The sequence below is a fragment of the Eublepharis macularius genome, chromosome 4, assembly GCF_028583425.1.
Source record: "Eublepharis macularius isolate TG4126 chromosome 4, MPM_Emac_v1.0, whole genome shotgun sequence".
Taxonomy (NCBI): Eukaryota; Metazoa; Chordata; class Lepidosauria; order Squamata; family Eublepharidae; genus Eublepharis; species Eublepharis macularius.
In genome coordinates this window covers 82,211,513-82,315,289 of record NC_072793.1, presented here as the reverse complement: position 1 = coordinate 82,315,289, position 103,777 = coordinate 82,211,513, and the positions used below count along the sequence as shown (strand labels likewise).

General features: G+C 43.5%; 1 protein-coding gene and 1 long non-coding RNA gene across 3 annotated transcripts; one reads left to right on the top strand and one right to left on the bottom strand.

Annotated features, from left to right (window-relative positions):
* Positions 1-9,992: 9,992 nt before the first annotated feature.
* On the bottom strand, positions 9,993-93,896 carry SYNPO (synaptopodin). 2 transcript variants are annotated; one of them, XM_054975834.1, is made up of 3 exons: positions 93,464-93,896; positions 33,017-35,328; positions 9,993-17,052 (listed from the first exon to the last, which is right to left on the bottom strand). In XM_054975834.1, exons 1-3 carry the CDS (start codon positions 93,894-93,896, stop codon positions 16,030-16,032), a joined length of 3,768 nt encoding a protein of 1,255 aa, XP_054831809.1. In that variant the 3' UTR covers positions 9,993-16,029. The 2 variants fall into 2 exon arrangements, 1 of the variants encoding a protein (XP_054831809.1); XR_008596803.1 differs by lacking the exons at positions 9,993-17,052; positions 93,464-93,896 and adding an exon at positions 87,571-87,751 and having other exon boundaries at positions 35,215-35,328.
* LOC129327310 (uncharacterized) lies at positions 90,563-94,927 on the top strand. The gene is made up of 3 exons (XR_008596806.1): positions 90,563-93,409; positions 94,496-94,594; positions 94,685-94,927. It is a non-coding gene; the product is annotated as an uncharacterized LOC129327310 (long non-coding RNA).
* Positions 94,928-103,777: the final 8,850 nt, after the last annotated feature.

Here is a 103,777-nt window from a genome sequence, read left to right as displayed (position 1 = left end):
GGAGAAAGCAACCTTCAAGCTAACTTCCCATTCCACACTAACATGTCCCTAATGTTGATATTTAAAGAACCACTTCAATGGGGAGAAAATTAGGGTGGAAAAGTGGCAGGTGCTCAATCCTTTCCTTGACTGCCATTTCTTTGCTGTGTTCCCAAACTTCTTTTCTCTCCATGCGACTCTGGATGTGTGTTTTTGCGCATAAATATGCAGAAATAAATATTTGAGATCCCCCAAAGTCCTGTAACAATTTAAATGTTTGTTCTTTAAAAATGCTTTTGACTCTTGGTAGCTGTGTAAAATATGTATGTGGTGGAATTCTTTAAACTGTACTTCTTGTAATCAACAAGACTGGGAACTGTCATATATGGGAAGACAGGAAGAGAAAGCCTTGGACCTAGGTATAGTTAGTTATGGAGTTATGCAGCAGTTGTATATGTTTTGGTCAGGTTGATAAACCTAGTTGGAACTTAAGCTCAAACCACATGTTGCACTGGAGATCCATAACTTTTCCAAGTTTTCCCCCCAAAGGTCAAAGTAGCTACAGAATGGCTGAAGCTGTGGAACTGGAGAGACGGCAGGATAAAACATCTAACCCTTTCATCTTATCTCATACCATTTTCCTAATTAATATTATGTCCCCTCCTCATTGGAGGAAATAGGTACTTGTATATTACCTGTATGTTTTATCCTGCAAGATGAATACCAGATAATAGAAACACAGAGCTGGAAGGGACCCCAAGGGCCATCTAATCCAGCCCCCTGCACAATGCAGGAAATTCACAGCTACCCCCTTTCACCTTCCTTAGTGATCCTTGCTCTATGCCCAGAGGAAGGCAAAAAACCTCCAGGAACTCTGGCCAATCTGGCCTAGAGGAAAATTCCTTCCTGACCCCAAAGTGGTGATTGGCATTACCCTGGGCATATAAGAAAGAGCCACGAGAGCCTAGGACCAGCTCATCCCTTCATGCTCTCTGTGTACAGTCATCATAGCTGTCAGATGATCATATAGCTTCTTCTTAGATTCTTCCAAGGAATGAGAGCCCACCACCTTCCGAGGAAGCCTGTTCCACTTTGGAACTGTTCTGTCAGGAAGTTCTTCCTAATGTTTAGCTGAAAAATCTTTCACTTTAATTTTATCCCTTTGTTTCTGGTCCAATCCCCTGGGATAACAGAAAAAAACTCTGCTCTCTCCTCTACGTGATAGCCCCTCAAATACTTGAAGAGGGCATACCCAGTTTCTTCAACTTTTCCTCATAAGACCTGGTCTCCAGACCCCTCACTATCTTCGTTGCCCTCCTTTGGACATGTTCCAGCTTGTCAACATCCTTCTCAAACTGTGTACCCAAAACTGTACATAGTACTCGAAATGGGGTCTAACCAGAGCAGAGTAAAGTAATAACATCACCTCACGTGAACTGGACACTATACTTTTGTTGATACAGCCTAAAATTGCATTTGCATGTTTAGCTCAGCATCATATTGCTGACTCATGTTCAGCATGTGATCTACTAAGACCCCCCTAGATCTTTTTCACATGTACTACTGACAAGGCAGTCTCCCTTTTTAAATTTTCAGATCTTTAGAAAGCTGTTTATGGATCCCTGGCTCTTTAAGGTACCTCCCATTTTTCTTTCTCATTGGAATAGTTTTGTGATTGTGCCTTCAATATCTTGCTTCTCAGGTTTGGTGCAGCTAGTTGAAATCTCAGGAACATCAACTAACCACTTTCTGGTTTTGTCTGAGAATTCTATATATGCCAGTTTGTGGTACCTGTGGCCCATGCCAGTTTGAGATGGGAGGCAACTGTCTGCCACTGTTTAACTCTACTATGGGCAAATCCACGTGCCCTCGGAGTGTCCCAGCGTTGCGCTAAATGTTCGCTAAACACCTGGAAGTATAGCGTCTTTCTAGTGCGATTTCTGAAATTGCGCTAGAAAGACGCTATACTTCCGGGTGTTTAGCGAACATTTAGCGCAACACCGGGACGCGCCAAGGGCATGTGGATTTGCCCTATATTTTATGAGCCAGCATGTTGTAGTGGTTCAGGGTTTCAAACTATAACTTGAGAGACCCCAAGCTGAATCCCCACTCTGCCATGGAAGCCCTGCTGGGAGACCTTGGGTCAGTCATACACTCTCACCATAATCTACCTCACAGAGTTGATGAGAGAATAAAATAGAAGAGAGGAGAATGATATAAACTCCTTTGGGACCTCACTGGGGAGAAAGATGGAGTATAAATAAATTAAGATAAAATAAATATGTTGAGCATATAGTTCCGTTTCTTTTTCAAATGTGTGGTGAATATTCAGTTTCTTCAAAGTCACATGTCTATGCTCATTCACAGAGACCCTGATGTGATACAATTCCTAGTGGTATCTCTGGTATTAGTGTTGATATTCAACATGGCATCACTATGTTACATCCCATTTCATCACCAGAGGCCTCAAGATTTGGGGGACCTAGTCACAATATCCTCCACACAGCTTTCTCCTTCTTCCCTGTAAAGTATCTCCCTTGAAGGCTGAGATATCAGAATGAAAGTTGTGAATGTTCAGATAAAATTCTGTGTTTCAAGAGCAAAGCCCAGTTTGAATCCCATACTGGTTTTCTAGTGGGCCCCCAAATATGTACAACACAATGACTTGAATGATCCTAAGCAGAGATGGGCATGAACTGGGAAAATTCTGAATGTATGGTTCGTGGTTTGTCACATTTCATGAACCATTAACTTTCACGAACTTGCCCCGGTTTGTGAACCGGTTAATTCAGTTCGTGAAAACGCCACTTCCAGGTCTGCAGAACGTCTGCTGAGAGCCCATCTCCTCATTGCCTAGGAAACTGATTGATCGGTGCCAGGCTGTCTGTAGTGACAAACTGAAATACAAACCAAACAAACTGGGCTAAAATTTGTCATGGTTCGTGAGAAATGAGCTCTCACGAACCACCGGTTCACGAACCATGAACTGGCCCAATTCATGACGAACTGGTATTTTGGTTTGTGCCCACTTCTAATCCTAAGTAATGAGAGTGGAGTCATGCTGGAGGAAAGCAAATTTGCTCCCTTCCTCTGAGCCTTTTGGGCCTCTTGAAGTTGTGCTCCTTTGGGTCAATGGGCATCCAGGAACAGTGGGAGTATGTAGTGGGAAAAGGAAAGAGCAGAGATTGCCTGCCCCTCCTCTGCCATCAGAAATGTTGTTCTATTGGTGGAACTGCTGTTAGACCCACAGAAGCAAAACTAGTCATCTAAACCTTCATGATGTGTCAGTGAGGACTGAGATATCAAAACTATGAGAGTTGGTGTGCACTTCCATGACACAAATATACAACAATTCCTGTTCAAATTCCTGTTTCTGACAGGAGTCTGAATCCTGAATCAGGAAAGAACAACTGAGACTTCTTAAGTGCTACACTTCATTACATTTGTTTAATGTACTGCCATCTTGTGGTCATGCTTCCTCATTGTGTTTTCAGAGGTTGAAATGATGTGTTCAAGTTTAAATTGCAAGAAACAAAGCCCCAAAGCCCAGTGTCTTTTAGGAAGGCATAGTTAATACTGCACACAATATCTCCAACAATATTATTAATACAGGCCAAGTCAGCCCCTTTTTAAGCAAATGGATTTGAACCTGTTGGCAGGCATGATGGAGTTCATAGACTCAAGCTTATTTATAACAATACTCACTCAGCAAAATCAATGTGTTACCAAGAGGAATTCTTTCAGTGCTTCTATAAATGCTATCTACAGTAAACATTTCTTTCCTAGCTTTTAACAGCAGCCTGACATATTTGAGTTTAGGCAGGTGAAGCTTTTCAAGACATGGAGGTAAACTGACAGTAAAAAAAACTTTACATGGTTTACTTTCTGCATGTGCCTTTAAAGACACAAGAGCAGAGCCAGTTTTTTTTTTTTAAAGATGGTAGTTCTAATGGCACCCTTGCAATATATGCAAAACTACTTCAAAAATCACTTTGTTATGGATTCCATGGCAAATTGCCTAATCTTGGTCCATATCTGTGGGTTTTACTTCAGTGGATCTTATCCTCCAGCAGACACGGTAAGGAGGAAAATCTAATTCTACTAATTAGGGCCCCTTTCACACTCACAGTTTAAAGTGCCATTTTTGAGCAGTTGCAGTGGCTTCGGCTTGGCACCGATCCTTTCACACTTCCCAGCAGTTTTGATTTGGCCTCTTGTGATTCCTTTCAGATCTGCCTCTGTTCAGTTTGGGGTTTGGGGGCATTGCAGTGCAAGTCACCACCATTTTTTTAAAACTTTGAGCATGCATAATAATATTTCTACATCTTCTGATGGACAAGCCTCCCCATGCCCACCCTTCAACCATCCACCCCCACCCCACTCTTCCAAAGGGGTAAGACAGGACCTCAATTTGCATGGAACTTTAAAAAAAAAAACACCTCTGAACATATGTGGCAATGTTCCTGCGTTATTACATCTTCTGACTGACAAGCCTCCCCCCATGCTGCCCCTTCAACCACCCACCCCCACCCTACTCTTCCTGGGGTAAGGCAAGACTGGGGGGGGGAGCAGACTCATACCCACCCCGGCTCAGCTGAGCGTGCAGCAAGCCGGGGCTTGGCTGGGGCACCCACTCTCCTGCTCCGCAGCCAGGCTGCAGAGCATAGAGGTGTCCCAGCCAAGCCCCGGCTCGGACGAGGAGGCTTTTGTGGTCTGCAGCCTGGCTACAGAGCAGGAGACAGGGCACCCCAGCCAAGCCCCGGTTTGCTATGTGCTCAGCTGAGCAAGTGAGTGCGCAGCGAGCCGGGGTTCAGATGAGGTGGCTCTCATGTTCTGCAGCCTGGCTGCAGAGCAGGAGAGCGGGTGCCCCAGCCAAGCCCCAGCTCAGTGTGTCTCAGCTGAGCCATGGGTGGGTATAAGTCTGCTCCTCTCCACTGCACCTTACCCCTGGGGAGGCAAGTCCTGCCTTATCCCAGGAAGAGTGGGGTGGGGTGGGTGGTTGAAGGGGCAGCATGGGGGGGAGGCTTGTCCGTAAGAAGAGGTAGTAATGCAGGAACATTATTACCTATGCTCAAAGTTTTTAAAAAAAGGATGCTGTGCAAATTGAAGTCCTGCCTTACACTGGGAAAACTGGGGTGTGGTGGGTGGTTGTCAGGAGGACTGCAGAGTGGCCCAAAAATGATGGAAAAGGAGTTCAGAGAGCTGAGTTTGGTGGGTGTGGTTAATTCCACACAAACCAATCAGCTCCCAAGGAAAAGGAGAAGGAGGGGAGCGCTGCAAAACATTCACATTGGCATTAACCGGGTCAGCCCCAACTGGGCAGCTGATTAAAAATTAACATCGGGGTATGTCTGCAGGGAGAAAAATCAGGTTACTGGGGGGAAAGAGCAGCACCACATCCCATGACTAGCTTGCAAGTGTAAAACCCCTGCAAACATGGGATGCGGACCAGGTATGGACACGCTTTAAAATCCTAGTGTAAAAAGTACCTAGAACTGAAAGGTGCCAACCCAGATATTCTACCTGTCTCTCAAAGGGTTGCTGAGGGACTCTTGAGACCATATGCCGCAGTAATGCTGTTATTTTAATAATAAAAATCCATAAAATTGTTTTCCCCACTGTTTATGTGGCTGTTGACCCAGTGCATTGGCAACAGTGCTTCCTCATGGCAGGTTTCCCTGCATTTTTCCTACCCCGATTCTCCATGGTAGCCATTTCCCCTCTGTACCACTAGAGGGCTTTTTTCGTTTTGTTTTTTTTAATTGGCAATTGACATATCACTTTAGCATTTTGTTCTAGTTTCCAGCTTTTATTTTTTTTAAAAAATAAGTCCCTAGCCTCTTTTGTTGTTGATTGCCACATTTTTGGTGGCAAGAATTCAGACTAGAGTCACTTTTCAATATATAATTTTTCCATATAAAAGGAGGATGCTAGTTTAGTGAGAGAGCATATGCTTTGCACATGAAAGTGCAGCATGCCTGAAAAGGGATTGAATAGCAAAGCACCATCATCTCTCCTATCCCTTCATTATACAACACTTCCTTCATCTGCCAGCCAGCCAAGAAGGGGAAAATATCAGTCCTGTCATTGGAAAACTGGCCATTTGGCAACTGTAATCTAGGTGGACAGTTTACTCAACAAACAGGAAACCACCACAAAGACAGCCCTATCTCCAATCATAACCTGCCTGTGCATTTGGATTGCACTGGGAATAGGAGCTCTGAAGGTTATCTCAGAGTGTGGGCAGGCTCATACGGAAGCAAGAGGGTCTTCAAACATGGTCATTGAAATGGAACAAGCTACACATCTAAAAAATTAAACTGAGGCTCTTTATACATGTCACAGACTCTCCATGTTGCTTTCATTGCCATTATGAATGCACTGGCAACAAAGCTCCCACAAATGGGAGTTTTTTGCACACTTTCATGTCAGTTTGGTGTAGTAGTTAAGAGCCAGGACTCTAACCTGGAGAACCGGGTTTGATTCCTCACTCCTCCACTTGAAGCCAGCTGGGTGACCTTGGGTCAGTCACAGCTCTCTCAGAGCTCCCTCAGCCCCACCCACCTCACAGGGTGATTGTTGATGTGGGGATAATAATGACATACTGAGTAAACTGCTCTGAGTGGGTGTTAAGTCATCCTGAAGGATGGTATATAAATAGAATATTGTTCTTGTTGTTATTGGTACCTTGCACGGGCATGCCAAGATCTTGTATCTTTTCGGCAGGCCTGTAAGACGGAGATGTTCCACCAGGCATATGGTTGAGGCCAGCAAAGGATCCATCTAATCAGCCTCTCTGCTGGTCTCCTACCAGCGGAGGGGCTATATGATCATCTCCCCCCCCCACGTATGATGAACTAGAATTGAGTTATAAACTCACACCTCCACCCTCTTTTTATGTGTATGATGTGCAGGGAAAGGGGAAGGGAGCCTATCTAGGTTACTGGTAATTATGCTGTGGAAAATGAGTTTGTGATTTTATTGTTTATTTACTGTAATTTTATCTACTGCTGAAACCCGCACTGAGCCCGCTCATGGGGAGGGAGGGCTATAGATTGAATAATTACTACTACTACTACTACTACTACTACTACTACTACTACTACTACTACTAATAATAATAATAATAATAATAATAATCTCAAGCTGTGCTGCTGGAGTGCATTTTGAGGGCTTAAACAAGCAAGCAAGCAAACAAACAAACAATAGCACTTTAGTGCTATAGCAACTGCCATTTTTAAAAAATAGCCATCCAAAAGCCCTCTAGTGTTGTAGTGGGGGAAATGACAGGCATAAAGGACTGGCAGCCGGAAAGTTGCACCAGAGGCAGGACCTTTGAAAATGAACTTCTTCTCGACAATGTCATGATAATGTGCTTAGACTATATCGTTGCCTAAAAGATTAGAGTAAAACAGTTTGGGGAAAGAGTGTACTGAGAACAAGAAAAACATGAAAAGGGGACAATTAGAGCATGACATTATATAGATGAACCAAAAAAGTGCTCCAGTTTAGAAGCAAAGGTAGAGAAATACGACACTGGAAAGCACTCTGGAAGCACTCTGAATTAAGAATAAACATCAATAGCCTCAGCTTACTGGAATCTTGTCTTGTTTATGCCCTACTGCAGGGGTCCCCAAACTTTTTGAGCCTGCAGGCCCATTAGGAATTCTGGCACAGTGTGGTGGGCACAGCAACGTAGGGTTGCCAGGTCTGCTCACCCTCCATGTGGGAGGTGGGAGACCTGGCGGTTACCTCAGTGGCCCCCTCTCATGTGTGGTTTGTGCGCATGCAGGCCACATGCCACCCCTGGGTGTGCCCCCACGCTCTGCAGCATGCCAAATCAGGCCGCTGTGCAGTGCGGGAGCTAGGGTTGCCAGATCCTCCTACCCTCCTGGCGGGAGGTGGGAAGTCTGGTACTTTCCTTCTTTTCAGCGTTTGTACATGCACAAAGCGCACATGCACACTCCCGGCCTGCGTGATGACATCACTTCCGGGAAATGATGTCATCACGTGGGCTGTGGGCCACCTTGGGAGTGCTCCTGTGCTCCGCAGGGACCCGAACGGCCTGCTTCGGCCTGGATCAGGCTGCTGCGGAGTGTGGGAGTGCTGCTGCACTCCACAGTGGCCTGATCCGTGCTGATTTGGGCCTGATCCATGCTGATTCAGCCCTGGATCAGGCTGCAGAGGAGCGCATGAGTACTGTTGTGCTCCACAGTGGCCTGATCCAGACTGAATTGGCACAAATCGGGCCTGGGAGCACACCCTGGGAGGCACGCCCCCCCATTGGCCAGGTAAGTGGAGGCAGGGGGTGGAGGGTAGGAGTGGGGGATTCCAGCCTCCAGCAGGGGACTGGCAACCCTAGTGGAAGTGCTGTTGGGACCACATGACGTACCTTGGAGTGCTCCTGCCCAGGAGGCCCGTTCCCCTGCTTTTCCCCCCACCGGCCAGGTAGGCAGGGGCAAAGGAGTGGCGGATGGAGAGGGGGATTCCCCACACCCAGTGGGGGACTGGTAACCCTACAGCAACAGTATGGCAGCCACAAAATGGCTGCTGTAGGAGATGGAGCCAGCCACAAAATGGTTGCTACAGCTTGCCTTCAGTCACACTGTGAAAATCCTTGTGCTGTGGAAGCAGTTTCTGCAAACCAACATTTAAAAAAATCTGCACGGTAAATCAATACTCCAACGGCTTTCCAAAAGCTCCACCTGGCCCCATCCACTTTGTAAAAACACTTGGTGGGCACCAGAAAAAGGTGCTGGTAGGCACAATTGTGCCTACGGGCACCATGTTGGGGACCCCTGCCCTACTGCAAAGGACTTGAGTCCTATTATTTCATAACATGTTGGATTTAATTTCCACACTGCCATTGCTTTTATCAGATGACTAACAGCAGAGAAGTTTCTGACTTTTATCCTCCCAGAAGATTATTCTCTTCCCTTGCTGTGTGGATGCTTATGTATGTGAGTGAGCACATGCAGACCAGCATGTAAACACTGTAACGGCAACAGTCTTTGCTTGTGACTAGAGATGGGCACGATCTGAATTACGATTTCAACCCCCCCCCCTGATTTTGGCGTTTTCGCCATTGTGACTCAGCCAATCGGTTCCGTCCATGGCAATCGATCCAGCCGTCAGGAGTTTGCTAGTTCGGGACTTGATCGGATGGGTCAGTTTCTGTTCGGAATTGCAGACACTCTGGCACTAGTAATTAATTTCCGGGGCAACGGAGTCAGGAAATGAGCTGTGTTTGCCCTCCTTCTGTCGCCCGCAAAACACGAATGGAAGCCCAGCTTTCCTTGATTAGCAAGCTTCCTTCCAAACACGGAGCAGCAACCCAGGGGAAGGAGGGGGAAGGGGGTGGGCACAAAGGAAAGGCAGCGCGGGAGGCTGGGAGGCCGCCTGCGCTGTTCGCCTCTCCCCAGGACAAGGGGCGTGTGGGCAAGCCAGCTGCCCCTTGTCCTGGGGAAAGGCAAAAGGCAGCGCGGGAGGCTGAGAGGCCACCTGCACCATTTGTCTTTCCCCAAGACAAGGGGCATGAGGGCAAGCCAGCCGCCCCTTGTCCTGGGGAAAGGCAAAAGGCAGCGTGGGAGGCTGGGAGGCTGCCTGCGCCGTTCGCCTTTCCCCAGGACAAAGGGCGTGCGGACAAGCCGGCTGCCCCTTGTCTTGCGGGGCAGGTGAACGGTGCGGGCAGCCTCCAAGCCACTCACGCTGCTGCCAGCTCCGCAGCGCACCGGGACAGCCAGCTTGCTGTGTGGGCAGGGGCGACTCAGGACTTGGAGTGCGCGTGCACGCGTGCATGCGCGCAACAGCCTGACTACGGTTGCTCTGGGCACTGGCCTCCCCGATTCCCAATTTCGGACCGGAAATGAGACTTAATCGGTTAGAACCGGGAACCTGCGTTCAGCGGCAGCCCAGATCCACAAACGGCTAGATCGGAATTTTTTTTTGGATCGTGCCCATGTCTACTTGTGACTGATATTTTAGTTGCAAAATGATACAAGATGACCAAACAGTCTGGTTAATTTCTGATTTATTTTAGAGCTTGGTATACAGAGGTGTGGCACAGTGTTAATGCAAAGAGCATCTGGCGATGCAAGCCCAATATGTTCTTAGTTACAGAATTTCAGGATGAAGGCATCTCAGAAACCAAAGAAGTCACCAGTGGTTTTACAGGCCTTTAAGATAGACATTTGTAATATTTTATTAGCAATTCCATTGTGCAATCTTGTGCTTCATCTACATGCTGCTAACTCCAAACATGTTAGTGAGAGATCCATTTGGAATAATTCACCTTTTGTTGTTCATTTTTTTCTGGGAGTCATTCCCAAGAAGCAGAAATGATACATCTGCTTTGCATGTAAAAGCTTTTGTAAACTGTGAACCCATTTCAATTTTTGAATTTTGAAATAAATTTAACTGAAATCCATCAATAAAGAAGGGTCAAAGCTTCTACTGTTCTCTACTGTGAAAATGAATCCAGGTGTGTGCAAGAAGATTTGAATGAGCTGTCTCATTTAGAACCATGGGAGTTAGAGATTAATAATCTATACAAATGGGGGCTTTCTAAACATTAAAAATGTCCCTGATTCAGTTTGCTTTGTAACTTACCTTGCTGAGAAATGGATTAGCTGAGCCTATAATGGAAAGAAGCCACAAAGAAACAGATTTCATCACAGATGAAGAGATTTTTGCTTGGATTGAGTAAACTACCAGAAAAAGGAGAAAAGGTGTACACTTTGTTGCACAGTGGATATTGCAGGTTACATGTTGCTTCTGAAGTCATGCATTATTATTTACAAACAGTATCTGAATACACTGAGACATTTTACATTATCAATATTTTGAATAACAACAAACTTTTTACAAAACTTTTTTTTTTAAAAATCCAGAATGAACAATAGCACCTCCTCAACAACTGGCCATCATCATTAAAAAAACCCTAGCCATTATTGCTATTTAACATAAATTGTTCTTGGTCTAGTAAACCATCCATCTTGTACTGAGAATTAAGTTGTATTATAAGAAGCAGGATAATCATGCGACTCAATTTGAGATCCTGAAACCTGATGATACACTTTGTGGTTCACTGTCACACATGAATTAAGTTTGATCAATGATGTTGCTCTAGGAGATGCTCATAGTTAGATATTATATTCCCATTCTTGCGCTTACCTCCAGTTACTTTTTGCACAGATTACACTTCCTCCTTGGTCCCAGAAGCAGCCATTGTCCCATGCAATAGTTCTAAGGCCATAACAGAATCCAAGTCATCAAGAAGTAGAGCGAGAGTGTGAATCATGGGAAGGGGCTGTGCCTCAGTGGCAGGGCTTCTGCTTTACATGCAGAAGGTCCAAGGTTCAATCCAGTTAAATGGATCAGCTGGTAGGTAAGGTGAGAGACCTTTCTCTAACCAAGACCCTGGAGAGCCACTACCAGTCAGAGTAGACAGTATTGGCTTTGATGGCCCAATGTTCTGATCCAGTGTTCATCTGTGCAAGTTGTTTCAAGCACGGACATGTTTGGCGTAGATTATTTTACTGTGTGATGGAATCCTGTTCCAGCAACAGAAAACATCACATGGGGACTTTTTGAGAAAGAACTGAAGCCTGTTTCATAATGAAAGGGAAAGAAAGTGTGAATCAGACATCTTCCTTGTGCCATTATTCCTCCACCCACCAAAGAAGAACTCCAGTTTTTTCTTAGGTTGCATTATATTTTCTTTCTTAGTTTCCTTTCAGTATTATGAATCCCTTTTTGTATTGCTTCCAAGTTTGCTTACATCATCCATGCTTACAGGGCTTGGCCATGGATAAGGAGGGTGTATTTAAATATCACACCTCCAAAATTATTACTTCAGTATATATATTGTTGTTTTTTAAAAATTCCGTTTTCACTGGAAAGAATGTAAGCTTTTGCACCCAAAAAAGGGCAGGAATGTGCTCTTATGACAATGTTTTCATCCCATACATTTCCAGTCCTATCATTGTTTTTCAAAGGTACAAACAGCAGTGTATTGAAGTCTGCATAACTGCCTTGTGCAATTTAGGAAGCAAAAAGAAGCCTCTAGAGATTCTCAACATCATAAACATTTCTTTTAACATCTTCTCTTGGATCTCTCGGATCAGTGACTCTCATACACTCAACAACATACAGAATTTCCTTCCAACCGTTAAACAAGATTTTCAGTCTTTCAAATCGCTAACCAAGACCAGGGCAGAACATTTATTCTGCCATAGTATTGTTACCTTTTTGAAAGCACATTTAACCACTGCTGCCTTAATGTTCACTTCATAAAAATCTCTACCTTTTCAGATTAAAAAATTGCAGTTAACACCTTGAGCCGCTAGAGGGCTCAGTCAACATTTCCTTGGTGCCTTCCCTTCCCCCAAGTTGTTATTCCTCCTCCAGAGGACTGGTTGACTGTCCAGAGAGCTATCTGAGAATACCACTCAGTATACCATATGCTCCCTGGTAGCCCATCTGTGGGACTGAAATGTATCACCCAGACAAGTCAGTCATAACAGAGGTCTCAGTGTGGGATGCAATGTATGATATTCTTCTCCCCCTTGCCATTCCTTTAGTGAAATCCGAGCAGAGCCAAAGTATCAATTTAACCTCCAGGCCCCAGAGGCCAAGCAGCTGCAGGAGAAACAAATATTTCATAGCACTGGATGTTCTTACACTGTTCTACTAGCTCTTGGAGTCTGCTGAGTCAAGGCAGAACTCAGGTCCCTGAAGTAGCAAAATCTTTATTTTGGCATAACTGTGAGTTCCCGCTGTTGCCTACAGCAATGATTCCCAAATGATGTGTTACAGCTGAAGCCCAAATGTGGATTGGCAAATTCCCTGATGTGACAGGGATTATAAAGAGCAAGGAGTTACAATCTAAGGTTATATAATCTGTAGTAATTCCTTCCTTGCAAACAAGAAAATTCTATTGATGGACTCCCATGGTATTATATTAAGGGGCAGTTGAACAAGGTTAAATACAGAATAGTGTGCATAGGGTTGCCAGCTCCAAGTTGGGAAATTCCTGGAGATCTTGGGGGTGAAACCTGGAGAAACATGGAGAAAGTGGGGTTTGGGGAGCGAAAGGAACTTGGCATGGCATAATTCCATAGAGTCCACCCCCAAAGTAGCCATTTTCTCCAGGTGAACTGATCTTTGTGGTCTGGAGACCAGTTGTAATACTGGGAGATCTCCAGCCACTACCTGGGGGCTGGCAACCCTAAGTGTGCAGTATTTCGTTCATGGATATAGCAATCCAGATCTTGCCCATGTCCTTTTCCACATAAGCTATGCACGAACAGAAGAAAACAAAGAAAGGGGTCTAACTTCATTCCTGACTCACCTTGAATTAACACTGAGGCCATGTTCCTGTCTCCTGTCTTTAAAGGTTACGGGGATAAAAATAGATGATGAGTACAGAATCGAGGGCAAGCAAGTGGAATACCTGATACGGCCATGCCCACCCTGATGGAATATGGGCTGTGATGCTGTACTTACACAACAGACAGGAAAGAGAGAGAGTGGGCCAAATGTGAGTGCCCAGAGTTAGGAGGTGGCCTCATTAGGTTCTATTAATTAAAGAGGCAGCTTATTTTTTTAATAGGGATCTAATTGTGATTGTGAACACGAAGAAGTTGGGGAGTGTCTGGAAGGAGTCCGATCAGCAAATTCTGTTGCCAAACAACCTTGTTTCTTGTGTGTAAGAGGTCTTCTTGAGCACACAAGATTCATGTCAAACAGGTTTTTCATTATTACCAAGAAATCAGGTATAAGACCTGTCAGCTTGTGATGCTGATGGCAAGTTGAATGGAAACACCTTGGCATTTAGGAGGGACATTATTGTGGTACCCAGACTCTTTTTCTTGAATCTAATTGGAGTTTGACTTCTTTGCATTTTTCTTAGCCATTCGATTCCTTACCAAGTCTTTAAAATTCAAACATCATTCTGCTAATATGAAGGAAAGACTGGGGTGGGGGGGTGGGGTTGTCCTGGGCTGATTCCACATGGAGGTTTTTCTCTATTTCAGCTACTGTAGTCATGCACTTTGTGTGTTTCCATACAATAGTGTCCTTCATTCCTGTGCAATCAAGAACAACCCATTTTTTCCACTATAAACTCTGCTTTTTTTAAACCTGGAAAAAAATCCTGGCATGGTGTTGCTGAGATTATCTTCTTAATTTGTCCATAAAGAAAGGTATGCCTTGTATTTAAATGAAAGGACTCCCCTCTTCCTCTGCATTTTCACAGTGAAATGCTTTGGTGCAATTGCTGACACCAACACAATTGAGATTTTATTATTATTATTATTTGGGGAGTCAGAGTGATTCTGTTACTACATTACAATTTGTCTCCTTCACTCAAGCAGTAGGTGGCCAATTAGTCTTTTCAATATAGTATACTACAATGAGACAGCCAGTACCTTCCATCAATTAGCATTCCCCAAAGATTCAAGTATTGTATTACTCTGGAGTAGCACTATGCAGATGCTTTTTTTTAAAAAAAAGTGCAGCACTTTGTTGAGCAGCACTGTGCATGCACCAAAAACCCCCAGCAAAACAAAACATCTGGGCAAAGACTCATGGTAGAGGCAGGTCAACAATGGAATGGGTGCATCTGGTGTGAAAGGGAAACAATGGCTAACAAGAGGGCAAAACTAGATTACCTTTTGCTATGTGTAATCTCTGTTGCAAGTGTGAATTGAGCAACAATTAGACCAGCAACATGACTGCAACAGGAGAAAACCGTCTCATCTGGAATCAGCTGTTATTTAAAATCATGGTTCTGATGCGGGGGCGGGGGGAACACTAGACTTGCCACTTATGAACTTTCAATTATTATATGAACCCTATCTCACTTCCCAACACCTTAACAAAATCTGTAGCTCAGCAGGAAGCTGTTTATAGTCCACATCATCTTAAATGGTCCACACTTTGGCCTATGTTAGGCAAAGAAGCCCTCCATACTGGAAAATCTCATGTGTACCCACACATTAGTGCTAGCTTTAGCGAGGAAGTTTTTTTTTTCATAACAAAAAATATGGTTACCAGACACTGATTTGGGGGTGTTAGCTTTGTATGAGGACATGTGGTGTTTATCATTTTCTGTCTACATGCTTGGCTAATAATCGTTTCTCTGTCAGATGATTTCCAGATTTTCTTGGACAATGGCAACTTTCTGAAAATTGGACTTATATTCTTCTTGTGTAAAAGTTCTTTGCTTCATCATTCTGCAGCTCAGCTCAGTTCTCCCTCCCAGGACTTATTCTCAATGCTGGTTTGTCACAACTCCTGCAGTCCAGAGAGGAGAATGCCATAGCTATCTTCTTCTAGAATATATGTAAAGATAGGTCTTATCAAGCAGATCAGCTGGCAGAAATAACCATTGAATGGCTTCATGTCCCCTTCCCCTGCTTTCTACTCATCCCTTCAGGCAACTGAAGGTGGGTCTGACTCAAGGTCTCGTCGCATCAAAAGGCAGGACAAAAAACCTATTACAATAGAAGGCAAACTCAAAGTTGGAGGGCCTCTTCTCCTGCTTGTTCAATGAGGATTATACCATCGGAAGGAGAATTTGCAGGCTCCATCTGTGACAGCCTCCAAATGGATATTTCAGAGTGGGAACAAAAGCAGTCCAAGTCAAAGTAGCCTTCCTTGAACAAGGAAAGTATTGACGACTCCTACCCAGCTGAGATAGTTGACTCAAAAATTGTGAAGCCAAATATGCATGCAGATGTATAATGGGAAGAAACTAAAGGCATCCTACTAAAATCTGGTGTATTGGGGTAGAGTTGGAATCACATTTCCCTCACATTAGAGCACCTTTGCCCTAAGTTATTCTGTCTAATGAACAGCTTCTACCCCATACTTAAAATTCCCAGAAAAGTTGAGAAGAAATATTACACCTTGTCTTTATAGCTCCAGCTCCTAATTTCTGATGCTTAAGTAGGTTGACAGAATTTGGTAGTTGTAGTGTTATAGGCCTACAGAAATATTAAACAACAGATCTCATCTATTTCTTAGCTAACTTCTATAATCACAAGTTTAGGAGATACAGGATGCCTCTGCAGGCAGGCTACCTCGCTTCAGCCTCAAGCTTCCATTCCAGCCACGGGGACAAATGTTGAAGCTGCGGATGCTGGGTGACTTGATCCCAGAGTCTTCAGAGTCGATGGACACATCTGAGTTGGTAGGTGAACTAGTGGTATAGCGCTTCACTGCATTGTGTGTTCCCATCATGGGAGACTGCAGGGGACTTTTGATGGTTGGGGAACAGTTGTCCAGATTCTTAGGACTGGTACATGATGATTTTCTGCTTGTACTTGCTGGTGGTGTGAAGATCCTGTGAGAATCCATGATTGAGGGTTTGGAAGATGGTGCTGGATCTCTGTAGGTCATAGAATTGTTGCCTATAGTTCTTGGTCCATCACTGGATGCATAATTGAACAATGATGCTCCACTGCTGGCAGGCAATGTGAAGTACTTGCTCCCATTCATCCGCAATGATTTTGGAGATTGCAGTGGGCTTTTATAGATTGGGGAATGGCTGCCCATAAATCTGGGGCTATTGTTTGATGATGCACTGATTTGTGGTGGTGCAGTGGTTGTGGTGGGGAGGGAGACACGTCTGTATCCCTCCACTCTTGTTGGCTTGGGAGATTGCAGTGGGCTTGAGGAATGAGTATTTGTGTTCTTAGGACTGCCACTTGAGTATGACACATTGGCAGAAGAGGCAGGGGGAGTGAAAGGCCTGAAATTATCTATCCCTGTGGCTTTAGGAGAAGAGCTCTTCCTCCGGGCAGCATTGATGATGTTTCTAGCTAGCATTACTTGCATCTGACGGCTAGACTTGGGATCAGTCTCTTGCCGAAATGGGGACAGAGACCTTTCACTCCATGAAGGAGACATAGGAGGTGGGGTCATGATGCTGGCTGCTTGAAAGGCCTCCAAATGCCCTTCCTCAGGTTCTGGTGTTTGGGCTGGGCTCACCCAACCATCTAAACTGCTAGGCTGTCGGACCAGTTGTGGAATCCATGATGGGGAAGCAGGGAGGGATACCCTTCTTTCCTGTAAAGGGAACAAAGATGAGATTAGCATTCTGTCTCTTCCATTTGAAAGTACAACTGGATATATTTGACAGTGTCAAATAAGCACTGTAATAGGAAACATGGCCCAGAGAGCTGGACCTCTCAGAGCCAAAAACAGATTAGACACCTGACACATGGAGGACATGCGTCGGTTTCCCACAAGTTCTATGAGAAGTGAAGTGAGAAAGAACCTCTGCCAGGGAGAAGGAGGAGAGAATCCCTCTTCTCCCTGGCAGAGGTTCTTTCTCTAGGTGTCTTGTCTAGTCCGCTCAGCTCTCTCTTGCCACCGCCAGCTCCCCTTGCTCCTATAAAACACTCTGCAGCTAGAGGGAGCCAAGTACACTGGCAGTGGCGACAGGGAGTCAATTGCACTGGCAGCAGTCAGAGGGAGTTGGCAGCAGTGATTGGCTCCTTGTCCTTCTAGTCGCTGCCAGTGTGTTTGGCTCCCTCTGGCTGCTGAGTGCATTTAGGGGAGCAAGGGGAGTGCGCCTCTGTGTCCCTCTCACCGCTGCCAGCTCCCTCTGACTGCTGTTGGTGTGCTCAGCTCCCTCTCGCTGCTGCCAGCATGCTTGGCTCCCTTTGGCTGCGGAGTGCTTTTAGGGGAGCAAGGGGAGCTGGCGGCAGTGAGAGGGAGCCAAGTGGACTAGACGAGACACCTAGAGAAAGAACATCTGCCAGGAAGAAAAGGGATTTTCTCCCTCTTCTCCCTGGCAGAGGTTCTTTCTCACTACACTTTCCATGGAACCTTGAGGGAAACCAATGTGTGTCCTCCATACATCAGGCATCTCGTCTGTTTTGGCTCTCAGTTCCTTTCTCAGATATCAGTTACTCTGTGGGTGATGCTGAGCAAGACACTTGACCTCTTTGTAGTACCATTTTCTGATAAGCTCAGAATATTAAACGGTCTGACACTACTGTGAAAGTATACATAATTCATAATTAATCAGAAAATGCTTTAGAACCCAAGCTGGAGAGAGAAAAATCTCAAAAGCATAATGATGACTTTATGACTTTGTAAACTCTTAATGAAAACTCTTGGTGAAAAAGTTGCCCCTCCATAAAGGAATCAGTGAAGGTGTTACATCAGTGAAGTTGCTACTTAGTAACGTCACTCCGGTAAGCATTTTACTCCTTCCAGCACAGTGTTATCTGGGAATAGCAAGGAAGAAGAGGAACAAGGTGGGCATCCTGGGTAGTGGGTGAGTAGGGATGGACTGAGATCTTATTCTTTGCCTCCTGAAAAGCATTTGGTTTGCTTCACTAACTGCAATGTATATTTTTTTTTGCTGATTTTTTTCCAAACTGCAGGTCTAAGGCACAACAACAAAATCTAACCGCCTCCCCAACAACTGATATTGCCACAAAAAGGATGGTCTCAGAAAAGCTAAGTATGGGCTGGTCCAGTCTTTTCAGCTACAACCAATGGAATAAGCAAAAAAGATAGCTAGATTTTATGACAAACAAAACCACATGAACCACATTTCCAAAGATATGCATGAGCATGAGTGTCAATGTGTCTTAATATTGTCTTTTCTACAACGAAAGAACTGCAATGTTTATCTGCTGTTCAATTAATTCCTTAACTTGAGGGGATGAGGTGGAAGAACAAATACAGTTGTTTTTCCAACATTCGCACTCTGATATGGAGGCCCAGTGCTGCAGCTCTCAGTCATGATAGGCTGCAATGACATTTTGACATAAAGTACCATACATCTATTCCTTATGATCCCAACAGACTAATCCCTTGCTTATGTATGTTGGACACTTGAAGAACACATTGGCCGAATCCACACTACTGTCGTTCTTGCAGCAGTTTTTCGCTTCCGCAGCGCCATTCCTTCATCTGTTCACACGCATCGTCTCCGAAGCCGTCATTAATTCGGCATGGCGTCGCCACAGCCCATTGCACTTTCACCGCAGGTTATCTTTTGACGAATAACTGCCCTCCGTTGAATTCCGAGCCTCTCTTGACCCGCCTCCCAATTAAGGAGTCATTCTCCGCCTTTGTCCCCACCCCTTTTTTAAAAAAATAAAAGAGTACCGTGTCGATATGGTGACATCTCATCATATTAATCTCATTTTAAAAAAGCGGGCAGACCTCAAATATCAGAGGAACAATTTCATATGTTAATTCAATTTATATATTTGGGGGGGGGCATCCACATGATACTGAAATCATGGCTCATGTTACGCCCTGACATGGACTGTGCCGACGAGTTAGGCACAGATGTCAATTTTCCAAAGACAAAATGAAGCTCTTCTGTGGGATGCTGCTGTAAGTGATCTTGACCGCTCACCCATTCCCGGATGATTTCAACCAGTATTCAGGCTGTGATGTTCCGAGCGCTCATCGTAAGTGTCTTGGGTGATTTTTTAAAATATATTATATTAAAGGTGTCGTTGTACCATTGAACCAGGATGCTTACTCGTCGATATAGCGTCAGTTTGTCCTTTTTAAAAAAAACCGCGGGGCCGTTCGGGTTTTTCCCGCCCCTTTTTTGAAAGGGGATGTGATCAACGGATTGCGCAGGAGAAGCGCTGTTCAAAGGGTGATGTGGACAAACAAGTGAAGAACGCGCAATAACAGATGGAGCAATCATTGCACAAGAAAAGCGGGAGCTAAGGTAGTGTGGAATTGGCCATTCACTTCTTAAAGATATAGGTGCTGCTGATATTATTTGGGAGTGGGTTAATCTCCCAATTTTTTTTTTAAAGATTTCGGATTTTTTTGCAAACCATTTTTCAGGTTTGTAGAAAGAGCTGTTTGTTTGTTCAGAGCTCTAGTCTCTTGATTTAAGTATCCACAGATTTGGCATGCTGAAAATTAGATATGTTGATTAGGATGTATTTAAAAACTAGTCATTTTCAATGAGTTCCATGTGAATTACATTTTCAAGTATACCAGCCACCAACTGGGATCAAATTCTTAACCCAAGAGATCTTGTGGTGCTACAGGCCAGGGCTACTTAGGGCCAAATGAGATGTAACAGTGTCCCCAGGTCTGACCCATGGACACCGCCACCATTTAAAAGCCTAATGAGGCATTTTAAATTGCCAAAATGGCTGCACCTCCCAATGGTTGTTTTGGCACTTGAAGGCGGGGGCGGAGGGGAGAGAACCTCATTTTGCCACATGTCACTTTTAAACTGCCTCCTAAGGCTTTAAAATGGTGGTGGTGTCCACAGGTCAGACTCCAGGATGCCATTACATCTAGTTTGGCCCTTAGATTCAAACAGTGATACTAATAATGAGTGTCAGCTTACTCATTGGCCGTTTCCTCACTGCCTTATTTTCGTGCTTGTATTGCACCATTTTTGATCCTGCTTTCATGATGCAGTGTTCACATGCCAGGTCAAATGTTTTAACTTTTGCGTCTGCATAGCGCTTTCAGAAGTTCATGTGCCTCTGAAAAAGCACTATTATGGGCAGTGGATGAGCTCGCATCACAGCTGATGAAGGCACATTCACACCCATTTCTGAGGGTTTTTTTAACCCATATTCAGATTTGCACTATATCGCTGTTTCGATACGTAAGCTTGGAACCAGCTCTGCCCAAAGGAAGCCTGTGATAGGCTGTTTATTTTGCCTGCCAATTTCATTTAAATTGCTCATGGTGGGCTCCCCTCCCCTCTGCTCTCCTGCCACTGGTTAGCTTGGCAGCTCTGTTTCTTGTCTCGCTTATTCGGTTGCTGCTTATTCCCTGCTGGCTTTAACAGCCAGGAAAGGATTAAATGGCTGCTTTTCCTTCCCTCCCAGGCATGTTTCAGGCTTTGCCAAAGAGAAAAAAAGCATTTTGCACAGCCTTTTGGAAACAAAGCAGCAGGGAAGTTGCCGGGAGGGAATGAAGCAGCATTTTAACCTTTCCTGGCTTGGCTTTTTTAAAAAAAATAAATGAAAGTGGAACAAGTAGGAAAAATACATGTTTCCCCCCAGAACTCCGCTACTAATTGCCTCTCCAGTAGGCATGGGACAGCCCTATCAGCAAATACAGGAAGGGGAGGAATGGGGTCCAACATTGCAAAGTTACAACACATGCAAAAAAATTTTTTTTAAAAAATGACATCAGCTCCAGCCCCCACAAAATGCGGCTCCAGAGAGACACATCTCAACTTGTCAGCAGACACCAAATCACCTCGAGGTTGTGCAGTGCAGAATAATGGGACCCCAAGCTGTTTCAGCACCCATTGGCATAAATGCTCAGCATCGCTGGCTTAAAGTGTGCCATGTAGAAAACACCAGTGGCAGGCTGGAGGGGGGGAAATCTTAAGTGAGCGGTTCTCCCCCCCCTTTTTTTTGTTCAGGAGGAATCTGATGAATCAAGCTAATTTAAACCAAGCCATGAATTAAACATCCATTTTTTTGTACTACAAATTGCAAGCTCTACACTCGTCCCTCCCTTGGTCTCTACTAAAATCACCAGAGATGTTGTTAAAAGGAGGGAAGAGGTGTGTGTTTTGTCTCCAGCTGTCAGATCTCTCCTTTCTGTTTCATTGAGGTGACATCCATTGTGTGCTGCTAAGGTCTAAGCTGAGTAGTCCATGCAGTGCTGGCAGAGCTATTGGGTTTTTGCTTTGCTTGTGGATCCCCTAAGAACTAGTTGGTTTAGCCCAATAAGGGAGGAGTCGGTGTATAGAGCTTAACAGCATGATTGCTGGGGAGCTTGATAAGATTTTCTGGACTCATCATCTTGCATAAGGTAATCGGAAAATGCTATGTGTGAAAAATTAATTAGTAAAGAGATTATATTTAGTATAGTTGGTATTATTGTTGTAATTATACGGTTATTGCAGGGTTGTCTCTTTCAAGTTGCAAATTGCAGTCGGGTTATTCCATTATTCAATCAGGGCCAAGCTACACATGACGAATGACACTTGAACGGCAAGTGTATTTCTCCCTGTTCACTTGCCCTCCACTCAATCCACTTGCCGTTCAAGTGTCATTCGTCATGTGTAGCTTGGCCCTCAGTTGGAACTGAAAGAAAGGTGAATGAGAAGAATTTGGAACCTTGGTGGACTAGAGGAAAAATCGAACTCAACACGAAGTTTTGCGAGCAAGAATCAGTTGTTTAATTGACTCCGAGAGTCTATCTATTGCAATTTCCTGTTCGTGGTTATATTTGTGTGTTAGTTATATCAGTTTTTGTTTCATTGTTCTGTGTAGTGGGAAGGTTGCATTAAATACATTTTTATTTTAAATTAATGTGTCTTGCAAGTTCTGTTCCTGAATTAGCCCCATAGAACTCACAGAGAAAGTAGTTATATTTCCTCCTGTTCGGTAGGGGGCTTCTAAGGCAGTGGCTCACCAGGAACTTTTTCCATAAGTTAAATGACCAGCCTACTGTGCTCTCATTCAGAGTGCAAGATCTAAGGGCCAAAGCATGTTATCTCTGTCTTACGTAGGCAGATACCTTATAAGACCTTACCTTACGAAGGTATATTTTCCACACATCTATGAGAAGGCCTAGATGTTATATCTGTCCTGTGGAGGTTAACTGATGTAACTTCAGTGAGACAGTGCCTCCACGGCAAGGCCATCATGTGTTGCATGGCTTCCCCATTGTGTCTACTGTAGAATGTTTCTGACAGCAACTGCTGGTGGTGTTAGACTTGCCACAAGGCAATTTGTGTTACATAAATTGCCCATAATATTGAGTGGCTGCCATTTTGAAGCTGTTTCAGTGTAATATCTTGCAGCACAGTTCTCCAAATGGACCTCATGCATCATGTAGAGATTTCTCCTCATCAGTCCAAAGAACACACAGTACTGCTGTGACAACACTGTGAATGGTGTGTGTGTGTGTATCACATGGTGGCTGATGAGTACACATTATGGTGTGTGTGTGAAGAGAAAGAGAGAAACAAGACACCACTCAGAAGCTGTATAATAGAGCTACAATGCTATCCTAAGCAGAGTTACATAATTTTAAGTCTATTGAATTCAGTGGGTTTAGAAGGGCTTAACTCTGATCACAATTGCACTGTGGTTCCAAGATCCTGTGAAATTTGCTAAAAACCCATTGCAACTGGTTTCCTTAATGTATAAAAATGAATGGGTATCTGCTCAGTTTCCTATTGACAGTGAATAACCAGAGTAAAAGCCAAAGTGGGAAAAAAGGGGAAATCATATCATTATCCCCCTCTATGCAAAGCTCACAATTAATAGGAAAATTCATATGGATTGATTAGCTGCAATGCAGAATCAGACCAAATGCATCCTATAGGTAAGAGTGGATATTAGGAGATAATAGGTCATGAGAAGCAGCGAGAATAGAAACACGTGGAGACAGAAGGTCTCCCAAAGAAAGAAGGGCCCAAAAGAATGCAACATGTATCCGTGAAATGTCAGTGAAAACAAGTTTCATCTTTTCTACATTCCTACCCTACAATTCCATATGTCTTCCCACTCCCTGTACCACAGGATCATGTAACTTGGAAAAATCATTAAAGAATCAGTATGTATGTGTTTGATTTCTTGTTGAGATCTATGTTCCCTAACCAGCTTCCAGTTTTCCAACAAATGTGCATCCTGGGCTAGATTAGCATGCAACCATCTTCAGATACGAATGGCAAGAATGAAAGTATTTTGCAAAGCAGTGCAGGGTGCCAGATATAGATTATGTTGTTCCCTTTGCATGGCATTAATGTATGTACTACATGTTGTTACTGTGGGCCTAAAACTAGATGAGATGCTGGGTCTCTGGAAGATTCATGATAACATCTTCCTAGAGTTTTTTTTTTAAGGCAAACTGCAGCTGCACAGGCTCCCTGTTTTTATTGGGGCCATGATGTCATTAGGGAAGAGTTTAATCTTCCATCCCACATAGTTTAACCTATTAAAACCTCCCTAAACTATGATTAGCCCTGGAAAGTCAAAGGGCAGAGAAAATCTTTCAACTTCTCCTCTAGTTAGATCCTAATACTGGGCTTTTTAGTAAGGATTTGAGAATACTTTCATGCTGACAAAAGTACAACTTGGTTTAATCTGCCACCTAAATTCAAAATACAGTGACAGCCATCCATTATGCTCAGCGTCTCGGAGCATAACAGCTTCAGTTACTTTGATAGATGGCAGTCATTGTGGAAAAGTGAGGTCCTTTTTGCACTGGGACTTTAAAGCGTTTCAGTAGCTGTTTTGCTTCCCATGTTTGCAAAGTATTTGCAAGGTAGTCATGGGTTGCAGTGCCGATGTTTGTCTGTGGTATCTCTGATTTCCCCCCCTGTGGAAATACTGTGATTTTATTTTGAAGCTGCTGCCGAGTCACGTCTGGCCTGATTAATGTCAGTGTGAACTCTATACTCTCCTTCTGCTTTTCTCTCCCCTTTCCTTTTCCCTGGGAGCTGATTGGTCTGTGTGGAATTAACCACTCCCATCCTCCTCAGCTCTCTGAACTCCTTTTGGTCTGTGTGGAATTAACCACTCCCACCCTCCTCAGCTCTCTGAACTCCTTTTGGTTTGTGTGGAATTAACCATTCTTACCCTCCTCAGCACTCTGAACTCCTTTTGATCTGTGTGGAATTAACCACTTCCACCCCCCTCAGCTCTCTGGTCTTTTGATCTGTGTGGAATTAACCACTCCCACTCTCCTCAGCTCTCTGAACTCCTTTTGGTCTGTGTGGAATTAACCACTCCCACCCTCCTCAGCTCTCTGAACTCCTTTTCTGCCATTTTTATCAGTAAAACGAGGTAAGGGCCATAAGGCTGCCTCTTTGTTGGTTGGTTTCCTTCCTCCCAGGTATACATGCACTCTCTTTTTTTTTCAAAGCCAGGAACAATTCCTAATGTTGCTGCTTATTCCCTGTTGGCTTTAAAAGCCAGGAAAGGGTTAAATGGCTGACTTTCCCTTCCTCCCTCGAGAGTATGTACACACACTCCTTTTTTTTTTTTCAAAGCCAGGAATGAGTTGTAATGTTGCTGTGTTGTAACATTACTGCTCATTTCTCCTGGCTTTAAAAACCAGGAAAAGTTTAAATTGTTGCTTTTCCCTCTCTCCTGGTGTCTTCTGCTAATGCTAAAAATCCCCCAAGCATTTTACACAGCCATTTGCAAAACAAAGTGGCATGGAAGCTGCTGGGAGGAGATGCAGCAGCAACATTTTAATCCTTTTCTGGCATGGCTAAAAAAATTAATAAGAATGGAACATGTTTTTCCCCAGAACTCCACCACCAATTGCCTCTCCAGTGGGCACAGGACAGCCCAACCGGCAAATACAGGGGGGTGGGGAATAGGTCCCAACATTGCAACATTACTACGCCTGCTCAACGTTTTTTTAAAACGTGTGACATGAATTGCAAAGCCCCCAAAGCCCGAAACTGCACCGAGGTTTCAAAGCCCATCTAAAATGAAAAACAAGAAGCCAAATTGAAACTGCCTTGGACAGTGTGGAGCATGGGGGTGCCATGCTGAAGCCATTGTGATCATGGGGAATGCTCATAAATGGCAGTTTAAATGGTAAGTGTGAAAAGGGCCTGAAACTAATTCTAGTCAGTATATTATGGTCCCTCTCTTGTGCCATATTTCAGTAAGATACTAAAAAATGGAGGCTCAGTATCAGGAGGATTTGAAAATGGTATGAAGCATAATATAAATTGTACAGGGAAGTAAATTCATCTTTCCTTCCTTCCCCAATCTATAGCGAATCTATTGGTGGAGGACAACATAACCAAAATTTCCTACCCAGCTGCATGTAAATCTCTTTCTTTTGGTTTGTTTGTTTCCAGTCTATTACTGATGGAAATGCTGACACAGGACCATAAGTGGCTTACTGATACTCTTGTGCCAAAGATTACAAGTTCTTAGTTCAGGTTCTGCATTCTGCCCCAAATCAGAGCAGATCAAAGCAGATCAGAGCAGAAGCTATTGTAGAGAGCACTCACCTGTATTTTGTTTCCAATACCTTCTCTGTGGCGAAGGCCCTCTCCCGTTTGTTATTACAATGTAGCAGTGCAGGAAATGGAATTTATACTCTACATGAAGCACCTCTCAAGCCAGAAACACTCCTCAATTTCTTTTTGGCAAAAACCTGCACATGCTTTAAGACAAAGCTAAAATCTATTTTTTTAAAAAAAAAATCCCCAAAGCGTTCCAGGCATGGTAATTGCGTGTGTGTGTTCACGTGTGCATGCATATGTGATAGTAATCATGGACAGAACATCTAAAAAGCACCATGATGATCACACAAAAATGTACATGTATCAATTGTATCAGTCGTGCTTGTGCTTTAGAGGGATTAACGTACTGTACTAAGCAGCCACATTTGTTTAACAATAAGCATGGGTATCACCAGCATTTACAAAATCTATTACATTTTTATCTTGCCATTGCTTCAGTGAGCTCAGGTTATCCTTAAGTATCAACTTGCTAACATCTAGGTCGGATCGGAGTTGACCTTGAATTCTAACTGATCATCAGACTACTGAGCTAAGTGCCCCTGAAGAAAATGGCAACTTTGGAGGACAGATTCTCTGGCATCACATTCTCACTGTGCTTCCCCCCAACTCTGCCCTCCCCAGGTACCACCCGGCCCCAATCTCCAACAATGTCCAAAGCTGGAGCGAGCAACCAATCCTGCATGCAATATATAGCTTTCTATACTTATGCGTTATTTGCTTTGGAATCTGTTCAATTTGAATTTGTAAGCCTACAGAATATACCCACGGGTTGGGTTGTAAGTAGGTAAATTTGGGGAAGAGTTCACACATCCTTCCTTTCACCCTTACATTACTACTGTCTCTTACATTTCCTTACCCCCTCACTTCTGTCTTTCCCAAACTATTGCCACATACTGACAGTCACCCTCCCATTTCCTCTTCCCTGCCACTTCAATTTCTCACATTCCTTGTGCTGCTCCTCCTGTCCCCCCCCCACAGTGTCTTCCATTCCATCCTTGATTGCTTCAGTACGTCCTCCTTTCCTCTTGACTTCAGTCTCTCCTTTCTCCCAAATGACAACAGCAGTGATAGTTGCAATAGCAGTTGACCTATACAATGTAAGCAGCAAAGCAGTGAATCTCTAGGCAATAAAGGCCCTGCCACTGCCACCACAATTCCCTCCATAGTTGTTCCATACAGTGATGACAAATTTGGCAGCATTGCTGAACGCTAGCTGAACTTTGTTGTGCTTTTTTCCTCTGAAAGCTGTGTACTTGTCACTGTAAACTTTATCCCAGGACAGCTTATCTAGCCATATCTGTTTTTAATAAACAGATGAACACTGGTCTGTCCTCCTTTATCTGCAGCAATATCCTGCCATTTTGTAATCCATTTGTTGAAGATTTAAAAAAGCAAATTGAGTTTGTGTACCAATCTACACCTGTATTGGAATATACATTTTTCTCAACTTTTCATTTAAAAAGTGAGGGGAGGGGGTGACTTAAAAGGCAGAATTATCCTGCCCTATCTTCTCAATTAGGTACAGTTAGTCATCAGTCACTTCCTTCCTTCCTTCCAGTCATCCAAAGACTGAAATGTTGTTCAGATGCCTTTTCACTGATTCTGATAATTAGGTCTACAGTGAAATTGAAAATGCAGAGGAAATAAAAACTCTTCAGTAAGTAAATGTGTGAGCCTGGAGATAACGGGACAGAAAATTGCATCCAGCTCTCTGTTCTGTCCTAACTTAAGCAGTTGACAACTCACCTTCAACATTTCTGTTATATTTTAAATCCAACTGCCGAGAAGTATACACTTGGCTAATTAATGCTTCCTTGTGTGTTGGTTCTCTGGGTGTTCCCTTCTCTGGCCTTTAATGCTAAAAGGCATATTTCAGTCTTTGGCCCATCCCTTCCTCAGGAAGAGATTGTATGTTGCTGGAATCCAGCCTAGGTTTTCAGCTTAGCCAGAGTCTTTCTGTAGCAAAAATTAAGCAGTCACATATGTCTTAGCTTCTCAGCAAGTTGGAAACAGCATAACTCAGAGAGGGGGAGGGGTTCTCCACTAAGGACTGAAAGAAGTTGGCAGGGTAGAAGCTGAATTCAGCAGGATTGACATTTAAGAGAAAAAGATCAGAGAAACAGCTCTAAATATATATATTTAGAGGCCCCTGTAATCTGAGGACCTAATGTAGTTTACTTAGTTTGTTCATAAATCCTGCTCTGTTTGGTTCCCTTAACACAGCTAGACCCTACTTTTTATGACGTGTTTTCCTTTTGGGGGAACTCTGCAAAGAGGTCCTTATTGCTCCCTCACAAGACTAACATCACTTCCCTGGATACCTTGCCTATACATTGTTTTTTAAAATAAATAATAAAATAGATGTCTAGTTTCATGAGTATGGATTCAAACAAGTATTTCTGAAGCAAATTGGGAAGGGGGGGTGAGATTCTACATCAAATATCTCTGTACAAAGACTGCAGCATAAACTAGTAGCATCTGTGATGATGATCATACAAGTTTTACTTCAGAAATGATGAAAGATGCCTTTGCTCTATAAATACTCAGCTATCCCATAGCACTTACCCTGTAATTTTCCTCTTTAGCTATCCCACCTCTAAGCACATGGCATATCCTGCATTCTCCACAAGGCATTTGCCCTATGAATCAGCTAAAGTTGTAGATCTTTCTCTCATGTCTATACAGGCTTCCCTGTAGGTGAAATGAATAGCGATCACCAGGTACAGTTAGCTTGACTGGCAGGTAGCCTGCACAGCAATTAGTTCTGTATAATTTTTCACTCCTTCACAAGTTTTCTGTCCAGTATGGTTCTAAGGGTAGGAGTTTGAACCTGCAAGTCTTAAGCACACAGTTGAAGCACTATTTCAAAATGTAAATGTGGGACAGAACATGAAAGAATTAGTGCTTGCACTGTTGGTAACAAATGTAGTTTTTTAAATTTGCCTGACAGAGCAATTTGAACCATGCATGAAAACAGCCTTAATTCATGAGTCTTTTATTGCTTTGTGGATCTTCCTGCCTGGGGATGATAATTTGTATCCCTAAGCAATGCAAACAGAATAATAGCATACAAGAGGGCCACCTTTATGCCTCCTCCCTCCCATTGCAGTCTTCTGTGCCTCCCCCAATAAAACTGTGCTCCTGTCTGGGGCGGGGGGTGGGGGGGGAACAGGGCATCTGCAGTGGGCAGGAATTGGCAGAACTTGCCTGCCCTTTCTCCACCGACAGAAATGTTGTGCTGGTGATAAGGTGGCAATTCAGGATCCAAAGCTGTTTTCAGCTTTTAACCCCCTTCATTGCTGTCCTTGCAGAAGGATTTGTCAGGTAGCCTGGCAAGATGAGAGAGAGACAGAGACCAAGAGACAGAGAAATAGGCACATCAATTGTTCTAATTTACTTGTGTAACATATTTCTCTTATAAGTTGTCACTAAATATTGTGGTTTATCTGAAAAAGATGAGGTATACCAAACTCTGAAAAAGAATGCAAAGTGCTCTCAATGGACAGTTTTGAGCACCTTGTCTATTTGTCTGTTCCTGAAGGTCATTTTGCAGTTAGCTTGCTTCCTTCCAAAAGAACCACTCTTTCATGTACAAATTAATGTGTGAATGAAATGCACTTGCAGCTAAAGGCATGTCCATAGACATACGTACTTCTGTATCTGGGACTACATGCATAGGTGCCAGTACTCCATATGAACCTTCTTTCCTTTCTCAGGATCCACCCTTATGCACCCCATAAAAGGGAACCTGCATTATCAGGGCTTTTTTTCAGCAGGAACGCAGTGGAACGGAGTTCCGGAACCTCTTGAAAATGGTCACATGGCTGGTGGCCCCGCCCCCTGCTCTCCAGACATAGGGGAGTTTAGATTGCCCTCTGAACTGCGCTGAGAGCAATCTAAACTCCCCTCTGTCTGGAGATCAGGGGGCGGGGCCACCAGCCATGTGACCATTTTCTCCGAGGGCAACCCACTGAGTTCCACCACCTCTTTTCCCAGAAAAAAAGCCCTGGGTATTATCATGTAATTTGCACGGCCAGTGTTTCTAATTAAAAGTGGGTGAAATGATTCTTTACAGCCTTGAATCAATAGCAAGAACAGATGTTTAAACTGAAATCCCCCATTCTTCCCAACAGGGGTAATCTCCATCTAGAAATTGCATGCGGAACACCATCTGAGAAGCCTAAATGTGAGAATATGGGGTTTCATTTCAAAAACAGGTCCAAGGTGAGGACTGCAACATTAATAACATTATGTCGTAACATGGGTGGTGACAAGGGAAACAATTTGGATGACATTTCCCCCAAACCCAAATAAAAATTAGTCTTAATTTCTCAATAGTAAACCTAGTCCAGCCACTGTGTTGACATGAGGAATCCATCCCTTTCATTGTGTGGAATCAGATTACCAAACTACAAAATGGTAACCACTAAAAAGCTTACTAAGGTGGGGGTCCATGTAGGGAGACGGCAATCTGTAGTATTTTATTGTAAAGTCCAGCATTAGCATAGTCTGTGATGCTTGGGAAAGAATAGTGGCGCTAGGACTAGAGAGACCAAGACCACTCATCCTTAAAGGGACGGCCCACTCACTGAACACTGGTGGCTTTTCCTCCTGACTCTAGACATCTCCCTTTTCAAAACAGTGGCAGGCTGTTTGGCTTTCATTTTTTCAGCACCTTTTCTGGGACCGCGGGAAAGTTTTTAAAATGTTTTAATTTTTTTTTAAAATGGAGATGTCTGGAGTCAAGGGGAAAAGCTGCCCGCATTCTGTGAGTGGGTCGTCCCTTTAAGGACATGTGGAAACAGCCCAAGGCTGAGTTCAGGAAGCTAACTGAGCAATCTAGGACTTCCCACTATATCTCAACAAACCTGTCTTCAATCCCAAGGTGCTTGGGGTAAAGGAGGAATAAAAATCAAATCAATAAATAAACCCCATATTTAAATAAAAACCATCTCCCATATCTCCACATCTTTACAGGCTAATGTGTGGTGCCTAGTTGTCTGATTCTGTTCACAGATAAGAGTGACCAGTTCATCAAAAGCATTTAGTAATGCCTCATGTGTTACTTTCAAAAGATTGAAGGTTATTTCTGTACAACACTGGGCCTTAGATACTTAATTATAGCATTCTTCAGGCAGGCCTGCATAGCTGCTTTTATTGGCCCAAAGCAAACAAAAACTGAGGTCAAGGGTTAGGGTTGCCAACCGGCAGGTGGGCCTGGAGTTATCCTGGAATTACAACTGATCACCAGATTACAGAGATCGGCTTCCCTGGAGAAAACGGCTACTTTAGAAGGCAGGCTCTATGGTATCACATCCTTGCTTAGCTCCGTGCCCCCCCCCCAAATATTCTATCTTCCGCAGGCTCAGCCACTAAATCTGTAGGAATTGCCGAATCCAGAGTTGGCAAGCTAAGGCAAAAGAAGACTTTTCAACACTGCCTCTGGGCAGCAGAAGCACTTAGCAGGAAATTAATTTTTGAGGCAGAACTTTTGCCTGAAAAGGATCCTTTGTGTTTAATTTCCAGAGACTGACGTTTCTGTATTGGTGATAGTGTCATCTCCAAATATTCAGTGCTTTTAAATAAGATTCATGAGAAAGAAAGAGACTACAGTAAATCTCTGAGATATAAAATGTTCAAATTTGAGGTTCGCTTTATTCTCCTTGTTTCTTAGTCTTTTTAGGGCATCCCCTATAGATGCTTCAATTCTCCACAACCATAAGGACCAGAAGCTTACTGGCTGAAGCTAACAAAAAAAAACCCTTTACAGCTGTCAGGAAATACTGGGTCATGGGGATCACGTTTTTTACATCCCTGATATCTGTTCATATTGACACAGATGGAAAATGTCTTTTCTACTAAAGAAAAATTGCAAACTAACTTCATTGCTTCCTGCTGAAAACGGATCTTCAAAACCAGCTTACTTATATGAAACCTCACTGGTATTCACCAAGGACTGAACTGTGTAGTGAGCTACATGTATCTTTGTGTTAAGGTTGCTTAGAGGTCCGGTTTTTGCCAATTTTATTGTGTGTTTTTGTAACTACCAGTGTATGCATACGTAAGTGAACAGCAGTACTCCTGCAGAAGTCCACTTGGTCTCAGAGAAAGGACTTCCACAGTTTTTCTAGACCCTTCAAGGAAGAGGAGGGCCATTATTTGGCCTATGGTCTTTGAAAAACATTGCTGTGCATTAAAGACCCTTGAAAAGTAGCCAAGTGTGTATGTATTTTGTGCCCCCCTTCCCCTTCAGAGTTGTTGTTGTGTAGAGAAGATTATGAAAAAGGAGGAAGAAAATATATGAACAAGAAGCGCAGTGAGGATAGGAACAGATATAGCCGGAGGTGATGCTGTCCAAAATCAAAGACATTCATTGGTGAAAAAGGCACATGCCTTTTGGAGTTGGGAGAGAGTAGAATCTCCAAGCATGTTATGATGAAATCTCTGCATAGAGAGGGAATAGAGGAAAAAAATATCTTGCAGAGCATAGAAGAAATTCAAAAGTCAAAGCAGAGATGTAGCCAGAGATTTGATGTCCATAGAGTTTCTAGGTATGAGAAGAAAGGCACCAGACGTTCCTCCTGTTTCTGTCAAGCTTCTGCTAACAATCTTCTAGGATCCTATGCTTGGACTATTTTTATACTCCTATTGTGCACTGCATTCACACACTGTTTATCTTTCTCTTTGGAACTTGATCTATGCAATAGATCCAACTGCATGGGTTCTGCCAGGGCTGGCCCAGCAAGGCCTATCAGCTTTCACAATGGTAGGTTTTATGCTTGACTAGGCTTCCACAGTAGATCATTGCCCCAGAAATGCCTCTATGAGCCCCTGTCTGCTTGATTAAACCCAGTATCTTTAGTGTAAGAGTGCTCTGGCCCACTGGTGGTTGAAATATGGCTAAAGTATATGAAAGTATTCATAACCTGCAAGCTGTCTTCATTTTGCTTTTTTGCCCATCACCACCAGTTAAAGACAGTCTTGGCCACTTGAAGAACCCCCTGTACACATATATTTTTAACATTGTTACTTGTAGTAAAAAGAAGGTTTCCACACCTGAGGCTCAATTCCTGCATCCTTGGTGGAATAAGAAGGCCTGGGAGCTTGGTAGACCCCTTTAGCTCTTGGAGACAAAATTCTGGAGGAATATTCAATAGAAGTGTCTATTGGTGCTCCAGCAGTTGTGATATTTTGAGGTGCAAATACAGTTCCAGCAGATGGCACAAAATGGCCAGGTAATGCTCTGCTTGGACTTGACTGGACAGGTAGATACAAAACAGAAGATGGCAAGGGAGACGTTGGGCAAGAAGCCTGTCTCATATAGCTGGGTTCAGGAACCACTGGCTTTGGTGGTGGTGCTGCTCTTGGTAAAGACCTCATTGGATCTTTGGCTGGGGAAAGAATGAACAAGGAAGATTGGAGCTGGTATGGCTGTTGTTTGGAAATTTCCAACTCTTTTTTGGAAATTTCGCTCTCTGTCATGTTGCTGTTGTACAAAGGTATGGGAGGGGGAGCTCTTGGAGATCTTATTGGACTTTTGGGTAAAGGTTGGAATGCCATGGGGGACAGATGAGTCTCTGAAGCATATTTCCAGGAAGGAGGGAGGGAAATAGTAGGTGAAGGTGACCTGGCTACATCAGGGTGTGATGGGGACTCTATGATATACTTTTGCATCCTTGTCTGTCTCCTGGCAAACAATTCTGCTCCCTTTCCTCTTGCCTCTGTTAGATTTTGGTTGGATTTGATCTTAGGTTTGGGTTGTATTCTTGGTGATCTTAAACATGAAGACCATTCAGGGGCACTATCTGTAGTAGCCTGAGCTAGGCCATCTATCAATGTATTTTCAGGCAGAAAGTTGGAGGCCTCTGCTCCCAGAGCAAATGGCTCATCCTCAGGAACGGTTCTTCCTCTCTGCTTTTTTCTGTTATCTGCTCTCTGGACTAAATTTAAGAGGTCAGGATTTGGAGCCACCTTTGGCTTCTCCACAAAGGTAAACATGGACTTTTTGGCTGCTCTGTGGGTGATGGACTCGTCCAGAATGCCTGATTTAGTTGGAGGTGGTCCTCTTTCTTCGCTGGATTGGGGTCCTGGTCTGCTGTCTATATAGTTAACTACTTGTGGAACAGAGGCTTTCTGTTCTTCAGTAGGATACAGAGCTGAATAGGCTGGAGGTGACCTGACTCTAGTTACTGGAGGAGGACTGGAAAATGTTTCTGCATATGTGGGTGGCGGAGGAAGTTCCACTACAGGGCTTTTCTCTGCTGGTGTATGAGTTGTCACTAATGACTGAGTCCCAAAGGGTCTTGCTGTTCGGTTTTTCACAGGCATTGGTTTAGACAAAGTCAGGCGTACTTCACAGTACTGCTTACTGTGAGTCAAAGGATCATTGGTCTGTTTGTCAGTAATTAGAATGGATTTCTCTGTGTCCGTAGTGGGGAGATTTTTCTCGTTCTCAATAACTGCCGCATTTTGCTCCTTGTTAAGAATCTCTCCATTCTCCTTCTTGTCAACAATTGCTGCAGTCAATGTCTTGTCAAGATGAATGTTATTCTCCCTATCAATAAGAGGCACATGCAATTCCTTGTCAGGAGCATTATTATTATTCTCACTATCAATAAGTGGTAAATATGGCTCTTTATCAAAAACATTATTTTCCCTGTCTGTATGCAGTGTATATGGTTCCTTTTCTGGAGTGATGCTATTATTTTCTCTGTCAGTGCCAGGCAGGTATAGCTCCTCATCAACAATAGGTGATATGTTTTTAATGTTGTCAGTAACTGGTGTTTGTTCAACAACAGGCATTTTTTCAAGCTCAACAGTGATAGGTTTATGCACTCCATTAGACGAGGCATCCCCTGTATTCTCTTTTAGGTACACACTGAGAGGGATTTGTTGAAAGTCTTCAGCTGGAATATCTTCAGAGGATAATGTTGTGTTCATTGTGGAAAGGGTCTCCTCTTTTTTGATTGTATTCCTTTGAGGGTCCTGCACTGCTGTCTGTTCTACAGCCAGGCTCTCCTCATGTTTTTCCATGCTGCCTCTTTGTGCCCACAACCCAGAATCTTTGATGCAGGAAAATCCTTCCAGCTCTCTGTTGTCTCTTAAGGCCTCCTTCACATGGAGCGCTTTCCCATGGCTTGGGATGATGTGCTGAATAGCTCTGGGGCAAACCTCTGGAGCTGCTTGTTCCCTATTTGTCTTTGTGTTTTCTAGGGTAAATGCATTCACCCGCTGCTTGCGTCGGTGAAACAGCAGCACCCCTTTGGAGTTAGAATTAGGTGGGGTTGTCAACTGGGCAGCAATTCTCTGGCTCCTGGCTTTTGCTTCCTTCAGTTCTTTTTCAGAAAGGCTTGCACTTCTTGAAATATCTAAGGAATAAAAAGAACATGGAGAACACTATTAAAAGTGAAATCAAGGAGTCCTGGACAAGTATGAGTTCAGCTTTCTCTCTGATACACACACACATGCACACCCATACACATATCTTCAAAGGTTGAAATCAGAATGTGAATACTTTTTTCTGCTTTTGTGTTTCCATAAAAATCTGAAAGTTAAAATGCAGTAGAGAAACAAGCCTATATCTCAGTACGGACAACATATGGAAAGGACAAGTTCAATGCTAGCCCAAATATAAACCGCTAGCAACAAAGCCCATTGTGATAATACATATTACGGGCCCCACAGCCACCACGGAGGCAGCAGGAAGGCCTCGTGGGGGGGGGCTCCCCTGCACTGCACCTCTATGGCCCCTCAGAGGCCTGCTGCCAGTGGCATGGAGGCCCGGCATGGACATCCCAAGGCCCTGCAGCGGCCATGAGGAGCCCTCCCCACAGTGCGGCCTTCTCGCCACCTCCACGGCAGTTGCGGGACCACGCTGCACCTTCTCATTACTAATGGTAAAATAACAGCAGACCTAGCCAACACTATTCATTTGCTGGTGTGCCAAAAAAGTTTACGTATGAGAGACCTGACACTTAGAAGGGTATTCAAGGAAAATAAAAAATTGTATGCAGGGCTAACTGCAAATAGGAGGCATGCTTCCTTAACTAGGATCAAACTGAGAGTCTCTCTACATGAGACATGAATAACACATGTCAGGAGATGCAATGTTAGCCAGGAAGGATAGTTTAAAAAGAGAGAGTTGGAAGCAGGGCAAAGGCTTTGCTATATACTGGAGCGTGTGAAGGGGCTGTGAAATACCAGAAGGGAAACTTCAGCCCATTATAACCTCTCCACGTCCAAGCCCAGCTCTGGAAGGCAGCTCCAGCCCAATTCCATTCCTCACTGTCCTCTGGTTGTGATTAGACATGGGCACAAATGCGAAAAAACCCAAACATGCTGTTCGTGGTTTGTTGCCGTCCACGAACAATGAACATTGACGAACATGATGCTGTCACGAACATGTTCATTGTTGGTTGTTGTGGGTTTTCCAGGCTGTATTGCTGTGGTCTTGGCATTGTAGTTACTGACGTTTCGCCCGCAGCTGTGACTGGCATCTTCAGAGGTGTAGCACCGAAAGACATGGATCTCCGTGTCTTTCGGTGCTACACCTCTGAAGATGCCAGTCACAGCTGCTGGCGAAACGTCAGGAACTACAATGCCAAGACCACGGAAGTACAGCCTGGAAAACCCACAACAACCATCGTTCTCCGGCCGTGAAAGCCTTCGACAATATATGTTCAATGTTCATTGTTCATGGGGGCCTGCAGCCCCCCCCACACCGACCCCCCATTTAGCCCCCTCCCCTCTAATCCACTTTCCTGGCCCTTTAAAGATCCCTTTAAACTATCAGCTGGCAGGTGGCGGGGGGGGATAGTTTAAAGGGCCCTGTCCTGCCACTTGCAAGCAGCAGGGCCCTTTAAACACCCCCAGCCCTACCCCCCCTTCCGCATGCTGCCAGGCTTCTTCTGCCCAGTGCCAGCAGGGCAGGGAGATTCTCCCCATCCTGGTCGCACCCGGCAGAGCTGGCGCCACGGGGCTGCTTCTACCCCATGCGAGCAGGGCAGGGAGAATCTTCCCATCCCTCTTAGCACCAGGAGAGCTGGTGCCGTGGGGCTGCTTCTGCCTGGTGTCAGAGGGACCAGGAGAATCTCCTCGTCCTGCTCGCACCCGGCAGAGCCAGCACCCCGGGGCTGCTTCTGCCCTGTGTGAGTGGTGCAGGGAGATTCTCCCTGTCCTGCTCGCACCCGGCAGAGCTGGCACCCCAGGGCTGCTTCTGTCCTGTGCAAGCGGGACGGGGAGATTCTCCCTGTCCTGCTCGCACCCAGTAGAGCTGGCGCCTGGGGACTGCTTCTGCCCCATGCGAGCAGTGCGGGGAGATTCTCCCCGTCCCTCTGACTCTGGGCAGAAGCAGCCCAGTGGCGGCAGCTCTCCTGGTGCTGAGAGGGACAGAGAGATTCTCCCCCTCCCACCGGGAGAGCGAGCGCACCAGGCTGCTTCTGCCCGGTGTCAGAGGGTTGAGGAGAATCTCCTAGTCCCTCTGACACTGGGCAGAAGAAGCCCAGCGGCAGCGGCTCTCCCAGTGGGAGGGAGGAGAATCTTCCCATCCCTCTCAGCACCGGGAGAGCCAGTGCCGTTGGGCAGCTGCGACCTGGTGCAAGAGGGGCAGGGAGATTCTCCCCATCGCTCTCACACCAAGAGAGGGGCAGCCGGCACTCAGCCACTCGTCGAGGAAGCCCCCAACGAGCAGCTGATTCAGGGGTTTAAATGCCCCTTTCCATGCTGCTGAGTAGCGGCACGGAAATGGGCTTTTAAACTCTGAAGCTTCCTGAAGCTATAGAAATAGTTTCGGGAATCTTTGATTCCGGGTTTCCCGGGCAACAGCAGGAGTTCAGACAATCCTTGAGTTTCCATGGGAATTGATTGCAGGTGCCAGACTGTCTGGCTTGACGAACAGCAACGAACAGCAAACGAGGCTTGCAACAACCACCTGTTCATTTGGAATGGGGCCTCACGAACAGCCTGTTCGCGAACAGCCGAAAAGTCTGTTCGTGGGCTTTTTTGCGTTCGTAATGCTGTTCATGCCTATGTTAGTTGTGTGATCTAACACAGTTTTAGACTGGAGAGGTGAAACTGATAGAGCCTTCGGGGAGGTAAAGATGAAATGAATAAATTCTCTGAGGAGCTATCTTTGCTGGCTCTGTCTTTTAAAACTACACTTCCTGGCTAACATTGTGTCTCCTTACACTTGACGGACATGTGCTGAGGTATCTCATGTAGAGAGACTCTGTGGGAAGTGGTTTTGAATATCTGTCAGATGCATATGTCAGTTTAAATTTTTCTCAGCCTCTCCTCTCAAAATATTTAAGGTTGGATAGGAAGATACTAAAAACTTTTAGAGAAACCGTAATGTTATGCCTTCTTAACTTAACTTCAGATTGTAATGACTGGTATTTTTTACTATTTATTTTAGTTCTTATTTGAAATCAATGAACAGAAAGAGAAGATGAAACACAAAACAGGGATTCTGTTTATTTAACTGAAATTTCAACAGGTACCATGCTTGTCATCTCTGTAGCACAAGCAAAATATACATGCCAAAATTCTTGTTAAAGGTACAAGAATCTCTATTTCATCCAGTCATCCTAGTGATGATTGCAGAAATGCTGGGTTTGAATGACCTTATTCACTGAGCTCTGCAAAGACCCATCATTTCAGTAGGACCCCCAAAAAAGTTCAGGTGGTTTCTAGCACATTTCAGATTTGAAATATCCTTTCCCCCATACTATTAAGCATTTTTTTTTTGCTTTTACATAAATTAGAAAGTAGCAAACTGGAGCAAGGAAGCCATTTATAAAAGTAAATAATAAAACAAAATCTGCATTGGTTCCCCCCCCCCTCATGCTTCTACAAAATTCAGTTCAAGCAAATGCAACTGTTTCACCCATAGCTAGTGAAAATGCTGTAGCTATATATAATAAATATGAGAGATGGGGCGAGGGGTTCTTGGTAGGGTTGCCAGGTCCCCTTACCTTCCCGGAGGGAGGGGGAGACCTGGCTCCTACCTCTCACTTCTGATGACATCACCACACAAGTGCTGGGGTGCACACGTGCTTCACAGTGGGGCCATTTGGGCCTCAAATGTGTCCACATTGACCTATTTGGGGCCCAAATTCACCTGTGGTAAAGTGCGGGAGTGCTCCCAAGGCAGCGTGATGACGTCAGTGATGTTGTTGCACCACCCCAGGAGTGCACCAGGTAAGTGGAGGCAGGGGGCAGAGGGTGAAAGTGGAGGGTTCCCCCGCTCCCACCTGGGGAATTGGATCCATAGTTATTGGGAAGAAAGGGAACTTTAAAAGAAGAAAGGGAACTTTAAAAAAATGATTATCAAGAAATTGGAAGCTGAAGAAAACATACTATGTACCTGAGCTCCATGTGGCTTAGGTCATATAATTAAATCAAACTGACAACAGACTGTAATGTCCTGTTAGCAATTAGAGGTTACCCATTGGTTGCAATGGTCTGGTAGCAGCTCCCAGTGGATAACTGCTTGTTTTTTCTGACTTTCTACTCTAGAGGCCATTGCGTGCCTGCTTGGCTGCCACCAAGGCTTGAACTATGCAGAACTGAATTATTCAGGAGGGCTTTCTACCCAGATTATAGGGCTGTGTCATAAGAAGCAGCTCAGAGAGATGCCTTGATAGGGATAGGGACTATATACGATGCTGGGTACTGTCGGTTGATGTAGAAATGCACCTCTTAGGGAGTTTCCATGCTGCTAAACATGCCATGATGATTTGTTACTTTTTGTTTCAGAAAGATTTCATCTATATGCTTGTTCTCAAAATTTCTGCTATCATACCCTACTGTATATCTTTCATGTCCTAACAGTTGTTCATTATTGTACTTTGTTCAGTGAACATCTGAGCTGTTGATTATATTGTATTTTCACTTGCACTGTGTAATCTGCCTTGGATATCAGTGAGAAAGGTGGACTCTAACTAAATAAATAAAGTTTCAAGAGTGGAAAAATCCCAGACTTTGCATACTAAATATATACAAGAACAGTTCTGCAAGCAAAATGACGAGGTGAAAAGTCCTCAGGAGACTGTCCCTCTGTCTTGTATGTAGTTATACTTTGTGATTATGAATGACTGTATGTGAAAGGAATTTATTGAACGACTTCAAAAGGTTTCAGATAGCAGTTCATTTCGTTTTGAACGCCTTGTATAAACATGCTGCAAGCAGGAAATTGGCCAACACTAAACTGTCTCAGATCTCTCCTTCTCTTCAAGGGGTTGGCTAAACACAATGGGCCTGGTTATCATAAAAATTAAGAAAACAAACAATTGTCACAGTGCTGCCGGAGGTTCATCCCTTGGATAATGGATGCACAGTACTGAGCTAACATTTTGTTGAAACTCAACGCAAGATGGCAGTATCTGATAATAAATCTGCACTATTTGGAGCTTTCTGTATGCTTCCTAAGCAGCGATTCAAACCAATTAGCCCAACAGCTTCCTAGACTAGAACTCACTTAGCATCTTGTAAAACCACAAAATATAGGCCACTGATGTCCTTCCTAAGCCATCTAAACTGTCTGGGAGAGGAGTGGTACTGGCAGCTTATAAAAATGTCTGGCCATGGGTCATGGCAAAAGCTGCTCTTAGCAAAGCTCTGAAAGGATGTGGCAGGACACAGAACACATTTTCTCTTCATGAGCCATTTCCTACGAGTGACTTTTCTAAAACTCCCATGATTTAATACCTCTGGCAAGAGGAAGCACCAGAAACAAAGAACAGTTATTAAAAGTTAACAGCCAAATGGCTGCCATTCCTACTGGGGATAAAAGTAGGAGAGTAGGGCAGGAGGGCCTGTCCAGGCAAAAAAATTCCTCGGCACCTCTTTAGACTCTTTCTTTCAACTGGGATCATGATGCTTGCTACTGAGTTTTACCATGTGTAACAGGGTCAGGCAGCTGTGGGACTGCGTCCACCTGGGGCCAGGAGAACTGCAGACTGTGAGGGGCCAAATGACATTGGTGGAAAAGAAAGGGTGTCTAGGCAGCACTGAGAAGCTGGCTATAGGAGAGCAGAGCATGCCTGAGGTGGAGCAGCTTCTGGCTGATGACCTGGGGCCTGAGCAGGGCAGAGATTAGCTGGGAAAGGGTGGGGGCATGAGGCAGATAGGCTGAGGCAGGCTTTAAAAGCAGCAGCCAGCCGCTGTTTGGGGTGGCCAATGAAGTGGTGAGAATTGTGGGTAGGGTTGCCAGCTCTGGGTTGGGAAATTCCTGGAGATTTTATGCGTGGAGCCTGGGAAGGGCGAGGTTTGGGGAGGGGAGGGACCTCAGCAGGGTATAATGCCATAAAGTCTACCCTCCAAAGCAGCCATTTTTTCCACCGGAACTGAACTCTGTAGTCTGGAGATGCGCTGTAATTCCGGGACCTCTCCAGCCACCACCTGGAGGCTGGCAACCCTAATTGTGGACCATATGGCAGGAGCACTGCTGTCAACCACTTCCTTGTCTTGACTGTATGATGCTTGCAATTAACATCTGTTACTGAACTGACAGGTGAGCCCTGCATGTTCATGAAGGAACAGGACCCCCAAAACCTTGACCTTTGACTAGCCCTGCCATACCATGATATTACTAGCAAGAACCTATTAAAGTTTGTTGGATGTAGGGTTGCCAACTCCAGGTAGAGAAATTTCTGCAGATTTTAGGTGGAACCTGGGGGTGGGATATGGGAAGGGGAGGGACCTCAGTGAAGTATAATGCCATAGAGCCCACCTTACGAAGATTAATTTTCTTCAAAGAAACTGATCTCTGTAGTCTAGAGATTGATTGTAATGCAAGGAGATCTTTGAGCCCCACCTGGACGTTGGCAACCCTGGAAGGATGCTATATTCAGTCTTTCTGATTATGCTAATAATCACAGCCCCCTAACTGGATATAGGGTTGCCAGTCCCCCACTGGGGGTGGGGGATCCCTCACTCCCACCCTCCACTCCCCACCCCTGCTTACCTGACCAGCTGGGAGGGAATACACATCCCAGGTTGTGCTTCTGGACAGCGTGGCATGCTCCCACTTGCTGCAGCAGCCAGATTTGGGCTGGATTTGGGCCAGATTCGGCCTGAATTGGGCTGATGTGGAGCACAGGAGTGCTCCCATGCTCCACAGTGTCTGGATTCAGCCCAAATTGGGTCGCTGCAAACCATAGTGGCTGGATTTGGGCCAATTCGGGGGAAGCAAAAAGGGACAATTCAGGGGGAAGTGAAAAGGTAGGTGCTGGGCCTCGGGCCCTTGCCCGGGGGGGGGGGGGGTCAGGGGATCTGGCAACCCTACCTGGATAGCCCAGGTAAGCCTAATCTCGTCAGAGCTCAGAAACCAAGCAGGGTCGGCCTTAGTTAGTAATTGGTTGGGAGACCTCCAGTGAAGAACAGGGTTGCAGAGGCAGGGAATGGCAAACCACCTCTGTTAGTCTCTTGCCATGAAAGCCTTACCAGGGGTTGCCATAATTCAGCTATGATTTGATGGCACTCTCCACCATCATAGTACAGAAGCCATGTTAAAACTTGCCTTCTGCAACATAACTCAGTTAGATGGTGTGCAGTTAGGCCTGGGATGCTCCATGAAGGAGGCTTATTAAATATGCTCACCATGCCACCCTAAGCAGAATTATATCCTTGTAAGTTTATTGAAATCAATGGGTTTAGAATAATATAACTCTGCTTAGGATTGTAGAGTTAGTCTTCTTGCCCATAAAGACAAATTATTTCTTCCATCACAGGTGTCATCCAATCATCTCAGTTTGTCTTGTAACCATTCCACAAGTATAATTTGGTTGCAGACTAAAACAGAAGGAAGGAAATAGGGAAGGAGAAGAGGAGGGGGAACATAGCAAAAGAGAATGGGCAAGAATCAGAGAGGGGAAGGAATAGCAGGAAGATATTGTGAAAAAGAGAGCTGGGACAGTATGTATCTCTTTCTGGTGTCCCCAGGTCACCTAATAGCCCGGCAACTTGAGCCCTGGATTGACAGACAGGGCTGCTGACAAAGTTCAGAGCTGGAGGTGAACAGTGTCAGAGCCTGGCAATGTTTGTATCTCTCTCTGATCATAGCCTACATGGGGAATGAAATGAAAGCAGGGGGAAGAAAATCTCACTATCTGACTCGTCACACACACAGCAAATGGGGCTGCAAGGATGGGCAAAGGAGAGACGGGGGCTCTATGGTACAGCATCTGCTGCGTATGTAGAAAGCCCCAGGTTGCATCCATAGCATCTCCAGCTGGAAACCTAAGAAGACCTAAGAAGACCCGTGAGAGCCACTGCCACTCCGAGTAGAGAACAGTGACCTCAACAGACCAACGGTCCAATTCATTACAAGGCTGTTTCATGAGTTCATGTTCTGACAAATGTTTGATTTTTTTCATTTTAACATGTCTCAATTCTCCTCCCTTCTTTTTAAGAAGGAAAAAGCTTTCACAAAACATTTCACTGAAACATCTGCCAAAAGCTTCAGGGTGCCTCTCTGCCAAGCTGTACTGTTCTGTTTTCAAGGACCTTTAAGCACTTCATCTCCTGTATAAGAGCCATTTGAAACATGACAAGTTTCATTCAAGGTCACCAGATTTTTCGAAGAATAAGCATGAAAACTGCATGCAGAGGGGATGTGACTATCCCTCTTATATCTGTTTCGTTGCACGGCAGATGCAAATGGTCATAGCTTCCCCAGCATGTGCACATGTGTTGTGTGTGTTATGTGCTGTCAAGTCATCTTCGACCTAGGGCGACCCTATGAATGAAAGACCTCCAAAATGTTCTCTCTCTAACAGACCTACTCAGATCCTGCAAACTGGAGGACGTGGCTTCTTTTATTGAGTCAAGCCATCTCGTTTTAGGTCTTCCGCATTTCCTGCTGCCTTCCACTTTTCCTAGCATTATTGACTTTTCCAGAGAATCTTGACTTCTCATGATGTGACCAAAGTACGATAGCTTTAGTCTTGTCATTTTAGCTTCTAAGGAGAAACATACAATTTTTACATGTAACAATCTGCATATTTTCTTACACAAAAGAATGATCAGTGGAGGGCATTTATAGTTGAAGCAGCCATAAGACAATGCAGAATGTTGCATTATTTGTGTCTTACAGAATGAGCAGGAAATTCTTTTCTTATATAATTTCTTGTCAACCACCCCTGCATACAAACCAATATTAGTGAGCGCATGGTAGACAAAGCTTTACCAGATGAAACAGCTTTTCAGTTCTGCCAGTTTCCACTTCCTCTGAAGGGTTATGTTCTCTTTCCCTCTGGAAGAATAGCCATCTGGATGAGAATCAGTGGCCTCAATCCTTAATCCAGATAACTAAGGGCTGGGCCTGCCCACTAACTGAAAAGTTGTTTTTACTTTATTATATACTCTACTTCCAGATTTCTCTGACTGGAAAGACTATCCCTTAGGTTCAGTAGCTTCTTAGAGTCCTTCCTTACTTCTCAGCAGAAACATCTCTCTTGATCGTAAAAGGAATACAAAAGAAAAGAGAACACACTGAACTAATGTCTGAGGAATTACTGGTAATTGTTGAAGGTTAAAAGGAAGTAAAGAATCTGAATGTGGTATTTTAAATAGGTTAGGCTGTGATGTGACATGTCCAAAGCCATGCAGAACGTGAGGATTTAAGCTCCTTGCCTCATGTTCAAACTCTACCAAGCACATAGTTCTGATGATATTCCCTTCCCTCTGATTTCAGCGTACATCCCAATTTGCAAGATCCATTTATGATTATTTAAGAGCATTTTCTGAACAAATAAACTCAGTTTTAAAAATTGCCAAGGGAAAGTATATGCTGAGCAGTGTACTATGGAGCTACGTATCTGACAAATGTAGCTCCAGTTTGGTGTAGTGGCAGGACTCTAATCTGGAGAACCGGGTTTGCCTGAAGCCAGCTGAGTGACCTTGGGTCCGTCACAGCTCTTCCAGAGCTCTCTCAGCCCCACCCACCCCACAGGGTGATTGTTGTGGAGATAATAATAACATACTTTGTAAACCACTTTGAGTGGGCATTAAGTTGTCCTGAAGGGCGGTATATAAATCAAATGTTATTATTATTATTATTACTATTTTTGCCTTAAAAAGCAGTTATTTAACAGGTAGATTCATAGGGATTCGTTTTCGTTTTCTCGGCCATGTCAGACGCTCCTCTCCGCAGGTCCGGGAGGAAGCGCCCGAGCACCCTGACCGGGCGGCTGATCTGCGAAGATTAGCCCCCAGGACTCCCAGTGAGGGAGGCAGGGTCTGGAACACTGCGGGAAGAGCCCCCCGAAAACCAATGTGGGGGGTAAATTGCCCGTTTATTCCTATGGAGGCCGGCAGACGTGCACGGCGCCTTGAGTGCTGCCGGGCCATGGAAAACGGCAAAGAACAGAACTAGGCGGAAGCCTGTAAGTAAGCGAATCCCTTCTGTTATTACAAGCGCACGCGAAGGAGTGGTGGGATCTGAAGCTAAGAAGGCTCGTTCTTCCCCCTCGCTGAGTTTCAGAATTCGGTTGGCGGTCCCCCCCCCTAAAATGGCAGCAAAAAAATAGAGTCCCGCTTTGGGCAAGTCAATTTCGGCTGCCCTACAGGGGAAAGGAGAGTCGCTCGAGGAATTGGTGAAGAGGTCGGTTATTGAAGCCATAAAACCCTTTGTTGACAAGCTGAATGAAACAGATCAAAGGGTGGGATTAATTGAGAGCGAAGTGAAAACCATTAAGGAAGTAGCGGGGGGGCAGAGAAGTCTGCTTGGGAAAATGCGTCACTCGTGAGGGCAACGAATAAAGAGTTAAAGCTGGTGGAGAACCAGCTGATTGGGCTACAGGTGGAACGAACACAGACAATTTTGTGCCTCCAGAACGTGAAAGAGGAGGAAAATGAGGATTTATGGGGTCTGGTCTCGGAACTATTGGCGACACCCGCGAAGGCAACTAAAGAAGAGGTAAAAAGCGCCATTTTGGAAGTCCGTCGGGTTTCTTCAAAATATGCAACGAAGCGTCAGCTGCCTCGCGAGATCATCATCGATCTTTCATCTAAAAGGATCCGAGACACTATCCTATACAACTCATACAATGCGGATCTGGACTTTTGGGGCAATAAAGTCAAGATACTGAAAGACGTCCCATTTTTAGTTCGGAAAAGAAGATTTAAGTATAAAAAGCTCGCAGCTCTTCTGAGGGAACGTGGAATAAAGTACAAATGGCTATTTCCGGAAGGTATTTGGTTCAGTTTCAAAGATCAAGCTTACAAGATAACATCAGAAGATCAACTAAGGGATTTTGAGGACAAAAATCCAGAATTTCAGCAAGACACCAAGCAAGAAGAAAAGGCGAAGTCTGAAGGGGGGGGGGAGGAAACGAGCACTACGGCTGCAGTTGCTCAGAGAGAATTGCGTCCGGGGCCCAGGAGGGGGAGGAAGACTTAATTTGAATTGTAATTTGTATTTGGCAAGGTCAGCCACTCCATCAATATCATACAAAGCTTTAATTTTTTTAATAATGGCAGTATGAAGGGAAAGCATTATGTGTAGTGTAGTGTTGTTATATGTTGCTGTTTTTTTCTTTCTTTCCTTCCCTTGTCCCCTTTCCTTCCCTCTGTATCGTTAGTTAATGTTGTTAATAAAAAAAAAAACAGGTAGATTCATAGGTGCTAATATCTGGCATTTCTTTGAGATGTAAGAATTCCTTGTTGGGAGAAGCAGTAGACCCATTCAAAAGGATAAACTATATGTGGTTTTCACCGCAAAGAGACTGCAAAGAAAGAAACTGTGTGAATCCACACTAAATGCTCTGTAATATCCTTAGCATAACCTGACCTGTAGGTACAGCCGACAGCATAGCTGCTATTATCACTATATCAGTAACAAACACCAATTTGGACATGTTAATATTTTTACAGGTCCTGAATGGGATAGATCAAGTTCAATGCAACAGATGAATTAAATCTTTTCACAGGTATGCTCTGCAGCCCTCAGGCCAAAACTCCTTGCGAGGATGTTTTCATTACATTAGGTGGTTTTTACACATGGACACGCTAGCTCCTTCTGTTTTGGAGATATATTTCCACAATGAGATCTCCAGGAATTTCCCAAGCCAGAGCTGGCAACCCTATGATAGGGGGAGCAAAGGCTCAGGAAACCCTGCATGAATGCACCATGATGCTAGAGGAAAATATGCTTTTCAATGGCACTGAACCCAGGGCAGATAACCATTGTAGAACTGGCACTTAGGCTACTGTTTACCACCACTGGGATACCCATCAGCCTTACCTGAGATCTGGTCTGCTTTCTTTGAGTAAGTGCTGGTGGTTTATTATTTGTATAGTCAAATTCTCTGTAATTATACTTGAAAACAATTCCCACTGATAAATGTGCATAGGCTTATAGCTAGGGCTGCCAAATTCGCACTGGGATGGGGGGATCCCCTGCCTCTGGATCCCATTGCCTGCTGGCACCCAAAAGACCAGCCAAGAAAAAATAGCAGCCAGATATGAGGAACTTTGGTTTCATTGTGAAAATAAATACTAAGGGGAGAGGTGTGTTTTGAAGATAGATGGAAATAAGAGTAGGGGACAAAGAGAGTAGAGCATTTGAAGCACTTGTACACGCCTCCTTACATCAGTGTTGGAAGACTCAGGGTAAATTAAATTAGCTTTTTTATTGTAAGTACTGTGGCTTGAAATATCAAGGGGAAAGAGAAAAAAAAAGAGGGAGGGAGGGAGGGAGAGAGACTAAAAGTGTGTGGGATGTTCTCCAGAGCTGCCAGGTATGCTGTGGGTTGTTGCTGCCACTGATTCCACCCACTATGAGCATGTCTAATGTTAACTTGCATTCTTTGTGTGTGTTTTTCATTTTCTTTCCTTCTGTGCTGCTTGGAATGCTTCCAGGGTATTTTAAGCAGTGGTTCATCCCCTTAATGTACCAGCAATAGAAAATCTGAATTACTAATTGAAAAGTCTTGAAGTGATGGAGGTAAGTAAAACAAAGAAAAATGGAGAGTGGGGTAGAAGTCTACACTGTATTAGCTTCATTCTGTAGCAGACATTAAAGCTACCATATATCAATGACCAAGTTTTGAATTTCAGCAAGAAGCCACTGAGTTGGAACTTGTCAGTAAATTTAACCTTCTGAAACTTGGACTTAATGGGAACCAGCAGTGGCTAATTCATAAACATTATAGTCAGGGCTTTTTTCTGGGAAAAGAGAAGGTGGAACTCTCTATTACCACATGTACACATGCGTCACTCCTAGAGGTCACGCCTTTTCTGGAAGTGATGCCACTTCCCGGAACCCAGCACAATGCATTATGACAAGTGTTTGTAAGCTTGGAAAATTGCACTACTATGAGAAAGGGTTTTTTCCCTTTCTGTATCCTCTACAAAAAGTGAAATCTTCCATTCCCTTTCCCAAACATATCATTTATTTGGAATCATTTTTTAAAATATGCAAGAAGCAGGGGGCCTCTAAAAATCCAAAACCCATCTCACAAATCTAAATTCTAATAGATTCCCTCTGCCAGCATAGAAAAAAAATTCAAAATTCTTTCTCAAAATTCCACAGAGTCTGAAATTCCTAATCTAATGGATATTGAATTTTCAAATTTTCAGGGAGGGTTTTGCTTTATTTGAGCAATTCATAAGAAGATACTCAACTTCAGCTGCACTAGATTTATACTTAGTTTAAAATAGCATTTTTTTGTTGCCTGCCAACTCTACCTTACCAAGCTGTTGTGACATTGTGAAATGCTCTTAAATATTACAATGTCACAGACAAACAATATTCATAAAAACTTCCTTAACACCCATATGTCCATTGCAATTTTAGTGCTGTTAATCAGCTGAGGGTGGGGAGAACCATTTGAGTTACAGCTATTAAGACATAAGAACACCTGTATGCTGATGAATATTGATGAAAGCCTTCTGTGACTTGGACACAGCTATCTATTCCTACCATAAAACTGGAATACCCATAACTGATATTTTAACTAATACAAATAACCATAACTGATATATTTAACTAACACAGAACCAATCTGCATTTAAAATCTGTGGGAACCATAACAATGTCAACTTCAGTAAACAAAAGAATGAAAACAACACACACACACGGACAGCCCCCACACCCTCATGAAAAGAAAGCAGAATGAACTCAAAGCAACACACACACAGCTCCCATCCCCCATGAAAATAAAGTAGAATGAACTTGAAGCAGCACGTGCATGCACGCACATGCGTGCGCGCACACACACAGCCCCACCCCCTGAAAAGAAAGCAGAATGAACTCAAAGCAGCACACACACACACACAGCCCCACCCCTGAAAAGAAAGCAGAATGAACTCAAAGTAGCACACATACACACAGAGCCCCACCCCCACCCCAAAAGAAAATAAAACAGAATGAACTCAAAGCAGCACACACATACACAGAAACTCCTGAATGAAATGAAAGCAGAATGAACTCAAAGCAGCACACATACACAAACAGCCCCACCCACCTACTCCCTCAATGAAAATAGAACAGAATGAACTCAAAGCAGCACACACATACACAGAAACCCCTGAATGAAATAAAAGCATAATGAACTCATAGTAGCTTAGACTTCTCTGGAGAGCTGGCCACAGTAGCTCTGCTTGTGCTCTCTCTCTCTCTCACTCACTCACTCACACACAGAAAGCAAAATGAACTCAAAGCAGCTTAGGCTCCTCTGCAGAGCCTGCACCGGGCCCCAGCTTGCTCTCTCTCTCACACACACACAGAGGAATGAAAAGAAAGCGGAATGAACTCAAAGCAGCTTAGCCTCCTCTGCAGACCCCGCACCAAGCCCCAGCTCTCTCTCTCACTCACAGAGGGATGAAAAGAAAGCAAAATGAACTCAAAGCAGCTTAACCTCTTCTGCAGAGCCCACTCCAGGCCCCAGCTCTCTCTCTCTCACACACACACACACAGAGGAATGAAAAGAAAGCAGAATGAACTCAAAGCAGCTGAGGCTACTCTGCAGAGCCCACTCCGGGCCCCAGCTCTCTCACTCTCTCTCTCACACACAGAGGAATGAAAAGAAAGCAAAATGAACTCAAAGCAGCTTAGGCTCCTCTGCAGAGCCTGCACCGGGCCCCAGCTTGCTCTCTCTCTCACACACACACAGAGGAATGAAAAGAAAGCAGAATGAACTCAAAGCAGCTTAGCCTCCTCTGCAGACCCCGCACCAAGCCCCAGCTCTCTCTCTCACTCACAGAGGGATGAAAAGAAAGCAAAATGAACTCAAAGCAGCTTAACCTCTTCTGCAGAGCCCACTCCAGGCCCCAGCTCTCTCTCTCTCTCACACACACACACAGAGGAATGAAAAGAAAGCAGAATGAACTCAAAGCAGCTTAGGCTACTCTGCAGAGCCCACTCCGGGCCCCAGCTCTCTCACTCTCTCTCTCACACACAGAGGAATGAAAAGAAAGCAGAATGAACTCAAAGCAGCTTAACCTCCTCTGCAGAGCCCGCGCCAGGCCCAAGCAGCATCTGCTTGCACTCTCTCTCTCACTCACCTCTCACTCACACAGAGAGAAAGAGAGAGAGAGGAATGAAAAGAAAGCAGAATGAACTCAAAGCAGCTTAACCTCTTCTGTAGAGCCCGCGGGGCCAAAGGAGGAAGGAATCACATGGGCAGATTCCAGAGCTTTTACTTTACTTTATTTGGTATTTAGCCCTCTCTCCCTGCAAGTGGGCTCAGGACGGGGTACAACATTAATAAAATACATAATTATATAAATACAATTAAAATCATATCATAAAATCATAACTCAGATGGCCTATTGCACATTCCTGCCCTCAAATAAAGAGGGAGACACCCGGACGGACAGGATATCATTGGATAAGAGAAGGTGATGGGAGGCTCAGTGATGGTCCTAATACTGGCTTCAACCATATGCCTGGCGGAACATCTCTGTCTTGCAGGCCCGCTGAAATGATACTAGATCTTGGCGAGCCCAAGTGTCTTCACACAGAGAGTTCCACCAGGTTGGGGCCAGGACCAAAAAAGCCCTGGCCCCAGTTGAGGCCAAACGAGCCTCCCTGGGGCCAGCAATCACCAGCGATCACCAGTATCTGCTGAACGAAGCGCTCTCCGGGGTACATAAAGGGAGAGATGGTCCCTCAGGTATGCTGGTCCCAGTCCATTTAGGGCTTTAAAAGGCAACACCAACACCTTGAAACGGACCTGGAACTCCATGGGAAGCCAGTGAAGCTGCTGCAAAACTGGTGTAATATGTGACCTGAATGGAATGTTCATCAAGACCTGAGCAGCAGCATTCTGGACTCGCTGTAGTTTCTGGGTCAGACACAAGGGCAGCCCTGTGTAGTGGGAGTTACAGTAATCTAGCCTAGAGTGACCGTTGCATGGACCACTGTGGTTAGGTCCTGGACTGAAAGATAGGGGGCAAGTTGCCTAGCCTGCTGTAGTTGGAAAAAAGCAGTCTGGACCACAGACGTGACCTGAGCCTCCATAGATAAGGAGGAATCCAGGATCATGCCAGGACTCCTGACTGATGAGACAGGCACCAACGGGGCCCCCTCAAAGGCTGGAAGACACGAATTCCCGTATCCTGCAGCTCACAGCCCAAATACAGGACCTCCGTCTTCACAGGGTTCAGCTTCAGTCTGCTCTGCTTCACCCAACCAGATACTGCCTCCAAGGATCTCAACAGGACATCCGGGGCCAATTCAGGTCGGTTGCCCATCAACAGATATGACTGGGTGTCATCTGTATACTGGTGACAACCCAGTGCGAAACTCCACACCAACTGGGTGAGGGGGCACATGTAAAGGTTGAACAACAGGGGAGAGAGTATCACCCCTTGCGGGATGCCGCACACCAATGGCTGGCATGCAGACACTCTCTCCCCCAGCGCTACCCTCTGTCCCCAACCATGGAGAAAGGAAACAAACCACTGCAAGGCCGTCCCTTGAATCCCCACATCAGTGAGGCGGTGGGCCAACAACTCATGGTCGACTGCATCGAATGCCGCTGAGAGATCTAGCAATATCAGCAGTGCCGACCCGCCTCGATCCAGGTGTCTACGGAGATCATCCGTGAGAGCGACCAACACTGTCTCCGTCCCGTGGACTGGACAGAAGCTGGATTGGTATGGGTCCAGGACAGAAGTCTCTTCCAGGAAAACCTGCAGCTGCTCGACCACCACCTGCTCAATCACCTTTTCCAGAAACGGGAGGTTCGATACTGGGTGGTAACTGGATGGGTTGGCAGGGTCCAAAGATGGCTTTTTAAAAAAAGGCCTCACCACGGCTTCCTTCAATGCCCTGGGAAAACCCCCAGAGCTTAATGATGTATTAATAATATCCTCCAGTTGGGCCCCCAACCTATCGACGCTGGCTTTCACCAGCCACAACGGGCAGGGGTCCAGGGAGCACATGGTGGGCCTAACCAGCCACAGGATCCTGTCCACCTCATCCCGGGAGACCAGATTGAAGTGATCTAAGGTTGAACCAGAAGATGGCCAAGGGGCCTCCAGTTTCCTTACTGTATCAACCATGGCTGGCAGATTGCGGTGGAGAGACAAGATTTTATCTGCAAAAAAGCACCCCAAAGCCTCACAGCGAATAGCCGAATTTCTATTTTGGCAGTCTCCATGAGAGAGCTGCCAGAACACCGTTCCGGGGCATTGCCTCTCAAATAAAGCCCTGATTGTAGTGGTTAGAGTGTTGTACTAAGATCTGGAGACTCAGGTTCAGATCCTCACTCTTCCATAGACGCTCGCTGGATGACTTTGGGCCAGTCACAAACTCTCAGCCTAACCTACCTCGTGGTGCTGCTGTGAGCATAAAACGGGGAAGGGGAGAATGTTGTAAGACTCTTTGGGTCCCCATTGAAGAGATAAGTGGGGTAGAAATGAAATAAATAAATGTTTATATACACCATTAATCTTGCTATGCCAACTCATTATTAGTGGATGATGGTTGTGAATGAGTCACGATTTGATCCTGTACTTCTTTTATGGGACTGTGTATTCATTTCTGCTCTGCATTCTAATGTGACACACCTACAGCTATCTCCAGCATTGGCTGTTTTTTGGGGGGGAGGGGTCTCACTTTACTAAAAAACAACTTTATTCTTTTTCGAATATAAGATATTGGATAGATAGATGGACGTGAATGTTTCATGCACCTAAAGTGAAGGGCTGCAGTAAATGGCTTTTTATTCCACAATGTATTTGTTGGGGAACAATTCTAAGCAGGTAACCTCAAAAGTAACTCCCATTTTATTCAACAGGCTTACTCCCAGGAAAGCGCTTTTAGGATTGGAGCCTTAGTCTTTAAGGAGCTCTTTGTTGTTCTTGTTGCATCAGACTAAGATGGTTACCTGTCTAGAACTTCTTGATCTACATAAACAGGACCATAAGTTGACATTGATTAAGAACCCAAAAGCACAACATCCTTTTCTAATATCCAGATTTTCTCAAAATCACAATAAATCATTTGCATGGTGGCCTGTTGGTGGTGGGTGTGAGAGCAGAGAGGGAGGGAAAGGAGGAAGAAGTGACATAGGAAGACTTACCCCCTCCCCTGGCCAAACTGTTGTTTTTGATATTTATTGTGAATCAAAACAAAGATGAATAATTTGATGCAGGGGAGAAGTGGAGTCAGCAAACCCAGTTCAGACCACATCAAAGAAGATCATAATAGTTTCAGGACCTTTGCTCTAAACCAAAACTTTTAACACTAGCTACACAATAGAATGCATTTCAAAGATCCATGGCACATAGCAAGCCTGCCTAATGTTAAAAGCGCCACAGTGAAGTTTTGGGTCTACTCTGATGAACAAATAATACAATTATATCTGACTACCAGAATATCAACAAGTATCCATGTTGCTAATGCAGAGTATAAAGTCTTTGTCTTTTAGCATTACTTAATTATTTATGCAACATGGTAGTAAGGCATGTAAGACAAGGGACCTTGACCAACATGCCTCCAGCTGCCCAGCACCATGTTCTGATCTGCAGAGGAAAGGCATAGAACTGGCTGTGGAACTCCCTCTCTCAGGATGTCTGTGGGAACCTTCTCTATGGCTGCTTTCCAAAGTCACTGTTAACCTTTCCTGTTAGATCAGTTATTCCACCCTCATAGACTTCCTCTTGTCCTCGCTTAACTCAGCGCAGATAAAGGGATGTCACAGGGGAACTGGGTTCATCTGAAGGATGGAGAACGTGCTATTTGTTTGCACTGAGAATAGTGAATACATTCCAGGTTTCTCTCAAAGAGGGTATTAGAAGAATTTGAAGTAAATACAAGAAAAACACAGCATGTCAGTGCACCACCATCTTGGTACCAGCTTTCCTCACAACAAACAAACAATTGCTCTGGTGTCATCTTGGTGTTATGCTGGTTGTAGCTATTTCAGCATTAACTTGCCATCTCAAAGGCAACCCAATCTGCCACTGGACTATGCTCTCAAACAGGGCCGGCGCCTCCATGGAGGCAAGTCCAGCAACTGCCTCGAGCGCAGAGGCACCGGAGGGGGGGTGGGGGGGCCTGCTGGACGTGAGGGCACCCAAAGATCATTCTGGGGTGGGCTGCTGCTGCTCTCTCCGAGGAAGCCCTCGTGTTCAGAGAGGGCAGTGAGCAGCGGCAGAGAGGGGAAGGTGTCTCCTACATTTCCCAAGAAAACTTGCGTGACCCTCATCTCGTTTAGTCCGGCTCTAAGTTGTCCTGTGCTGCTGCCGCCGCTGCCGCTGCGAGCACACAGCTGCGGGCCAGGCACAGCAGGTGGCTAGGGTGGTGCAGGGTAACTGAGCAGTCTGGGTGTGCACGCGCATATGTGCATGTGAGGGCGGCAACAGCCCTGAAGTTGCCCCCAGCCTCAGGCGCCAGGAACTCTGGCACTGGCCCTGATCGCAACACTGTATCTCAACAACAGCATGCCATTTTTACCAATGAAAACTGTTCCTCTGAGACCTATTGATCCAGCATTGCCTTCTTCCTCTCTTCATTGTACCATCAAGTACTCTGTAACAAGAAGCAATGCTAGCAGTGCAATCCTAAACAAAGTCAATGGACTTAGAAGGGTTGAGGATAACACTATTTCTTTTTTGCTCAGAAGTTCCATGGAAACAAATTACTCCTACCTTGTATGTTATCATAGCTTTAGATGTCTTCCTGCCTGAATGAAAAAGTCAATCACACCCTCCCCTGCTAATTTTTACTGACGTAGAGAGATGGAGGCTAGAGGCAAGAAAACTGTATTCTCTCTAGAATCTTCTGCCTGAAGCTTTTTGTGATAGTCACTTATGGTAAAGCTATTATTTCATGTCTTGTAAAGTTACACAAGAGGAGTCACATTGTCTGATTCATTTTAGAGGATTTAGCCATTTGGATTATACTTGACATCATTCAGGAAATGGCAAAAGTTATGTGGTCATGAAAGTATATTCTTTTAGGACATTTTGAAGGAATTTTTTAAAAATGCATACTAAATGTTTTATACAGTCTAATCATAGCATGGATAATATAATTTTTAAAAGCTCATGCCTGTTATTATCTGCAATTTACATCCATTAACATCATACAAAGAGACATTTTCAGCGATCTTTTATGTTTCCTTTTTTGTTTATGCAATATATTCAACATGTGAGTCATGTAAAAAATAGCTGGGTAGACACTGGGGTAGGGTTGCCAGGTCCCCTTACCTTCCTGGCGGAGGAGGGGGGAACCTGGCACTTATCTTTGCTGATTTATTCCTGCATGTGCAAAGCACGCACATGCTCCTGGTGTGCATGATGGTGTCACTTCCAGAAGTGACTTCATTGCACCTGGCGGCAGGTATGATCCCAAGCTTCACAGTGGTCAATTTTAGCCCCTTTGAAGTGCGCGAGTATGCCCGCTGCCAGGTGCAATGACTTCACTTTTGGAAGTGATGTTGCGCCCAGCTGGAGTGTGGCCACTGTGCGCTGTCCAGAGAAGTTTTTTTGCCTCCTAGGCCCATTCCCCAGGACTTCCCCCCCCCCACTGGCCAGGAAAGTAGCAGCGGTGGGCAAAGGCTGGCGGAAGGGAGTCCTCTGCCTGCATCAGGAGACTGGCAGCCCTAGGTAGGAAAGCACAAGGGTGGGAAAGGGGCATCTAATTTTCCCCCTTCCCAGTATTTCTGTTTTCCTTCCCTGAAAGCCCCTGAAAGTTCCCCTTTTCTTGCTTCCTTTTCTCCTTTCCACCCACCAGACAACCTACCTTTATTTGTTCCCCCATTTTCAGTTTCCCCTTCTTTCCTTCCCTTTCCTTCCCTTGGTAGCCTTTCCCTGGGAAACCCTGCACAGTTGCAGCCACTGGGCTGGATCCAGTTGTGTGGTACCTACCGCTAGGCCGGGCCTTGTCATGCAGTGTTGGTAGGGATCCTATTCCCCAGGTGAGAGTGGGAAATCCATCGCTCCCATGTTTCGGCACCTACCACCACTTACCTGGCCAGGAGGTAAGGGGGCCAGGAGGTAAGGGGGAGGAGGGGACACGGAATGGGCCTCCCAGGTGCTCTTGGGGCTGGCGCAATGACATCACTGTGCTTTGCAGCAGGCTAATTTGGGCTTCAAACAGGGCCAATCACGTTTTGTGTGCATGAGAGAGGACTGCCAGGAAAAAGAGAAAGGTAAGCACCAGATCCCCCCTCCAATTGGGAGGGTAAGACAACCTGGCAACCCTAAGCATTGGCCATCAGGCTGGGTCCAGTTGTGTAGTAGAAAACCTGTAAGGACTTGTGGGGAGCACCTCAGTTTCTCTTGTACACCCTCCCCACACTATTTCCTCTTTGCCTCCTTAGGTGGTAGCAAATTGTCCGGTGGTTGCTACCAGGTGTGGCTCCAATTTGTTCTCCCTCAAAGGCCAAACAGCCCTGGAAACGGCCCTGCCCTTCTCCCTGCTTTTTACTGACAGAAACCAAGTCTTGAAGGCTGACAATACTGTTGTGGTTGCCTAACAATGGCCACTAATAACATTTTTATTATAAGCATGTATTATCTAACTCTTTCTATCATTCTCATTATTAATTTAATTTTGTTCTTAGTTTTCAGCTATATAATTTTGAAAAGCTTTCCATTTATCTTGAAATTCTAAATTCGGTCTATTATGTATAAAATAAGTTAATTTTGCCATGTCACATACTTATTTAATGTATTCTTCCATTCCTTCAAGTCTGGGCATTTCACCGCTTTCCGTTTTGCTGCAAATATTACCCTTGCCACCGTCACCATATGCTTAAATAGTTCACTATGTATTTTTGCAATTTTACTTGGTAAAATATTTTACGGATCTATCAGAAACTTGAATTTTATTATCTCTTGCGTTTCTTCATGTATTTCTATCCAATATTTTCTTGCTTCCTTGCATGTCCACCACATGTGATAAAATGTTGCATTTGTATTAGGACATTTCGAACACTTCTCATTATAGTCTGGCATCCTTTTCTTAAAGCTACAGACTCTGTTCTATTATTTGTGGGGATTATAACACCTCAATTTTTTTTTATTTTAGGTTTTTCTGAAAACCTGGGACTTTTCTCAAGTTTGTAGAAACATCTGTCTTAGCTCCACTCTCCAGATTTAAGTATCTACAGATGGGGCCAGGATGTTGAGAATTAGAATTTGCACATCTCTCAGATGCGACATAATACGTATTATCATTCTGTTGAACCAGGAAGGCAACAAGCCTCATTTACTGAATCTGATATACTTATTCCGTAAGTAGAAAAAATGATGTTACAATAATGTTTTCAGATTATTTAGCTCCTTTGCAGAAGGAAGGAAGGAAGCCCTGCAATTCCCCATTTCTAATAAAGTGGTTCAGAAAATGTCTGTGGTAGAGAACCACGTATTCCAAGAGCTTGTACATAGTGGTGATCATATCGTCATGTTTATACCAAGTTACTGCACAATGAAAGATAAAACAATGAGGAATTGTGGGATTCTCATTTAGGGTTGCCAGCCTCCAGGTGGTGGTTGGAGATCACCTGGAATTACTATTGATCTCCAGGCCATAGAGATCAATTCCCATGGAGGAAATGTCTGCTTTGGAGGGTGGACTGTATGGTATTATATCCTGCTGAGGTCCCTCCCCTCCTCAAAACCCTCCCTCTGCAGCCAATTACCCCCCTCCCCAGATCTCCCAAAATTTTCCAACCTACAGCTGGAAACCCTGTTCTCATACTAGTTGATCTTTAAAATAATAGAAACAAAACAAAACAAAAGAATGTCACATTTTCAAAACAGAAATGTGTTATGTTTGTTTAATGTTTCCAGAGGTGCCTTAATTTATTCCAGCATTTATTGCAGCATGAGCTTTCATCAGTAAATACTGTTAACCTTTAAGGTGCCACTAGACCTCTGTTTGGTTTTGCTACAACAGACTAACATGGCTACTGGCTAGTATTTTATGTGTTTCATTTATTTTTCACATGTTTTTTGCCATGCATCAGTTATACATTAATGGAATTTTTAAAGGGAAAAAACCCTCTTTTAAATCCTGGCATAATGGTGCTACATCTTTTGGAAACTTTTTATTTTAGTGGCATACTAAAATCAGTGGAAATAATTTGACATGTGCGTTGAAATGTAATGCTCATAAACTCCCAATATTCCGTTCCTGATATCTATGTCACCACATTGTGTCATAGGAAACCATGTCATTGTGGACTTTACTTACTTACTTATACACAGGATGAACATGCAGATATTATCTAATAAAAATATATACCAAAATATCCAGTTCATTAATACTGTTATAACTCATCTGAATTCCAGCTTTAGACAGGAATGGTTGAATTCATACACAAGGAACTCACTATTTCTTATTATATAATATTTGAGCATGCCTGTTTTGTGGAGGTTGCCAAATGCATGAGAGAGCACTTGTGTCTGTTATACAGGGATGATTTCACCAATTTGGCAGGAAGGATATGTTGGGGAAATGGTACGATCTCTAGGAATTTCACCCCAGTTGAAGGAGGGGGTTACAGCCAGCAATGTGTTTTCCGCTGAAATGAATGTAAGTAAATAATTAAAACGAAGAAATAAATGAAAAAGGGCACTTCCCTGCTTGTGTATAGAAGTAACGAGAGAGGATATTAAAAACACAACTGGTCCAAATTGAGCTTCAGGAGTACTGATGACCTAAAGTGTGCTTAGCTGCATAAGAAGCCACAAATGTTGTTATGGATATTCTGTGTCCCCATATGAGCTTAATGTCTATCTAGACTACTTATAGTGCCATCCTGAGCAGAGTTATACTCTTCTAGGCCCATCAACTTTAATGAATCCAGAAGAGTGTAACTCTGTTTAGGATTGCCCTATTAAGGTCTTTGGGACATAAGGTTCCCTGGTGGTGGGCAATCACTGGGGGATTTTGTCACCTTCTGCTGCTTGCCAGCAATTGGCAGGCAACGGGGCAAACCCCCTGGAGATTCCTCGCCGCTGGCAGGCAATTGTGAAGTATATTTGGGCAGTCAGTCTCTTCTGTTATCATATTTACAACCATACAGATTGTGACTAGAGCTTCCTCTCTACCTTATTTTACATAAATAAATAGCAATAGGACATATGTGGTGGATTGTTAGAGGACATCTGTCATTACTTTCATTGCTGTCTCTTAATTACAAAGTTTTCCCACCAGTTCTGCAATGAATAACAACACACTATGACTAGCAGGGCCGTATTATTTATAAGACTGACTAGGCTGAAACCTAGGGGCCTCAGAGGGATTAGGGGCCCGTCAAGTTTTTTTTGTTTTTTTTGCTGAGGTACTGTTACCTGCACCCTAGACCTCCAATGGTTAAAAGCACTTTGCACTCTGTGCCTTAGCAATACGTGTACATATATATTTATCCATATATATATACTTTCATAAGTATACTATCTATCTATCTATCTATCTATCTATCTATCTATCTATCTATCTATCTATCTATCTATCTATCTATCTATCTATCTATCTATCTATCTATCTATCTATCTATCTATCTATCTATCTATCTATCATCTGCCATATTGCTTACTGGTTCCTTTTTTATTCATATCTCTATTCCAATATTGAGGTGAGAGTAATAAAAGGCAGGAGCATAGATATAGGGCTATGTACTGCAGTCTAGTACCTATCCTACCAGGGTCAGGCTGTCAGCTGTAGTGCAGTAAAGGTTGAAGTGCCAGAGGGGGCTCGAAATACCTGAAAGCCTAAGGGCCCAGCCATGGGTTAATACGGCCCTGATGACCTGCTGTCCTGCTTAAGTCTCAACATATCAAATATACGCTTCATTGCACATTCCATGCCTTATGCAATGACATCCAACTCCCACTAATTTCTATTATTCTGCCTTCGTATTAGAAAAATTCACTATCTTTTCTTCTCTTCAGAGTATCTTTTAAATTGCATTTTCTTAGAAATTCTAAAAGATCTTTTCTCCTTAATATGCAGTGCTTTTGACTCAAGATGCTTTTGACTCAAGATGGATTAACTCAGTAAAGGAAGCCACGGCCTTCAGTTTGCAAGAGTTAAGCAAAGCTGTTAATGACTGTACGTTTTGGAGGTTGTTAATTCACAGAGTGATCATAAGTTGGAAGGGACTGGGATAAGTTGGAAGGGAAGGAATAAGTTGGAAGGCACATGATTAGAGATGGGCCTGATCTGAATTACGATTTCAACCCCCCCCCCCCCGATTTTGGCGTTTGCGCCATCGTGACTCAGCTAATCGGTTCTGTCCACGGCAACCGATCCAGCAGTCGGGAGTTTGCTTGTTCAGGACTTGATCAGATGGGTCAGTTTCTGTTCGGAATTGCAGACACTCTTGTGCCAGTAATTTATTCCTGGGGCAACGGAGTCAGGGGAATGAGCTGTGTTTGCCCTCCTTCTGTCGCCCTCGAAACACGAATGGAAGCCCAGCTTTCCTTGATTAGCAGGCTTCCTTCCAACCACGGAGCAGCAACCCAGGGGAGGGAGGGGGAAGGGGGTGTTCTGAAGCCATTGGCACAAAGGAAAGGCAAAAGGCAGTGCGGGAGGCTGGGAGGCCGCCCGCGCCGTTCGCCTTTCCCCAGGACAAGGGGGGCGCGGGCAAGCCGGCCGCCCCTTGTCTTGCAGGGCAGGTGAACGGTGTGGGCAGCTTCCGAGCCACTCGCGCTGCCGCCAGCTCTGCAGCGCACTGGGACAGCCGGCTTGCTGCGTGGAAGGGGGCGACTCAGGAGCGTGCGTGCGCGCGCAAGAGCCTGACTACAGTTGCCCTGGGCGCTGGCCTCCCCGATTCCCGACCGGAAACGAGACTTGATCAGTTAGAATCGGTGACCTGCGTTCGGGGCAGCCCAGATCCACGAACGGCTTAATCGGAATTTTTTTTTGGATCGTGCCCATGTCTACACATGATGCACACACATAGCACTTTTATAACTCCAGATTACTATAGTCTAGAAAACTTATGGCCCAGCCTTAAAAAAAAATCTGTAGACAAAGGTTCATGCAAGTTTTAGCTCTCAGTAAGTATACTTAGAATTGTAGCCTTAATTGCGTGTTCTGTAATGAGGAGAACAGCTTATGACAAAAAAAGTGATGTGCTTGTCTAGAATAAAATGGCGGAAGGGAAAATGATGCTATAAGCAGCACTGGGTCACCATTGGGGAGAAAAGTGGGGTATAGAGATCCAAATAAATAAATACAAAATGAATGAATGTTCATGCACTCTCAGAATGGTTTTGGTTTTAGAAAACAACAAAACCCTTTATTGGCGCCTTAGAGTAATTGAGCTACAAGTGTAACCCACGTCTTCCAACATGCTAGTTCACTTCCATTGCTTTCTACACTGCATCACATAATCCTCCTTTATCCCCCTCAAATATTTCATTTTTATTAATACATTTAACACAATCATTTTAGCCATTCTGTTTTCCCTCATCTGATTTTTATACATTATTGGCATGCTTCACATGACTTCTCTCTTACAAGTGGGAAATATCAAGTCAAACTAAATGTGATAGTGAACACATGGCTGCCACATGATCACCATCACCTTTTAAAGTGTTTTTAAAATGCTGTGAAGGGCCTGCAGCATGGAGTTCTTTCCATGTTGCCAAAGGGATAGGTGCAGATGCAGTTGTAGCATAGAGCCTGACTGTAGACAATGTGTCTGAAACCACACCAAACACCTCACTTTTACAGTTTATCATCCAGAGTTCTATGCTTCAGCTGCATCTGCTCCAATCCTCTAACAGAGATTTTCACTTGCATGATCTACAACAAAGATTTGTGGAATTACAATACCCACCGAATATAGTAAGAAAACAGATAAACAAAGTCAGAATGATACTGAGGGATAACTTACTACAAAATAAGCCCAAACGGAAAACAACAGAACACCACTGGTAATCACTTACAGAGAGCTCCTGTAGCATAGTGGTTAAGTGGCTGGGCTGCGAATCAGTATCTGCTAGTTCAATTCCTACTAGAGCTGCCAGTTCCCTAGTGGGGGCAGGGGACCCCCCACTCCCAGCCATTCCCCCCTGCCACCACTCAGCTGGCTACGACAAATAGGGCTTCCCCCAGGTGGACCACAGTCAAGAATAGCAAAAAAAGGGAGGAGAAAAAATATTTTTAACTCACTATTTGAAACAGAATATATATTAGTCATGCAAGGTAAGAACCTACTAATGGTATATTCAGTACGTATATCATCTACATTTCACATTAATTACACATATACATCATGAATTCATAACACAGAGTCCCCAATCTGGGGATTCAAGGGTGTACAGGCAGATGGAAACAAAACAGGTAAGTCTTAAGGATGTTATACAAGGACTTCTGATATAATTGTTTTCGTCTCTTATATCTTTTCTTTTTGTAGATTATGGAAGAGTCCGAGGTGCAGATGGAGAACACAATCTCGGAGTATGCCCAACTACAGCCGGCACTTTATCTCTTTAGTTCTTCGTCCTTGGAGACTTCCTCAGGGGCAACAACCTTATGGTGTCACATTTCAAACTTGCCTGCTACATGACCCATTGCGACGTGGAGAAAATCCTAACACTTACCACTCACCTGGCTGGCAGGGGGGAAAGGCCAGGGGAATAGGCCTGGGAGGGAAAAAATCTCCCAAGCCAGCACATAGCGGCCGCACTCCCACCAGGCATGACAATATCGCTTCCAGAAGTGACGTCATCCTGCCCAGTGGTGGGCATGCTCCTATGCTTCAAAAGGGCCCAAAGATCAACAAAGGTAAATGCTGGGTTCTGCCATCCACTGGGAGGGTAAGGGGCAACCCTAATTCCCATACTGCCATGAACTCTGCAAGTCGCCTTGGGTAAGCCACACCTCTCAGCTCCAGCTCCCCAGCTGTATTGTGGGGATAATAATAAAACTACCAGCTATACAATCTCAGGCTCATTCACTTGTTTATATTCCATTATATATGCCATCAAGTGTCAGCAATGACCTTCATTCAGCTATTGGAGAAACAGGTCAGTCTCTTTGTAAAAGAATGAACGGACATAAATATGATATTAAAAAATCACAATATTCAGAAACCAGTGAAAGAACATTTTAATCTGTTCTCAAGCCGAGAAACTTCTAATGAAAATTACAATAGGAGATTGCTATTACAATAGGAGATTGCTATGTCCCAATCCCCCAGGGGTGAATTGGGACATAGGATTTTTTTGTATTAAAGATGCTAATTTTCTGCACTTCACACTCAGTCTCTATCAAGCTAACTACAACATGTATTATAGCTTGGTCAGGACTAGAGATAGGCATGAACAGCAATACGAACAAAAAAAAGCCACGAACAGCCCAATCCGCTGTTCGCGAGCAAGCTGTTCATGAGGCCCCATTTCCCAGCAAACATGTGTTCGTTCCAAGCCCTCTTCGTGCCATTTCTCAGCTGTTCGTAAAGCCAGACAATTTGGCACCTTTCAATCAATTCCCCTGGCAACATAGGCATGGACTGCCTAAACTCTGTCTGAACTCCATCTGGATTTCCTTCTGGCTTGTAACCCCTCAAAGTAGCTTCCAGCAGACAGTCCAGTTTTTGCCACTGTGAAAAGAAAATGACAGGAAAGGGGGAGACCCATGGATCATGCCTTTCCCGGGGTCCAATCTCTCTGAAACTTGGGGGGTCTTCAGAGGACAGTGAGGACTATGTCGCCTGCAAAATTGGACATTGGGAAGGTCAGTTTGTAACCCCTCAAAGTAGCTTCCAGCAGACAGTCCAGTTTTTGCCACTGTGAAGAGAACATAACATGAAAGGTGGAGACCCATGGATCATGCCTTTCCCGGGGTCCAATCTCTCTGAAACTTGGGGGGTCTTCAGAGGACAGTGAGGACTATGTCGCCTGCAAATTTGGACATTGGGAAGGTCAGTTTGTAACTTCTCAATTGGCTTCCAGCAGACAGTTCAGTTTTTGCCACTGTAAACAGAAAATGACATGAAAGGGGGAGACCCATGGACTCTCCTATCCCCGGCTCAAGTTCAGCTAAGTCCCAAGAGGGCCCTTCTGGCTCCCACGAACCTTCAACTACGAACATGTTCATGAGCATGTCATGTCCGTTGATGTTCGTGAATCCTTGTTCGTGGATGGCAACCAACAACGAACATCGTGTTTGGGTTTTTTTTCCTGTTCGTGCCCGTCTCTAGTCAGGACTTGGGGACTGGAAGAACCAGTGTAAAAGTTAAATTGCTGCAATCAAATATCAAAATGCTTATCTTATTTCAATTAATTTGGGGCCTAGATCTTGAGATAGCGCTTGCCAGGCCTCTAACCTAGTGAAAGGCCTCCCTCCAGCATCCTGCCTTGCCTGTATATATAAATATAAATTGAATATTGTTGTTGTTGTTGTCTCCACTTGGAGTGGCAAGAGGAATTTTTTTTAAAAAAATAGTGATGTTGGTTGCATTTCTATATCACTTCCACAGAAAAACTATTTTTACCAGAGTTTCTGGTGATTCTTAGAGCTACTCTATATCACTTACAGGACCCTCCCCCATGTGGCAGCCGCCTGATCCTGGTTGTTTCGGGCCCATTTCAGTCAAAATGGCCCAAACAGCTGAATACCCACCAGTCATGTGGGTATTTTTAAGAGGAGCCAGAACACAGTTCCACTGTGTTCCGGCTGAAAAAAAGCCGGAATGATTGGAACATGTTTACAAGACCACCAAGTATAAAAATAGGAACCTCGGTCTCCATATTTTTTCCAGCAGGTTGATTTCTGGTTGCAGTTCATATGATGAATTTTAACTTGCATAAGATACCATCTCATTAATAATTTAAACATCTAGGTTTTAATATTGATTGATCTGGAAGTAGCCAATTTAGATTGCCAGATCTGTTGCCATTGAACTTTAGAGAGTTTAAAACCAAGGGCTCTGTGCCAAGCCTGCACATATGATAGTCGTTTATTATTGGAGGCCATTAATAAGACTGTGTAGATGCTTGAGATAATTCCTTTGTTACTTGTTGGAGGTACTTTTAACAGTTTTTCAAAGTCAGTCAAAGGTATTGACAAACATTCTTTAAACATGTTAACTAAGTTTCTTATTTGGAAGTATTGATTCCAATGAATCTTGGAATCTAATTTGGCCTCTAAAACAGACTTATCTAAAACCTTTGTGTTCTTGGTTAAATCTATTTACTTTGTACAGTGAATTTTCCTCCAAAACCTGTAAACTTGTGTCTGCAACCCTGGTCCATACCATGACTGACCTGTGAAAGTAGCAAGTGGTGATATTGGGGGTGCAAGCTTGGTACACCAACTATCCCATATTTGAAGTGAATTTAAAAGGAAAATGTTATCAACAACAGAGTTTGGTCTTTCCTTTGGATTATTCCAAAATGTTAAGACATGGTTTGTGGATAAACAAAACTCTGCTCTAGGGGTATCCAATCTAAAGTCGGAATTAGATTTAGGGTTTTTAATAGACTTGCTAGGAGTCAATATAATTTTAGATCTGGGTAACCTAGTTCTCCCTGATTCTTAGGCTTACTCAGTCTGTTAAAATTAATTCTAGTTTTTTTGTTGTTCCATACAAAGTCATTAAAAGATTGTTGAACTTTCTTAAGAGTTTGAGAGAGGAATTGGTAAAGTTCTAAAAAAAAAATTTAGGTAGAATAAATGATTTAACCAAATTTGTTTTCTCTAGCCAGGAAAACTGTAGATTGTTCCAATGCTTAAAGAGGGACAATGTCGAATGGTACAAGTCCAAGAAATTATGTTTAAACAAACTATTAAAATCAAGGGGGATCTTGATCCCCAAATGATGCCAGAATGTAGAGACCTATTTGTAATCATAGGCCTTCTTGATTTGGAAGATGTATAGGAAATATTTCTGTTTTAGTTCAGTTAACTTGAAGACCTAAAATTGCTGAGAATTGGGTAAGTTCTGTGTCAACAGCCAAAATGGTTTGTAATGGGTTAGACAAGTATAATACTACATTGTCTGCAAACAGGCTGAGTTTCATCTCCTTATCTTTTACTTTGATACCAAGTTCTTGAGGATAACTATGGCTAGGGGTTCAATGGAAAGGGCAAAAAGCAATGGCGAGAATGGACTGCCTTGTCTAGTACTCCGTGACAGCACAAAGTCTTTCGAAGATAGGTTGTTTATTAGAATTTGGGCTACTGGAGACAAATAGAAGGCTTGAATGGTGCGCAAAAAACGTCCCCCAAATTCCATGTGACTCAGGAGTGAGATTAGGTATGTAGGCTCTAGTTTGTCAAAGGCCTTTTCTAGCTCAATTGATAGTATAAGGGATTTTTCTTTTTCCTATTGTAATTTATGATGTCAAGTGATTTATGGATATTATCTGCTATATTTTGTTTTGGCATGAACCCTGTTTGGTCTTGGTGAACATAATGTGTGATGAATGAGTTTAACCTATTAGCAATGGTGGCTGTAAATATTTTTGCATCTTTATTTATTAATAAAATTGGTCTGTAAGAACTTGGGTTAGTTAGGTTCTTATCTGGTTTTGGTATGACTACTATTCTGGAAAGCAGCCATGATTGAGGAACCCTGCCAGAGAATAAGACATCATTGTAAACGTTGGCTAGGGGATCTATAAGGGTATCTGTGTATTTCTTGTAAAACTCACTTGGGAATCCATTTCTGCATGGGGATTTATTGTTTTTCAAGGATTTGATAGTAGTTAGAATTTCTTGAGCTGTGATAGGGGCTTCTATTAGGTCTTTGTGTTCTTTTATATGTTTTAGAACAGCTGATTTGAAGATCAAATACTCCTCAATCTGATGCGAGTTTGGATGGGAAGATGCATATAGATCCTTATGGTAATTAACAAATATGTTCAAAATTTGAGAAGATTTTGTTACAATTTTTTTATTAGGACCAATAATGTAGTTGATAAAACTTGAGGGGTTTTTTTGCCTGACTTTCCAGGATAAAAGGCGCAAAGACCTGGGATGAGAATGCCAATACTTCTGTTTTAGGAATAAAAAATATTTTGGGATCTTAGAAGTTTCCAGTGTTTCCAAGACTTTCCTCTCAGCTTGCAACTTTGTATAGATTTTTTTACTTCCCATCAATTTAAGCTTTTGTTCCAAATAGGTTATTTTGGAGGTGATTTCCCCTCTTGCCCTTTCCTTCTATCTTTTATAGGAAGAGGCTAAAGACATGATTCTCCCCCCCCCGCCCCAGTCACAGCCTTCATTGCCTCCCATATTATTGCAGAACTGACTCCACAGTCAGCATTATCTTTAAAATATGTCTGAATAGAGAAGGCAATTTCTGAACTTAGAGTGTTATATGAGAGTAAAGTGTTGAATCTCCATCCTGCAGTATTAGTATCTTCCTCACCCATTTTTAGTACACAATCTAACCAGGAATGTTTAGATCATATTCTTTGGCCAGTGGATGTAGAATGAACCAGATCTACTAGATTTCTAGAAATTAAGATGTAATCTATTCTGGTATGAATGTCATGGCGTGCAGAATAGTAGGTATAGTCCCATTCTGTAGGATGTGGAACTCACCATATATCTTCCAATCCAAAGTTGTCAAACAAAGATTTAAGTTTGTAAGGGCCTTTATAGAAGGTCTCATTCAAAAAAGAAATTTGATTAGTTTGGGGCATAAATTGATGCGAGAGTGATTTGTCTTTCCTCCAAAAGAACCTGTAAGAAAGAGACAGCAATCTTGTGGGTCTAATTCAGTTTCTCTAAAACAGAATCTACAATTTTTGGAAAGTAGGATTGCCACCTCATGCGATTTAGTGCACTCTGCCACATGGAATTGCTGGGTGAACCATGAAGTCTTAAAAATCTGTCTAGAACCAGGCTTAAGACATGATTCTTGGAGGAATACAATGTCTGGTCTTTAGTGACATTGGTATGAATTCTTTTAAGTTTGGTTTTTATTGTTTAGCCCTCTACAATTCATAATTAAAAGTTTAACTTTATTAGCCACTGGCAAATTTATTAATGAGAACAGAAATCAAAAATTTTATCCATGTTAGTAATGATCCACATTGATAAATCAATTGGCTGTTGGAATCTTTGGGAAAATCACTAAAATCACTTATAGTTTCTAAGGGAGGACCATTTGGATGCACCACTCCAGCTACATTCATCGAAGGAGGTTGTGAATTCCTTTGGGGATATTTGCTAGCAAGAACACTGTTCCAAGAAATTAATTTGCAAATAAGATTGACAATAACCACCAGTAAAAGCATATTAATAAACTCAGATTTGGTTAGTAGTGAATTAAATAAAACTAAGAAGGAAAAATTAAATCATTTGTTAAAATGGAATACTTCCCAATTCTATCAATCGTCAGAATTGATACATTTACCCTTTGATTCAGAATAAGTAGTGGAAGGAAGACAGTAAAATAACTACCTTTAGATAAAATTTGGTTAATCTAATGAATAAGCAACCATAACAGTTGAGATGACCAACAGGTAAACATATTGCAAAAACACCCAATAAGACTGTGGCAACACAAAACATTAGTAAAAAAGCAAACATATTACTGAATAATGAATTGAAAAGGAGCAGAATAAAACACAGCCTTTTATAACTAATAATAGGCTGACCCAAGTTCTCTTGACTGTCAGACAGCCTGAGTTGTTCTCAACTAACCCACCGGGGAAAAGGAAACTTAAAACAACATGAAAAAAAATAAAAAAAAGGAACCCCCTATGCGGTCCAGCCTTCAGGAGACCAGAGAAAATCCAGAAAGAAGGAACTCTTGGCCTCTACCTGAGGCTTCAAACCTAAAACCATAACTAGCTCAAACTGCAAACTATAACCCCCCAGCCTCTCTTAAAAAAACTAAGATGGAACTGACATTAAGAATACATTTTCAAGAACAGTCTGTGCCATACTCGCTATTGGCATAATTGTCTCTAAATAAGAGCAGGATCTGTTGGCTCAGAACAAATCAGGAACATGATAAAAGACTCTAGTTCTCTTCGTGCTGCAGACGATATTGGTAGATCTCTTCAGAGACTTTCAGTTCTATTGTTGAGATACACGTACTATTGAAGAATCTGCTTCACTTGGAGTGGAGTCAAACCAAATAGACTGTAACATCACTTTCCTTCTTCTCTTCACTCTCTGTCCTTTGCTTATTCTGACCTCAGTTATCTCGATGATTAATATGATCCATGGTTGTTGTGGGTTTTCCGGGCTGTATAGCCGTGGTCTTGGCATTGTAGTTCCTGACGTTTTGCCAGCAGCTGTGGCTGGTATCTTCAGAGGTGTAGCACCAAAAGACAGAGATCTCTCAGTGTCACAGTGTGTAAAAGATGTTGGCAGGTGATTTATATCTACTCAGGAAGGTAGGGTTGATCCATGGTTATCAAAGATGCACAGAAGTGAAAGAATGATCCAGGATCAGGCTATGATGTGAAAGCTTAAAAATCTAGAGTCATCACCTTTTCAGATAGACTTAGTTCCCTCTCTGTAACTGCCTGATTTCTTCCTGCATTGTGATACCCATTTCAATCACATTTTCAGCCACTTGACTGATTTTCTGAATTTAAATTTAGTTTAATTTCTTTAATCTCTTCCAGTTAATCGGAAAGTGGTTTTAAAAATGCAAGAGAGCTTGTCAAAAATCCCAGTCTCAAAGAAGCCTCACAAAGATCTTTTTTTGTAATGGCTGTGGTTTCTGGTGAGGAGAAAGCATTAATAGCAATTACTGCAGCCATGTTAGAATTCCACTGACTGTTGCTAGGCCCCTCAGCTGTAACCCCCACCCCCCCGCTCTGTATTTATTTATTTTATTTATGTCATTTATAGTCTACCTTTCTCACTGAGACTCAAGGCGGATTACACAGTGTGAGATTAGTACAATCAGTATCAAGTACATTTCCATAAACAAAGCCATAGGATAAACAAACACAATTTCACAAAGACATAGTGTTAGTAAGAAGCCAATACAGAGTTAAAGAAATGCTGAAACAGAACATAAGTAATTCTAGGGCTGACATTAAACAACATGAAGCTCAAGTAGCTCATAGGAGCATATATTTAAGATAACAGGTAGTACATAAGGCAACCCTTTTTGAATAGTTCAGTTTTGCATCATTTGCAGAAAGCTAAGAGAGTGGGGGTCCTCCTGACCTCCTCAGGCAGGCCGTTCCACAGGGTAGGGGCCACCACAGAGAAAGCCTGTGTATGGGCTCCTGTTGATTTCACCCATGTGCAAGGTGGCACCTGCAGGAGACCCTGTTCAGATGAGCAAAGCTGCAGTGGAGAAACATAGGGAGGGAGGCGGTCCCATAGGTATGCTGGGCCGTGAAGATCTTTGTATGTGATAACCAATACCTTAAACTGAGCACAGTAGCTGATAGGTAGCCAATGGAGTGACTGCAGAATAGAGGTGATGTTCATGCGCCTACTCACTCCTGATAGCAGTCACACCTTAATATCTAATTGTTTGAGATCTTGGCAAATTAATCGATTTTTTTTGTTTAACACCTCCTGCTTTCTTCATTTCTTGTGAGTGGATGGAGTCGGAACTTCTTAAGATAAGCAAATTATGCCAAAAGGGGGAGGGGGTCAGAGCTCGGACTTCAAGAATCCATCAGTCGATGACGATGCTGGAACTCCACTCCTTTCGCTCATGATAATGAAACTCAAGACAATGCATCCACCTGGACTGAGTTGAGACACAGGCTTCCTGTCTCATTACCAATGCCAATTTCTTCACACCCACTACCCCACACTATTTGTTCACGCCTGCCATTGTTGTTCACCGGCTATTATAATTCAGCTTCTGTAATCACTCCATTCTCCAAGATAGAAGGACAGATGAGCTCACATTCTAGCTGTATCTGAAAAAGCGAGCTGTGGCTCACGAAAACTCATACTCTACCACAATTGGTTGTGCTACTGGAATCTTATTCTTTTCTATCAGTCCTTTTGTTTCCAAAATCATCAAGGTTTTGTAATATGAATTTGTGTATAACATGTAGTTTGGCCCTTAACAGGCCTTCTGCACTGCACAGGATAAATCAATGCAGCTAAATTGGGGTGTTTAAAGTATGGGTTGCTAGCTTCCAAGGGACATAAAGGCTTGTATCCTACCATCATTTTCCACCAGGGTTGGTGCCCTTCTACCAGACAAGTGGTGTATGATTTTGCCTGATTCTCCCCTCACCCTGCAGACCCTTACAAATCCCTCTATCCTGATTGTGAGGATCCCTCAACCTCTAGGAACAGAGTTGCAATGGGAGCGGAAAAGTGGGGAAGTTCTGTTTCATGAGCTTTGCAACTCTTACAGTTAGTTGGATATAATCCATGAAAAGTGAATGGTCATTTGTAGAATTACCACTCCAGATCTAGCAAAGACAGTGCAGTTCCAAGAGTTCCCAAGTTCCTATACCCTCCCAGTGGAAGGGAGGGGGACCCAGGACTTACTTGTTGTGATCTTCTCGTGCACACTGGAGAGGTGTGATGATGTCACTTCTGGGAAGTGACATCATCACACCAGCCACAGGCTTACTCCCACACTTTTGCGCAGAGCTAATTCTGGCCATTTTGGAGCCAAAATTGGCCCAATGAAACATGGGAGCACACCTGGGGATGGCGCAAAGATATCATTTCAGGACATCCCACTGGGAGTGCTTCTGGTTTATGCTTTCCTGGGTTGACTGCATGTGGCAGGTGATCTCTGGGGGGTTTGCCACCTCACGCCTATTGCCAGCAATTTGCGGGAGACTGCCCACCACCGGCAGGCAACTAGGAGGCCTAGCAGTACAACATATTGCATTCTTTTAAATGTGACTAACATTTTAGTTCTCTTTTCTTTGGCAGCGGCACAGACAAAAATTTCCTCAGTTGGCCAGAGAGACTGACCCTGGCTGGAGAAGGGCCAGAGTAGGCCTGAGTTCCACCCTCCATTGGGACCCCCTTTCAACTGTTTATCTTCTCAGAATGTAGAAGAAGTATGGCTGTGGAATGCTGGGACTGTTGAGAAACAAACCACAGGGGCCAGATAGTTATGAATTTCATAGTTTTAAAAGCTTTAGAACACACATCCAACTTTTTTTGTTTTTTCAAGGTTACTTGAAAAATTGAATCTCTTGTAGGAATAATTTCTGTAGCTCTTGAACATTGCTGTTTTAAATATTAACTATAGTTCTATAGTGTTTGTACAAAGAACTTCACAATTCCTTTCATAGATCCTTTGTGATGACTTTTAAAGTGCTAAACAGTGCTATTGATTTAAAGGCTTAGAGAAGAGAGAGTATTTAACCCCCCCCCATTGCCCTATTTCCCATTGAAAACTGCCCCAGCTGTTTTTACTTCCTCTGGGGACAACTTACTTGCACCCATACATTTTCCCATGAGACCCTTCTCATGGATTCTTGCACAAGAAGAAAGCAATGTAATTAGTGGAATAGTTTTCAGAATCCAACCCTTTGTGTCGCAACATAGTGTTTCGCTATATAGTCATGGCTATTAACACTAATTATTTCATTTAATATTTATAAGTATGCACACTCAGGTAACATATTGTACCCCTCCATTTATACACTTAGCATCTTCCAACTAGCTTTTCATCAGCCATCAAGCTCAAATAAGGAGTTTGTGCTTCACCTGCATTTTATCTATTGGTCTTCACCTCAGAGACCATCAAGGAATAAGTATATTAAGTATATAAGTATATTAACACAACAACATTTCTGCCAATAAGGAAAGAGAAGGGGATACTTTTATCTTGCTGTCTCTTCTTCCTCCTCCCTTATGAGCTGCTAACAGTTTCCCAGCCTGCTGCAGATATAGTTTTGCAAATAACCCAGGTGTGATTTCAGTTCTTCATTGTTATGCTTCATTAAGGTCTATTTTGCCTGAGTGATTCGTCTTAAAGAATTCTCCCATCTGCTTTTCATATCCCACTCTGTTTAGCTGACTTATTGCCCAAGTGAAGAGCTCTTAAATCCTTCACTTGCTGTCTCTGACAGGTTGAAAGTATCCTAAAGCCTTGGCAGTTCTGTCACCTCCTTTCCCCTCCTCAAACTTAGCTCAGAATCAATGAAATCTAACATATCCAAGTGTTCAGAGGGAGATGAAAAGCAATGGAACAAGAGAGTGCTGTGCTGAACACTAAAGTAAGCCACTTTGCTGTGGGAATGAAAAGCAAGAAGGGGAGGGACAGGAGAGAGAATGGGTGTGGGGGGGGGAGACAGACTCCTGACAAAATATGATTCTGGCACTTACTCTTCCTGCTTCTTAGTTGGTAGAGGGATTTTACCTTACCCAGGGGGAGAGACATGCATGCTCAGTAGGGCATCCCATTCTGGTGGTGTGGTTTCTGAGGGCATTTAAGTCCAGGGAATGCAGTGTGAGTCATATACAGGCAGCAAGCATAAGCCTTGGGAATTGATCTAATGGATGTCACTTCTTGTAGCTGGAAGAACTAAGCACCAGAAGGCCTATATCTTAAGAACAGGGGTGGGGCCAGGCTTGCTCCATGGGGTCAATACAGCACAGATCCCAGGGTATTAGAAGTGCACAGAACGTGACTACTGTCCAGCCTCACCTTTCACCAAACATAATGCTAGGTCAAGGCGAACCACAATATGAAATACTGCATGAGGTCCCATTGGTCAGGCAGTTATATTCTAATGAAGTTATGACAACTACTTCCAACAGCCTGAAAGCTGAAGCCTCTTGTCTTCTCCATAATTCTGTAATGTGCACAAGTTTGTGAGTAGAGTTGTGACCTTGTTAAACCCAAGATTGTCTGTTGTGCATAGTTTCTCTATTACAGGGGGAAAGTGCAGCTGTAACACAACATATAATAAGTAGAAAAGACACCAGAAACAGCTCGGGTCCTCAGCATTAGATCAGCTTAAATATTTTATCACAGAAACATATGGTTGAATAATTGAGGGTAGAGATAAGCTGTGTAAACAGCATCAAGAGACTTTGAGAGAGCACAGCTCTTGTTAAGAACCTCAATTGCTCTAAAAGTTGGAACATAGCTTGAATTTGCCTCTGGAGAGGCTCAGACTGCATAAGAAACAGCATGGAGATTCACAACATAATGGCCCCAATCCAAGTGATGAATATTTCCAAGATAAATCTCAACAGCACTAAGTTATACACAAATGGTTGAACAGCATGACAAGCAACAGAGACCCTATCAGAATGCTACCTTTATATACTTCCGCAGCTAACCATGAACTGAGATGCTAACCTTGAACCAAGATGCAGGCAACGGGAGTGAGAAGCTCGGGGCAGATAGTCTGCCAAAGTATGATGGAAGTGCATAAAAAAGGAAGAAAGCTGCCAAAGTCACTTTTGCGATGCAGCCTGGCGCGGACAGGCTAGGGATTAAAGAGACGTTTGCCTGCATTTCTGCTCTTATGGGTGTGAGTCAGCAACCAGAACCAATGTTGCTGATTCCTCATCACTTGTTTAGCACAAAATATGGCACCTATTAAAAACTGTCAACGGTATGATAGAACTCTTTAGTGCGTATCTTTGCTCAAGAACACTTGTTGAAACCTATCATTTGCTCATACAAGTCACATGATGCTTTCTTTACTCTGGAATAGGGATGGCATGGTTGTGGTGGAAATAAATTATTATTATTATTATTATTAATAATAATACTAATAATAATAGCACTTATATACTGCTCTTCTAGACAGATTAGTGCCCCCTCAGAGCAGTAAGCAAGGTCAGTGTTATTATTACCCCACAATACAGCTGGAGAACTGGGGCTGAGAGGAGTGGCTTTATCAAGGGCACTGATTGATCTCATGGCAGTAGTGGGATTCAAACCAGCGGAGTGCTGATTCACAGCTCTCCCATTTAAGTCTTAGCCAACTAATGGAAACACCTGCTATGGTTTTCAAGTCAAGAGACTAACAGAGGCGGTTTACCATTGCCTGCTTTCACAAAGTGATCCTGGTCTTCTTTGGAGGTCTCTCATACTAACTCTCTTACTAACCAAGGCCAACCCTGCTTAGCTTCTGAGATCTAACAATACATTAATAATAACAGTGTGCTTATACACCACCCTTCTGGACAGATTAGTGCCAATTCAGAGCAGTGAACAGTGTTACTATTATCTCTACAATACAGTTGGGGAGCTGGAGCTGAGAGGAATGACTTACCCAAGGCCACCTGCTGAGCTCATGACAGTATGGGAGTCGAACCAGCAGAGTGCAGCTTTGCAACCCAACCACTTATCCATTACGCTACAGCTCTCTGATGAGATTGGGTTTGTCTGGGCTATCCAAGACAGCATACCTGGTGGCAGGGCTCATTTCGAGGAGGAACATGTCGGAGCACAGTTCTGGCAGTTCTCCAAAGAGGTCACATGTCAGGTGGCCCTGCCCACCTGACTTTCAGCCATTTTGGGCCCTTTTTGGCCTGTATTGGGGCTGAAATACATTTTGGCCTGTATTGGGGCTGGATTGGATCAGTGCCGGGCGAGCGAACCCTCCCCTGCCCAGCACTGACCTGATCTGGGCTGTTTCGACCCCAAACCAGGCCCAAAAGGGCCAAAAAGGGCCACCTTCGGTTATTTAGGGCCCCTTTTTTTCCATTTTGAGCCCAATTTCTGCCCTGAATGGCCAGGATTGGGTCCAAAACAGCCAGGATAGGTGATGTCAGGGGGTGTGGCATATGCAAATCAGTTATGCTAATGACACACTTCTAGTGATGTCAAGGGGCGTAGCATAGGCTAATGAGTTATGCTAATGAGTTCCTCCAGCTCTTTTTCTATGAAATGACCCCTGCCTGGTGGCAACTTTCTCGGGGATGCTGAGAGGGAGGAACTGGGGGACAAAAATTCAGAAGCCCTAGGGGCCCAGGCAAGTCAAGTGATTAGCTTTCATTGTATGATTGGGTTGGTATTGTGGTGGTAGGGGATCCCAGAGGGTATCTAGGTTCATGCTGGCATTCAACAACCTGAATTTTCCCTCACTTTAACCATTGTCTTGCTATCAGCTATCACAGCAGCTACAACCTTCCCAACTTCTGTGTTCATAATTGCTGGCACTGCTAGTCCAATTACCTTCTGTGTTATCCATTGCCTTTGGGACTGGAAGATTTGAAGAGGGCAGGGAGAAGGCGCAAGATATGGTACTTAGGAACACTACACATAACAAACAATTTGAATTCTGTGAATCTAAAGTTCTGAGAGAGCTATCATATATGACTGGAGCAAGAGAAGGGATGAGTTCAAATATAGTCCCATCCTCACAAAGACTTACAAAAAGTATAGCACAGTTGTTCCTTCCTAATCTTACTTGAGCTCCCCCTGCTGGTTTTATGACACAGTTCAACGAACCAAGTCTACTGCACAGTAGGAATGCACGTATAAAAGAATAAATGAGTAGGAGAGAGAAACAAAAAGAGGTCCCATCTATTTAATCCCCATTAGAGGGACAGAAGCAAAATGCCAAGTTCTTGTTCTAGGAATATTTTAGCTTTGCTTATATTCCTTTAAAATAAGTATATATTCTGTTGAGGCTAAACCCACACATTTTAAATACAATGTACAATTGATTGACAACTCCTATGACATTTTTATACTGCTTTGGCTTGTTGGTATAATGTTTATTTTTGTGACATATATTCTGTGAAACCTTTCCCCAGAGTGAATAATAATACACAGGAATTCAGTTAAGTTTCTAAAGGAGGGGAAGGATGCATTACACAGATTTTAAATACCTACTGAGTGACCATGGAGGCCATCATGTAGGAGGATGGAAAATGACTGTGTTCTACTGCCACTCAAGGAAGGAAATGAGGTAAAGGATTTCAGTTATACCAGAAGCAGCAGAGCCTGTAAATATTATAAGCTCAATTGTATAAAAAGATGTCTCAATCCTGTAGAATCTCCTTCCTTGGAATTTATTTTAAAGGGAAGATTGGAATGTAATGAATTCTGCATGAGGGGGAGGGCAGAATGGGTTACATCAGTGCTTAGTTCTCGTGGTCCTTCTTACATGCCCAGGGTAATACCTTGGGCTCGGGTAGCAATTTTCCACAGGCTTGTTAGCTAGGGATCCTGGAGGTGTTTTGCCATCTTCTGGGCATGAAGCAGGGATCACTGGGGCAGTCGGGGGATGGGGGGTAGTTGTGAATTTCCTGCTTTATACAGGGGGTTGATGACCCTAGAGGTCCCTTCCAGTCCTATGATTCTATGACATACAGCTAAGACTCTTGCAGTTCAATTCAACTATGCTTACTGGAAATGGAATTTACTGACCGAGCAAGAACACATAGGATTGCATTCTTCAGTGACTGACCAACATTAACAAGACAGATGTAAAGAATCAGATCCTCACTCAGCTCAATTTAGCCCACAATATACACGTTGACTTTATAAACTGAAAGCATATTGCAGAAGGGTAGTTTTCAGGGAGGAGCTGTGGCTCAATGGAAAACCCCCTACTTTGCATGCAAAAGGTTGCAGTTCAATCCCCAGGACTGCCAGTTAAAATGACCAGAGAGGAGGCTGGACCAGGTAGAAGGCTAAGACCCTGGAGAGCTGCTGCCAGTCTGAGTTGCCAGTGCTGACCTTGATGGACCGATGGTCTGATTCAGTATAAGGCAGCTTCATGTATTCAAATGAAAGTTGTAAAAAGTCATGGGACGTTTCTAAAAGTTCGCCTGTTTTAAGATTGATCAGATGGCTTAGAAAATGCTTCCTTGCTCAACTTTAAGAGCCAACAGTCAAAGTATATACTTGGAAATATCAGATGGTACCACCTTCCTGAATTTTGATCTATCTGATTTGTAGTGATTTTTTAACATGTTAAATAGTGGTGCCAGACTTCGAATGCAGAAGTGGAAAAATCTGAGTTCAAATGTCCCTCAGACATGAAGCTCACTGGGTAACCTTGGGCCAGCGACTCACTCTTTCAACCTAAACTTTATCATAGAGCTTTGGTGGGGGTAAAATGGAGGAGGGAGAACGATGTATGCTACAATGAGCTCCTTGAAGGAAAGATGGGTCACAAATGTGATAAAACTTAAATTGAATTGTAACACCTGCATGGAAATTAAAGTCCTGTTATACGGAGGTGTCTCCGGGTTACTGTTCCATTAAATTTTCCTCCCTCCCTCCCTCCTCCTTCCATCTTTATTAATTATTTTCTGTTCTCCAGCAGGCCAGCTATTAAAGAACAGGAAATAATTAATTAGGCTTAAAATAAAAGGAATCTTCCCAAAGAAATTAGGATCTTTGCTGTATATAGTGAGATCGTATGAGAATGAGTTTTCATAAGTGCTGTGTGAAACCACCATTTCAGTTCTGCTTATGGCTGAATATACAGAAACTCATAAGGGTGACGCAAAAAAAAAACATTCAAGTCATGCTGATATGAAGGTGCCTGGCAGAATGGTCATGTTCATGCTGCTGTCATGAGCCAAATGCAACCTGGATTGGGTTTTTTTGCATACCGAGTACAAATCATTGCATCACCATGGGCTGTAGATTGACTGAAGTATTTCCATAGTTGGGCATACGATGAAGTGATCTTGAGAATAAGGTCTGACATTAGAGGCAACCATTTCTTCTAACATTTTGAGTTCATGCCATTGTCAAATACACTGTTCACATTCCACATCCTTTACATAGTAACTTAGGTGCATACTTAATGGCAAGTGCATAGTGGTTGATTATTTTCCCTCATCATGACCATGGGCTCTTCTTCAAGGTAAGGTAAAGAGTATCTCAAATATGGATATACAAAAGATCTATAAAACTCCAAACTTGGATACATTCATGGAATCAAAATGAAACAGATCTATTTACCACAAGAAAAAATATCCTCCAAACATGCTGCAATAAACTTCCCAGCCAGCTCCAGAGACCGGAGGTGGAAGAAGATGAAGGCTTTTCTGATGCACATAAGGAAATTTAGCACCACCCACATGTATCTGCATGTTTGGGAGGAAAACCACCACACTCCCATTGTACCCATAGTAATGCTGAAAGCTGAAATCAATCAGTTTAAGTACATCCAAGCATGATGGATTTTGGCTTCTTTGTTTTTGTTCCAGAACGCTGTGAGGAATGGAGAACAGAGGCTGTCCTGGCAGGGTTATATACCCTTCTAGTTCTAACAATGTTTTAGATCACGTCTTTGGTCAAAAGCACTTACCAGACAATGCCAAGCAAGATTGTTGTCTGGATTCCATTCCGATAACAACATGACTGTTTCTGGTGTGAGTTACAGCTTTGTTCAGGCGAGGTCTATTATGTCAGGAATGTTACCCAGTGTGGCTGAATGAGCTTATGGCAGAGTTTGTATTAACCTGCCACTGTAGGTTAAAAAAAGAAGCCAACCAACAGTGAACTAAGTCAACTGTACAACAACATTGCAGGTGCGACTCTTTGCTTCTTGGGCACTGGCATGTTGGCAGGCAACTCAGCCAGAGCCACACAGATGCACGAAGCAGAAAAGTTCACATGGTGAGTAAAGGCAACAACACCCTATATAAGCAGGGAAGGAAAACACTGCATTTTCATTCAAATGCTTTCAGCTTTTGACAATAAGGAAATGAAGACAGGTTTCTTGGCATGAAAACCGACTGGCATTTTGCCTTAGCAACAGCTGTGCTGGTTTTTTCTCACATAAGGCAATATATACATTTCCCTGTTCTCCTATGAAATTTCAGATCTCAAAACTCCCTTTTGCTCCCACACATCAAAGCTCTGCATAATGCAGGGTCTGCAGATTGCAAGGCTCTAAAAGAATTATGAAGTCTGACTCCTCTGAGAATATTTCACACTGTTCAATCCCAGTCAGATGGATCACATGTGTGGTGATAGTATTTGGTGTATGCTATTCCAAAAAGTCACCTCTGGTCTTTTATGTTTTTGTTTTTGTTGCTGTTGAGAGCCAAAGGGGTATAGTGGCTATATTGTCAGACGAGGATCTGTGAGACCCCGGTTTGAATCCCTGCCCTGCCATGGGAGCTTGCTGGGTGACCCTGGGCCAGTCACACACAGTCAGCCTAGCCTACCTCACAGGGTTGTAATGAGGATGAAATAGAGGATAGGAGAATAATATAAGCCACTTTGGGTCCTCATTAAGGAAAAAGGTGAGGTATAAATGATGTAAACAAACAAACTGGGAGCCCTGGACGCTCTTCTCCAGCCTAAGGAGTTGTTGGAGGAAAAGCCATTTAAATTTGAGGAAACCTCCTTAGCCTGGAGGAAAGCTTTATACTTTGTCCAGTGGAATGGTAGTATAGGGTCCACCCCAATGTCATGGGTAGATATCATGTCATTCATTTAACTTCTAGACTAAGTGGTCCCCAATATAGCTGCCAGATACTTTGAGTAAAGGGTAGTGAATGCAACAGTACATGCACCAACTGCTCTGAAGGGAGACTGTCAGTGGATGAAGGAGGATTTGTGTGCCCACCTTGTAAGGTAAAGGCTTACCTGAAATAGAAGCCCTTTCCTCAGAAGGAAAAGCTTCCCAGAACTACAAATGTATACATTGACCCTGACTTGGATAGCCCAAGCTTCTGAGACCTGATCTTGTCAGATCTCAGAAGTTAAGCAGGGTCAGCCTTGGTTAGTAATTGGATGGGAGACTTCCAAAGAAGACCAGGGTTGTGGAGGCAGGCAATGGCAAACCACCTCTGTTAGTCTCTTGCCTTGAAGCCTCAGCAGGGGTTACCATGAGTCAGCTATGACAGCAATTTCCACCACCACCTTTTATACATTGGAGAGTCAGTATAGTATAGTGGTTAAAGTGTCAGATTAGGATCTGGTGGACCCTAGTTTGAGTCCCCACTCTGCTATGGAAGCTTGCTGGGTGATCTTGGGCCAGTAACATGTTGTCAACCAAACATACATCACAGAGTTATTGTAAGCATAAAATGGAGGAGAGGAGAACAATGTGAGCTGCTTTGGGTCCCCCAAGTGGAGAAAGGCAGGGTATCAATCAATCAATCAATATACTGTATTTACCCCAAAGGTCTACGTAGAGAAAAAAACCTCATCTTCCTTTCAGGTAAATAAAAGTACCTAAAGTCAAGAAATTTTCTCTAGTACTGAAATTATACTTGTGGATTTATTCAAGCATCACAAGTATTCTTGTTTGGTTATTTAACTGTTATGCTAGGTGGATTCCTATACAATCTGTGATGAAATGCAATGGAGGGAGACAGTAATATTTATAGGGTGGAGGATTTAGGGTTCTTGTGTCCCAGTTAGCAATAGATCAAAGCATTTGTTTTACAGCTGGTGCTGGCTGCCATTCTTGTTCTTTCCAAGGTGTCGTATTGCAACCAACACAACACAACATAAGGATGGGCCTGGGTTTCAAAAGCTGTCTGGTTCAGTTCAAATATACACATTTTGATTTCATTCTTTCTCTGTAAGACATGATGAACTCAAGAATTTTTATTTTTGCATTTGTTTCTCTTTCCTCATGCTGGATTTTTCCCCATTAAAAACATATTTTCCAACATTTTTGCATTTATTTCATATACATGGTGTGTATAATGTACAAACAGTGAGGAAACAGAATAGAACTGGTGTATAAATGGAATAAAAGAAACAAATCAACAACAGGAATGAAAGTGGGCTAATCAACACCAATGACAACAACATAGGAAATTAAAAATAAACAAAAATGGCAATATCTGCTCACCTCTAATATAACAACACTACAAATGTAAACATGGGTCGATGGTGGGGTGCCAACAGAGCTAATCTCAAACTTAATCTGAACCCTTTCCTAAAACAGGAATTGTGACTGCCTGTCATCTAGCAATGTCCTTTCCTGCCTCAGAGGGAAGAAAGTAAGGTTCCCTCAAAGAGATGTGAATGATAAGATCAATCATTATTTTAAAACAGCAGAATGGGAGTCTCCATAACACCTTAGAAGCGAGGGCGCACTCAGCGGAGAATATTGGTTTTCATCAGCTGGAGGTAGTAACAGCTTGATAATACAGACAACATTCTGTCAGTGATCAGTTATCAACCACTAAGAACATGCAAGATATCTGTCTTCCAAGCTGTTCAAAATCTCCACAACCCTTCCAAAAAGTACCAAAGAGGAATGTTATTCATATAATTTAAGAAAATAGATTTCACTACAGAAAGTTGTAGATCCCAAGAGGCACGGCTCCTCCATCAGAATGTAGTAGGTGAATGTTGTTCTAATACTTGCCTTTTAAAAATATTATTCATGACCTGATGCCAACCTAGGTCAATAGAAACATCCCTTTTGATATTAGCATATATTAATGACAATAAGCAAGAATTTGACAGGGTATAAATGATTATTGACACCTACAATTTATATCTATGTATGGGACCACTAAGTGTGAACCAGGTGCTTTCCCAAGGAAAATTGAGTCCACAGTTCCTACTTTGAATTGGAATTCACTTATGGAGATGCTACAAAAGTAGTCCAAATTAGCTAACCGTAGCCTAACACACAGGCATTCTAGTCTGACTAAAAGCATTAGCTCTTTCGTAATCACAATGTGGCTCTTTTGCCCCAAGTAGTCATGCTGCATTTTTCCAGTGCCAGAACAGATCTGTATTTAGTGAAAGGGGAGCCTCGAGCTATTTTTTGTCATGACTAAAAGTGAGATTCAAGGAGGGCCAGGTTCTTGCTAGAGAATTTTGGAAAGACTGAATGTATCAGAACTGGAGGCGACTCATACAGCTGGATTATGTACCCACCAGGAAAATGCCTGCTTCTCCCAGTCCCTGTACGTTTCAGACATAACCAGTAATTACTAATATAGCTTTTATAATTCATCCTTTACTATTTCTTGTCTGCCAACAATCTTCTAACCAACTTTCTTAACTTCTAAAGTTTTTTTTTAAGTAAACTGTTCTTAAAACTGTAAACATGCTATGTGGGCTTTTCTGGGACACTGCATCAGTTACCAAATTCAATTGATTCTGAACAGCTGCATTCACTCTATAGAACTGTACTTGAGACGGTAGTTGTGTGTTAGTTTGTAGTAGCAGGATAGAATTTGAGTACAGTAGCACCTTAAAGACCAACAAAATTTTCCAGGGTATATGCTTTTGTGAATCAAAGCTCACTGGTCAGATACAAAATCTGATGCAGTATTTAGACTCAAGAAAACTTACATCTAGAATATTTTGTTGGTTTTTAACATGCTACTGAACTTACATTTTGTTCCAGAAGAGTACTGTATGTCTGTTATAGAAAAAAAAATCCACGAGCAAGGGGAAAAGTCATCCTGTGGCACTTTGATGACTAACCCATTTTCTGGGTGGCACAAGTTTCCACAGGTAAGATTCTACTAGTCTTTGATTTGTTCCAAACATAAATAGGGTTGAATATTAGATGTATTCATTGCTCGGGGATGAGACACAAGGCTAATCTAAATTCCAGAGAGTTTAGTGGCACCTTAAAAACAAGCAAGATTTTATTCCAGCATAAGCGAGCAAAAAGCATCAGGAATAAAATCTTGTTAAGTCTTCAAGGTTATCATGGAACTCCTGTTTAAGGTTGATCTAATCGCTTGTAAACATGTCCTGCCATCTTCCATATGCATCCCAACTTCTGTACAAAATAATCTTTCACCGTTCTTACATACTTCCTGATCAGGCACAGTAAGCACAGCTGGGTCAGTGACCTCATCAAGGGTCAATTTATGGCTGAGATTCACTGAACTGTAATAATACCATAATAATACCATATTGTCATCTCTACAAAATTCCTCAGCAACCCCTCCCCCTCGGATTATCCTCATTTTACAAATGGGCAAACTATGGTATAGAACACTGTAGGACAGGAGCTTTCAATCACGGTTGAGTCCGAGGTTCTGTCAAGGAATGAAGATCAGAAACAGCAGACAATCTACCAATCTTTTCCTACAAGGTACAGCCACAAGGAAGTGTTAGTTGTGTTCTAGGGCTGAATTCACACATGATAATACTAATAATAGTCTGTTGTAGCAAAAATAAACAGGAGTCTGGTGGAAGGGAACTAGGCTCTATTCCACAAAAAGCTTTTGCTTGAGAGAAATCTTGTCAATGTTTAAGTATAACTAGACTTCCTTTTATTTCTGAATTCACACAAGACATCAATGAGACCAATGAGCATGACCAGCTTGCCAAGTGAACTGATTATGTACCACAATCTTTTACATTATCAGAATCATGACAAAACGCAGACAAATCAGTGTGGAAAGGCTTACTGAAATGCAGGAAGTTTGAAAAAAAACTGAGATAAACACGATCCTGTCCCCAATGTGGCATGGCACCCTAGTGGCAATGACGGGTACAACAACTAAAGCTTCCTGGGGTCCTATTGACTAGGTCAGTGATCCCCAGGGTGGGTGTCCGTGGCCATCATGGCACCTGCCAACGTGTTTCATGGTACCCACTCGTCATCAAACCAAAGAGCTCATATTTTTCCTCCAGCTCACTGGAGCAGAAGATGCTTCAGAAGAGCCCCAAAGGTATCACCTTTGTATCTGCAGACAGCACCTATTCAGAAACAGCTGCCATGATAGAAAGATGCTTGGGATGGAACTTAGTAACATCTACTGGAATCTAATCATAACTGTGCTTATATACAGCTCTTCTAGACAGATTAGCGCCCCACTCAGTGAGCTGAACAAGTCAGTGTTATTAGCATCCCCACAATACAGCTGGGGAGCTGGGGCTGAGAGGAGTGGCTTACCCAAGGCCATCTACTGAGCTCATGGCAAGAGTGGGATTTGAACCAGTAGAGTGCTGATTCGCAGCCAAACCACTTAACCACTGTGCTACAGCTACATTTTAAGTCTCTGTTTATTATTGATATATGATTTGTGATTTTATACATATTGTATTATTTGGTTCAAGATTTCAGGTAAAAGGAACTTACTGATAATAAAAGGTAAAGGCAATATTTTGAGTTTGGACACAGCCCCCACAGTAGCCATTTTGTGATTGGTCCCACCCATCCTGTTACAGTCATTTTGTTGTTGTGCCCACAAATTGGCCAAGGTTGGGAACCCCTGCACTAGGTCATAGCCATCTCTAGTAAGCCATGAACCTCACTTGGGCCAGTCAGTCTTCCTCTCCCAGTCAAACCTACCTTGCAAGATGCTTGTGAGGGTAAAATGTACAGGAGACCACGTGTGTCACCACCTTGCGCTCATCAGAGGAATGGTGAGATTAACATCAGTCAGTGTATTTTGTATTGTATCTGAACAACTGGTTTACAGAAAGACAAAGGGTGATATGACTCTGTAGGGAACCATCCCAGAGCTGCTTCCTGGCAGGCAAAAGTTGTTTATTGCCTTATTATTGCTATTTATGCCCCGCCTTTCTGCCTGTTAATTTTCAAAGTGATTAGAAAAGGAAAGGCAAAAGACTGTGATTGACAAAGGAGGAGAAGGCACAGACAACACAAAAGATGGATGACAAAAGACTGGAGAAGTCCAGTTCCATCAAATTCACAGGTTTCCCTTGCTATCCCCCCTCCCCACCAGCCTTGCTTTGAGGCACCACAAGCTACAACCTGACATCTTAATCCAGACCCATAAACTGCAACATTCTGAAGGTCCGCCAGCGATGGAGCAGATTTACAAAGAATGAAATGCATTTGGATTTGGAATTAAGGCATGTCCACATGGGAGCTCCCCATGCAGTCAAGTGCGAGAAGAAGCAATACCTGAAAGAGTGGCACTAAGACACACAGGCTTTTTTGTGCATGCCTTCTTCACATGGAATTTAGCACACATACCACTGACCCTTGCCATTTCTCTGCTCTGCCACACAGGCCTGGGGAGATCAGCGCAAGTAGCATGTGTCACTGCCTTACATTGGGGATCAGATTCCCAAAATCAGTACATGGGGTGGGGGAAGAGGTATTAAACCAATGACTACCCAAACCCACAGCAGCAAAAGTTCAGACATTGATCTAAATGCTTGCACTCCAGCTTCTCTCCAAGCGGAGCAGTACATGTAGGGGAGAGGGCCCAGCCACTTTGATGGGTGAGAGGGTGTTGGGACACCAAGTCTTAATCTACCAAACCATATGAGCTATCTCCATGAGAACCAGCATCGTGTACTGGTTAGAGTTTGACTAGGATCTTTCAGAACCAGGTACAAATCCCTACTCAGACATGGAAGATAGCTGAATAAAGTTGGGCCAGTCACACTCACTTAGTCTAACCTACCTCACAGGGTTGTTGTGATGATAAAATGGAGAAGGGGAGAACATTGTAAACTGCTTTGGGTTGCCATTAGGGAGAAAAGCTGGGTATAAATGAAAGAAGCAAAAAAATAGCACAAGCAGAGGAAAGAGCAAGCTCACTTACAAAACAGCCACTTTGTTTTTGAAGAGCAAGATCCACGTCCAATGGCATCTTAAAGACCAACTAGATTGCCAAGAGTCAAAGCTCATACCTTGGAAATCTAATTGATCTTTAAGGTGTTATTGGACCCGGATCTTGCTCTCGAATATAGACCAGCAGGGCTACCCACCTGAAACAATCTTTGTTTTTTGAGTACACTGACACTGATGATCATGATGCCCTAAATCAGTGAAAGAGTGGCAGTGCAACGGGGGTACCCTGGGCGGTGTGGGAAGAGCTCCTCATACCAGCCCGGATCCTTTTTCCAATCAGCAGCTCAGTTTCCTCGATGAAAACACACCCTTCCAACACACACACACACATACAGAGAGGCGCGCTTCCCTTTCGCTCCTGGGAAAACACTCCTAAGAGCTTGTTTATGTTGCAGCCGGCGACAATCAGTTCTTCTCCGGCAATCGCCAGAAGAAGAATCTTCAGAAACGGAAAGTTTCGTGGCGTTTGGCCAGGCACTTTGCGGTCGCGTCTGCAAGGAGGGGAGGGGGTGCCGGCATCCCAGCCCGAAAGGTTCGACGGCCAGCTCAGCTCCATCTGTCCCGAACTGCCGGCTCGCCCTTCTAGCAGGGACGCCTTCGCCGGCCGTTTGGGAAAGATCGGGCGGCTGGTTTGGCGACGAGGCGCAGCGGCCAGTCTTACCTGGGGCCTCCTGAGCCAGCTGCGGCAGGTCGCCTTGGGTCGCCCCTCGCCTCCAGCCCAGCCGCCGGCCAAGCACCTGGCCCTCCTCGCGTCCCTGCCCGTCGGCAGCAGAGGAGCGCAACGGCAGGGAGGAGGCGCGGCCGCGGCTTCCCTCTTCGCCCGTTCCCGCCCTCCTTACCTCCGCTCCTCGTGGAGTAGGCTGCCAGCCTTCAGGCAGTGCCCCGCACCCCCGCCAGCAAACGCGCCGGGCTGCTGCCTCCGCGTCGAGCTGCGCCGGGAGCCCAGCCCCTCTAACGCGCTTCTCGCCCAGCAGCGCTGTTTGTTTGTGTGCTGGCTGCGGCTCCCGGGCTCCGAAAGGGGATCGGGTGTCCCGGCTTTGCGCACCAACTGGCGGTGTCTGTCAAAAGCAGCAGGGCGAAGGAGGGGGGAAAGCAAAAGCAAACCGCGGGCGGGCGGGCGAGGGCGAGCCAGCCAGGGACTTGGCTTGACATCGCCCGCTCTGGCAGCCTCCGGGAGAGCCGAGCGAGCGCGCACAGCTCAGCGGCCTGACTCACTCAGCCTTCCCGCGCAGCCCCAGCGAGCCGCTTTACCATGCCTTTCTTATTACTGATGGCTAGTATTATTTTCGACAGGGGGCTCGCTCTGACTCAGCAGACGCTCCCGCGCCGACGCCGTTTCTCTCTCGGGTCAGCTCGCCCCTCTCTTTGCTCCGAGCGTTTCACTTTTAAGCTGGCGAGATGCGCCTGGAAAGAAGCGCAGATCTACTCCAGTAAATACAACTTACATCTGCAAGCTCGAAGACCGAACTTCCAGGCTGTTGCTAGAAATCTCACACATGCGGATCCCCCTACCCCAATCGCAGGCTGATCCCAGCGTGTCCCGCAACCCACCTCCGTCCCAAAACCCCATGAAATGCTGTGTCCGGGAAGTGCGGTCGTCTGTATGGAAAGGACAGAACTTCTTCACCCTAATTTTAACTATTGTGTGCGCACATGCCGCATTTCAGATATTTCATACAGTCAAACTGTCTCAGTTTACTTGGATGTCAGTTTTCTAATCCGATTCACGCATTAAATAAGTCACAGATATGGTCCTCACCCTGGCGTCTTCCTGACGAATGTTTCAGTTTTGTTACTTTTTTTATAGTTTACAAAAGGCTTTGTTGCACATCTGTTGCTGTCCTGGCTTTTCTCCTTTTTCTCTCTCCTCTTTCTGAAACCTGTTTTCCTTCAGTCTTTTCTTCCAAAACGTCTTGATTTCATTTTTCACCTGTCTGTAATGCCTGTGTTTTTCATTGCTCCACCTACCTCACTATTTTGCTTTGGAGCTAGGTGGGCAGAGCAATTTAAAAAAAACACTCTAGTGGTATAAGAAACAGCAATATATCAGGAGTGAACTAAAAGAACTGGCAATGTCCAATCAGAATGCCAGGAACAAACAGCCAGTCCTCTGCTCACTGCCACCAGCAGTCAGCATGGCGCAGTGTTGGAGTTGGATCTGGGAGCCCCAGGTTCAAATCCGCCCTCTGCCATAGGAAGCTGCTGGGTGACCTTGGGCCAGTCACACACACTCAGTCTAGCCACAGTCTAGCCTACCTCATAGAGTTGTGATGAGGATAAAATAGAGGAGAGGAGAATGATATGAGCCAGTTTGGGTCCCCACTGGGAAAAAGGCAGGGTATAAATAAAATAAAAATACAATAAAACCTGGAACATTTCTTCTAAAAGCACCATGCCTAGGCACCATTTTCAAGCTCTGTGCACATTGCATGCTACGTGTCTTTGCAATATGAGCTCTAAAGAGAAAGGCAACCCTGTGGGAGTACACGGGGTCTCCTGGAGAGAAAGGGAAACCATTGAGTTGCTATTGCTCTTGGGTGCAGATGCCCAGCATGCCCTCTACAGAAACTGCAGAAACCAATAAAAGGACACACCTGCCAGCAAAGGCCCAGCACAGTAACTGGCCCATTCCAAAATTCACAGTTCATGATTCAGGAATCAGAGTGCAGCTACAAAAGCTTTTTCTTGGCATTAATGGTGATTTACGGGTGGTTAGGGGATTCTAAAGAAAAAATTGCTTGAGTATTAATCCAGGGTGCTTTTTGGGGGGGTACTTGTACTCACTGGTACCAAGCACTACTGGTACCTTGTGGTGGGGGGTGGGGTGGGGGAAGCACTTTCCCAAGTCCTGAAGAGGGAATTGGTGGAAATCAATGCAACCTTAAATACAAGTACCAGCATCTCTCTCTCTTTATAACAAAAAAAGCAATGAAATTAACCATTATCCTCTCTCCCTACACACTTTCTATAAACAAAATATGTGCACGGTGATAATGACTTCAGTTTTGACGTAAGGAGAATAAACACAGCAAATTTTTTATTGATGAACAGAACAGGACAAAAACACAGTGAAAGGGTACTTTGAAGAATCTCAACAATAACCTTCTAAATCAACATCCCCTTAGTCTTGTGAGTGGCTATGATAATAGCCATGCTTTAGCTACTATTTGTAATTCTAAAAGAGGAGGAAGGAATGCACAACCAGTGAAAACAACCAGTCAAATATGGGAAAGCAGCTAACCAATCAAAGGTACCATTCATCAGTGGACTTCAGGGTAGTAACTGCTTAATCAATATACTGCATGCACAAATAGATTGTGGTTGATAGAGTGCACCATTGCAACAGCGAAACAGCACGTGGAAGGGAGGATGCACACATGGGGAAAGTCCACAAAAAACCTGCAGTGTGAAATGTCTCAAATGTTCTGTGACCAAAAACATCCCAGTGGCAAGGAAAACTCTGATCAGCTCTAGAAGATGCCCTTGTGTCAGTTCTAACACAATGAGCTGTGGTTTCTCCTCTGTTCCTGCACATGTAGTGCCTCTTTTAGATCAGAGCCACAGTGCATGTGGAAAAGGGGCTTCAGCGCCCCCACTGTATTATCTTCCCAAAGTGAAAAGGTTGAGGGACACTATTTGGTCTCTTGTGGAAATGTACAAGCATGGTTGTTGTGGGTTTTCCGGGCTGTATAGCCGTGGTCTTGGCATTGTAGTTCCTGACGTTTCGCCAGCAGCTGTGGCTGGCATCTTCAGAGGTGTAGCACCAAAAGACAGAGATCTCTCAGTGTCTCTGTCATTTGGTGCTACACCTCTGAAGATGCCAGCCACGGCTGCTGGCGAAACATCAGGAACTACAATGCCAAGACCACGGCAATACAGCCCGGAAAACCCACAACAACCATCGCTCTCTGGCCGTGAAAGCCTTTGACAACGTACAAGCATCCTTGAGAACATGTGCATTTCCCCAAACAGTTTGGGGTTCTGGGAAGAGGGGAGGCTCAAGCTCTTTCTCCGTACACACTACTCAAATTCTCCATATACACTACTCACCTGATCTGAATCAGGCATTGGATAAATGGGATTTGAGAACCTGCAACTCACATCTGACTGTGTTACACCTGACACAGGGACTCCACACCCAGCCTGTTTACTATGTGATGTATGAATTGGCTGGTTGAAAACACAGAGCCATATTTTTTTTGGTCAATTTGTCAAATGTTTGTGAACATTGAGCCTGTTTGTCAGGTTATTTTTTAATTATTCAAACAGTACTATACAGTGCAACTGGCAGCATTTAACAAATAGCACATTCTCACCACAGCCCGATGGGAGTCCTACTTTCCCCTCCCCTGTAGATCTGTTGTCACTGCATGCCACTCAGCAGCCGCCAGTTGTATAAATAAATAGTGGGCAAATCAATCAGCCAGCCAGCAATTATAAATAAACGCTTTTTAAAAAGACTTACTGTTTAATGGCATTCATTTAAATTCATGTTATCAATGTTATTTTGTGCATGTGTATTTATGGGAGGTGTCATTTAATTACCTGACCCAATCATCCTTGACCCTGTCCCCTACTGCACAGAAGCAAAAGCCCGCACAAGGCAAGGAAGTGAAACTCCACCACAGCAAGGCAATCCAACCTCAGCTACTGCACAAGTAAAAAACTGCTCAACATCCATTCAAGATGGACAGGTGAAGGGATTGGGTGTTTGGGGCATAGGTGACAGTGGCTGTCCAAAAGGTGTATGGTTCCATGGCAGGGTGATGTGACCGAATATCCCCTTCCATACATATGCAACCCAAAGTGGTTGGCAGCAAAGAGAACATAGAATTATTAGAGTGTAGGAGCTCACATGGGGGACCAAATTAAGGGAATTAAGGCAAGCTGTCCTATGAAAGAAGGAACAAATTACCCTCGCTGGCAGGTGTCCATCACAAACTTTGCTACTGCTTCATGCCTGTCTTACCACTGTTATGTTTATGCTCCATCATTCACAGTCTCACCAATGAATGTTCTGTTATTTGATGACTGCAATGTCAAGTGAAAGCTTGCATCTATGAATGAGCTACCACAGATATAAATGTAATATCACTCAAGATACAATGCTTTTCAGGCAGTGAACTTGGTTCATATATTTTTCTGTCTGTTATCAAATGCACAGCAATCAAGAGAATTGAAGAGAAATGTGTATGTGAACCAACTCTCAAAACAATGACAAGTAGCTCCTATAAGATCGTTATTTTTTCACTTTTCTAAGGTGTCTTGCTGGTGCCAAATATTTTATTCTTGACTAGAATTGTGTTAAAATAAATCACACCCAATCATCAATAAATGCTATGATTTCAACGCTCTGAATTTTGACCAAATTAGCAATTTCCCTTTCAGCTTCCCTTTCCTTCCCCCTTCTTGTGTCCCTTACCGCTCAGAAGCAACATTTTGAGGAGTTCCGTGGGTTTCATTGGAAGGAGGGGGGAGGTAGGAAAGTTCCAATCTGCTGACAAGAACTATAGTTTGGATCCAAGCCAGAATTCTAACCCAAATTCAAGAGCAACTGAAAACTAGATAGTAGATTGTGGCATCTCACTGTCTGGTTTCATTTCTTTAGGCAGCAGGAAGAAGGGACAGCAAGGGGATAGAGTGACTCAGTAGGTGGGTCCCTAAGAGGGACACTGTCCCACCAGAATGGTTATCAAATCTTCCTGCCAAACAGGTTCATCCTGACTGACTTTTTCATACATTTTTCACTTTCTGCCAATCCTTTCAGCATGACAAACTTTCAGAGAGTTTTTGATGCTATATAACTATGTGCCCTGTGTTTGCAAGAGATATTTTGTTCTCTGCAGTTGTGCTTTCTAAGTAAGAACAAAGTCTGCATATGCTGTCAAGCAGGGAAGAGTGGGAAGAAGCAGAAGCTACAGTTCACCCTTTATAGGCTTGGGAGGGTAGAGAGCAGAGGCTTAGATTAGGTGCTACTAGTTATAGCTAGCTCGTCCCCTCATGATAGGCTGTCCTCCTAGATCTCCAGCAGAAGACAAAGGCACTGACTTTTTGCACATACTGAAAGGCAGACAAGGCTTCAGAGATGGGAGGCATAGAGGTAGAGGCCTAGCCCCGCCCCTTCTGTGGTAGAAAGTGCCATCAAGTCCTAGAGACGGAAGTCAAGAGACTGAAAGCCAACTAAGTTGACCTCTGTAAAACATTAATCAGGTGATCTCTGTTGCTGCTTGTGTTGTGCTGGCAAAGTTGCTCCACAGTTCACAACTCCAGCCTTACACTTTTTTCTTTTTCTTTTTTAAATACACACACAGACACAGACAATTAACATGAGATCTGAACTTTTGATCATAGTGAACGCCACTTCCAGCAAATCCCCTACTGCAGGAAAGTGATTATCATTCTCTTAGCTGAATGATGGTCATACAAGTAGCTACTTGTCCTACCCTCAAGATGGATTTGGATTTTCTTTCTCTTAAAAATGTGTCACTCCGGCTATTTTGGCAAGAAGACCAACATGAGAAGAAACAATGGCAAAGAATCTCAAAACGAGTGAATATTAGCTACTAAATAGAGTTGTAGAGAATGAGTGAGAATGGGCTGCTAAAGCCCGTTTGCATCCTGATCCAATAAATCCTTACTTGGAAATGTCTCACTGAGTGTAGCAGGACTTAGTCCCAGGTAAGATAATAGCATTTTTATTACTTTCCTCATGATAAACAGAACTTCACTTACTTGCTTTCCTAGGTTCACCAACAGGAGAAATAAGGACTCGTTTAAATTTCACCACTTTCCATTCTTGGCTTTGGTCACTTCTGTTGCTAAGACCAGAACGGAGCAGGCCTGAAGCAGGCCTCGGAGAGACTCTCGTTACAGGGGACTCATTTCCATCTGTTTTTAGTGGTAGCATCTCTCCATTGGTATTGCAGGGTTTCTGCAGGAAATTGTCTCTTGTGGACTCTCTTATTTCTTGCTCCTTTAGGTCTGAACAGTGACTCTTTCCAACTGGATTGCTTTCTTTCTCCTTCCCTTGCTCCCTCCCCAAACAACCATAGCCTTCACCACAACTGGGCTTTTTACAGCTGTGTGGATTTTGGTTTACTTTGCCAGGCCCTGCATAGCTTGACTGAGGTTGGAGATAAGGTTGCAGAAAGGATGCCTTGATCATTTTGCTCCCTTAGTCACTCTTACTAAGGTTCAGCGCTTCCTTGACTTTCTATAGGTGTAAAGATCAGCCTTTGATTCCAGCTCAGGAAAAAAAGGTCTATGGTTTTGAACACTTCAACAGGATTGCCCAGAAATGAGGGGGAGTAAATAATACCCAGGCTGCATTAGTGTTCTAATCCTTTCTCCAGCCTGACCATTAAGATCTTGCATGCATGAATGCAGATGGGTGGTACCAGATGAGAGTGTGGGTGCTGCATTTCTACTTTCCAAGAGGAATTGCAGACTTTGAGCTGTGAATTATTCAGCACTTCTGGAAGAGTGACTTGTCTTTGCAGGCTTCAGGTACTCAGAATGAATGAGGAATGGCCTCTTCTGGAGTTTTCCTTTTCTGTCATATGTAGGATGAAATAGTTTCTGAGCAAAGAGATCCAACTGGGGAGAAGGGCACAAAAATATACATTTCATTTAAAATCATTCTTTTTTGTATGAAAAGGTTATTTTAACCAACATACACCATATATATGTTTGTATGTATTGTAATATTTTAAATAATGAAATATTAAATTGAAAATGTAAATACATATATGTATATATTTACAGTCATACATCAGCAAGGATGGTGTTACCTATCTTTCCCCAGAAACAGAATGGGAGGAAAGGTCAAATACTCCTCCACCAGTGCTGCTTTCTAGATCAAAGGTAACCAAATGTTGTATGTAAAATATGATTTGAAGTGGTATTTGTGTGTTGTGTTTGGTTGGTGTTACTGGGATTGTGTTGTTTTTGCAGGGCTATAATTCCCAACAAGAAGCCTGAAGCCTGGGGTACAGCTGCTTCAGATGGATGAGAGAGGACTCATCACTTCTTGGATGTTGAACTGTTTGCCTTTTCAAGGACATTGTTGATTTGGAGGTTTTTTAATGGTTGCACTTAAGAGTTGATTTTTTTCAAAAAAAAGTTGTATTTTATTAATTGTTAAAAAGTTTAAAAGGGAAAAAAAGTTATTTCTTAAAATTTTGTGTAAGTTGCTTCCTAAGCCCTATAGAACCCATGAAAAGAGAAGTTACACTGACGAGTGTCCAACCTGTGTCATTTGTCACTTGTAGTCTGGCCCTAAGTCCTTCTTGCCCCAGTCTTGCTTTAAATGCCCCTGTGTGGTGACAACAGCACTCTCTGATGACAATCTGGCACCTGCCAAAGCTGGGGCCCAGCATGATAACCAGTGATTAGCCTTTTCATGCTAATGGGAAGTCATATGGTTTGTTTTTATATAATGGATGGGTTGGGTGTGAGTGGTGTTGAGGGGATCCAGAAGGAATCTTTGTCTGAGGGTTTGGTGGCTGATAGCATAGGAATCCCTGGCTTGCCCCTTTTCTCATTTGTTCTTCAATAAGCCTGTTCCATGTGTTATGAAAGCAATGTGATATATCTAGCCCAGCTCCTCTGCATTTCCCCCTTGATATTCCCTTACTGCTGCCGGAATCCCTTTGCCTGGTAATGTCTGGATCTTACCGTTCTTGAACAGCAGAAGTAACAAGGCAACTTTGGAAAGGACAGATTATTATACCTCCTCAGGTAAAAGTTGGAAGATATGGTTGTTTGATTGTAAGCCATTTTACCTCGAGCATATGAGTAGAGAAACATAAATATTCCAAGAATAATGAGTTAGCAGTAATAATGTTTTTCACACAGTAAGTCTCAACTATGAATTGTTGTGCTGTATGTATGTTATAAAACTGCAGCTGTAAACTTTTTCCTTTTTGATACATTATGCACACTGAATTTGAATTCACAAGGAATAGGCTCCAAATGAAGAGTTAATGGTGACGAACCACTACGAACTTTAGGCTGGTTCGTTTGGTTCGTCACTGCAGACAACCTGGTGCCAATCCATCAGTTTCCTAGGCAACAGGGGATGAACTTTCTGCAGACCTTCTGCTGACCCAAAAGTGGCCTTTTGCTGACCTGGAAGTGACCTTCTGCTAAACCGGAAGTGACGATTTGCTGATCTGGAAGTGATGGTTTGATTAACCAAACAAACCAGTTCGCGAACCAGGGCAGGTCCATGAAAGTTCGTGGTTCGTGAAATGCGACGAGCCACGAACTGCACGGTTCGTTTTTTTTCTGGTTTGTGCCCATCTCTAGTTACAATCTCAGGTTAGTGAAATGGTATATTAACTCAGCTCTTACAAACATGAAGAAATGAAGGGTGGACTAACTAACTTTAAAGCATGAAGAAATCTCCCTCTCAAAATGCATTTTAATTCTGTATTATTATTATTATCTATATACAAGTGTTTTGCTACCTTTGCGGCTACCACCGTATAAATAATATTTTATTTGGTTACTATAATAATAATAACATTTGATTTATATACCACCCTTCAGGACAATTTAATGCCCACTCAGAGCAGTGTACAAAGTATGTTATTAGCCCCACAACAATCACCCTACGAGGTCAGTGGGGCTGAGAGAGCTCTGAGGAAGCTGTGACTGACCCAAGGTCACCCAGGTGGCTTCAAGCAGAGGAGTGCGGAATCAAACCCGTTCCTCCAGATTAGAGTGTCACTGTTCTTAACCACTACATCATACTGGGTATGGTTGGTTTTGTATAAATAAATAGCAATAATATGAAATCTACCCCCAGTGCACATTTGTACAAAGGGGTTTTTTTGGTAATAACCTCCCATTCTTTTGTTGAAGGCTACAGGTTCTTTGCACATTCTGGTTTTTCACCCATGAATTCCATACTGGGATTTCTGTGGGGATGATTCAGGTTTGCATGATGTGGGAAAGAAAGGGGGGGAAGCTTGTAAAATGATAACAGGCAAGTTGCTTTAGGGAAGAGAATAAACTGAAAATAAAGGCGCCATCCCTAAAACAGAGCAGGTTTTCTTCACTGGGTCAGCCTTCCAGTACTCAAATTTCTGCATTCCTTACTGCCATTCAGGAAATGGTTAACTTTGCTTCTTCTCCAAGATACTTGCTTCATCCATTTGTGGCCTTTTTGAAGAAGAGATGACAAAGCCCTGAAAAGGGTTCCATTCAAGTTCAGTGGTAAATTCCACACATTCTCTGTTGGCAGCCTTAATCTCTCTGACCTAGGAGTTCCCTCTGTTTCTTCATCAACTTGTACCATCAGGATAATATCCAAAGAGGGTCCAGAGGTAAAGGAATCTATCATGCATACAGCAATAGAGGGGACTAACTGATGCATGCGTACACGCATGTGTGTACAAAGCATGACTAATTTTGACTAAAAATGTGCATCAATTTGTTTTTTCTCTTATGATTTTGTTATACTTACAATTAGAAAAAGGAATAGACACAACTAATAAAATGCTCTTGTACTAACAGCTAAAAGAAAACACTCTAACCCTCCCATTATATCTATTCAACTCTACAGTTCATAAATATAACAATACAATATACATTTCCATCTCACTTATACGGAAACTATGCTATGGACATTTAGTCTTGCATTACAACAGCTTTAATGAAACAAAAAAGATGTTCATACTCCACTTGCAGCTGTTTAAGCATTACCTACGGCAAAAGAATTAAATATGTTTTCAATACAAAACAGCATGGAGAAACTAATTGGAGACCATCTCTTAGCTCATATGTTGAACATACTTTCAAGCCATAAAGTAACAAGCCAGTCAAATCCCTCTTTCTTTGAGAAGGAAGTGATGCTGCTGTGTGGCACTCTTGTATTATTCAAAGAATAAAGTTCTCATGTTGTGGACATGAGAAAATGTATTTGGCTAGGATTTCACTCTCCTCAACCAGGCTAGGAATCAACTATCAAAGCTAAGAGATGTATAGCCGGGGCATATGCCACCATTGGCTTCATTTTCCATAAATATGAAGGAGAAGAAGGAGCTCTTCAGATCTTAAACTGCAGAGGGAAGGGACTGGAGGCTGAAAACAGAGCACCCCAAATAAACGTGAGAACAATGTGCCCATTCCCTGCCACGACTGTGCTCATAGATTCTACTTTATTCAAAATCTCAACCTCTGGATTGAGGGATTTGAGGATGTATCTACTGGGTGTATGTGTTATCTTTTGACCCTTGTTTACACTTTTGTGAATTCTAAACTTTCAAAGAACACTAGAACTAAGCTGTTTTCATGAGAGGCCTAAATCAGACTGGGTTTGTAAAGCAAATTTAACACCTATTTGGGTTGCCAACTGTTACATTGGAAACTCCTGGAGATTTGGGATGGGTGCCTGGGGACGGAGTTCAGCAAGGATGTGGTGACATACAGTCTACCCTTTGAAGCTGCCATTTTCTCCATGGGAATCGATGCCTGTAGTCTGGAGATAAACTATAATTCTGGGGGAACTGCAGGCCCCTAACACCTATGCAACCCTAACACCTATGCAGAGGCAGCCCACCTGCTCAGCAGCTCTAGTCTATTAGTTAGAGTGTCAGAGGGTGGGGGCAACATGGGTGTCCCAGCCCCACCACCACAGCCAGTGGTTTGAGGTGTGCCCAGCTGGTTTGCTACAGGGTTAGCATCACGAGACATGCCCCGGCTGGCTGGCTACTTGGTCGTCCTGCCACTTCTGGGCTCACTAGCCTGCCAATACAGTGGGGAAAAGTGTGTGTGGAGGGTTGTGCTGAAGCCTGCAAAACATTCCACTTCCATAAGCTGCTCCAGGAACCTCCAAATCTCTATGGTTTTCTGAGTTCCAAGATGGTCAGTGGCTTGGGGCATGCCCAGTTGGCACAACAGTCTGCTTGGGTTGGAACTTCTAGAGCATGGGAAGCCAACCCTGAATATTTGTTGACTAGAATGTATCGTTGCCTCTATCACATATCAACAACAAAAAGACTCAAATGTGCTATTTAGTGTTGAATAGGGTGATATGGAATATATGCTCATCTTCATTCTACATGAAAATAATGAATAGTCAAATATTTTTAATCGTACTTATATATGAATCTCTTTAGCAGAGAATGAGAAAAACTGCCTCTGAGAGGCAGATTATCCTGCCAAAATTCAGTTTCCCTGCTTTGACTGAGCAGCCCCAAGTAGTGTGTTAATATCTGTGGTTTTGAAAGTCTGTTTGTCCCACTCTGACACAAAGTTACAATTTTATCTTTTATGTATTTACCCATTTTAAGTATTTAAAAACTGCTCTTTTTATCTGTACTTTACTTGGCTGGTCTTGTGGCCATAATAAACCTTTGGAGATACAATTTTGGCCTTTTAGCCCAGCCCTGGAACTTGATGGAGAAAAGCAGGAGCCCTCTTTTGTTTTGTTCAAAATGGCACTGGAGACTGTATAACATTTTTTAAAAACTTTATTTAACAGGCAGGGACTGAGTAAGAGCAGTCAGGGGATGGAAATATGGAGGTAAAATTTTGTTGGTATTACAGAATACAGTTGTAACAGGTAAAATAGTATCCTTGAAGCTTATTTTCATATATTCTTGGTTCTTAGTAGTGAGAGGTGTTTTACTTAGTAATTTAGTTACAGCAACAATGTTTCTTCAGAAAGTTTCCTATGACACTTCAGATTTTCTGGAGTTAGTCTAAAACCATTTTTCCTTTACAACAGACCCGGGGTTCTCCTCAGAGCAAATCTCCTCTTAGAAATTGGGCAGGAATGAATCTTCTCCTCAAAAGATATAACCCTTCTTCTTTTAGCTTGAAAGGGAGTCTCTCAACCCATGACCCAATCACTCTCACCAAAACACACTCCCAATTCTCTGGTGTCTATATAAAGCGTACTTCACTTCATGCTAACACTTAGACTTTGAATTCTTAGATAGAATTCTTTCTCAGGACAGTGATACTACAGTTGAGATAAAGGTATCTTCCCCCTTCACTCTAAAGATGAACCTGTCTTACTTTTCCTGTCAGACTCAGTGACTCTAAAATCCTGTCAGAAACCAACCGACTACTTTCAGACTGGTTCTAACTGATCAATCAAACAAGAGGGAGCATCCTGTCACTAAAACTCTCCATTCTAGCTCTCTGATTTTACTTCACTTCGGAAACCTGCAGTCCATCACACAAGGACATCAAAACTCAAAGGAACATGATCTATGCATTATGTATGATCTTCTCCCTCAATTCCTGAGTGGTTCATGATAGGGATAATTAAAAACACACTTTCCAACTGTTTTGAACTTGGGGCATATAACACCCATTGTTATAGTCTCTGTAGAAGAGCTTCCTAAGTTCACATCCATTCTGCATGCAATTCTATTCAATCACAATGGCTGAATAGATCTTCTACAAAACTTTACATAGCCATGATCAGACATTACTAATACTAAGGACTACTGTAATTTGCCTGGCTGGCAGGCAGAACATTATAATCCTGCCCTACAGATCGACTCATCATTAAGCACACCAATGTTTTGTATAATAGTGCAGATCTTCTAGAAATAGTTGTTTTCCAAGTGATGGGAAGTAGATTTGTACCAAAGAAAGACTATAACAGGCCAGCTGGATAGGGAAAACAAAGCATAATTGCAAGCTGTAGGCAAGAGTGAATTTACTCATGAGTAAGCACCCTGCCCTTCTGGTTGAAATTAACAGGTGGCTGTGCTGATTTTTCTGTTGTTCTCATACAGTGAATTACCCATCCACAAAAAGGAGAAAACAGTTGTAGGAGAAGGAAGGGGTGATGAGGAATATTTGCTCTTTCTTCCTTGTGGTATGAGCACATGACTTCAGAGTAGGCCATAAGGTTAGAAGAACCATCTTATGCTATAAGTTTCAGTATGGACATGAGGAATTCTGAGAAATCATCCAACCCCCAAAATATGTAGAATAAGGTAGATTTAGAGAAATTGCTGCCCCCAGTATCTCCAGTTTCTGCCTATGAGTGCAGAGAGAACGGACCACTTGCTTAGTGATGACATACTCACACAATCCAGTGTGTAGGCTGGGCTATTTTCAGACCCCTCCCCCAAGTAAATGTAGATTTCTCACCTCAACCATAGGTGATGTCCCGCTAGGGCATAGTGTGTGCCTTTCTAGTCTTGGTATCTGTCTGGCAGAAGCACAAATTGAGTAAATATGGCCTTTGCTGGATATGAGAATTCAAGTTTAAGGTGATTCAGTTGTGCTGCTGAAGATCAATTCCTTATATTGCAAGTTTTAGTAAACACATTGCAATAGCTGTTAACTTACTTAGAACCCAACTTCGTAGTTTGATGATGCTTTGTACAATTTCCATTCTTCTGGTCTTAGAAATAAAAATCAAAAGATGCGTGGGGGACACACACCAAAACCCCAGAACAACATGCAAAAGGCAAAGTAAATGAGGTGAAGCAATTATTTTAGAATGTGTTGGGTATTATCTATTAAGTAATTATTGCACCTTTTGGGCTCTGCCTTTTGTATCTTCTCAGTAATAAATAACCTGTCCTGTATGATCCTGAACACTTTCAATATTGTGCAGCATGATCTCTAGAAAGAACAACTTTTCACTCTTCATTACTTTCAAAGTATTGTAACAACTGGTTCAGAAGATTTCCTTTCAGAAAAGAGCTGGAAAACTTTCTTGCTCTCTCTGTGGTAGCACAGCACACTTCCTTTGTACTTGATATAAGGAATAAGTACACCCCCTTTGAAAAGGAAAATTAAAGTTAACTTTCTGCCTCCTACACAAATATGGTTTGGCAGGCACTGCTGGCATCAATGCCACCAAACTGAAGAGAAAAAGAGCTGCTACAAAGATTCTTACTGTGATATCCCCATCTGGTGGGAAAGGTGAATGCTTTGGCCACCCACTCCCCACAGAATACAGCAACCCTTAAAATAGAAGGATTAAAATTTCACAATATACTTAAGGGGAAAGTTCTTCATGTTCTGCATTCATGGAAATTCATACAAAAACACAGCTTGGTTTAAAAAGAAAGTTTCTAGCTATTTTGGCTACAGAGCTGGACTGAAAAGTGTGCACATCATACTTGGTAAAATACCAAATGCTCTGGGAGGCAGAAAGCATGTGTTTGTGTATGAACAGGATTCCCAGTGGATATTTAGTTTCCTGCATCGTTCCTTATCACGACGGCTAGAAAAAAATGATGCATAATAGGCAATTATGCATAAATCTGGTTTATTTGTATGATACATGCAGGTCACAGTTTTCAGCTTTTTTTGGCATGGAGTTTGGATTTTTTTGGTGGAGAGTTCCATTATTTTTAGTGCAGACTATACATAGACCTACTATAATGGCAATAACTGCACATTATGACAGTCTTTAGCATTTGTTCCACCTCATTAGAGTTGCAAATTACATTTATGTAATCAGTGCTAGCAGTGATTCTGTGAGTAGAACTGCTAGCAACAGGAATCATGTACCTTCTTTTAGGAAGACCCTGTCACCCCCACACCCAGGATCAGGAAACACTGTGGACTTGGGCCCTGTTCTCTTCTCAGTCAAAAAATGACAGTTTGGATCTTTACTTTAATGTGTAACTTTGAATAGTGTTCTGGGCTGCCTTTTCCAACACTTGCTTACTTGAATTTCTTTATCTGGAGAAACAGGGATTGAATCTGGGATTTCCTGCATGCAAAACATGCAGATCACTACTGAGCCACAGTCCTTTTATAACCTCACTAGGAGTCACTCCAGATGCGTAAAAAGGTCAGTTTGGAGTTTGGAAGGGCATTGCTTTATGAAATGCTGCCTGCCTGGTGATGCAATAGCTAATACCCAAGATGCCATTCCAGGTATAGCTCTAAAAGAGCACAGCCTGCCTGGTGCTTGCCATCTGTCGAGTCTAATAGCAGATGTTCATGGCCAAAAGGTCCAAAGTCCCTTGCAAGCTCTATTAAACTGCACCTTCTTTTATGGGTAGAATTTCAAACACCGTTGAAGCAATGTTAACTAATGAATCAGGGTGCTAAAACTAAAAGGGCCAGATGATTGATAGCACTAGACTGTTGACTTTCATGAAAAATTACCTATGAAATAATCCTCTTTGCTAGCTTCTGCCCCACTAAAACAATACTTGATGATCTGCTGTAGAATACGCCTCTGGAAAAGCCCACAACTCCTATCTGTATTCATTTGCTTCCCTAGTGCTCCATTTATCCAACAATAGGAGCGAACCGCTGCTAAAAATCAGGAAAGACACAATGTTTGCAAAGAGGTGTTCAGAAATCGAACATCCTTTATTCACGGTGCCCATTCCGGGTCAAGCACTTCGTATGATTGCCTCAGCAACTGACTCCCAATGCAAACTAAGCAGTGCTTAGCCACTGTTGATGCGTATTTACGAGTTACTGGCTTCCTTGGGTTGTGCATGCCCAAGGGTCATAATTGGACAGATCATGTGTTGCTTCAAAGCAGCCATGTTAGAGTGTATGCGCTGGTAAATTCAGCCATTGACAGCATTCAGCATGCTGGTGCATGTGCAGAACTTACTGGATCAAACTTGGATGCCCAGGAGGATCTTCATGGATGCAGGAGATAGGGAACTGGAACAGCTTGTCAACTCACTGGAGGCTGATTCTCTTGCCCCACCCAAGGAATTTGAAAAGACACGCCATCTTGCCAGAGGTATGAACCTTTGGCACAAGCTAAAAGGCTCTTGGCCTGTGGCCCATGGTCTGTAGCCCTGGAGTTCTCAGCAGCACAAACAGAACCAGCACATCACACTAGAATGCACTATAATTGGCAGGAGCAGTGCTTAAGGTCCAAAAGACTGGAAGTGGACTACAGACAGGCCCGGAGGAGGAGATGTTCCATTCAGCACCCATAGACAAGATCTCCAGGGTAGATTGTATTCCACTGTGACACACCAGTGGCAGTGGGCTGAAGTGGGATTTTATGCCATGCAGCTGGGTATGTTGGGAGGGAGGAGGATGAGGCATGGCCATTGAGCTGCTGGTGGGCAGAGGGAG

Bases quoted from the DNA above. Each gene is read 5' to 3' on its own strand.
- SYNPO (XM_054975834.1), bottom strand. From the start codon at position 93,896: ATGATCAAGGCATCCTTTCTGCAACCTTATCTCCAACCTCAGTCAAGC. The intron at 35,329-93,463 runs GTAAGTGAAGTT...TTTATTCCTTAG, and splicing joins TGGTGAACCTAGGAAAGCAA to ATATTTCAAGAAGTGCAAGC. The intron at 17,053-33,016 runs GTGTGGAAACCT...TTCCCTTTACAG, and splicing joins ATGCAGGAATTGAGCCTCAG to GAAAGAAGGGTATCCCTCCC.